A 103,262-nucleotide genomic window follows, 5' to 3' on the forward strand; every position below is an offset into this window, starting at 1 on the left:
CCCCGGGCCTGCCCCGCGGCCACCCCGCACCTCCTCCCGAGCCGGGCCTGGGGCGCGATCTCCCGGTGCCGCTGCGGGCGCATCGGGGCGCGCGGGGTCCCAAGCACCGAATTGGGCCCCGTGCCCGGCGCTGGCCCCCAGCCTGGCGGCCGGCAGGCCTTGACAGGTCCCGATGGAGGGCGCAGAGCGGGGAGGCCGGTGGCCACGGCGAAAGCATCGTGGGGCCCGGTGGTTGGGGCCGTGGCGCTGGGCCTCGTGGACACTGTCGTGGGGGGGCCGGGGCTTCCCGTGCTGGCCGCACAGCGCGAGCGAGGGTCCCTCCAGAAGAGGTTTGGGTGTCCACTGGCAGGTGACCAGGTCTGGCCCCCGGGGGGCAGGCGGGCCGGGCCACCAGCCTTAGCTCCTCCCTTCGCAGGTTCGAGCCCGGCTTCTGCTGGGTGCCAGCCCCCTCCCTGCGCGGGCCCTCTGTCTGGGGGGTGTCGTGTCTCTCGGAAAGTCAGCTGCATTTCTAGATTTTTCTAGAGAAGCTGCTCGGTGCTGGTAGCTGGGCTTGCAGTCCAGCGCGAACAGGCCACCCGGGGTGTCCTTTTAGTCTGCAGACTGTTACACACATGGAGAGGTGTCCAGTCCCTCCAGGGGACAAAGTCAGGTCGGAGGACCCCCTTCTGGTTAGGCTAGATACTTGGCTGTCACATCTAAGGACCCTTGATTTCAGGTTCATGTTTATTGACGGGCTTATGAACCCTTCCAGGCCGCTTGTTTTCTTATTGTGTGTTTTACACTCAGAATACTCTTTGGGGCAGAAAAGGCCCAAGTTAGAAGTTAACTTGGGAAACACAGTTTTAAAAAGATGCTTTAAAGAAAAACTCAGCTGAAATACTGAAATTGTATGGATGGCAACAAATTCGCAATTTGATTTCTGAATAAACGCTTCCATCTTAACCAAGAGAGCAAACAACTGACTATTGAAAAATAGATTGTGAGGGTGATGATGATGGTGGTGGTGGTGATGATGGTGATGGCGGTGGTGGTGTGTACGATTTGGGCAGTGGGGTTGGAACTGGTCCTGCACCAGTTTTCAGAGGCACCAGATTGCAGGAGAGGAAATTGCCCATCTCTCTTCCACGGAGCAGCAGAGGGTGGGTTCTAACCTTGCACCTTTGCATTGGCAGCTCATTTCCTTATCACTAAGCCACCAGACTCCCCGTGGTCATGCTGGTATTAGTAATGCCTTTGGGAGATTTCCGTGTGCACTAGCTGGTTTGTTTTGGAAGGTGTCTTCTGTCCAATCTCTAACTGGATGGCACCGATGATTTACGGGAGCCCTCAGGGCATAGGGCATAGTGTGTAGAGGGTTGTGTTCCTAACCTTGAGGCTATGCTCCTGCCTCTCTGGTGGTTCAAATCCACCAGCCCTCTTAATAGAAAGATGGGCGATCTCCTCTCCTGAGGTTTAGCTCCCTGGAAACCCGGCTGGAGGATCAGCTGTGAGTCGGCTCTGACTTAATGGCAGTGAGTTGAGCCTGCTCAGTGGCCCTTCAGAAAAGCCTGGCCATGTGCTCCTGTAGAGATTGCAGGCCCGAAGGCGCCTTACTGATGGATAGTCCGTTTGAAGCCCCAGCAGCTCTGAGGGAGAGAAGACCTGGCCGTCTGCTCCCTTGAAGTTTTCTGTGTGAGGACCTCAGTGGGGCAGCTCTCTGTCTTGGGCGGTTAACAGGTGTTGGAATCTGCTTGACAGTAAAGTACAAGGCAGCTATGTGGGAGCCCTCGGTGGCCCACTGGTTAAGCACTGGTTGGCAGTTTGCTCTGAGTTGGAATTGACTCTCTTCCTAGCAGCTGTACGCTTAACCTCTGCGTCACTGCTCACGTATTTCTTATTTATTTAAAATTTTATTTTTAATTTTAATTTGTGTGTGTGTACGTGTGTGTGTGTGTGTATGTGCATGTGTGTGTGTGTGCGCTGTCAAATTGCATCTGACTGGTACAGGAGGAGATTGCCCCTCCTTCTCCAGCAGAGCATCCGGTGGATTTGAACCTCTCACCTCTGGGATTGCAGTGCACCTTCTTCATATGTATTTCAAAACTTCATTTGTAGGCCATGCTTTTATAAACTTATAGACTTAGTTTTAGATTAAAAGCGCTATTGGCTGCCTGTAATGGCGGTATAGAAATCCACCCAGACCCACTGCTGTGTCGTAGGTGCTGACTTGAGGGTGACACCGCACTGGACTTCCAGTGCTGTAACCATAGTGGGCACGGATGAACGGTCTTTCTCCTGTGGGTCCACTGGTGAATTCAGAGCACGGGAGACGCTGCAAAAAAGTTCAGCCCTAGGAGAAGATGAATTAAGCAGATTCCACTTTCTCTTGTAATTTGTTTTAGTAAAAGTTTGCACTTGCTGGTATGCGACCGTCTCGTGATTAAAGGCTCATTCTGACTCCTGTGGCACACGTAGCCTTGTGGACAAGCTGTATGGCTGGCTCATATGGTTCTTCATATAGTCTGCCTAACGTCTTAGATTGAGCTCAGCCCTGTCCATATTGTTAGATGCCATCCAGTTGTCCTCACGACTTGTAGTGACACTATGAACAGCAGACCTGAACCCTGGCCCACTCTGGCCCATCCTCATCATTTCTGACGTACTTGAGCCTCAGTCTCCATGTCAGTTCATCTCATTTGAGGGTCTTTCTTTCGCTGACCCTCCACCTTTCCAAGCATGATGGCTTTTTGCAAGGAAGAGCGTCTCCTAGCAACATGCCCCAAGTATGTGAAATGAATGTAAGTGAAGCGTCACCATCCTTAAACCTCTAAGGAACACTCTGGCTGCACCTTCTCCAAGACATACCTGCTTGTCTTTTGACAGCTTGCAAGGATACTCAGCACTCTTCTCATACCACAGCTCAGAGGCACCAGTTCTTCTGCTGTCTGCCTTATGCATTGTCTAGCTCTCAGGTGTCTAGCAGATGATTAGAAAGACCATGGCCTAAATCAGGTGCACCTTAGTCTTTAGACTGATATTAACCTTGTCCACGCTGTACAGAAACTTGGCATAGGAGGTGATAGCCCCACTCGCCACCTGGAGAAGGAGCCCTTACACGTATGCTCTTTCCATCCCATGACATGCTTCTTCCAAGTGGGTTGAGGGGGCAGGGGAAGCCTGCATAATGCCCGGATGTCCTCAGTGAGGGGTGAAAGTGAGTGAAGTTGCTTAGGTCATTGTTACTGGGGGCCTTGGAGTCTGCCTCAGCCCCACATCTCCACGTGCGGTGGAACGAAAGCTCCCAGCTAGCAGCCTCCTCAGTCTCTGGCCACTGTCCCAGCCCATCCTGTTGAAGGTCAGCTTTATCACTGACCCAGACATGATGCATATCTTCAGACAATGCGTCCAGAGGATCTGAGAAGTCTCACCACCCTTGCCTCTAAGGACCTCTCACTCTGGCTGCACTTTTTCCAAGTCTGATTTTCCTGGTTTTTTTTTGTTGTCCTTGGTATGTTCAGTACTCTTCCCCCAGTACTACAATCCAAGGCTTTGATCCTTCAGTCTACCTTACTCATTGTCTTCACATGCATATGTGGTGATTGGAAATTCCATGGCTTGGATCAGGTACGTGTTGACTACCTCTTCCATGGGCACTGACTATAGATCCAAGTAAAGTAGTTAGCCTTAAATATTCCAGTCCTCAGCTTGTCTGAATACGTCACCTTTTTTCTTGAACATCAAAACCCTAGACTTGATTCATTGCCCAGTGTGTTTTCTTAGTGCTGTCCTGGTCATCACAGCGTAGGAGCAGTACCTCTCTGTCAGTGAGAAAAGTCATTGCCTTCTGGTCAGCTTTGTTGTTGTTATGTGATGTCGAGTTGCTTGCAACTCATAGTGACCCTATGTATAAGAGCCCTAAACCCTGCTCTATCCTGTGCCAACCTAGCCATCTCAAACACACTTATTCCCACCGCTCTAGTCACAGAATCGATCCATCTCACCGAAGGTCTTCCTCTCCTTCGCTTCCCCTCCACTCTGCCAAACATGATGTCCCTTTCCAGGGACCAGACCCTCCTTGCAACATGCCCAAAATATGTCAGACGAAGCTTCAGAATCCTTGACTCCAGGGAACACTCTGGCTTCACCCTCTCCAGGACAAACCTGTTTGTTCTCCTAGCAGTCGATGGTATATTCAACACTCTTCTCCAGCACCACATTCTCAAGGGCATCAATCCTCTTTCTATCAGTCCTATTCACTGTCCAACTCTCTGATGCATAGCACATAACTGCGAAGACTATAGCCCGGATCAGGCGCACCTTAGTCTCCAGCCTGACATCGTTGCTCTTCAGTACTCTTGAGAGGTCCCTCACAGCCGACTTTCCCAATGCAATTCGTCTCCTGATTTCCTGGCTGCTGTTACCAAGAGCGTTGACTGTGGAGCCAAGTAAACTAAAACTGTTAACCATCTCAATCTCCTCACCATCCATGCTGATGCTGCCAATTGGCCCAGTGGTGAGAATCTTAGTTTTCTTGATGTTGAGCTTCCATGTAGGAGGCTGCAGTCCTTGACCTTCTGCAGCAAATTCTTCAGGTCCTCCTCAGTTTCAGAAAGCAGCGTTGTGTCATCTGTATAATGCAGGTTGTTGATGACTCTTTCACCAATCCTGATGCCACATTCCTCCTCGTATAGCCCAGTGTCCCGGATGATTTGTTCTGCATACAGATTGAAAAGGTATAGAGACAGAATACATCCCTGGCTGACGCCCTTCTTGATTTTGAACCATGCAATGTCTTCTTGCTCTGTTCTGACGACTGCCTCTTGGTCCAAGTATAGGTTTTGCATAAGTACAATCAAATGTTGTGGGATTCCCATTCGTTTCAGAGTCAGCCACAGTTTGTTGTGATCCACACAACAAAAGCCTTTGCATAGTCAAGGAAACACAGATAGATATTCCTCTGGTACTTTCTGCTTTCTGCCAAGATCCATCTAACATCCAGCTAATATCCTTAGTACCACAGCCTCGTCTAAACCCAGCCTGCACAGTGGCAGTTATCTGTTGATGTGTTGCTCTAGTTGTTTTTGGATAATTTTCAGCAGAATCTAGCTTGCATGTGATACTAATGATTTTCTGATAATTTCCGCATCCTGTCGGGTTTACTGGTGTTTCTTCCCTTGACTCCTGTCCCAGGGCTGGCATGGAGGCGGTCAGGTAGCTGGATTCATTCCACTGGTCACATGGAGCCATCCGGTGGCGCTGTGCTGTGCGGTCGGATGCCTGACATCACTGCACTGTTGGAAGTCTGTGTGTAGCTTGAAAGTGTGAATGTGTAACTTGTAGTGTGAATAGTAATTTGGAGCGGAGCCCTTGATCTTGTTTTTCATATGCTCTGATTTTTGGCCATTCAGGGTTTAGCGTGGTCCAGATGCCCCATGCATGTGTATGCCTTATCCGGGCCATTGTCCGAGCGATGATGATTGCCCTCTGTTAGGCATTCAAGGTTTGTCAGAGTAGATTAACTCTTGCAAGGTGATGCTGTTTCTGTAGCCTGTGAGGCCTGGGCCCTATAGTCTGTATTTTCTGATTCTCTGATGTTTGTGAACCCTTGGCCTGATGAAGCCTGGCTTTCCCGTCTGGCTCGTTTCTGCTCTTGTCTAAGCAGCCTCTAGTATCACTGTGTTCTGTGCAGACAGCCCTTTATTTATTCACTTATATTCTCCTACGTGGATAATGGACTTGAGGTGATCTCATGGTGCTGGATGGGTATTTGAGAGGTCCCCAGGAAGATGGCAGAGGGGGGCAGCTGTGTGTATACGTTGGATGAGGCGGGGAGAGGGCCAGCCTAGAGTCTTCACATGCCTGTAGCAAATGTTAGGGTTTCTTATTCACCCCAGGGAAAGAGGAAATGGTACTAATTATAGCTTGTGTTGATTAATAAAAGGAAGCATTCCAGTTAATCAGGAGGGACCGACTTTTGTGTGAAGTCTCATTAATCACCTGGATCCTTATATAAAATGACACAGACTGTGGAGGAAGTGTTCTGCGCCTCACTTCTGTGTGCTGTGTTAGCTGACCTGGAGGAGGACCTCAGGTGGGAGGCAGGGCACGTCCGTCTGCTGGTTCCAGTCATTAGAGTTTTTCTCTCAGACAGCATCCCTCAACTTATCAGTTGGCTCGTTCAGGCTTTTCAAAGTGCTGAAAAGCAGTCTTTTCAGGAATAAATGCTCTTCCGGACAGCATGGTCAGGATTTCCCAGGTCGTGGTTCTGTCTGCCGGTCGAGGAATGTGTGTTTGTCTGAAAAACTGGATTGTGTGGCCACTGGCGTGTGCTGGACAATGAGTGAATGCAGAGGAAAGCAAGTATTTTTGAGGTCCAGCTGATGACAGAATTTTTAATCCTACATGATAGCCATCGTTAAAATCAATCCTGGCCAAAACCCCGATTTCTCCATATACAGTGAATTGTCGTATCTGTGAAGTTACTGTGTTTTTAAAATAAGTGACTAAGAAGTGGGGGTGAGGGAAATTGAAAGAATTTGTTTGAATTTGTATTTGAGTTTTGTAGATAAACTAGTAGGAAAAAAAAAAAGAAGTGACTTCAGAAGGCACCATAGGGAAACTTTACTCTGGATGGGGAGAGATAAAAAGAGGTGGAAAACTTAAACTTGAGCATCTGGCGCCCTGATGATTCATTCGAAAGGCTCAGACCTACCTGCCTGTGGCCTTGGAATCAATTCTGACTCAGTAACCCCCACGGGCAGAGTAGAACTGCCCCTGGGATTCTCAAGGTCAGGGTCCTAAATGGTTATGGAAGCAGATTGCTTTCTGCTTTCTAGGTTTCTTCTAGGAACAGTCGGTGGAGTCAGTCTGCTAGCCTTTCAGGTAGTAATAGTTCAGTGCTTAATCCCTTGTACCACCGGGGTACTTCAGGGCACACAGAGACATTCAGTGTTGCAGGTTTCTGGAAGGGTGAGGATTGAGCACTTGGTATATATTCAGCCATTGGCACAATGGTTGGCATGTAGGAGGGGCTCAGTCAGACTTGAGTGAACAAATTAGTTGGTCTCTCTCATACTTTTTTTTTTTTTGAAGCATTTAAAAGGAAAAAGTTCTGTAAAGAATCTTGCTTGCATTTTGAGACTCTGAATTACTGTTCTGGCTGGACCTGTCATAACGTCTGCTCCTTGTCTGTTTCCGGTTAGTGTGGCTGAGAGACCTAGGGCTGGGTTGGAAATTGCATGAGAGAAGCGGCATGGAGGTCGTGCGTTTGTCCGTTGTTGACGTGGCCTGGTCCTAATAGTTGCTGTGGTTGTGCTCTGTGAGGTGTGATATGCAGCATAAAGTTGTTGTTGTTGTTGTTGTTGTTATGTGCCGTCGAGTCGCTTGCAACTCATAGTGACCCTATGTACAACAGCCCTAAACCTTGCTCTATCCTGTGCCAACCTCACTGCCCCTGACACACCCATCCCGATTACCCCAGTCACTGAATCAATCCACCTCATAGAGGGTCTTCCCCTCCTGCGCTGTCCCTCAACTCTGCCCAGCATGATGTCCTTCTCCAAAGACCTGTCTCTCCTTACAACATGTCCAAAGTATGTCAGACGAAGCCCCAGAATCCTTGCCTCCAAGGAGCAGCCTGATTTAACCTTCTCCAGGATGAATCTATTTGTTTCCTTGGCAGTTGATGGTACATTCAGTACTCTTCTCCAGCACCACAGCTCAAAGGCGTCAATTCTCCTTCTATCCTCCCTAGTCATTGTCCAACTCTCTGATGCATAACAAGTGATTTCAAAGACCATGGCCTGTATCAGACGTACCTTAGTCTCCAGAGAGACACCGTTGCTCTTGAGTACTTTAGAGAGGTCCCTAACCGCAGACTTTCCCATCGCAATACGTCTTTTAATTTCCTGGCTGCTGGTGCCAAGAGTGTTGACCGTGGAGCTGAGCAGACTGAAGCTGTGAACAATCTCAATCTCTTTACCATCCATCCTGATGCTACCGATTGGTCCAGTGGTGAGGATCTTTGTCTTCCCGACATTGAGCCTCAGTCCATACTGAAGGCTGCAGTCCTTGACCCTCTGCAGTAAGTGCATGAGGTCCTCCTCAGTTTCAGTGAGCAGGGTTGGGTCATCTGCATAACGCAGATTGTTAATAGATCTTCCACCAATCCTAACGCCACGCTTCTCCTCATAGAGCCCAGCCTCTCGGATAATCTGCTCTGCATACAGGTTGAAAAGGTATGGAGACAGGACACATCCCTGGCGTACACCCTTCCCAATTTTGAACCATGCAGTGTTGCCCTGCTCTGTTCTGACTACTGCCTCTTGGTCCAAGTATAGGTTTCGCATTAGCACGATTAAATGTTCTGGGATTCCCATTCTTCTCAGAGTCATAAAGTACTGACTTTAAAGCACACTTGGAGATTCTGTTGTAATTGTTGTTAAGTGCTGTCGAGTTGAGTAGGAGTCATAGCACCCTGTAAACAGTAGCACCCTGTAAACAGGAGGAGATTGCCCATCTTTCCCTTGCAGAGCAGCTAGTGGATTTGAACCACTTACCTTTGACTTGGCAGTACAGTTCCTTACCACTGGGCCACCAGAGGTTGTTTATTGGTAATAGAGATCAAAGAGTGCACTCAGACACAGTTTGGGGTAGGCTTTCACCTTTACAGTTGTATAAACTTACATAACTTACTTTATATCCCTGGAGAATGGAAAGACCTGGGTCTTAGCAGTTATTTTGAAGATTAAATCAGATCATGGAATTTAAGTTCTTAGTCACGATATCTTCCTTCCCGTCTCATTCCCAGAGCTCCTGGCTGATCCAGCATGCTGCATTTTTTACATATTAATTGCTCTTGCTTTTTTTTTTTTTTTGCGTGAGTGTACCGTCAAATCAGATCTGACTGGTACAGGAGGAGATTGTCCCTCCTTTTCCCGGCAGAGCATCTGGTGGATTTGAACCGTGTGCCTCTGGATTGTAGTTGCAGCTCCTTGCCACTAGGCCACCAGAGCTCCCCTGCTTTTGCTTTTTAAAGATAAGCTTTAAGTGGATCCACTTCAGTTGACATACAGTAAAGTGCATAAATCACGAGAATAGGCAGAGGTTGGTTCCAGCTGTAACCTGTGCCCTCTTAGAAGCAGATGTGTGCTTACTTTTCAGGCCCCGCTAGGTACCCGCCGGGGTCTTGCTTGTTGCTGTTGAATTGACGTCACAGAGGTCTGTGTACAGCAGAATTCACGGTTCCCAGTCCTGTGCCTTCTTCATGACTGTTAGAATGTTTGAGTCCATTGTTGTGGCCTTTCCTGTGCAAAAGGATAAAGTTGTCAGCAGTCAACACCCTTGGGGTCAGCAGTCAGGAGATCAGGAGATGTGTTGCTTTGGCCAAGTCTGACATCAGGTATCTCCAGAATACTGAAGAGCAGTGATATCAATCTGGAGACTAAAGTGCACCTGATTCCTGCCATGGTCTTTTTAACCTCTTGTTACATGTCTAAGAGCTGGACAGTGAATAAAAATGTTAGAAGAAGAATTGATGTCTTCCAGTTATATGGAAAAAAGTACTGAATATCTCATGGAGTGCAGAAAGAATTATTAGATGTGTCTTGGAAAGATTATAGCCACAGTGCCCCTTGGAGGCAAGGATGGTGAAGCTCTTGGTCGGTTGGTCTGTCGGTCTGTCTATCCATTCATTCATTCATTCATCCATTTGCCCATTTATTTTTTCTTGTTGTGTACCATCAAATCAGATCTGACTGGCACAGGAGGAGATTGCCTCTCCTTCTCCAGCAGAGCATCTGATGGATTTGAACCATGCACCTTCAGAATTGCTGTTGCAGGCTGAGGGTAAAGTATTTTTATAATTATTAATAATGAGACAGGCTACCAGGAACGATATAAAACAAAGAGCGTGAAAAACAGTGGGCCAGCAGTTCCCTTGACTGAAGGCCTCAAGCCATGCTTCTCTTGAGTATTTATTGAGAAGGAAGGTAGACGAAGTAAAATCATAAGGAAGTACAAAGCAAAAACAAAAACAGGATAATGGTGAAGTCTTGCAGATAAGGCCAAGTTCCTCTTTATGCTTCTCTCAGGAGGGAAGGATTCAGTTAATACAAACTAAGAACAATGTTGACTCTTAGGGAACATCTTAGTACCACAGGGTGACCTTCAGCTTGTATTAAGCCTCCCTCATGTCCTGGTATATCATTTGGTCTACTATTAAAATGCTAAATTTGGTATTGATATTCAGCTTCCCTCACATTGCAATGCAGCTTCTTTGCGACTAGGCCACCAGAGCTCCCTAAAGCTCTGTGTCTTAAACTCTGGCCATGTTGCTAGGAAAGGCTTTTTGTTGGAAAGAGACATCATGCTTGGAAAGGCGGAGGGTCAGCTAAAGAGAAGACGACCTCGGACAGGATGAGTGAACACAGTGACTGCAGCAGTGGGCTCACGTGTGTCCGAGGTGCGGAGGATGGCACAGGACAGGACAGGGGTCAGGTCTGTTGTTCACAGGGTCCTTGTGAGTCGTGCTCAACGGCACACGACGACATTAAAACAAACCCTTGATGCTGGATTTTGGAAGAGGTGTAGTCAGAATGCTCCTTAGAAACAAGGGTGATGGCGAGACTTTGTCTCACATATTCTGGTCTTGTCATTGGAGGGCCTGTCCCTAGAGCAGGACGTCATGCTTGGAAAAGATGAGGGTCAAGAAGAGAGGGGGAAGACAGAGAGAGCACAGCAGAGATTGTGAGGATGGTGGTGAAGGCGGGGCAGGGTCCCAGTGTGTCTGTGTCGACTTAGTGGCATCTAGTGCTGACAACAACTCCTGTTAAAAAAGGTGAAGGAGCCAGGGAGAAATGTGCAACAGTGAATGAATGGAAATCCAAAATCTCTGTAAATGTTGATGACAATTATTAAAATAAAATTAAAAGAAAAAAAAACCAAAACACAAAAGAAAGGTGAACCCCATCATGCCTTAGATTCCCTGCTTTATACAGAGATCCTTCAGCATGTATTCCTTCGCACTGGGCTTTCATTGAGTCTTATTTTTTATTAAATAAAGAGAAAATGCATTTTTTAAAGCGAACAGAATTTCGAGTATACATTAATAAACTTTTCAGATTACTAACCAGGATGCTAAGATATCATTCACATTGTTCTTAAAGCTGTTCAACGAGAAAGCTTTTGCTGAATTGTTCTAAATATGTTTATATAAATCCTTATCTGTTTTTAAATTTTATTTTTTTAACCTTAATGAAAATTTACAGAGATTTTGGATTTCCATTCATTCATTGTTGCACTTTTCCCCTGCCCCCCCCCCCCCCCCCCTTGGCTCTTCTTTTTGAAAGTAAAAGAAAAATTCCTTCATTGGTATACAATTCCCCTACTTCCCCCCCCCCCAAATACACTCCACTCATTTGGTGTTATGTTTGTGAGATTCATCTGTGTGGTTTTGCCCGTATTTGCTGATAGAAATGAGGGATGTTAGGGTCATTCCCAGTTTTGGGTCCTGTGAATGGTATAGTTCTGAACATTCTTATGCATGTCATTTAGTGGGTGTGTGCATTTTTCAGTAGTGTGTGGACCTTGAGTGCAACTACGTGGGCCCTAGGATGTATGTATGCTTAACGTTGTAGATACTTCTAATTTAAGTTTCACCAGCAGAGAACACTTTGATTGCTTTCTAAATGGCACAGCCTCTGCCCACTCTCTGTCACTTGTCTGCCTTTTTCTCATTGATTTTTAGGAGCTGTTTATATATGCTGGGCACAGGTTTGTTGTTGTTGTTGTTAGGTGCTCTCAGGTCGCCGGTGACCCACAGCAACCCTGTGTACAACAAACAGCTCTGAGCTAAGCCACTCTCACTGACTCTGACACACCTCCCTGCACCTCCCCGTTGCCTTAACAATCCATCTCATCTGGGGTCTTCCTCTCCTATGCTGTCCCTCCACCATTCTGAGCATGATGTCCTTCCCCAGGGACTGCTTCCTCCTGGCCACATGTCCAAAGTATGGGAAATGAAGCTTCAGAATCCTAGTCTCAAAGGAGAGACTTGATTTCACCCTCTCCAAGACAGACCTGTTTGTTTTCTTGGTTGTCCCTGGTATGTTCAAGATTCTTGTCCAGCACCACAGCTTAAAGACATCAATTCTTTTGTCATCCTTAGTCATGGTCTAGCTCTCTGATGCATAGCAAGTATTGCAAAGATCATGGCCTGGATCTGATGCACCTTAGTCTCTAGACTGACATCGTTGCTTCTCAGTACTCTGACACTTGTCATATATAATATTGCTGTTATCTCCTATTCTGGCTTGCTTTTGCACTTGTTCTGTCAGATCATTTAATGCACGGAAGTTTCGTACTTTAATGTAGTCTAGTTTATAAATGTCTTTCCTCTATGTTTCACACTTGTTTTTTTGCATCTTATTTGAGAAGGTTTTCTCCATCCCACCCAAGGACATGACGCTGTCCCGCCTGCCCTTTTTGGTACAGCTAAGCCTGCAGCCCAGCTGCAGCTGGTTCTTGTGTCTAGTGTGAAGCAAGAGGCAGGATGCACAGGTTAACACGGCAGTTTATTTGGAAAAACCAGCCTTTCCGTCACTGCACTGCAGTGCTGTCTTTTTGTGATTGGTTAAGTTCCCTGAGTGTGTGCTGCGTTTGCTGGCCGATTCTGTGCTGCTCCCATGGTGTCCTTGTGACCGGAGCGTTAGTATGGGGCACTTCATGCTCCCCACCTTTGCTCTTCTCTCTTCCTGCTATTCTTGGCCCTTTGGTTTTCCATTTACATTTCAGCATGAGTGTGTCGGTTTCTGCACTCACCATGGTCACATGTCTGGGAATTAAGCTTGCTAAAATTTTTTGGATTCCTTAAAGTCTTTTAAAAGTTCAAAGTAGCCATCTTATATTTGATATTTGACTTAGAAAACACTGTCAGGAAAATACTTGCTCATTTGCGGTTAGACCAGTAAGGCTTAGTTTCATTTCAGAATTAATGAATAAAAACGTATTTATGGATATTCCCAGGTTACCTTGAACCCTATTAAAACCAGTATGAGGTGCTTTCTCCTTTTGGAGATTTGATTTTTGGATGAAAGACTCCTGAAGGAGAGCTGGTGGTGCTGGGTGCTCTGCTTGGGTGGAGGAGGCAGGGTGTGCCGACTCGCCCAGAGGAGGGGTCTCGTAAGGGGGCTTACAGGGGTGACCTGAGGAGGTTGAGGTGCTGTGTCAGGTGAAGGTGCAGTGAGCACCGCAGACAACAGAAGACACACGTGTGCGACATTGACACTGTGGGCTGGTGCTTCTCCCTGGACCTCGAAGGCTATTTTGCCAACTTCATAGGAAGTTCTTCACCATCGTACTTGGCAGCGTCACTGGCTCATTTAAGATGAAAATGGTCATGTGGTGGTGTCTTCAGCTTTATGTAGAGAAATGGTGGCCTTTCCCCTTGTGATGCCCTCACCTGGTGCGAAAGCAGGCTGAGAGTCATCTTGGGGCGCGGGGCACGACTCAGAGTACAGCACTCTCAGAATCCAGCACTCACTGCCAAGAGTTTTTATTGAGCAAATCCAGGCACTTGGCTTTACCTGTGAGCCTTGAAGCTCACCTAGAAGCTCCTGGAGCATTAAGTCCGATCTCCCTTGAAGCAGAACCACAGCATTAATGTCCTTACAGGGACATCAGCTGCTGTGGTGTGCTGGATGTTGTCTTTCTGAAGAAGTGGCTGTTGGCTCAGACTTGATCTACAGGGATTTGCTGAAGTGGTGTTTGACCTATATCCAACTTCACTTTTGGACAAATCTAACTTTGGATGTGATTATGTTGAAACCTAAAATATATTTATGTTACAGACTTAAGGAAACTCAGTAATTTGTGAGGCTCATAGAGTAGTGCATGAAAAGAAAATTAAACCATTTATGGTTTGAATTACAGAAAAGGGGACACATTTTACCACACCACTGGCTTAAAGGAAGAGGTATTTTTTCCTTTGGTTTGTTTTTAATACCTAGAATCATTCAGCTCTGACATGGTAATCTTCATTTAAATTGTCCTCAGCTTGTAAATTGGGTTTCTCATTCTAAAAGCAACAGGTGCTCATTGAAGGGATTTTAAAATGTTGAAACGTTATTACCGAATACTTTTTCCCAGTCAGTGGCTTCCCTTTTTACCCTATTGGAGAAGTTTTTGGATGTGCATAGGGATTTGAGTCTTAGAAGATCCCATTCATCTATGTTATCTTCTCCTGGTTGTAGGTTTTCCAGGATACTGGGAAGACTGTTTATGTTGTGGATTAAGACTTCTAGTGTTGTTCCTAGCTTTTCTGTAATGAAGTTTATAGTCCTTGGTTTTAGTCCTAGGTCCATGATCCACCTTGAGTTGGTTTTTGTGTATGGAGTGAGGTGTGGGTCTTGCTTGAGTCTTTTGCAGATATTTTTCCAATTTTGCCAACACCATTTGTTAAAAAGGCTGTCGTTTCCCCACTTCAGTGATTTCATCTCCTTGTCAAAAATCAGTTGACCATAGATAGATGGGTTGATCTCTGGATTCTCAATTCTATTCCATTGATCTATGTGTCTGTCATTGTACCAGTACCATGCTGTCTTGACCACTACGGCAGTGTAGTAGGATTTGAAATCAGGGAGTGAGATACCTCCTACCGTTCTTCTATTCTTAAGGAGTGCTTTGCTTATTCAGGGCTTTTTTCCATTCCATACAAAATTGGAGATTGCCTTTTCCATCTCGTTGAAGAATGGGATTGGTATTTGTATTGGGATTGCATTAAATGTGTAAATTGCTTTTGGTAGTATTGCCATTTTCACAACATTGAGTCTTCCTATCCATGAGCAAGGGATATTTTTCCACTTTTCAAGATCTCTTTTTGTTTCTTGTAGTAATGTTTTGTAATTTTCTTGGAAAAGGTCCTTTGTACTTCTGGTTAAATTTATTCCCAAGTATTTAATCTTGTGATTAGTTATTGTGAAAGGTATTGTTTCTCTTAGTTCTGGCTCTGTATTCTTTTTGTCGCTGTAGAGAAATCCAACTGATTTTTGTATGTTGATCTTGGAGGTCTTAGCAATAGCAATAAGACAAGAGAAGGGAATAAAAGGTATCCAAATAGGCAACGAGGAGGTAAAATTATCCCTCTATGCTGATGACATGATAGTATACTTAGAAAACCCGAAAGACTCAGCAAGAAAACTATTGGACGTAGTTGACCAGTTCAGCAAAGTTATACATGTTATATTTCTGAAATTTGTCCATTCCTGCCTGTTGGTGTATGATTTTATTGCTTTAATAGCAGCTGAGTTAAGAATGTTTTCACTAATATTTGTGGAGCCAGCTGACGGGGTTTGTGAGGAACCAGAGTCCACACACGCACACCCACAGCCCACTGCTGTCAGCGTGGCTCCGTGACCCTGTAGAACCCAACCACCGTGAGTCTCCCGGGCTGTGTGGCTGGAGGACTGGACCTACCCCTTCCTGCAGGCTTTCAGAGGCTGTAAATCACCCAGGAGGAGATTGCCCATCTTCAGCTCTCCCCCCCCACCCCCCATGAAGCAGCTGGTGGATTTGAATTGTGGACCTTCAGAATTGCAGCTCAGCTTCTTACAAGTGGTCCATCAGAGTTCCCTGCTAGGGCCCCACACTCCAGATGGGCTGTAAATGGTGGCTTCGGCCAGTGGAGAGGGTTGTGGTGTTTTTCAGCTGTAACAATGTTGTGTTTTTAAATTGCTTGAATCTTTTAGTGTGTGAATTTACTTTCGGATTTCTCTAGCATTTAAGACTCTCTGGTTTGTACATGTGGTAAGGAGCTGTGCACGTGGCCACCGGCTGCTCTGTGGGGGAAGAACCGTTGGACTTGTAACTTTGGAAAACCCACTGGAGGCTCCTCCATGAGTCTGTGTGACTTGATGGCACACCACAACAACTACCAGTATTTACGTTCCAGGAAGTGAGATTTGTTACTTGGCATCAATATGGTATAAGAATTAGATGTTGGTTAAGTGATTGGAAAAGCCAGTGTCACTCTAACCTGCTGCTCTGTGTTCTTGGGCTGGCCTGCCTGTGTTGGTCATTTAGGCAGGTTGCAGTCTGCAGTGGTTCTCCACACCCCTTTTGTTACCAGGCTCTTGAAGGACTCTCTGACGTCCTGTTAGCTTCCAGAATCCCTTCTGACTGGCCAGTTTCTTCTTGTTCACCATGGGACTTTTTTATGGGACATTTGGGGCATCAGACGCATAGGAATGAAATATGAACAGCAGTGTAAGTTAATAGCAGATGACTTTGTGACACATGTAATGAAATAGATGAGTTGGGAGTCTGCTAGCAGTGTCTTCTGTGACTAGTTTTGAAAATTCACCCCTGGAAACCCGACTCCTTTATCTTTCAGACAGGAGGGCCGTCCCAAGCCTGTGTCTGAAAGGGGACAACCACACACCCCATTTAGATGCCGATGTGGCTGAGGTTTGTACAGAAAGCTGAGTATTTGATATGTGGGATGCATCTTTCAAACCATTGAGCCAGAATCTGTCATCAGGCAAGGTGTGTCATTTAAGTCTTGGTTATCAATTAAGATGAGAATCCTCAACCCGCCAAGAGAAGTGATTTTCATAATTCAATAGGATGTAATTAGTTGGGCGGAATTGGATTTGAAAGCAGAATCAGCTGCTTCTGATTTTGATTATGCCCTCACCAAGAAAGATCTAGAAGGTTTGTTCCTATGCATCTTACTGGATGGCCCTGTGGAGATGGAGTTAAGTCAGATGGAATCTGAGATAGCTTCAGAAACATGAGTTATGAAAGATCAAATATGCTCCTGTGAAGCATGATGTTCATATCAGAGAGAGAGAGAGAGAGAGATTGTGTGTGTGTGTGTGTGTGTGTGTGTTAGAGAGAGATTGTGTGTGTGTGTGTGTGTGTGTGTGTGTGTATTGCCAGAATTTACTGGGGGAACCTGTAAGCTAATGCTAGGAGTTCTCCATTATATCTAATTAGGTTACACTAAGGGCTTTTCCCCCCCAGTTGGATTAGAACATAATCAGTATGTTTGAGATTGATTAACGGGCATCTCTCTTAAACGTACTGTCTGGTTCCCAAAAGTTGAATTATGAAAGATGGCCTTATTAAGTTAAATATGAGAAGTTTATCAAGTAGGAGATTTCTTAAAGTTCACTTTTTTTTAAATTAATCCTCTGTTCTGAAATATATTCTCTCTGATTGCTTTTAGGTTACCTAGGGTATGAAATAATACAGGCTTGGAAACTCTGAAAGAACTTAGAATCATCATTTTGAGGTAAATATAAGCAAATTAAAATAGTGTTAGTAGTCTGTACGTCCTTAATTTTTGTGATTTATGGGTAAAGTTAACCCCACATTTCAGTTTCTCTCACAGCATTAACTTTGTGAATTATGGTCCTGAACTCTTTTATTTTACTGAAATAAGCCCTGTGTAAAAGTTTACAGTGTGGATTTCACTGCTTGTGGAGTGTGTGTTTTTAATTCCACTTTGAGAAATTGAAGTCTCTGATAGTTTTCATACCTGTATTAAAGCCTTGCACTAGGTTTCTTGGCCCGAGTTTTTCTCCCAGTGACCTTCTTTTATTCATTGTATGTGTTAATAAATTTACAGGTGATTTTAGATAATAGTGCACACTTAATTCTTTCATTATTTTCATGTTTCTGTATATACATTCACTATGAGTTGCAGGCAACTCTCAGGCACATTCAACAGCCGCCGCCACCACCTATAAAGTGCTGCCTTTCAAATTGACTTACTTTGTTCTATTTCCTTGTTTGTTTTGAGTCCTGCCCTGGGCTTTTCTCTAGCTCTCTGCCTGCTTTTCTCTCTGGGAATTAGGCATGCTGTTGTCATGGCTCGTTCTGTTGCTCTTTGTTTGAGCACAGGACATGGTATCCTCAAACAACACCAATGTTTTTGTTTAAAAATGGAATGCGAAATAACAGTCTTTTATTCCCGGTCCCGTCAGTATGACTCCCTTGTAATGTGTTTGTGCTGAGCTGTGGGACTGGCATCTTAAACTTGGCTGTTTTCGTCTTTCCTTCCAGAGCAGCAGCCTGGGGATGCTGTGACTTTCCGATCAGGGGCCATCACAATGTCAAAATGCGGTTCAGACAGCAGCAACACAGACATCGCAGACATTAAAACGGTAAAGCTGTCTCTGGGAGGTAGAGAGAAGAGCGTTTGTGTGTCCTGCTCTGGTGGTTAAGTGAATAAAATGCAGAAACTCTGAAACAACCTCCCCAGTTTCAGCAGTGTAAATTGCTTGGGCAGAAATTGAAAGTCTGTACTTGCAAGCCAGTCACGGGGTGGCCCTGCTGGCCGTCAGCAGTGGTCACTGCATCTGTGCAGCTACAGGCCTGTGCTTGCCAGCAGGGAGTCACATCTTTTAATTAAAGCCAACTTAAAAACAAATAACTTTAAACATGCCAGGGAAAGTAAAATTTGGCAAAGTGATGGGTTTTGCATTATAGGCTTACCTGTTGACTTTTGCCTGTCTTGGATTGGTGTGTTTCTGAGGCCGGCTGCTCTCTTCTGAAGGGGTGGAGGGGCCTGCAGTGTGGGAGCTCTCATAGGCTTTCACTGGGAAGGGGGCACCTGCTGCCCCCCGGCCCCCTTTCCTGCAGATCTCTTTGCTGCAGCGTCCTCACCACTTCCCTGAAGGCCGTGGAAACTGGGGTCGGGGAGCCCTTTCAAGTCAAATAGAAATCTCTTTTGAGCCATCTGTAACCCTCCCTGTCCATATTGGATGGACATCCAGAAATCTCCAGCTCACGTCGTCATATTTTAAATGTGTATACGGTTATAATCATGAGGAAATTTAAAAAGTGAAAAGACTGAGATGAACTGAAGGCCAAACCCTGTGCCGTGGAGTCGAGTCCAGCTGGGACGACTCTCCGCTAGGTTCCCAAGGCTGTAAGTCTTTCCAGGAGGAATTGCCCATCTCTGTCCCGTGGAGCGGCTGCTGGTCAGCTGCCTGCCTTCAGTTAGTGTCCTGACACGTCATACCCCCCGTTACCAGGGCTTCCCCTCGTGACGTGTCAGTGTCAGTGAAAGAATAAGGTGAGTGTATGTAGCCTAAACCTTGTGAGGCAAGTGGGAACTGTCCAAAGGTTTTCATGCCACTCCAGCAAAATTGTTTGGCTCTACAGACCTGCATCGATGGTTTATCATGTCCTGGGTACAGTTAGACGTGGTGGAAGACACAGACATACCTGAATGCAGCCTCTGGATTCGAGGAGCTCCTGCACTCACTGGGTGCATCTTCGTATTGTCACTGGTGCACTCAGCTTCTAGCTGACCAGCCAGGGATTCAAGTCCACCCAGAGAAGCCTCAGAAGAAAGGTCTGATCATCTGTTTCTGAAAAATCAGCCTGTTGGACAGCTCTGTTGTAGACGCATGAGGCTTCCATGTGTCAGAATTAACCTAATGGCAGCAGATTGAAAGATTAGAAAGAAATTATTTAAGGAGGGATTCTTTTTGACTTACAGAGGTACATTTTGTTTTATGGTTGTTAGGACTGTATACCCAATGGCACATTCTTCAGATCCCCCAGCATCTCCACAGGGGAAAGAGGGCCATTGTCCTCCTGTGTGATTTAAAGCCTCTGAAAACCCACTGGAGGGGCAGCTTTGGGTCACTTCCAACTCGACGGCACACAACCCAAATAAAAATCCTGGGATTCAAGTCCAAAATGAAAGTGTTTGAAGTGGTCAGGAAGGGATGCGGATGATGGCCAGGGTCACTTAGTGGACAGAGAAGGCTGCGTGTGTGAGGCCAGTGAAGAGAGTGTTTTAAGTGGAGTGGACTCTCCTAGTGGAGAGTGGAGGCAAGCTGGACAGGCGACAGTGTACAGTGGGCACATGTCACCGACAGGCGTGATGTGATTCAATTCACAATCAATCAGAAGTCCTTCTGAAGGTTGGTTTTCTTCTCAGTCTCCTGTAAGGACCAGTAGGGTCCGTGTGGCAGAAAGAATGGGTGGTGGGCTGCTGCCGCCCCGCTGGAGAAAGTTGCGGCCATCTGCTTCCTCCGCGGCTCTGTGGGCCGGCCCTGCGCTGTCTGGTCAGGTCAGGTCACTGAGTTGGAATCGCCTGCCTCCATGGCAGTTCTTTTGTTTTGTGAAACCAATATCCTCCTTGCCTTTTTTGATAGTTATACAACCATCTGCCTGGAGAGTGAGTTGGTCCCGTCCCCCACAGATGGCTGGTTGTCACCTGGGGGTGAAATGGCAGTGTCCTGGAGGTGACACTGGCCTGGGGAGCTGCCTGGGGAGCTGTGGGAACTGGAGTGGCCCTGAGTTCTGGACCAGGGCCTGGCTTGCCTGTTTTCAGCTTAGCTCTTCCTGCCTTGCCTCTCAAACAGCACCCCTTCCTTCCTGATTCATTGTCTAGGTGTTTTCCAGTCTGATTGTCTGAGAAATGAGCATTTTAACCTTGGCAGTTCTAAAGGAATTCACTAGTTGTAAAGGGGATACAACATTGAAATAATCCTCAGAACAAATGAGGGAAGAGTTTTGAGTTTCTATGTCCAGTGCTGCAGCATCTGGACCGGACTTCTGAGCCCTGGGCTTTCTCCTCCACATGCGCTTGGCCGGACCGCCCCTCTTCCTAGTCCCCTGCCCAGAAGGGAAGTGGTAGCAGTGATTAAGAGGGTAGTTTAAATTATAAAGGTCAGTGTTAGGTCTTACACAGGACATAAGGCCAAGGACTCAAGGAAGAGACCAGAGAAAAAGAGAAAGCTAAAGAAGCTTTATTAAGGTGGCTCTGGGATGGGAGTCCTTGATCTGGAGAGAGACAGACCAGGGGAAAACCATGCCCTAAGGTGGGTTGGGCAGGTTTTACACAGTAGGATCTTTAGGGGAGGGAAGGGAGGGACACTCTCTTGTGGTTCAGGTGGGTGGTTCAGGAGGCTTTTCACTCCCTTTGCTGACTTGTTGATATTCTTTGAATCCTTCCTTTTCCCTTTGACCTTGGTCTGGGCCTGAAAACCAGGCTCACTCACTCACGTAGAGACTGGCACGGAACCCTGAGACAGGAAGTCTCAGACACCCGTGAAACCTGGAATGGGATCCACTCCCAGCCTAACAACAGACAAGTCTATAAAGTGAATAATGGCAGTACTCGGCCATATTACAGGGCCACAATTTACCCCAAAATGAAGCTTGAATGGATTAACAGGCAGAATAGGACGAATGGAAACCGGGAGCTCATGAAGGAAGTGGGAAGAGTGCTGTGACCCTGACAGGGTCGTAACTAATGTCATGGAACGGTGTGTACTAGTTGTTTAACTGAGTACAGTTCAGTTGCTGAACTTTCACCCAAATCGCACAGGACCTCCAATTTTCTTTTTAGAACAGCTTATCTTTGCTTGTGCTTGCATAGAAAATTGAGTTTAAGCCTAGACAGATAGCAAGGTGAGAGTGAGTGCATGTCATCGCCCCTTGTCCCCCAACCCCATGGGTTGGGCTTGGAAGTTGGGGTTCAGCAGCTTCCACCTGTCTCCACTGAAGCCCTGACTGTGGACAGGCAGGAGCCATTTCCCAAGGCAAAGGGTATCGTGAGCGGCTGCCTTCTGCAGGTGATGGCAGATAAAAGACGATAAAATCTAGGTCCCATTTTTGTAAAACAATGAAATAATTTTTCTTTTACTTTTCCAAGAGGGTACCATGTACCAGGGGGGAGGGTTAGGAGGGGAGAAAAGTGCAACAATGAATGAATGGAAATCCAAAGTCTCTGTAAATTTTCATTGAAATTAACAATAAATAAAAAAAAAATTAAAAAACAACAACAACAAAACTAGGTCCCAGGTGACTTCACTGAGGTGCTGTTTGGTTCAGCCAACAAGGGGCCGCTCCTGGGTTAGGGGGCAGCCGGATGACACAGCTGCTGCCCAGCGGGGGACGTGGCGGGCGGCTGGTTGAGAGAGACCACCGTAAAGTGTTGTAATTGTGCTAGTGAAGTATTTTTAAAGAATACTGTTCCCCCTTAAGAAAATCTGGAATTGTTACTTGTGAATATTATCTCCGGGAACAATTGGTGGCAGTGGAGGTGAGGAGCCTCTGACTCTGGCAGCCTCAGTGCTGAGGAGTGTGCTACTGACCCAGAGGCACATGGTTCGAATCCACGAACAGCTTCTCTGGAGAAACACGGACAGTCTATTCCCATGTAATTTACAGCCTCTGAAAACCTGCTGGAGGGTCAGCTCTGAGTTGGTTCTCACTTGATGACAATGAATTTGAGTCTCATACTGGTTGTTAGAGGTGAAGAAAATGTGGAGGCTTGGTGGTCCTCTGCCATGTTCTCGTCACTGGATGTCCTCTGATTCCTGATACCTCACACAGTGCCTGTTTTAGGTCTGGGGTGGCGTTTGTGCTGGGTGAAAAGTGAGGAGTCTATTGAAGGTAAAAAATCCTATACAGATTGTGGGCCACTCTCCACTGCAGGTGGTGGGCAGGTCATGGCACCGTGTGTGGCTTGTGGTGTCTCAGGAAATGAAGGAAAGTGAACTTGCACTTCAGATCCCTGCCACTTGGACAGAGAATGAGCCCTGGGGACAGACTTGAAGGAGAGCACGGAGCACATGGCGGCGGCAGAGTGCCTGCTGAGGCTCCAGGTCCACAGAAGAGGGAGCCCATTGTCCGTCAGGGAGATCACGTCCTGCTCAGCCCGGAGCGGGTGCTTGGCAGTCTCCCAGAACATCCTCGTGCCCATGGCTTCCTGCTTTCTCTGGACGCTGAGCATGACCGCTCTGGTCCTCAGACGTGCTGGGCTTGTGCGACCCTCGGCCCTGGGCCTCACTGGGCAGCACACTGCTGGCTGCTGAATGAGTCTCTGCAATCAGAATGCAGACTGGGCCCACATAAGGTGCTCCACACCTCCAGCTTCTGTTCATTGGTGTGTCAGCTGATGTCACCACGCTGTTCTGTGGCTAAGTCAGGAGAGTAGAGAGTCTGGTTACCAAGGACCAAGGAACGGTGACCACTCCACAGCAGTACAAGCCCATCCTGCTGCTATTGTGTTGATTCCAGCGCCTAGGGGCCGTAGAAGAGGGAGGCGAACTGCCCCTGGGGCTCCTGGGTCCGTAATGGTCATGGAGGCACAGTGTCTCACCTTTCCTCCATGGAGCCACCAGTGGCCTTGAACTGCTGACCTTTTGGTTACCAGTAGAGTTGTCTTCACCGTGCCATCAGAATTTGTTAAAATTCCATTCTGCTGATAGTTACAAAAGCTCGTGATGGAGCTGCCACTGATTTGAGGGTAGTCTTTAGAAGTCACCACCATAGCGGACGACAAGACCAGAAACAGGATGAACTGCTGGACTGCCCCTTTTCCTCTTTTGATAGCCGCTTCCCCAACCAGAACCAACAGACGCTGGCAGAGTGCTCTAGACTTCAACCACCGCAAGAAGGCGGTGAGTGCCAAGGTGGTGACGTCTCCATGTGTGAGTGGTACCAGCACGTGTACAAGTCCTTCTGCCCCGTGTCCTGGCTGCCAGCCTGGGATGACTGCAGGGCAGAAGGCACATTCCTGGGGAGGATCTAAACTGGCCCACCTCACCTCGCTGTTGGAATCTGGACTTGTGACATAACTAATAATAAAAACTTAACAGAAAAAAAAAAAAAAAGCTAGTGATGGGCTTTCAGATTGAGATGTGAAATTCTAAGCCCCAGTTTGCAGGTTATGACTTTTAAAAAAGACTCCAGTTTCATTTTGTTTCAGAGTCAGATTTAAAAATGGGAAAGAGTATCTGAAATAACAAGTGCCCAGGTACCATGGAAGCCTTGTCTTTTCCCAGCACAGTGCGCTTCGGCTGATTTCTCTAGAATGTGTATAATACTAGAGAGAGACGCGTAAGTAGTTGGCCAATACCGACTTGGGATAGGTTGTCAGTTAAGCAAAAGACTTGCTGTGTTGACAGTCTGGGATACAGTTTGAGTCTTTCCTGTGGGGCAGGCACAGTGCCTTCATATGTGACTCATTTTATCAGTCACCATCAGATTTACAAATAATATTTGAAACTCACAAAATTGTGTGGTTTTTTAAAAAAAATTTTTTTAAAAATGGGCGAGCTCTGGTGGCATAGTGGCAAGAAGCTGCACTGCATTCCCATAGGTGTGGGGTTCAAATACACCAGATGCTCTGCTGAAGAAGGAGGAACAGTCGCCTCCTGTACCAGTCAGATCCGATTTGATGGTACACACATTTAAAAAAAAATAGATTTTTTAAAAATGTTACTATTTTGTGTGTGTACCATCAAACCAGATCTGACAGGTACAGGAGGAGATTTCCCCTTCCTTCTCCAGCCATCTGGTGAATTTGAACCGCATACCTCTGAGATTGCAGTGCAGCTTCTTGCCAGTAGGCCACCAGCGCTCCTTAAAATTGTGTGTTTTATAGAAATGAATTAGCCACTGCTATTGTGTTGATCCAACTCAGTGATTCTGTAGGACAGAGACCTGTCCCATAGTTTCTGAAGCTAGAAATCTCTCTGGAACCTGATGGCTTTGTTTTTCTCCCTCAAGAGCAACTGGTGGGTTTGAACCGCCAACCTTGAAGTCAGCAGCCCAGTGTTTTGATCACCATCAGAGCTCCTCAGACAGAACTACAAAGGGAATATTTAAAAAGATGTTGTACCATACCTATTTTTTTAAAAAAAGGTTGCTTGTGACTGCTGTCGTGTGTCAGTAAATAAGCTTTATCATTTTAATGGATTAAAAGTATCCCATCATGTAGCAGTATTCTGCTTTATGTAACTCATTTTGTAGATTTTAGAGTTCCTGTCTTTAAGGACTAACACAAGCAGGTATTGGAGTTCTTAGGCCTCTGTGCGGGGTCTGATTCTTCTTTTTAACTGATGTTTTAGGTGTAGGGTTGCTGAGCTGGATGGTAGAGAATGCTTGACTTTTGAAATGATCCCATTAGATGGCGAAAAAGCTCTGGCAGTCAAAGAGGGCATTTGAAAAGGCTCTCTGGAGCAAGATTCAGCTGTTTCTCCCATCTCTGTGCGCTCTCTTGTTTGGAACCCTGCATGGTTGTGTAATGGTATTCTTTTTCCCTTTTGTAGTAAGCTGTGCTAGAACAAAAATGCAATGAAAGAAACACTGGATGAATGAGAAACCCTGCTTTGCAACCCCTCAGCATGGCAGGCCTGCAGCTCATGACCCCTGCTTCCTCACCAATGGGTCCTTTCTTTGGACTGCCATGGCAACAAGAAGCAATTCATGATAACATTTATACGCCAAGAAAATATCAGGTACTAATGAGAACACTAATATGGGAGTGGGTTTTTTCCTCTCTTTTTTTTTTTTTTAACTAAAGTAGAGTAATTAGCATATAGTTGACACATATAATATAAAACTCATTTACTTTTCAAGCCTCCCTCTTCAATTAATTTTCTCTTACAAAACACTTTTGTTCTTAATAGCCCTTTTCCTTTCTAACCTCTGCTGGGTAATTTATTTGATTGTATTCTTTGTGAAGGGTCTAATTTCCACCCCCCTCTATGAAAGCTTCATTGTTTCTGAATATCCATTTGGGTGTATCTGTCTGGTGGGGCTGGGTAGGAGCAGAGGCTGGTTTGAAATTACTCGGCTAACTCATACAACCATGGCTACTCTGGGTTCAGTTGTATTTTCTCAAGAATCAGCCCATCTCTGCAAAGTAGAATTCTTTAATGAAGATGAGAAACTAGGAATGTCATGCCAACATAAATTTTAATACCCCTGATTATTTTTATAATAAAGATGTAGATAGTATGGGATTGATTTCCTTTTGTCAATGTATTGAAGCATGGTTTTAGAAAATAGGGGAGTTTTCAGATGTGGAGCAAAGCCCAGTGTTCTCAGCTTCATGCTTGAAAAGACATGTGTGCTCTCCTCTCCCTGGTTGGCAGGTTGAACTGCTTGAAGCAGCGCTGGATCACAATACCATCGTCTGTTTAAACACTGGCTCAGGGAAGACGTTCATTGCAGTACTACTCACGAAAGAGCTGTCCTATCAGATCAGGGGAGACTTCCACAGAAATGGCAAGAGGACGGTGTTCTTGGTCAACTCTGGTAATGAGCGATGGTTTACTGTGGAGGAGGTCGGGTGAGATATGTTTAAGCAGATCTTCAGGGCTTTAGATTACGTTCTTGAAACTAATGATGTGCGTGTCAGAGCTCTGTGAGAAGAATCACTTGGTCTTTTTTAAACTCCATACGGTTTCTGGGATTAGCTGTTTTATTTCTCAGCTACTATGATGAAGCTTTGTCTAATGTACTTTGGACATGTTACTCAGAAAGGCTATTCCTTAGAGCTAGGAAAGGTGATCACCAAAGGAGAGGAAGACCCGCCAGGGGATGCATTGACACAGTGACCGAGCAGTGGGCTCGAGTGTGTCAGAGATGATGATGGCACCGGATAGGACAGGCCTCAGATTGGTTGTTCATGGGGTTGCTATGATTTGTACTTGATGGCGGCTAGCAACAACTATAGTTCAGTTATGGAGGAACCCTGATGACGTTGTGGCCTATGCTATAAGGCCACAAGTTTGTTTTATGAAAACTTTAGACTTCAGTTTTTCCCTTAAATGTAATTACATTTAATTGTGATTCTGCATTTCTTGTGAGCGGATTGCTTGTCCCAAACACTTAGTCTCATTTTTGTTGTTGATGCTCCAGCTTTGCTAGAAGGTCCATGATTACGAGCTTAGTAATTTTTTTATATATGATTTTGCTTGACAAGTTGTAGAAAGAGAGTAATAACGCTGCTTAAAAGTTAGACATTGTAAGAGTGAGAAGTACGGATTTTTCTGTGTTTGGGTTTTACGCCCCGACAAGAGCTATAACGAGTGACCCTGAGATGACAGGTGCTAATGGAACTGTCACCTCCTTTTTTTATACGATTTCAGCCCAACACTGAGACGGTCTTGTGTGTTTGTACACATATTGTCTATGATTTTATTTCTTGGTGAAATACTTAGATTTTTTGAAATGAGAACAGCAGGGGTGGTTCTGGAGTGACTGCCGTTCCTGCCTGGAAGCTTAGCTCTTCGAGTGGGATGTGTGGCTGTAAAGAAGGAACACTATTTGCTCTCAGGTTCTCTGAGATGAATGACTGGAGGCAGGGCGGTGGATAACTTTGACTCTCTCAGGTTTTTAATTGGCAGTTTAAGAAATTGGTTGTCAGGCCTGTATCATACATTATGAGGATTGACTTGATGGTGTTGAGAGAGCGACCCGGCTCTGAGTTTCAGTATTTACATGCAGTGTCGTATTTGTCACCAGCAAACCAGGTTGCTCAACAAGTGTCAGCTGTCAGAACTCACTCCGATCTCAAAGTTGGGGAGTACTCAAACCCAGAAGTTAATGCCTCGTGGACGAAGGAGAGATGGAACCAAGAGTTTGCCAAGCACCAGGTAAGAAGTTTTCACATTATAAAGCCCTCTAAGGCCTGCATGTGGCTTACAGACTGACCCGTAGCCTTGTTGTGTGAGGTAGGGTTTAAACTTGACTTTCTTGTCCTTTATCAGCCAAGAAACTAACCTGTGGCCTCACTCTCACATCAATTCTCTTCCTAACACGGAATGGGTCATTCATTCTTTATGCCTGTACTTTGTAGACAAGAAACAGATTTGTGATGTTTACATGCTTGGGAAGCACATATCTCTGCCCCCTCTTTCTAATTGATGGATAACTTGCTTTCACAACACGTGTTCTTGAATTAGATGCCTCGACGCTTGACAGTTGTCTTGGTTGAGTCTGTCGAGGTCAATGGCGACTTCCCCCAGCGTTCCTCTCTGTAGCCAGCAACGTGGAGGGCCAGCTCTGTGCCTGCACTTTGGTTGGTTGGAGTTGGGAACACACAGTGGTCTATAGATGCTTCCCGACCACCAGCCTGTCAGTGTGGCTCATGTGCAGGGCTCAGTCCTCAGTAACAAAGCACCAGAGTCCACAGAATGGCAGACAATAAAGTATTTGTATGCTGTGCTCTGGAAACCTGCTCAATCCAGTGAAGACGGGAGACAGCGGTGCGAGCTATGTTGTGATCTGTCTAGATTGACGGATCTCATCAATCAAAACATGTCTCTAAGTCATCTTCTGCATAGTAGAGAATTTCATCTGGTAGAGCCTGTTCCCGGGTTCTTGGTTCCTTCTTAGTTCAGTGGACGAGTACCTGCATACTTAGAACTTCTGGTTTTGTTGTGACTAACAAATTTCTTATTCCTGAGCTGCAAAACAGCGGCTGCATGATTTGATTTCCTGTGTGGCTACTGACATGGGAGAATGGCACACACTCACCTCCTGTTGTTGGTTTTATTTTAGGTTCTGGTTATGACTTGCGATGTCGCCTTGAATGTTTTGAAAAATGGTTACTTGTCACTGTCAGATATTAACCTTTTGGTGTTTGATGAGTGCCATCTTGCGATCCTTGACCACCCCTACAGAGAAATTATGAAGGTGAGTTACATGTTACCAGTCTTGGTAATTCAGGTCGGAGTACTGGCTACAAGTATTTCAGCTTTCTAATAGCAGTGACAGGCATCAGCTTCATGAACTTGCTTCAGGGTGTGAGGGAATGAATATTAAGTTAATTCTGCTACTGAAAGGCCAAGCTCCTTGGGCATTTCTAAGGCGTCAGAGGCTCTGAGGGACAAAGATGGGCAGCTTCCCCCCGAGTGACTGACAGTCTCAGAAACCCAGTGCAAGGTGCGTCATCTGTGAGTCAGTTTGACCCGATGACAGGGAGTTAAAAGTACAGTGAGTTTTTGAACAAGTCCACAGGAACCTGTCATGTCACGTTGATACCCTTTTTGATACTCAGAAGCACGCTCCAGTAAGTTCCCGAGTGGCGATGCCCAGCACTGCTTGCAGCCAACGGGTTGTGGTGGTATTTGTGCAGCGGTTTTAAAGCAGTGTGTGCTTGCTGCCCGGCTCTCGGGAGCGTGCTCCTTCCTTACCATCGTGCCTTGTCTTGTGTAGCTCTGTGAGAGTTGTCGGTCATGCCCTCGCATCTTGGGACTAACGGCTTCCATTCTAAATGGGAAATGTGATCCAGAGGAGTTGGAAGAGAAGATCCAGAAACTGGAGAAGATTCTTAAGAGCAACGCTGAAACGGCCACCGACTTGGTGGTGTTGGACAGGTATGCACTGTGAGGGCCACGCTCGTGCCGAGACACCCATTGCTATGTCATCAGCCTGCAGCGTCTCTCGTAGTGGCCTGCAGATGGCACCTTTGTCAGTGGGCACACGTTTATGAACACTAACGGTTCTTCAGGAGGACAGTTAGCCTGTGAACAGCTGACCGTCTTCTTCCCTGCGGTCGCAGAACAGTGCTTCTGTGTCTGGAGATGGTGGGGACAGCAAAGCCTTCTTCTCTGGACGCCCCAGGGACCAGGCCTGTGATGGCAGATTCCTGGTCTTGTCGGTGTCTGCTTTACTGTTCTGACTGACGAGTCCTGAGGCTTTTGGAGAATATTGATTTTTTTTTCCCCCCATGTAATCCTGGATTTACAGTGTACTTACTGTGAAAGAACCGGGGACGTCCTCACTGTGTCAACAAGAGGACGTGGATTGCCGATGCTGTTGACAGCTGTTGTCTTTTTTAAGAGCAGTGCTATTTTGAAGCTCATTAAAACATACACAAAACCTTATAGATTTGGTTAAGTTGGTAGAAGAGAGCCTCTATAAATTAACAGGGAAATGGTTTTTAAACAAAACTAACCACATTGAACTTATATGCAGGGATCCTCATAATGTTTTCAGGTGCTGAGTCTTCAGACTAATGATTTCCCGGCGGGGAGTCTAGGATGCCTCAGGAGTCCCCAGGGGTGTAGAGCCGGGTTGGACGTGGGATTGAGTGCTGGCTTCCATGTGACTGGGTGGCTTTGGGCTGGTTCCGCTGACGGTGACCTGTGTGCAACAGGCGAAGTGCGGCTCCATCCTGAAGCCTCGCAGTCTCTGCTGGGCTTACATCACTTATGCCACTATATCACTTGAGGCTTTTTCTATTTGGTTTTATTTCCCCCCCCATGGACTCTCTGCTCCACTGAGGGGAGCCCTGGTGGCTTAGTGGTAAGGAGTTGCACTGCTGACCCAAAGGCGCCTGGTTCAAATCTACAAGTTGCTCACTGGGGAAAAGAGTTGAACAGTCTCCTCGTCTGATTTACTGCAGGGTCAGCCGTGAGAGTCGCCTCCAACTTGATGGTACATGACAACAGTGGCTCCGCTGAGCACACTCCCTTTTTCCAGGGACTGACCCCTCTTGTTGGGGTGCCCAGAGTACTTGGGAAGAGGTCTCGTCATCCTTGCTTCCAAGGAGAGTTCTAGCTTCACACAGACTTGGTCTCCTGGTAGACCCTTGTATGTTCAGCATTCTTTGTCAGCTCCATAGTGCAGAAGCCCTGAACTCTCAGGCCGCCTTCATCATCATCCAGCTTTTCTGGGCATAAGAGGCTGCTGGTAATTCCCTGGTTTGGGCCTCAACATGACATCTTTACTTTTGAAGAGGTCTTTTTTTTTTAATTTTTATTTTTTTGAAGAGGTCTTTTGTGGATTTGTTCACCGCAGTACTGTCTCTGCCAGGTGTGAAGTGTGTGACAACAGTGTGTCACTTGGCTGCCCTTAGGCCGTAGGGTGGCACTTCCTGCTTTCCTGTGATTCCTCAGTGACTATACGTTGGCACTTGGCACCCTGCCTGATGTTTAGTGGGACTGGGGCCAGAGCTCTCCTGTAGAGCGAGGAGGAAAGTAACGTGTTGGCATCATTGGCTCATATCCACATCCCTGTGGGGTACAGAGCTTGTGACCTTCAGAACATCCCTTTCCTGGCTTCGTCTAGTCTCCTGTGGACGTGCAGGGCTGTGCTTTCTTGGGCATCTGACCTCAACGTGCGCAGCCTGCCAGCGTGACGATCCGGAGAAGCAGCATGGAGACGGTTAAGTGCCCCCAGCACTGAGCCAAGCGTCAGACTTGACTTCTCCCTCCTCCTCACACGTGATGCTTGGAGCTCGCTTGCTCCTGTGGAATGTTCTTTGATGAGGCTTCTGCTCACAGAACTCTTGCACGTTCCAGAGACTGAGCTGGAACTCAGTGTTGGCTGCCAAATAACCTTCATAGTGAAGGATCTCAGAGGCCGGGGCTCATATGGTTTCAGAGCGATTGAGGGGCATGTGCAAGTGACAGGGACAGAGATACAGAAGTGCTTCGTCTAAGGCTCAGATTGCTCACAGCCAGGACAGACCGGCCTGGACACCCACTTAGGAGGTCCTTGCTGGCCCCTGACCTCCAGCTCCCGACGTGCTGCACGTTAATGATTGTAGGGCCCAGGAGGACCTGCAGAGGGCGTCCTTCCCCCTGACTCCTCCCTCTTAGCAAAGTCTGTATTTGAGAATAAGATGCCAAATGCAAAAATGGATACTTCCCATGGTCTCGCTACGTAGGGATAAACAATATTAGCATTTTTAACTTCTTAACAATTAGGTGTGTATATTTATAACTTAACACCTACATGTAAGGGTCTGTAGAATTCTAGCTGTGCTGTAAAGACTGTTTTCCATTTCGTTTCTTCACTGAACGTTCTGATCATTTTCCACAGGTGAAGAATATTTCCAATTTGTTGTATAAATGTACCGTAATTTAAGTAACTATTGTCATTGCTCTTGTTATTAAACATAAGAATTTTCAGATTTTGGCTACTAAGTGAATATTCTTATGCATATAGTTAGGTTACTATTTGTGGTGCTAATTCAGATAGTTGTCTAAAGAATCAAGGGGACAAGGATGTGAATTTTAAGGCTCTTTGTACCAACCTGGAGGCCAGACGTGTTGTCCCTGAGCAGGTCCTGACCCGTCCTAGCCCTGTGTGTTGGAGGTGAAACAGCACCTGGGGGAATTTCCAAGGCTCTGGCCTTTCCTGTCTGGACTGCTGGGCTTTTCTTTTAACATGTCTCTGGGTGGGCTCAACCTGTCAATCTGTTGGTTAGTGGTTGAACGTTTAGTTGTTGACACCACCCAGATACTCACGTTGTCAATCAGAAGTCAACCCCACTGCTGTTGATTCTGTTCTGGCTCATGGCGACCCTCCATTTATCTGCGATGCTAAGTCTTTGCGGGAGGGGGTAGCCTAGACTGAGGCTAGTGAGAAGGTCAGACTGGCCGGTCCCCACAAGAGCTTCCCATGCACTTTATTTGCACCACCCATCTCACATGGGGGCCATCTACCTTATTTCTGTGGTGGGTCACCAACACCCCACCATGGCCTAGTCCTCCCCAGTCACTCCGGGGCACTCTGGTGGTGTTGTCCACGACTGTGGTCCTACTGCCACAGGCTGTGTCTGCTGGTCAAAAGCCCCTGGTGGCTCCTCTTCCCACTGTGAACTACTGCCTTGCAAACCCAGCGGAGAGCCTGCGATTCAGAACTGGCTACAGCAGTGATTTCAGTTTTCTAATGACCGTGACTAGACAGGTCTGATGAAGTAATTCACTGCACTCACGTTTTCAACATCATTCATTCAGTAATCTACAGAAACAGGTCTGTCCTGGAGAGGGTGAAGCCAGACTGCTCCTTGGAGGCAAAGATTTTGAAGTTCCATACTTTGGGCATGTTGCCAGGAGGGACCAGTCCTTGAACTGGGGTAACGGGGATAGATGTGCCAGAGATAGTGAAATAAGCTCAGGATGGAGCCTCTGTTGTACACAGGGTCACTATGAGTCGCAAGCCACTCAGTGACACATAACAACAAAAACAATGGAAACATAATAGTAATGAACACAAAAGTGGTAATTAGAATGCAAAAGTTGGAAACAAAGAAGGATTGATGGTTAGAAAATGTGATTTTGGTGACAGAAAGAAGGCTGGGGATCAGTAATAGAATTTTGTACATTAAATGATTTATTAATTACAAACACTTTTTTTAAAAAATGTGAACAACGAACTACACGCATGGAGCTTCCCTGCTTTTGTACACAGGAATCAAACTGATTCTATCTGTGGAGACAGCGGAGAAGCGGAATACCAGCAGTCAAAACAAGGCCAGGAGCCAACTGTACGTCAGTTACTAAAATGTAGAATCAAAGAATCAAACTGAAGCTGGAAAGAAGAGAACAAGTCCACGAGAGCCAAAATAATGGACTTCCATTTGCCTCGCCTGAGTTTAAAATCCACTTAAGAATCATTTCTTGCATTGCTCACTAATTACTGAAGAGAAGATGAGTTGTAGGATGGCATCAGTGAGCAAAGTTAAAAAGCCAGGAAAAAAAAGGAAATGAGTATCAGAAGAGACTCTGAAGCTTGCTCTTGAATGCAGGCAAGCTGAAGCACAAGGAAGAAATGAGGAGAGGAGAGAGCCAAACAGAAGTAAAGCAAAGTATTAAATAAAGCAAAGTATTACAGCAGAATGTGCAGAGAGTTGTGGTTAGATGACCAAAAGAAAAAAAAAAAAAACAAAACCCTAGCATTTTTTTAGATAATTTTTATTTATTTATTTATTTATTCTTTTTTTTATGTGTGTACCGTCAAATTGGATCTGACTGGTATAGGAGGCAATTGTTCCTCCTTCTTCAGCAGAGCATCTGGTGGATTTGAACTGCGCACCTCTGGGATTGCAGTGCAGTTTCCTACCACTAGGCCACCAGAGCTCGCCAACCCTAGCATTTTTAAAGTGGAAAGAACTGAAGAACGTAATAAAGCCTCCAGTTGCAGTATGGAGGACAGCATGGAGTGTGGCGGGAGCATCCACAGAAGTGACATGGATACACGATTCACTATGGCAAAAAGAATTCGTGGGCACAGAGCCGTTGCAGCAAGTAGCAAATGATACAGTCCAAGCCTGCCCTGAAGACATTGGCAAAAATTCAGTCCCGAGGACTTGGTGGAATGCCACCTGAGGTGTTTGTGCAGATAGATGCGGCCTCGGCCCACTCAGTAGTCTACGCCAAGAACCTTGGGAGACAGCTGCATGGCCAACGGCTAGAAGAGTCCCGTATTCATTCCCCTTCCAAACGAGGTGACCCAGCTGAGTGCAGAAGTTCCCCAACAGTATCAGAAAGATGCTTGTGTTGTATTGACTCTTAAGCCATTTGACTGTGTGGATCATAATAAATTATGGATAATATTGAGAAGATGAGAATTCTAGAACACGTAATTGTACTCCTACAACTCCTTTACCTAGACCGACATGGCAGTTGTCTGAACAGGACAAGAAAGCACTGCACGATTTAAAATCAGGAAAGAAGATATGCATCAGGCTTATATCCCTTCTATACTTGGTCAGCCTTTATTCTGAACCATTCGTTTGGGAAGGTGGACTGTATGAAGAGGAAAGGTGGTTTCAGGATCGGAAGACAACTCTTTAACAACCTGTATTATGCAGGTGACACAGTTTTGCTTGCAGAAGAGGAAGATGACTTGAACTCATTAAAGATCAAACAGTAGCCGTCTATCTGGATTATACCTCGTAAAAAGAGCAAGAGGGCACGAGGATGGCCATCTCCAACCTCTGCTGACTCAGCAAGGGGGAACTGCCCCACCAGCCCCATCCACAGCACAACACCAATTCCCATGAGGTCAGACATGTGGCCAACCTGTTTCTTTTTTTTAAATTGTTTTCCTGTAATTTAAAATTTTTTTAAAAATTGTTTTACTGTAATTGTAATGGAAGTTTACCAAATGGTTGGGTGTTTATACACTCATTATAACATATTTTCTTCCCTCCCTCTCCTTTCTCTCTTCCCCAGGCCACCTTGTAATGCACCTCTGGCCCATCTATTTCTCTTGATTCCAGCACCATTTCTATTGCCCTACTGGGTCTCAAATTCGTTTCAGTACCTGTACAGACTGCAGAGAACCATTCTCAGGACTACAGGGTTTTTAAAGGGAAGTTAACAAGTTACAATTCAGATTGGCAACAGGATACAGTTTCTTGTCAGGAGAGTTGGTGGATTGTGGCCACAGACCTCTCAGCCTCAGCCTCTGGCCTGTAGGCCAGTGCTCTAAACTCACTTAGTCCTGCCCAGTAGGAGGTCTATTCCCAAGTTCCCCAGCAAGGTTGAGCAAAGGCTTCAGGTTCTGAAGGGCAGTGGTCCCACATCAGCTCTGTCTCAGCAGATCTCTGCTGCTCCTTCGTGGCCGCTGCTGCTCTCCTGCAGGTCTGGCTGGTGCAAGAATCTCTGGCCCTGAAGGGCATGCACTACCTTCTCTGCTGGTGGTGAGATTCTCGAATTGTGCTGCTGAATCTCCTCAATTTAGTGTGAGGACAAGACCGTCCCCTTGTGAGTAGACCAACTCACCCCATTCACATGGCCCCGCGTCCCCTTGTGAGTAGACTAACTCACCCCGTTCACATGGCCCCGCGTCCCCTTGTGAGTAGACTAACTCACCCCGTTCACATGGCCCCGCGCCCACTTGTGAGGAGACTTAACTCGCCCTGTTCACGTGGCCACGCCCGTCCACGTGGCAGGGCCAAATGCAGTGACTAGGAAAGTCATTTTGATCAGTAAATCCTTGACACCACATACCTCAATATGTAGCTTAATAATAATAGATGGTGAAAACGTCAAAATTGACAATTTAATTTTGTTTGGATCCACCATCAAATGCCTTGGTAACAACAGTCAAGAAATCAAAAGATAAGTTGCCCTGAGTAGATCTTCTCTCAGGGACCACTTTAAAATGCTAAAGAGCTTGGATATCAGTTTCAAGACTAAGGTGCACCTGACCAAACCGCCACCCCAGCTGCTCCTGCTACCTACACCGTTGGTGGTGTTGATGCACAGGCTGCCAGCTCTCCAGAGGCCTAACAGTCCAGATTGGTTATGTCCCCGGGGCTGTGGTGTGGCTTCCATTCACTTCCGGGACTGTTCCATGCAAACAAGGGCCAGCGTGGTCAAACCTGCAGAGGAAAGAGCTCCTGAATTTGGACATGGACTAGAATGTTTCCTGAACTTCCCATGGGAGGATTTGATGAGGGTTTGTCGCGTTGCTGGGAGGGGGCCAGTTTTTACTCCTCTCTTCTTATCTTTCCTGTGAATAATTCCTGTGGATTTACAAAGAATTCCTAGTGGTGCAACTGTTGTTAGGTGCCATTGAGTGTAGTACATCCCATAGCAACCCTACAAGTAGCAGATCTGAGCCCTGTCCCCTCCTGCACCATGTTCACAGCCTCTGACACACGGGAGGCGCTTGCTGAAGTCACTGTGTCCACCCACATGGTTGAGTCTTCCTCTCTCTCACCGTGGGGCTGTAGGTTAAGTGTTGGACTGCTGACAAAGAGGGAAAAGATTAGTGGCCCAGAAACACCAGCTGGTCTGCGGGAGAAAGGTGTGGCAATCTGTTCTATAACGATTATGAGAGCAGAGCCACATGGAGTACTTTAACTCTGTCCTCTGAAGACTCTCCAGGAGTTGGAATCCCCCTTGACACCAGTGGGCTTGTCTTGTTATTGATTTACAAAAACATTCTGTTTACCCGGGAGACATTGAGTTCAACAGAAAAGTAATTATTAAAAGAGTCACCAAAACCTCCCACCACTCACAGGTTGGCATGTGTGTATGGATATTTTTTTAACTTGTTTTATGGAGGGAAATGGTTTGTTTTTTAAAAATAAAAGTGGTTATGTTTTCACTGTTGCCAGATACTGACAGCTTTTATTTTTGCTCCTAAAGATACACTTCCCAGCCATGTGAGATCGTGGTGGACTGTGGACCATTCTCTGACAGAAGTGGACTTTATCAGCGACTGCTGATGGAATTAGAAGAAGCACTTAATTTTATCAATGACTGCAACATATCTGTGCATTCAAAAGAAAGAGATTCCACTTTAATTTCTAAACAGGTAAGCATGCCCAAAGTGAGTCCAGTATGTAGACTGGGAGGCTCGTGTGTGTTAATGTCGTGAACATGGATTTCTTATGAGGCTATTCACCAACCGTGTTAGTTAGAGGCCTCATCTCCTTAACTCTGGAAGGGCCGTGTTAGGCAGGGCGGGTTTACCTGATGGACCCTCAGAGTGTTAACTGTTGACCGTCTTGGTGAAGGGAGAGGATAAGTTAGCAGTCGTGTCAGAAATTTAAGTCTAAAGAGGGTGTCTAATATTCCCCCCCACCTTTGTCAGGTGAGTTAGTTCAAATCCTTATACTACATTCCATGAAGTCTTCTGCAGCTTCCTGGGTTGGGGGTGGGTGGGTGGGTGGGTGTGTGTGTCCGTCCGTCCGTCCATGTGTCCGTCCCCGGCCTGCCTGTCAGGGGTGGATGTGCTCTGAAGGGGCCTGAGGTCTTCCTGGTATGTTTCTCCCTCTCTCTGTGTGTGTCTCTCTGTCTGTCTGTCAGGGGTGGATGTGCTCTGAAGGGGCCTGAGGTCTTCCTGGTATGTTTCTCCCTCTCTCTGTGTGTGTCTCTCTGTCTGTCTGTCAGGGGTGGATGTGCTCAGAAGGGATGGCCTCAGGCCTTCCTGGTGTATTTCTCTCTGTGTGTGTGTGTGTGTTTCTGTGTGTCTGTCTGTCTGGCAGGGATGGATGTGCTTGTAAGGGGTGGCCTGAAGCCTTCCTGGTGTATTTCTCTGTGTGTGTGTGTGTCTGTGTGTCTGTCTGTCTGGCAGGGATGGATGTGCTTGTAAGGGGTGGCCTGAAGCCTTCCTGGTGTGTTTCTCTGTGTGTGTGTGTGTGTGTGTGTCTTTGTGTGTATCTGTCGGGGTGGATGTGCTCGTAAGGGGTGGCTTGAGGCCTGTGAGTGCCCCTGACGGCCCCTGTGACAGAGCTGCTACCAGCCTGCTGGGCATCTGACTCTTCTGTAGATCCTGTCGGACTGCCGCGCGGTGCTGGTAGTGCTGGGCCCCTGGTGTGCAGACAAGGTGGCCGGCATGATGGTGCGGGAGCTGCAGAAGTACATCAAGCACGAGCAGGAGGAGCTGCACAGGAAGTTCCTGTTGTTTACAGACACTTTCCTGAGGAAGATCCATGCCCTCTGTGAAGAGCACTTCTCCCCGGCCTCACTTGACCTCAAGTTCGTGACTCCCAAAGTCATCAGGCTGCTGGAGATTCTCCGCAAGTACAAGCCGTACGAGCGGCAGCAGTTTGAGAGCGTGGAGTGGTACAATAACAGGAACCAGGACAACTATGTGTCCTGGAGCGACTCGGAGGACGATGAGGATGACGAAGAGATGGAAGAGAAAGAGAAACCAGAGACAAACTTCCCTTCTCCATTCACCAATATTCTATGCGGAATCATTTTTGTGGAGAGGCGATACACAGCAGTTGTGTTAAACAGGTAAAAGTTTAAGATTCACTTTCGTTTTTTTTTAAATACTAACACTGGTCTGTGCATTGCTGTACAGAGATCACTTGTGACTGCTGTGATGCTAAACACTGTGACACTGATGTGTCAAATGCGATAGTGGTCACTCATGGTGGACAGTGTTTGGGAGAGCTCCCCGATTAAAACAAGCCTGAAAGCAGGAGCGGCATCCACTTCTGAAACGGCGTGCCTCTGGAAACGCTATGATCAGTGCTCAGGCCTTTCATTCATAGGGTCACTGAGTCGTCTAAGACTCAGTGTGTGTCAGTGAAACCCTGTAATAGCTTTCAGAGCTCGTGGAGGGCTGTGTGCGTTAAGTGTCCCTGGCTTGATGAGGTCCTGACTCTGTTGTGTCACACAGGGATCGATAGAGGATAGGCAGTAACTTGCTCACGTCTCGCTGTCAAGTGGAACCCACTCATCACTGCCCCTCCGGCACGTTTCTGTGGCCGCACCTCACACAGGAGGAGGCTGCCCGTCTTTCCCTCGCAGACACTGGATGTGAGCGGCCTGGGGGGTTAACAGCGCGACTCCCCACAGACTAGGCCACTGGCTGCGGTCTGCTGCTGAGGCGGAACCCACCCATAACTGACCCTCCAGTGGGCTTTCAGAGGCAGCAGGAGATGACTGTATTTCTCCTGAGGATTCAAATCATGTGCCTTCAGGTGGGCAGTACAGCTCATGATACATGTGGTCATTTCCCCAAAGGTTAGACTTGATAGGACTGCGAGTTTTTCTTACCGGATGTTAATCCTCCTGAAATAAGAGAGTTGTTGTTGTTAAGTTCCGTCAAGTCGTAGGCGACTCATAGCGAGCTTATGAACCAAAGTCCTCGACCCTTGCATGACTCTCATCCTTTCGCCAGGTTCATAGGGTTCCTGAGACAAGCTGTTGAAGTTCTAGTCTAGTAAGACCTTCTTTTGTTTTTAATTCACTTCTGTTAAATTCAGGTCCGCTGTGTGTTCATCTTTGACTGTGTGCGTGGTGTTTTGCGAGACGCCTCCCACCAGGCCTCCTCCTGTCGGTGATCTCGGACCGGATTCTGTACGTCTGTGCTGGTGTGCGGGGAGCCCTGGTGGCGCAGGCTGTAGGGGCTGCACTGCTAACGTGTAGACCTCGCGTCCTAGGCAGTCCAGACCCACCAGTGACTTTTTAGGGAAGGAGGAGGATTTGTTCCAGTTTACAGCCCCGGAGGCTTCATGGAGGGGCCTCTCAGACCAACCTGACCCGATGGCAGTGAGTTTGAGGTTGGACTTGTTAATTGTGGCTAAACTTAGGTCAGCTTTGATTCACGTTTGCCAGTCTTGAGACCTGGAGAGAGTCTGAGAGCCGGACCGTTTCTGATTTAGAGTGACCCATAACACAGTAAATGCTTCCATTTCAGAAGAGAGTCACACCACCAGGGAAGAGTGAAAAGAATCCTCGCAAAGGGCATGATGAAGCCAAAGTTTAGCTTGTGGTTTCCCGCCCACCAGCTACCTCTTCAGGAAAAACTTCTTTTTCCTGGGTGGACTCAGCCAGTGTGTGTCCAGTGGCCACTTCACGTATGGTTCTTTGGTTTGGGGTCCCCCAAAATGGTCTTTATTTTAGACTTAAGACAGTCTGCTTTTCTGTGAGATCTGTTAATTGGCCAAAGTTGATTCCAAAGAGCCTTTTCTGCAAGTAGTGATCTCTGAGGAAAAATTACATTTTGTTTCCTGAGGTAATTGGGATTTTTCCCTCCTCCCCTTAACTGCCGCTGAATGTTTAGAGGTTTTAAAAACTTTTTTGAGTCACGAGAAATTGGACTCTAGGGTGGTCATCTGGCAGTTTTCAGTCTGGTAATTTTCATCGTCATTGGGCCTGATCCGTCTGATGACTGTGAAGTGAAATAACTTTAGGGAGTGAATTACACTCAAATCAGAAGTTTAAAGTTGGAAAGGGACCTGCTGACTATCTAATCTGACCCACTTGTTTTGACAAAAAAAAAAAAAAAAAACCCAAAAAAAAAACCCCACAACACAAAAACAGAACAAACCTCCAGAAGAAAAGTCATTTTTTCTTGGTTAAATTACCAGTCAGTGGCGGAGACTGTTCTGAAATCCTGATGCCTGAAGTCCTGATCTGCTCTCTGTGATCCTGACGCCCTTGGGCACCATCAGGCAGGAGAAGCGAGAAGGAAGCCTTTTAGTGGGCGAGTGGGGCATCCTGGACGTGAGCAGCGCCGACAGGCTAGTTCACCTGAGCTTGGGTCTGAGAAACACCCCCCTTCCTCCATGTGGGCATTGATAACATTTTCCTGTGATTAGGAGAACAGTGAGAGAGCTCTGGTGGCTTAATGGTAAGGAGTTGCACTGCCAGCCCAAAGGCACATGGTTCAAATCCACCAGCTCCTCTGCAGGAAAAGTAGACCGTCTCCTCCAGGGCAGTTAACGGCCTCTGAAAACCCGCTGGAGGATCTGCATTGAGCCGGTTCCAACTTGACAGACACAACAACAACAAGGAAAAAGGGACTGGGGGTATCTTGCTTTCTGGCTGTGTGCGTGGCCCTTTCTGTGGAGGTCGGCTAGTCCTCCATGCAGGAGTGTTAACCTGAAAAGGTCGATCTAGCATCTGTCAGTCACTTGAAGGATCAGATTCACTGTGATCAACTTTCATAAAACAGGGCTGGAATTTAGTGTCGCATGATGACTCGAGTGGTCTGCTGGTTGGCTTTATAGGCAGCTAATTAAATGTACAATAGCGGTCTTGTTCCCATAAGCTTTTTAATAAGCTTAGGAAAACTTCCTGAGGTCCAGATTCTTTCCTTCCATCAGTTTAATGGGAGGAAAGCCCAGTCCTGAGTGCACAGTTTCAGGGGAGTTGATGCTGTTGTTGGTATGTGAGTGGCTGAACATGGGACCGGCTTCTCGTCTGTGCGTGTGGGTGTGGATGTGGTTGTGCTTGGAAACGTCCCCTGAAGCCTTTCCTCATGGATGATTTTTTCTGGTTTGTAGGTTGCCTTTGTGATTTTCACTGGACCTCTTGAGGGAGGGGATGAGGGTGATGGTCTTACCATATGACAGATGAGGAAAGCAGGGCTCTGACCCCCACGTGCTCACGGACGCCCAGTGGACAGAACTGGTTTCCTGTCTCCCTGCTGAGGGTCCCTCCTACTGCGCATGTCTTCTCTTGGTGTGGCGTGCTCATGATGCGGGCACCTGGATCCCCCTGGAATACACGCCTTGCACCCCCAGTCCCTGATAAATGTTTATGTGGGACACGTTTGACATTGTAGAGAAGTGGCAGCACATTGACATACACTGAGTCCCCGTGTTCCCTGCCCCTTATAATACACACCATGGTGTTTCCCACGGCCAGGAAGCTGACATAGGTGCTCCACTGTTAACTAAATTCCAGGTTTTATTTGGATGTCATCAGTTCTCTCTGACAATTTGGATCCACCAGTGGCCACGAGGGGGAAAGATGGGCAGTCTTCTTTTGTGTGATTTACTGCTTCTTAAAAACCTACTGGAGTGAACAGCAGTGAACTCTGATTCCACGGCAGCAGTGGTGGTGGTGGTGTTATGTGCTGTCAAGTCAGAACCAACTCATAGTTGGTCCTCCTACAGGTTCTTAGAGGCTTTAAATCACATGGAAGGAAATTTCCCACCTTTCTCCTCTGTGGGAGATTTGAACCTTCCGGCTTTGGATTAGCAGTGCCTCTCCTCTCCCCACTGGGTTACCAGAGCTCGATAGCAATGAGTGAGAGTAATTTTCCCCTTAACATCCTCTTTCCAGTCCAGGGCGCTGCACTGAGTTGCCCTCAGTTCCTCTGTCTCTTGTGGTTCTTCCGTCTTTCCTTGTTTGTGGTGACCTTCACCATCTCGGGGAGTACCAGCAAGGAATTTTGTGGACGACCCTGTGTTTGAGTTTACCTTGGGGTGTTTCAGAATTAAGCATGGATTAATAGGGGTAAGGTGGCTTTTCTAGCACAGTAATTGAACACTTGGCTGCTAACCAGAAGGTGAGCAGTTTGAATCCAGCATGTGCCCCTTGGCAGGAAGCTAGCTGGGGTCTACTCCCATAAAGATGAACAGCTTGAAGCCCTTGAGGGCACTTGTGTACTGTCACGCAGGGTGCCCGTGAGTCTCAGTTGACGAAGTGGCAGTGGGTTGATAGTATCAGCGTGACTTATTTTGGGTGATGTTCACCCTGTTGCTTGAAAAGGTGCTGTTTTCGCTTTTTGTAATCTGTTCTTTGGAGGCAAATCATCAGGTCTTGCCAAATCTGTAGGGTGAGGAGGAGGGGACATTAACCGCCACCTCCGGAAGAGGCCTGTGTTTGCCTGTGTCGTGGGGAATGCTTCTGTAGAACACTTACCCTTTCTTTCATCAGTGTCTGTATCTCTGTTTCTGTTGTTGGACCGTACTTTGCCTCTGTATAGACGCCTCTTTTCCTCCTTTGGGTTACTGGTGTCCACTGTGGTTTTTACTTTGTTGTTGAGATGCCTCCACCATCAGCTGTTGCAGGAGCTCTCGGAGGCTGGCCGCTGTGTCCTTCTGACCAGGCCCCGACCTCGTGCTTTAGGTCACCTCCCTGCTTTCTGGGGTGTCATATACCCCACCTTCCTCCTGTGTTTGCCTGCCCCAACCCTGGGCTTCTGCGTTTCTCTGAGGAGCCTTCTACCTTTCATAGCCACTCACTTTTTGGATGTATATTTTTGTAAAAGTTATCTAACTTAGTTTAAGCCTCAGCATTTTTCTTTTAAATTTTATTATTTTTTGTGTGCGTACCATCAAATCAGATCTGACAGGTACAGGAGGAGATTTCCCTTCCTTTTCCTGCCATCTGGTGGATTTGAACTGCATACCTCTGAGATTGCAGTGCAGCTTCTTGCCACTAGGCCACCAGAGCTCCCTTAAGCCTCAGCATTTTTATCTGGTAAAAATGGTAATAGTGCTGCTCTTTCTTACTGAGTTACTAAAATTCACATGAAATTTTATATAAAACTAGTTTTAAATTTTTTTGTATTAACTATTTTGTGTGTACCATCAAATCAGATCTGCCTGGTACAGGAGGAAAACTAGTCGTTTTATCACCGACTACCTTCCCCATGATTCACTGCTGTTGAATTGAGTCCAGCTCATGGGTACTCCTTGGAGGCAAGGATGGCAAAGCTGCTTCTTGGTCCTTTTGCTAGGAGAGGCTGTTCGTTAGAGAGGGACACCGTGCTTGGTAAGGTGGAGTGTCCGCGAGGGAGAGGATTGACAAGTGACTTCAAGTCCAGTGTGTCAGAGGTGGTCAGGATGGCGCAGGATAGGACAGCGTCCAGATTTACTGTGCATAGGGTCACTGTGGGTCGTACTTGACTCGGTGGCATTTAACAACAAGCAGCGGTGTAGACTGAGGCTGTCAACTTTCCTAAGAGGAGACTGCTCATATTTCTCCTTTGAAGTGACTGATGGTTTTGAACTGCTGACCTTTTGGGGTTGCTCAGCATGTTAACGCCTACACCACCAGTGCTTTGTGATAGGTTTGCACATTGGAGGATACTGAGAACTGTGATAAACTTTGGTTTTTTTTCTTTTGCTTTTTTAGTATAATTGTAGTGGAATTACATTTGATGTTCTTATATAGGAAGGAGAAGATATTGTTGACAGTATTGTTGATGATAATAAGTTGTTTGTGTATGTTTAGTGAGATCACAGTTTGTGACCATGCACTTCCTAGAAGTTGGCCAAGTCTGCCGGAGATGCTTTCTTGACTTGGTGTCTCTGAGCCCTAGGGGCTCAGTGGTTAGTGCACTCAACTGGTAACAGAAAGGTTGGTGGTTTGGGCGCGCCGGCCACTCTGTGGGAGAACGATGTGGCAGGGCGCTCCCACAAAGATTTACAGCCTTGGGAAACCTGTGGGCGGTTCCCCTGCGGGTCTGCTGTGAGTTGGAATCAGCTTAATGCTAGTGGGTTTGGTTTGCGGGCTTGTTTCTCATGTTATTAGGGGAGGTGATGCACTTGTGTAGACAGCGTTAGAGTACCTGCTCCCCAAAGGGCAGTCTGCAGGTTTCCCCCTTGTGTGGGTCCCCTGTAGTGAGCCTGGCCCCACGTGGAGGTCCCTGAGCAGAGCCTGAGCCATGAGAACCCTCACAGCAGACCGACTGACAGTAATGTTGCGTCAGCTGAGCATAATAAAACTTGGCGCTTGAGTTTTAGTGCTTTTAAATTTTTGCTTTAAGTAGCGGGAGTGGGGGGTATTTTAATAGTAATTCATTTCTGTGGGATTTTATAAAATTATTGTTGTCTGATGGATTGGGAATTTTAAACAGAAAGTGGGTTCTTCACTCCAGATAGTTAAGCCATTTGCAGGAGAGCAGGCTAGTTTCTCAGTCACTCAGGGAGCGACTTGTCTAGACTCCAAAGGCAATCGGGACTGCATCTGTGCTGGTTCTGTGAGCCCTGAGCTGGCGGCGGGGTTCACGTGCAAGCCCCCCCGTGAACTGTGGACTCGTGCTTTGTGTCTCCTGAAGCTTGGACCTTACAGCTCTGTCCCGAGTGCCCGGGCATTCCTTAATGTCATCTCAGAAGGGGTACATTTCCCTCCTTCTCAGCTTTGTTTAGCAGCTAGGCAGTGGCATTTGATGCTTTTTCCCAGGAGGCTGTGTCACCGTGCGTAGTGTGTCTTCCCTCCCGTCTCCTCTTTGTGAGGTTCACTGGGCAAAGACGAGGGCTTCGTCTCTCGGCCTGGGAACATGCAGCATCAGGCACTTTGGCAAAGCAGACATGTCGGTCACCTAACGAGCAGTGGCTTCAGGTGCCTTTCTTTACCTCTTGTGAGTGCTGCGGGGAAGGTACCCCCCCCCCCCCAGTCTTTATGAGATAATTTTCTGGTGTCTTGGCTTTGGGCCCCACTGTTCGTCCACACATTGAGACTGCATCTTGTCACTTGCTCTCCTGAGTGTACTATCCTAACTGGCGGATGCTTGGGATGGTCCTAAGGACATCTGAGCTTGGGTGCTCGCTGGGACAGGTGCCTGCTGGCCACTCGGCCGTTGGTCTAGGCCCTGTCGCCGCCTGCTCATGTAGTTAGGAGGACAGCAGCCGGGTGGACTGACTGACACACAGTTTTCGATGCGGAATTCCTGCTCCGTGACGGCTTCGGCAGAGCCATGTGGGATCACTTAGGTCAGGTGTGGAACCGTTTATCCTCCATGCTGAGTTTTTGAATGTGAGTATTTCCAAAATAGCTGTAATGGCAGTACTGCCTGTTAACCCCCTGGACCTGCGTAATAGGATCCCATCCTGCAGCCCCAAGGCTGGTGGCGGATCCCAGCTCCAGGCCAGAGCAGAGAAGAGGGGAGAAGTGGGGCAGGGTGGACCTGGAGATCCATTGCACATGACTTGGGGGTGGCATGGTCCTGGGGGCTGAGAGGCTTGTTAATGCCCAGAGACTTCTTCCCCACCAGCTCTCGGGGGCACAAGGCGATGGGATGAGAGGGACCGACATTCAGGCTGTACTTTGCCACCCAGCGGGGATGCTTTTATTAGCTGCCGAGTGAGAATAGGGCTTCCCTGGCTGTGGAAGTTCACCCACTTCCCCACACTGTTGGCACATACTTTGCGGGTGCACAGCACAGAAGACAGGAAGTGCCTGGAGAAGGGCCGTGTGTCCTCTCTCTTCACTGTAGGTCCTGTCCTGAAGCCCAGGCTGGAGGGGAACACGAGTGCCCTGCTTCTCTGTCCAGCTCTCCCGACTCCTGGTCCACTTGGACAGTCATGAGTTGTGCGACCACTTCATGGCTAGAGTAAATCTGCCCCATGTTTGGTCTGCTAAATCCTGGGTCTGTGCTTCAGTAGGATGATGAGTACCTGGGGTGGAGGTCTGTTAACCTCGTTGGAAAAAGAAAAACACCAAGACTATCTGTTAGGACAAGATATATTTATATCCTTTTTAAGAGAGAAGTTACAAACAAAAAATTCTCATTTCCTCACCCATGCTTAACTTCCAAATATTTATAATGCTCTTAGATTAATAAAGGAAGCCGGCAAGCAAGACCCGGAACTGGCGTACATCAGCAGCAACTTCATAACCGGCCACGGCATTGGGAAGAACCAGCCTCGCAACAAGCAGATGGAGGCGGAGTTCCGGAAACAGGAAGAGGTAGCTTCACTGAGAGTACTGCCACCTTAGCACTCCCTGGCCACGTGCCGACAGGCCCTGCTGGCCAGGTCCCCTCCGATGCGCTTCCTGGCGCGTCTATTACATAGATACCGGACCCCACGCCACAGCTGCCCCCTCGGAGCTGGCTGAGCCTGGAGCCGGGGCTCAGCGTGGCAGCAGCTGTTAACCTTGAATCTTTAACTACCACCAGCCATTGCATTTGCCTTTGTTGGAATGATCTCAAAGCCACATCCCACACAATGCAGAGGAGTAATGGTAGCATCTGCTTGGACCAGGAGCCACAGGATGAGCTCCCGGCCCGGACAGGGGCTTAGGGTGTGCCTCCTGTTACCCTACCTTGGTTTGATGCTTTAAAGATAATGCAGTATTTATAGAGTTTGGCATACTTCCCCCCCCCCCCATACTTTTTAAGATCTTCATAGAGAAAAGCATTGTAAAGATTCTAAAACCTAATACATCATTCACACCAGTAAACAGAAACCTTTTATTTAAAGTTTGTTATAGAACTAGTAAGATTAACAGAATAATTCATGTTGGAGTCATTTTCCAGATGACAACTTTAAAAAGAAAAGCCTTACTGTGCCCCCTGTTGGTGCTGCTGTCTTTACAGCATTTGCCAGTGCGTGTGCAGACATACCTCTGGCCTGTCGGGCATGGCCGTAGTGTGGTCCCTTCCCTCCGCCCATGTCTGGTCCCCTTCCCACATACCCACATGTAAATCAGGATTGGTTACTACTCAGCAGGACAGGGCTTTTAAAGAACAGCTTTAAAACAGTGTCTTCATCCTGAAGAGTTCTGTAGCTAGAGAGTGTCAGAGCTGATCTCTGAAAACCATGTCGGTTTTAGTTTCCTGTTTATCCTGCAGTCAGAAGGTACTGATATTTCAAATAGAGTATGGAACAGGCTTTCACCCGCTGGAAGGGTGTTGACAGAGCAGCACGGAGGTGACAAAGATATCAGCAGAGACTCAAGCTGTCATTGTGGAGGCTGTAAACTGCCACAGGACCCAGACATGATCGGGTCACCCTGAGACGAGAACTCAGGCACTGTTCCCTCCTGCAGCACCTGCCACTGCTGGTCAGCTCCAGTATCTCTGCAGTAAAGGCACTTTGGGTTTCTAAGTCACATTCAGTGAGAAGCACCTCCACAAAACCAGTGTTTCCTTGCCTGTGTCTGTCCTTCCCGAGTTTTAGTCCCTAACGGTTAAGCATCTTAGGACCATGTGTGAGAAATGACAGTTGTCACTTCATTCCACTGTATTGTTGTCTTTGGACATTAATTGACATGTTACTCTGAAGTCTATAATGCTGAGGAGAGTGAATACATAGATGTAGATGTCTTTCTAAGAATTGCATTTTTTTTGGTTGATTCCCCTGCCCCCAGGTCCTTAGGAAATTCCGAGCACACGAGACCAACCTGCTTATTGCAACCAGCATCGTGGAGGAGGGTGTCGACATACCCAAATGCAACCTGGTGGTTCGCTTTGATTTGCCCACCGAGTACCGCTCTTACGTTCAGTCTAAGGGGAGGGCACGGGCCCCGATCTCTAATTACATCATGCTGGCAGACACAGACAAAATCCAGAGCTTCGAAGAAGACCTCAAAACCTACAAAGCTATTGAAAAGGTAAGAACCAGAACTAAAGGTTGCACCTGTATGTTGTCATTCTTTGTGTGAGCAGAGATGGGTATAAAACAGTTACATCTCCAGAGATTAGTGTCCACCAGGGGCCTGCAGCATGTACCTCGGAGGATGTTGGGGGTGACTCTGGACAGGTTAGCTGGGAATGTGCTGTGTGACTGACTGATGGTAGCTTGACGTGTGGACTGACTGGGTATCGACAGCCCAGTCCCTGAATTCATGAGTGGTGGTGATGAGCGCACGTGCCCGCTCGCAGTCGGTTACAGCCCTCACTGTCCTGCTGAATGTTCGTGTGATCAGATAAGAGGGCTTCACTGGGGGAAGCTCTTGCAGCTGGGCCCTGAGGGGTGTTGAATTTTCTTTAGGGGATATAGAGGTTTCAGGTGAAAAGAGCTTTTCTTTAGCTCCTGAAGCTGACAGCTAACATATGGCAAAGAAGGCATTTCTTTCTGTCCTGTTGTTTAAATTGTTCAGATCTTGAGAAACAAGTGTTCCAAGTCAGTAGACACCACGGAAACTGACATTGAGCCTGTCGTGGACGATGATGATGTCTTCCCCCCGTATGTGCTGCGGCCGGATGACGGGGGCCCAAAGGTCACCATCAACACAGCCATCGGCCACATCAACAGGTGTGGTATCGCCCCGACGAGGGCCGCCCCCTAATCTAAACCTCTGTGTATCAGTGCCTGTCGTCCGCGTGCAGTCACTGCTCTCTTTCATTTATGGCGTGTGCTATTTTATGTTTGTTTAGAAGAAATTGCTTTTATTATTATTTTATTTGTTGACTGAAAATGAAAAGCAGTATTATGCATTGATGTTCGATCTCACTGATAGGTCTGACATCATGAAGGCTGCATATTTTGGCTGGATTTAGTCGAGTCGATTATATTCACTAATTTTTAATCTCAATCCTGAAATATGCTGTTTTGTCAGAATAATGAATTTCCTGTTGTCATTCTGTAGGGTTAGGATAAATTACTTAGTAGGTTTGAGTGCTCCATGGACCTCCTACTAAGTTGGCACGAGACAGTGTTTTGTCACAGGCCTGTCCTCTGGCTCTACCTCTTTGTTGTATCTTCAAGGATCCCTGGTGGCTTAGCACCTAAGCCCCAGCCTGCCAGTGGGAAGCTTGGCAGGGTGAGCGAGACCCACCCAGCGTGTCCTGTTAAGGGCAAAAGTCTAGCAGAGCCCGCGGGGTGGTTCTCTGTGACACAGAGCAGTCTCCTGTCCACAGCGCATCTCCAGCCTCTCCCGGACTCTGATGACCTGACCCTGGAGTGTGCAGGCCTCGTGGGGCGGCTTGCTGATGGTCCCCTGCGATCTTTTTGTCCAGTCTGGTGCTGTGTGCCTCCTCTTCTTCCTCGCCAGGGCGCACGGTGCCCGTTTGTCTCCGTCTTGCTGGTGTAGCTTTGATCCCCGGAGTACAGTGTCTGGCTTTCTCTGCCTCAGAGCCGCCTCCCCGTGTGGTTGGTGAGGATTCACGGGGAGCAGCCTGAGACTTACTAGTGTTTCATGCCTCCTGGTTCCACTCAATGCTTTAAGCTCCGTTGAGGCTTCTTCCTTGAATTAATTATTAGTGTGGTAATGCTTAATAACATAGTTCTGTTAGCTGGTATCATAAAGAAGCACTTGTTCTTCATTTGCTTATTTAACTTTAACTCAATATGAATTTATGGGTTCCTATTCCATTCGGTAGGTTTTTAATCTGTGACTGTTTACTTTAATGATAAAATTGTCTGTGATTTGATCCCTGGGAGCTCTTTTGGACCAGATCCTGTGGACACGATGTCCTTTGATGACTTCTTTTACAGCGCAGGATATTTACTGCCCAGCTGTGGGATGGACTTTCTCTGCAGGCTCCTGGACCTGCCCCACACGGGCTCCCCCCGCCCCTGGGTGCTGACTGGACCCTGGTCTCCCTGGCTTCATGTCCTGCTCTGACACTCTGTGCTGCTGGGTGGTCACCCTTCTTGCCCCCGGTGTAGTGCCGTGTTGCCCTCCCTCCCACCATCTCCCGGTGGTCCCTTGACACCTTGAGCTCCTGTGAGCCTGTGTCCACCAAGGCAACACTCTGCTGGGCCACCTTCAGAATCACTGCCTCAGCCCGTTGCCATGGCCACACTGTCAGGCTGAGGGTCTGCCTCGTTTTTACTGAACCTCTCCTTTAGCAAGCATGAAGTCCATTCACTGAGTATTTGAAACAGCCGACCTCAAACTCCCAAGTGTCCACGCTGATGCAGTAGCGGGAGGGAAAGGCAGAAATCTGAGCATCTCAGACTAGGAGTATTAGTACGTGGCGTCTCGTCATTCCCTTGCTTGAAGGTTCACCATGAGAATTTCTTTTCTTCACAGATACTGTGCTCGATTACCCAGTGATCCATTTACTCATCTGGCTCCTAAATGTAGAACCCGGGAGTTGCCTGATGGTACATTTTATTCAACTCTTTATCTGCCAATTAACTCACCTCTTCGAGCCTCCATTGTTGTAAGTTTAGAAAACAAAATGATTGTGCCTTTAAAGTATGTCGTTAATGGATTCTCTCAGCCGCTCTAAGACTGTGCAAGTTATAGGTAAACTTGGTTTTAAAATCTTGTGAAAGTAGGTTGATAGTTCTTTTGCAGTGAACAGGACATTCAGATTTCCACCAGGCCATATGATTTCCAGGGTCTAGACTCTGGCCAGATGGCCTCAGTGTGTCCTCTGAGTCTCAGTGATGCAAAATTTCTGCCACTGTCACCTAGTTGTGACTTTGATTCCGACGCCTACAGAGGACATAGTTGAGGTGCCTTAGTTAGGTTTTGTTGAGTTGAAATTCTGCCTTTCTGCAGTTTCGTCCTTAGTCCTAATGCAGATTTCCAGAGACTGTTCTGTTGTGCTTGGAAGAATTGCTGAGTGTGGCCGATGCTGCAGTAGCATCTCAGTCTGGCTGTGCTTTGTTACTGTTTTAAAAACAGTGCTGAAAATGAGAGAAAGTAAGAGACTTATAAGTTTGGTTGAAATTCAGTTCACAAAAATAATATTATCTTGGTTGTAACTTATTTTGTTTTTGCCAGGCAGGGTTTTTTTAGATTTATAATACAAGTTTGGAGATTAGGATTTTTAGTAAATAAAAGAAAGGAAGATACTTTTAAAAGTTTGGTTGAAATTAAGGTCATCAAAACGGTGTTATCTTGGTTGTATCTCATTTTGGTTTTGCGTGGCAGGATTTTTTGAGATTTATATAGTTAAAGTTTGGAGACTAGGATTTTTTAAAACTTACCCTTTTTCAAAGTTAAAAACTCTATTCTGGTAAGTTGAAGTTTGAAGAAGCTGTTGTCATTAGGTGCTGTTGAAATGAGTGACCCTGCAGACAGTGGATCACCTTGTCCTGTCCTGTGCTGTCCTCATCATCTGACACACCTGAGGCCATTGCTGCAATCACCATCTCAGTCTGTCTTGTTGAGGGTCTTCCACTCTTCTGCTGACCCTCCACCTTTCCATGAATGATGCTCCTATCCAAGGAAAGGCCCCTCCTCACAACATGTCCAAAAAGAGAACAAACAAATGCAGAAAGAGTGCAGCCAGGGTGCTCCTTAGAGACTTCCTCTCACTTCATGTGGGCATGTTGAAGATAGTGGGACAATTCTGTAAACGTTTACTATCAAGCGAGTTACACTACAGTTACAGTGTAGCTGTGTACATATAGAATTGAGACGCTTCCTTTTACTTCCAGGGCCCACCGATGAACTGCGTACGGTTGGCTGAAAGAGTTGTGGCTCTGATTTGCTGTGAAAAACTGCACAAAATAGGTAAGACTAAGAAATACTTGAAAATAAAAACCAAAATTCTGAAGACACTACTGGTGTCTTCCATTGTCACTACCTTTCATTCAAATAATAGGTTGGCTGCTTGTCACCTCTGAATACTGTGAGTAACCAGCTGTGGTCCCTTAACACGTTGCCGCCAATGACGGCAAAATGTGTTTCTAAGCACAGTCGTCAATTTAAAGTGTGCAGCAACATGTGAAATAACCAGCCGTGTTAAGTAACCAAAGCCAAACCAGTTGGAGATTAAAGGAAGGACTAGGAGTAGGGTTATGGAACCAGAACAACAGAGGACACAGTGAGAGTGTTGGTACTTTGTGAAGAATGCACCCAGTGCCATGCAATCAGTTGTGTAGAAGTGGGAGCTTAATAAGCTTTGTAACTTTACCTAAAAAACCCCCCTCATAGCTGACCCTCCCTCGGGTTCCCGAGGCTGTAAATCACACCGGAGGAGAGTGCCCATCTCTCTTCTTTTTTTTTTTTGGTTTTTTTTTTCCTATAATTGTATTTTATTAATTTTCATAAACATTTACAGAGATTTTGGGCTTCCACTCATTCATTGTTGCACTATTCTCTCTACCCTCCTCCCAGTTTGCCATCTCTCTTCTGAGGAGTCATGTGTGCTTTTGGATCACCATTGCATTTCCCCTCAAATTAGTCTTGGCTAGTTTACAGCTTAGGTCACGCATCGGCCTGTGCACTGAAGGAGGGCACCTCGAGTGCCCCTGCAGCTTTGAGGGACAGAGAGGAAGCAGCCTGCTCTTGCTAGGCTCCAACCTGTGGGGGTTCCCATGAGGTGGAATTGACTGACAGCCTGGTTTAGGTTACAGATGAACCCACAGCCTTCTGTGCTTGAAGGGGAGGACTAATTTTCATTTGTCTTTATAAATCAGAACTGTTGATAGGTGTTCGTTATATCAACATCTGTCTTTAGATGTTTCTATCTCAGAATTTTCAATCCTCTTATTGACTGGATGTCCAAATAGACTTTCCCTTAAGTACTGGGCCTGAGTATTTTCACATGATTAAAAAATGCTTGGCACCAGTAGCCAGGAAATTAAAAGACGTATTGCGATGGGAAAGTCTGCTGTTAGGGACCTCTCCATAGTACTCAAGAGCAATGGTGTCTCTCTGGAGACTAAGGTGCGTCTGATACAGGCCATGGTCTTTGCAATGACTTGTTATGCATCAGAGAGCTGGACAGTGACTAAGGAGGATAGAAGGAGAATTGATGCCTTTGAGCTGTGGTGCTGGAGAAGAGTATTGAGGGTACCATGTACTGTTAGGAAAGCAAACAGATTCATCCTGGAAAGGGTTAAACCGGGTGGCTCCTTGGAGGCAAGGATTCTGAGGCTTCCTCTGACGTACTTTGGACATGTTGTGAGGAGGGACCGGTCCTTGGAGAGGGACATCATGCTTGGGAAGGCGGAGGGACAGCGCAGGAGAGGAAGGCCCTCTATGAGGTGGATTGATTCAGTGACTGGAGTAATTGGGATGGGTTTATCGGATGGTGCGGTTGGCACAGGACAGAGCAGAGTTTAGGGCTTATTGTACATAGGGTCGCTATGAGTCATAAGTGACCCAACGGCACATAACAACAACAGCATCGATAAGAAATAACTGACCAGGTAAATGTGTACCAACAAACGATGATCTGGGGGTGCAGGCAGAGAGAGGGGTGGGTATGTTCATGCTTCTGTTTGAGATGATGGAAAAGTTCTGGAAACCCAGTGGTGACATGTGGACCACACTCTAAATAGAATTAGTGCTGCTCAGTAGAACACGTGAAAGTGGTTAAAATGTCTGTCTTTTGTGATATAAGCTTTAACCCTTATTTTTATGGTCAGTGTATTTAGCATAAAAATTTAGCAGCGAAGAAAAGCAAAAATGCCTACATTCTCCTTCCCATCCCCCTTGGAGCTGGGATCGTGCTCTCCCGGGGCCTCCGCGACTGAGCGCTCTCCTCATTGCGTCACTGTGTGTGTCCTAGGTGAGCTGGACGACCACCTGATGCCGGTAGGGAAAGAGACTGTTAAGTACGAAGAAGAGCTGGATCTCCATGAAGAAGAAGAAACCACTGTGCCCGGAAGACCAGGTTCCACAAAGCGAAGGCAGTGCTACCCCAAAGCTGTTAGTATTGCTGAGAAGGAGTGAACCCCCAGCCTCTCTGGCTGTTCAGTGTCCACTGGAGGCAGGTCTGGGCTCCCCTGCTGGCGTCCCAGGCTGTGGTTGGGCCCACGCTGCTCTGAGAAAGCCTCCTGGAGGGAACAGTGCCCTTCCCATCCTTGCTGCTTCCCGACGATTCGGGAACTTGGCCGTCACATCGCCCCGAGAAGTGGATTGTGTTCAGAGACATGCTTTTGGGGTCAGGTTCTTGCTTAGCTTAGGAATGGGTGTGATGAGAGAGGGCTTGAGCTCACAGGTGAGTGGGATGCCCATGGCAGACTGGAGCAGGGATCTCTGACGGGTTAGGATGCGAGCAACTGGCGTTGTTGAAGAAAGGGATTTCTCTGGAAGGTGTCAGCTTTTAGTGAAGACAGGAATAAATTTGTGTTCTTGACAACTCTTGGAGAAGAGGCTGTTAACTTGAGATCAATCCTTCCTTTCTCTTTGCAACTGCAGATTCCAGAATGTTTGAGGGACAGCTACCCCAAACCTGAGCAGCCCTGCTACTTGTATGTGATAGGAATGGTTCTAACCACCCCTCTCCCGGATGAACTCAACTTCAGAAGGCGGAGGCTCTACCCGCCCGAGGATACCACCCGATGCTTTGGAATCCTGACAGCTAAACCCATACCTCAGGTAGACCCTGGGCTTGGCTGGAGAGGTCCTCTGTGGTTCAGGAAAGGAGAAGATGCCTTCTGTTATTTCTACGTGTTTAATAGTTTAAAATTTAGCTTGCTTCATCTTCTGGGGTTTTCAGAGAAATAGAACAGAGAGCAGCTCTTGTTAACCTTGAGTGGGGGCTGTTCTGTCGTTATCATCAGATTCCGCACTTTCCTGTGTACACGCGTTCTGGAGAGGTTACCATATCCATTGAGTTGAAGAAGTCCGGTTTTACTCTGTCTCTGCAAATGCTTGAGCTGATTACACGACTTCACCAGTATATATTCTCACATATTCTTCGGCTTGAAAAACCTGCACTAGAATTTAAACCTACGGAAGCTGATTCAGCATACTGTGTTCTACCTCTAAATGTTGGTAAGAAGGACCAGACTTTAGCATCCAGTTCATACTCGCTCAAGAGTGGAGATTGTCTTTGACTATTTATTGGCTTATTTTACATGTTGTAGCATTCCTTTGCTTTTGTCCTGCGTAACTGAATTAGATGCAAATGAACATACAAGAATCGTAATATACTATGATACTAATCAGCTAAAGCATTGGTGGTGGTTCTCTGTTTTGTCTTTTCTTCCTCAAGTTAACGGCTCCAGCACTTTGGACATCGACTTTAAATTCATGGAAGACATTGAGAAATCTGAAGCTCGCATAGGCATTCCTAGTACAAAGTATTCCAAAGAAACCCCGTTTGTTTTTAAATTAGAAGATTACCAGGATGCAGTTATCATTCCCAGGTGAGTATGTTCATGAGAAGGAAAACAGGGGATGTGTGCTTAGAAAAGATTCACTTGTGCTCCTGGGGATACCAGCGGGCCGTGGCTTTGGCCTTGACATTGCTGGTTAGTGACAGTGGAGGCATCTCACTCTGCACTGGACCTGTCCCCTCCAGGCCGTGTGCTCAGAAAACAGACCCCGAAGCACTGTAGATGCCACGATCGTCCTCAGTGAAGGTCTTATTCCCCCCATAACATTGATGTTTCCTCTTATAACCGCCATCCTTTAACCGCCAGAGTCTTCTAGAGAATTTGATCATAAATAGTGGTATTATTTCTGAAATTCCTTTACAGTGAGTAATGTTGCTAAGCTCCACAAAAGTAGTAAATCAGATTGCTTTTTGTTTTCCTGTGAAAATTCAGAGACGGGGGTTTCTGAGCAGTGCAGTAAAACATAGGCACATTGCCAAGAATGGGTTGGTAGCTGTGAATCGCTTGTTCTGGTTTTTGTTCTTCAGAGTCATTATTTTAAATGTTATTGTGGTTGTTAAGTACTGTTGACTCGAAACTGACTTATCGTGGACCTGCCCGTGGGTTGCCAGAACTGTAAATAATCACACAGGAGGAGATTGTCTGTCTGTCTCCTGTGGAGCTGCTGGTAGATTTGAACTGTGTGCCTTTAGGTTGGCAGCGCAATTCCTTACCACCAAGTCCCACATTAAACTGTCACCAGTTGTGGGTGACACAGTAACATGTCTTGTGACAGGTGTTTTTCATGGTCCTCAGTAACCACAGAAGCCACACCACCGCCACCACCAAAGTCCCTCCTAGCTCCTGGTGTCCCGGCAGGACCGTGTGGAACTACCCCTTGGCATTCTCCAGGCTGTAAATCTTAGCACACACTGACTTCCCCATCCTTCCTCTTTATACTGACAACCAGCCGCTCAGTTTGCAGTTCAGTGCCGAATCCACTGTCACTCGTCTGCCTTAGTTAGCATGCAGACTTCACACTCATTGCCAGGGAGTCAAACCAGCTCTCAGCCGACTCTCCAGTGGGTTTTCTAGAAGCCGTCAAGCACTTGGGAGGCAACTGCCCATCTTTCTCCTGTGGAGCTACTGGCTTGGACCTGTAGAGAGGCCCAACCTTTCAGTAAGCAGGGAAGCTCCCGACAGTAGCCCCCTTGGTTAGCGTTAGGGGGAGGCAGCTATTGATCTCTTCTGACTGGACGACACCCCCTCCCTACTCCAGTGTTTGCTCACTTATTTGGACATTGGAAATGTATTGATAAAATGAAGACCTTTGACAGTGCCATATAGCTTCCATGTTACGAACATGTGGTTAGTTTAGAATGAGAAAGACGATGATCAGGTAGGGAAGAGTAGATTTTACGCGCTAAAAGCTGCAGTTCGCACTGTCACACGTTCACTTGAAGTATATTCTTGGGAATGGAAATTCTTCCTGTTGTATTTATTTGTTCACCTTTCAGATGCCTGCGCTGAATCACTGTTTTTCTTGCCATATTTAGCAGTGGCTTTGTTTTGATGGTAGTTGATTTAAACCCAAACGCCTGTGGTTTTCTTTTTCAGATACCGCAACTTTGATCAACCGCACCGATTTTATGTGGCTGATGTGTACACTGATCTTACCCCGCTCAGCAAGTTTCCTTCCCCCGAGTATGAAACGTTTGCGGAATATTATAAAACAAAGTACAACCTGGACCTGACCAGCCTCACCCAGCCCCTGCTCGACGTCGACCACACGTCCTCCAGGTAGGGAGCGAGCGAGTGTGGCGCCAGGTTCACCTGAGTCACTCTTTCAGAGTAGACACTGTCCCCACTGCCCACCAGGGACCCTCCGGAGGTCAGGAGGTGGTTCCCATGCAAAGGGCCAATTTGGGTTCTGGAGTGCTGAAGGGGACTGTAGGCACGCAAGGCCAGCTGCCCAAGGCCGGGAGGTGGGCCACTTATTTTGCTTAATTGCAGTGCTGTTACTTTGAAATCTTCCTGTCTAGACTTAATCTCCTGACACCTCGCCATCTGAACCAGAAGGGAAAAGCGCTGCCCCTCAGTAGCGCTGAGAAGAGAAAAGCCAAGTGGGAAAGCTTGCAGAACAAACAGGTACGAGCACGCTGCTGTGTCATATGTGTCCTATAAGGCGAGTGTCCGTGACTGGGAATTCGCCAAAATTTATCTAACCCTTAGATTTTGTTCTCTTTTTAATCAACACATGGATTTTGTTTGGCTTCTTTTGGGTAGTCCGTTGCTTCCTGCTAATCTTCAGATTTCAAAAGAAAAGAAAGATGCTAAGTTTCCAGTTCTTGGTACTGGGAACACCTTTGTGAGCTCCGGATTTCTCAGGGTCTTCCATGAATTTAAAGTCAGAATCCACTGGACAGAGAGTTTTCACAGGGTCCTTCAATTAGTTTTTGTATGTTCCAGGATCAATCACGTTTGTCCTGAGGATTATTTTAAAGTATGTGTGTGAGTGTGTGTGTGTTCAACAGTGGTTATTGCTGGTAACTAAGATGTTCTTTCTTTATCCATCCAAGGAGTTGGTCTCCGGCTTTCTTTTTCACCTGCTTTTGCCCCCTTCTTTGCTACCTCCTAGATCCTGGTTCCAGAGCTCTGTGCGATCCATCCCATCCCTGCATCACTGTGGAGGAAAGCGGTCTGTCTGCCCAGCATCCTCTATCGCCTTCACTGCCTTCTCACCGCAGAGGAGCTGCGAGCGCAGACGGCGAGCGATGCCGGTGTGGGCGTCAGGGCCCTGCCTGCAGACTTCAGGTAGGTCAGCGCCTGTGCCGGCAGCCGGGGAGCCCTGCCGGATGGTGTGGGGTGTGGGACGGCTCACTGAAGGTCAGTGGTGTGCAGCCACCAGCTGCTCCACAGGAGGAGGCTGAACAGTCTGCTTCTGTGATGCTTTACGGCCTTAGAAGCCCAGTCGAGGGTGTCCCTGCGTGAGAATTGACTGAGGCTGGTGGCCTTGGTGCTGGCAGCCGAAAGAACATGGGTCATGAAATCTTGGTTGCCTTAGAGTGGACTTAAGTTAAAATTTTAGTATCTTGTAAAGTTGTTGTTGTTGTTATGTGCCATCGAGTAATAGCGACCCTGTGTACAACAGCCCTAAACCCTGCTCTAGCCTGTGCCAATTGCACCGCCTCTGACACACCCATCCCGATTACCCCAGTCACTGAATTAATCTACCTCATAGAGGGTCTTCCCCTCCTGCACTGTCCTTCCACCCTACCAAGCATGATGTCCCTCTCCAAGGACCTGTCTCTCTTTACAACATGTCCAATGTATGTCAGACGAAGCCCCAGAATCCTTGCCTCCAAGGAGTAGCCTGGTTTAACCCTCTCTGGGATGAATCTGTTTGTTTTCTTGGCAGTCCAGGGTACATTCAGTACTCTTCTCCAGCACCACAGCTCAAAGGCATCAATTCTCCTTCTATCCTCCCTAGTCATTGTCCAACTCTCTGATGCATAACAAGTGATTGCAAAGACCATCTCCGGTATCAGGCGCACCTTAGTCTCCAGAGAGACACCATTACTCTTCAGTACTTTGGCGAGGTCCCTAGCAGCAGACTTTCCCATCGCAATAGGTCTTCTAATTTCCTGGCTGCTGGTGCCAAGAGTGTTGACCGTGGAGCTGAGCAAACTGAGCTGTGAACAATCTCAATCTCTTCGCCATCCATCTTGATGCTACCAGTTGGTCCAGTGTTGAGAATCTTTGTCTTCTTGACATTGAGCCTCAGTCCATACTGAAGGCTGCAGTCCTTGACCCTCTGCAGTAAGTGCATGAGGTCCTTCTCAGTTTCGGCAAGCAGATTTTTAATAAATCTTCCACCAATCCTGACAGCACACTTCTCCTCATTGAGCCCAGCCTCTCGGATAATCTGCTCTGCATACAGGTTGAAAAAGTATGGAGAGAGAACACATCCCTGGCGTACGCCCTTCCCAATTTTGAACCATGCAGTGTGTTACCCTGCTCTGTTCTGACGACTGCCTCTTGGTCCAAGTATAGGTTTCGCATTAGCACAATTTAATGTTCTGGGATTCCCATTCTTCTCAGAGTCAGCCACAGTTTGTTATGATCTACACAGTCAGACGCCTTTGCATAATCAATGAAACACAGATAGACATTCCTCTGCTAAGATCCATTTAACATCAGCTACAATATCCCTAGTACCACAACCCCTTCTAAACCCAGCCTGGACTTCCGGCAGTACTCTGCTGATGTGCTGTTCCAGTCGTTTTTGGATAATCTTCAGTAGAATCTTGCTTGCATGTGAAACGAATGATATTGTTCTGTAGTTTCCGCACTCAGTTGGGTCACCTTTCTTTGGAATGGGGACAAATATAGATCTCTTCCAGTCAGTTGGCCAAGTGGTTGTTCTCCAGATTTCTTGGCACAACTTGGTGAGCACGTCCATGGCAGCATCTGTTAGCTGAAATATGTCAATTGGTATACCATCTATTCCTGGGGCCTTATGTTTTGCTATTTCCTTCAAAGCAGCCTGAACGCCTTCTTTCATCACCATAGGCTCTTGCTCAAATGTTATTTCATTGAGTTCTTCTGTATCTGCCAATTCCTCTCGATACAGTGACTCAGTATATTCCTTCCATCTTCTTTTAATACTTCCTGGATCGTTTAACATTCTGCCTAAAGCGTCCTTGATTATATCAACTCGAGGTTTGAATCTGTTCTTCAGTTCCTTGAGCTTAAGAAATGCTGAACGAGTTCGGCCCTTTTGATTTTCCGACTCTAGCTCCTCGCACATTTCATTGTAAATTCTTGTAAAGTAATTATTTAAAAATGTAAGTACAACTAGGAATGTTTAGTACCTGAAATAACTGTCTAACTCCCATCCATGTGTGCTCTCTGCCCCTCGGTTCCTGGGTCCTGGTCAGGTTACAAAAGGACACTCCTCCCCAAGGTCAGATTGTTAGGAAAGGACCCTCCTCCCCAAGGTCAGTAGGTTACAGAAGGACCCTCCTCCCCAAGAGCAGACATCTGTGTCTTGCTGTGCTGACAGTTGAAGTAAGAATGAGAAGGTCCTTAGCTCACGTGCAGGTGTTTTCAGACTGTTTGTCTCCTGAGAAACGACATCTACATTAAAAAGTGACCCTCATCCCCCCACACGTTCTGGTTAATTTTTGTCTCCCCCCCCCAACCCCAGGCAGCGCTGCCTTCAAATCAAGTACTGATTTAGAAGCCCCTCCGTTAATTCCTGTTATCTAAAGATGGGTTGACGAGACCAAGATGGTCGTAGGGATTAAAATAGAACAGTAAAGTATTTGGAATTTCATTATAACAGTGGCCCTCTGTTGGAACGTACTGCCTTGTCCACCACAGGTTAAATGCTGTAGCCGGTGTTTACACATGTCATCACGAGGGTGACAGTTCTGAGGTGGGAATTGTTTTTAGCCTTGGGTTTGAGTGTGGGGGCTGAGGCGTAGAGAGGCTGTTTAAAGAGGTAAGATGCCAGTGGTAGTCAGCCAGTTAGCGGTGGACCTGGGATTCGAGCCAGGCTGCCTGGGGCTCAGGGTCCTGCCGGCTGGCTTCACAGTCCTGACCTTTAACGCCTGCACTCTCTGTACAAGGGACGGAGCTGTGTGTGGTCATGGCGTCCTACTTAGTAATGTCCACTGTGCAGGATTCCAAATCATGTGGCTTTCACTTGTAAAATTTTCTTTCCAAAGTTAGGTATCTAGATATCGAGAGGGAGCTCTGGTGGCTTAGTGGAAAGGAATTGCACTGATAACTCAAAGGTATGTGGTTTGAATCCCCCAGCTGCTCTTCGGGAGAAAGATGGACAGTGTCCTTCTGTGTGATTTAGAAAACCCACTAGAGGGCAACTGTGGGTCGGTTCTGACTCGATGGTACAAAACAGCAGCAGATAGTCCTTTGGAAGGAAATAATTTTTTTAAAAGTAACCATTTTACATGAAGTTAAGTTAGAAGTCTATCTAGTTATAGGGAGTCTTTGTCGTTGGGAAGAATCTGATGGAATGTTATAAAAATGTCTTCACAGGTACCCTAACTTAGACTTCGGGTGGAAAAAATCTATTGACAGCAAATCTTTCATCTCAATTTCTAATGCCTCTTCAGCCGAAAATGACAATTACTGTAAGCACAGCACAATTAGAGTCCCTGAAAATGCTGCACATCAAGGTGCTAATAGACCCCCCTCCCTTGGGAACCCCGACCAAACGTCTGTGAACTGTAGAACGCCCCTCACCGAGTCACCTGGTAAGCTCCAAATTGAAGTTTCAACAGATCTCACAGCAATTAACGGTCTTTCTTACAATAAAAACCTTGCCAATGGCGGTTATGATTTAGCTAACAGAGACTTTTGCCAAGGAAATCAGCTGAATTACTACAAGCAGGAAATACCTGTACAACCACCTACCTCATACCCCATTCAGAATTTCTACAATTACGAGAACCAGCCCAAGCCCAGCGATGAATGTACTCTACTGAGTAATAAATACCTTGATGGAAATGCTAACAGATCTACCTCAGACGGCAATCCCGCAGCGGCCAGGACGCCTGGCGGAGCACTCACGGGCGGGAAGGAGTCGGAGCAGGGCCCCTCTGGAGGCTACTCCTCGAGGACTCTGGGCCCGAACCCTGGACTTATTCTTCAGGCTCTGACCCTCTCAAATGCCAGCGACGGCTTCAACCTGGAGCGGCTGGAGATGCTCGGCGACTCCTTCCTGAAGCACGCCATCACCACGTATCTCTTTTGCACTTACCCCGATGCTCACGAGGGCCGTCTGTCATACATGAGAAGCAAAAAGGTAGGAAGCCCAGAGTCCGTGTTTCTGAGCCATCGGTAACCGTCTGGCGTGCTGGCAGCACCACGCTGGCGGTGAGCCCGGCCAGGGGATGTCTCGCCCTCAGAGGTGGCCGTTTCAGGCGCCCACAGCTGTCATACTGCCACCGGGCAGTGCAGCCGGGGCTGTGAGCACCCAGCCGAGGACTAGAGTTTGCTTCTTGGTGGGGAAGCACGTAGGTGTCTGTACGTGTCGTCCTTAACTGCTGGAAATCCCAGTGCGGCACAGTTGTTCAGGTTTTACTTGGGCTGAATTCATCATTTATTTGGGAGGGTACTGTCTTTGTGGACAAGCTCAACGTTGAGTTTTTGGGGAGCTGAGGAAGGGCGAGAACTCTGCACCTTTTCACCGAATCGTCCTGACACTCGAGTCAGATATCCAGGGCCCAGGGTCCTGAGTTGGTTCTGACTCGCTGCTCATTGTGACCCTCCTGTGGGTTTCCAAGGCTGGAAATCTTTACAGGAGGAAACTGCTCCTCTTTCTCCCCTGGAGCGGTGGGTGGATTTGAACTGCGGACCTTTCAGTCCGCAGTGCAACCTTCTAGTCTGCACTGCTAGAGCCCCTTTCTGATGGCCCCAGAGCAGGGCTCCTCACCTTCGTCATGGAGGGACGACCTGGGGAACACAGTCACTGAAGGCGGATCCTTAGGAGATGCTGAAAGGGGTCAGGAGGCAGCAGGAACCTCCCGGGGGCAGCCGCTGCTGACCAACCGCTGGAACCGGGGACAGTGTTAGTGGGAGAGGTGAGCTTGTGTCACATAAACAGAGTACATCAGTGACAGTGTTGGTGTCAGTGTCTCTGCTGGGACCCCCGTAGGAGGACGGAAAAGTCTAGAAAGGGGGTTTCAGGGGGCGAAGCTGTGTGACAGAGCGTGGACAGTGCAGGGGAGGGACTTTGAGCAAGAGACTTTGAATAAGATGGCATTTGGAGTGACGCGCGCTCAGGCAGCCTCAGAAGGGTTAGGGGTTCGCGGACCATGGGCGGCCAGTGGTGTGGCTGGGCGAGGGCAGGCTGGGCGTATTTTAGGAAATGGTTTTTGACTTGCACGTGTAAAGGGCTCCTTCGACGCTGCTGCCAGTCACCTTGTGTCCACTACTCCTTTCCCTCCTGTCCTGTGACGATCCCGCCATTCCTTCCTACTCTAGACCTCGGACTCCTTATTCCCGGCAGGGATGACCCGTGCACTTGCTGCTTGGCTTCCACTCCGGGTCTTCATTCCCGCCAGGCATCACCGCACCTCAGCACTTGACTGAGGGGGGTCCTTCTGGAAGGACACCCCATCTCCTCTCTGACCTCACCTGGTTCCTCCTTCCTCCCCATCCTGTCATCACGTTCCATCTGCCTGGACAGGTTTTCTGTCCCGTTCTTCTCTTGAGTCCTCTCCAATACTGTGTCTGGTGATGGAAAAGGAATGGTCTGTGTGTGAGGCTGCTGTGGCCCAGGCAGTCCAGAAGTGGGTGTCCAGTGCAGGAGGAGAGCTGGCCGGGCGTCCAGTCCAGGAGAGCTGGGTGCAGGGCCGATGGCCTGCAGACTCTCAGCCCTTCACAGGGGCCTTAGCCCTGCCCTCCGACTTGCTTCTGTTTGGGGTGCCTTGCCGAGTCTGGGTCCGGTGGTGGATGATCTTCACCTCACAGCCGAGTTACAAGGGGAAATGGACGCATGAGGCCCTGAAAGGCAAAGGAGCCCAGACTGAGGGAACCAAACGTGAAGTTGACAATTCTGGACCTGAGTTCGCAAGTGAAAGCTAAACAGAAATGCCCCAGTTAGAGTGGAATAGGGAGAAGGTTGAGGCATTGGGAAAATCCAGGGGAATTATTTTTTCTTGTCTTTGCTTTGTGACCATTTGAAAATGGCTGAACAGAAATAACAGATTCCATCCAAGACAAAGGAGAATATTGGGAGCATGACCATTGAAATCACATTTCTGGCTGTGGTTCTGGTAATAGAAAGTTGTAGCTCTGTTCAGTGCCAGTTGGAGTTCATGGCATTTCCCTTGTCTTTATTTGACCCGGGATATTCTGACATCTTGACTTTTAACATGGATTCCTTTGCTATGAAAAGTCCCATTTAACACTTAATGGCATCAGATTATGTTTCAAACTTTTACAGTTGTCTGTTTCTTAAGATACAACACATTTGTATATTTATATGATCAGGAGTTTGTATTTTATATTCAGTAATATTCATGGAACTACAGTCCCAAATACAGAGTAGTTGAGAATTTAAACCCTTTATGAATTTAGGAAAACTGCATAACCCTTGGGGTTGGCCGGTTTTAGTAAGAACAGGAGTCTTGGTAGCATAGTGGTTAAAGTGTTTGGCTGCGCACTAAAAGGTGTCTGGTTCGAGCCCACCAGCTGCTGCAGGGGAAGGCTGTAGCAGGCAGGTCTCAATCCTGGCTTCCTCTGGGCCAGCGCTGCTGTGCCGTAGGGTGGCTGTGAGTTCAGATCAGCTCGGTGGTGGTGGGCTTGGTGTTGGTGAATGTGAAGAGCACTTCTGAGGATGGGCTAACTTGGATGCCCTGAGGAGTGAGCCGTTTCTGCATCTTTCCCTCTAAAGGTCAGCAACTGTAATCTGTATCGCCTTGGAAAAAAGAAAGGCCTGCCCAGCCGCATGGTGGTGTCCATATTCGATCCCCCGGTGAACTGGCTTCCCCCAGGCTACGTGGTCAACCAAGACAGAAGCAGCTCCGACAAATGGGAACGAGATGAAATGGTAAGTGGGGGGTACATGCTGGGGCAGGACGGCTCCACTGGCTTTGAGTGGTTCTCCCGGCGTGTGTCTGAGAGAGGGAGGGAAGGAAGGAGGGAGGGATTTGATGCTTCACTAATTCCTTCTACTGGGTGTTGTTTCTTTGACTCTTCAGGCTGTCTGTGTGTGATGGGAGTTGATCTCTGTTTTGACACTCGGGGTAGTGTCTTTGCTGCGGCTTCCGGTGTGAACGCGTTCATGTCAGGGACATCTTTCTTGGGGAGCCCACGGTTCCTCTCTCTCCTTGGGCAGGACCCTTTCTCCCCAGGGAACATAAGAGGAGTAGTTTTCTGGAGACCATTTCAGTCTTACCAGGACTCCTAGTGTCAGCATAGCTGCTTCATTTGTCTGGTCGCCAAGGCCACCAGAGGGCACTTCAGAGGGCCGGAGCCCTGGGAGCAGGGAGTCCTGGGGAGCAGGGAGCCCGAGGAGCAGGGAGTCTTGGAGCGGGAGCTCCAGGAGCAGGCAGCCCCTGGAGCAGGGTTCCCTGTGAGTTGGGAGCCCCGGAGCAGGGAGTCTTGGAGCGGGAGTCTTGGAGCGGGAGCCCCAGGACCAGGCAGTAGTCGGCTGGCTCTTGCCAGGGTTGAAGTGACTCTGTCAGTTTCATTTCCTGGAGATTTATTTTGCATTAGTGATAAACTGGTCTGTTGTTTCTTCACTTGTGCATCAGGCCAACAGTGGTACTAGCGTTTCTTTCATAGCTTCTGTGTTCTGTGCTGCGTGAGATAGTGTTGGACTCAGCACACTCCTGGCTTTGACCTCTGCATTGAGTCTTTTGTAAACTCTGGTGGCATTTTGACTTATTAGAGAAGTTGAACTTATCTCAAAAAGCACTAAGTACTTTTGCAAATTGTATCCAGCAATATTGTATTTATAAGAAATTTTGATTAAACTGAGAAAAGAATTTTTGAAGCTCTTGAAAGCTTTGAGGAAATGTGTGGGTTTAAAAAAAAATTTTTTTTTAATTAAAAAAAACAAAAAACCAAACCAAACCCACCTAAAAACAGTCCACTCACAACTGTTCTGCTTTGTAAGTATTTTTCATATTACATCTGGGACTCTTTTTGGTGGTAGTTGCTGTTAATTATACATTAAGCTCATATTGACATGTCATTTTACATTTTTTTTTTTCAAGATAAGAACATGAAGTTCTTTTCCTTTCCGTTTTAATATCTGATGGTTTGGCACTGTATTCCTGTAAGACATTACACTGTTGTTTAGAAGTTGTTCCTTCTGCTGTGTCGTCCTGCACTGCGTAGTGTTCCACAGTCGACGTTCTAGATGACAGCATGCTGTGGGATTTGGACATTGTGTGAACCCAGCAAACTCTGTTTTCGGTCTGTCTTTAACTTAAAGAAGTACCTAAGTTGGAACAACGTTTTGTACTGTCAGCAGTGTTGGTCTTAGGATATGGCATACAGTGTAGCTTTCTGTGCATGGGGGAAAAAAATGAAAAACAAAACAAAACACCAAAACTGCTTGCAGATACACTACCACATCTTTAAGGTTACGCATTTTAGTGTCATAGAAGCACTTAATTGCACCTCAGATTTTTCGTAGCATAGGCTTTGTGGGGAGGAGGGGAGGGCCTGTTTGAGGTTTTGGCCTTATGTGTTTAGCCTTTAACCGAGTGGGCCGCTAGCGGCCACGAGTGTTCTGGAGAGAATGCCGTGTATGTTTGGCTTCCTCCGTCGCCGGGCTCCCACCGCAGATCGCTGTAAATGAAACCTTTGCTTGGGAATGTCCTAGAGTCCTAATAACTCTATTAGGGAAGCTGAGTTAAAGGTCAGAGGAAAGAGTTTGTGCGTGTGGGGGTTTTTTGGTTTAGTTTTTTTCAGAACTTGACATGCTCTTAAAATTAGGAGTTAACTCCTTATTTTACAGATGAAAAATCTGAAACCCAGAGGCCTTAAAGTACTTGCCCAAGATCAGATGGCCTGAGAGTGATCAAATCCAATCATTTTGCTTATTTGTTACTTTTTGTATTATGGCGGGGTTTTTTTTTCTTACGGGCTCACTAAAGATTCGGAGATTTTGAAACAGTGTTTTGAAAAGTCAGTCTGGTTTTTTGTTTTGTTTTTTAATTGAATTTGACCTTTTCTTGGTCTTAAAGACCAAACAGGCATCAATAAACATCTTCTAGTCCTTTGGAAAAAAGATAGAGCTTTTTGAAAAATAGTATAAGTTAGTTTTAGATAATATGGGTTGGTTCGCTGCTATTATTTCTTTTCAAATAAACATACAGCCTTGTTTGAATCTGGTTTAGTGAAATATTTGTAGTGTTTAAAAAATGCTTGACAGAAAGTTTGAAAACTCATTGTCAGAGTTCTCTGGTGGGGAGTTACTGCAATCAAAACTGAGGCACGCCTCCCACCTTGCCCCCAGAGTCAGGTTGTTGGGGTTTTGGTTTTTGTTTTTGACACAACAGAAATTTGGCAGGTTTCTAAGCGCTGCAAGGAAGTCACAGCGCTGCGGAAGCCGAGCCTGTTATTAAGGTTGTCATTCACAAATAAGCTTTTGCCAAAGAAATTGGAATTAGCTGAGATCTTCTGACAGAAATTGGGTTGTTGTGTTTCATGTTAGTCTAAATTTTCTTCTATTTTTGTCAGTTACGCTGTGATCTGTTGCCCCGTTTCTGGAGGAGCCCCAGGCAGAAGAGGGAAGCAACAATTCTCAAATTGATAGCTTCATTCAGTGATCATTTTGATTTTCCCAGCAAAACAGTTTAGTCTTATATTAGAGCAGATGTGCTTTGAATTTTAGGAGAACTATGGGTAAAACTTTTTTGTGAAACTCTGATGCCTGGATTTTTTTTTTTTTAACATTTTAAAGTATTTTTTTTCCATTTTCATATTTTACTCTGGCTTACGTGCAGAGATGATACTTCTCCATCTGGCCATCCATTTGATTAATTGGAAAAGCTTTTCTGAAAATCAGGTCAGCGCATTTTAAACTTTGTCCGTGAAATTGAAGGTTCTCGCTGAGCTCAGAGTCCGGCCTTTGATTGCGTCGCCTGCCCCAGTGAACACACCCAGCCCCGAGTGTGCAGCGGGGACGTGCATTTCTGCTTTACTCCCTGCACAAAAGGCTTTCACTTAAGGTTTCAGAGTGGATAAAGGTCACTTTATAGCTTAGAAAATGAGCATTCAAAGGCCATGTTTTACTTTGTTTATATGATTAAATAACTTATTTATGTTAATTGAAAACAAATGGCGGTGATTTTAAAGTTGCCTTTTAGTATTTGTGGTTGTCATTTGAAATTATCCATAACCCTTGCTTTTATTGAGTTTCAAACCCTTTTAAAAACAGCAGTCATGCCTTCCCATGCCCTCTTGTTGCAGACAAAAGACTGCATGTTGGCTAACGGCAAGCTGGAGGACGTCTGTGGGGAGGACGAGGAGGAGGCCGAGGCCGAGGCCCTGATGTGGAGGACTCCCAGGGAGGAGGCGGACTATGAAGACGACTTCCTGGAGTACGACCAGGAGCACATCAAGTTCATTGACAACATGCTGATGGGGTCCGGAGCCTTCGTCAAGAAGATCAGCCTCACGCCCATCGCCCCCACTGACGCCGCGTACGAGTGGAAGATGCCCAGGAAGTCCACGCTGGGCAGCTTGCCATTCCCCTCGGACCTCGAGGACTTCGACTACAGTTCCTGGGACGCCATGTGCTACCTGGACCCCAGCAAGGCGGTGGAGGACGACGACTTCGTCGTGGGCTTCTGGAACCCGTCGGAGGAGAACTGCGGCGTGGACACAGGCAAGCAGTCCATCTCCTACGACCTGCACACGGAGCAGTGCATCGCCGACAAGAGCATCGCCGACTGCGTGGAGGCCCTGCTGGGCTGCTACCTGACCAGCTGCGGGGAGAGGGCCGCACAGCTCTTCCTCTGCTCCCTGGGGCTCAAGGTGCTCCCTGTCATTAAGCGGACGGAGCGTGACAGGGCTGCTCGGCCCACCAGGGACAGCTGTGGCGGCCAGCAGAGCAGCCTCCCAGCCAGCGGGGTGACCACAGCCACCTCCCGCCCCTCTGCGCCCCGAGACCAGCAGTACGGCTGCCTGAAGATCCCGCCACGCTGCATGTTCGACCACCCGGATGCGGATAAAACGCTGACCCACCTCATATCTGGCTTTGAGAATTTTGAAAAGAAAATCAACTACAGTTTCAAGAACAAGGCTTACCTTCTGCAGGCGTTTACGCACGCCTCCTACCACTACAACACAATCACTGGTAAGGACCCCAGAGCTGAGCGGGGCATGGGCGCATGGTGGGCAGTGGGCAGGCACCGTGCTCCATGCGCACGCAGGGGAGGATCCGGGGAAGACAAAGCCTCCTTTGTCTCCCCCGCCTTTGGGGGAGCAGAGCTCCTACCTGTGCTGGCGGGGAGCCCCGCTGTCCTCTCCCCGAAACCTCTCCAGTGGGCGGCCTGGCTGTTCCAGGTCTTACACATTTCCAGCTTTGGCAGGTGCAGTGCTGGCCCTGTCCTCTTGGTGGGACGTGTCCTGTCTTCTCCTTCCCTGACCACACTCTCTGTCCCTTACCGATGATGGGCTGTGTCCTGTCTTCTCCACCCCTGACCACGCTCTTGTCCCTCACAGTTGGTGGAACAAATGCCTGTCTTCTCCTCTGACTGGTTTCCGCCTCACATAGATTCTGGCTTTCTTAGGTTCACAGCTTGTAGACAACGTCACATTACAGCCTTCATCCTGGCAGAAATGTTCAGGGCTGCTCTGAGGGGTCTGCATCTACCTGTTTTTCTGGCTTTCCCCTGGCAGAGGTGTCCCTCCCAGTCTGAGTCTGGAGGTGATGGAGCAAGGAGGGGCTTGCCTGGCTATTCCTCTGTCCCCCTTGGGTCTGTTTTGTGCCGTCTGGTTGAAACAGACTCATAAGTGTTCCCTCCTGCAAGATTTCAGAGGCAGCAAAACGCACAGGAGGAGATTGCCCATGCTTCTTCCAGGGAGCAGCTGGTGCATTCAAACTACATCCCTTTGCATTGGCAGCAAGTGTTCCTTACCATGAGAGTAGTTCAGGTGAAGACAACCTGAAAACGTAAAACCAGAGTGTGGCCTGCACAGGGCAGGCTTGGGGCACCAGAGGCAGTTTTTCTTTGAGGAGGAGAAAACATAAGTTTGTTTCTTACGCCTTTTGCTGAAGTCTTGAGACAGCCCTGTGCTCTGGGCCTTGCCTGTCCCACCCTTGCCTCTTATCTCTGGTTGTTGGGCTGTTCTGCCCTCAGTTTCTGTAGCAGGGAGAAATTGGAGATGTGGGGTGGGGAGCGGGTACCTTTCTGAGTCATTGCTCTCAAGGCTGTGCTCACTCCAGGCCACGTTCAGGAGTGCCTTGGTGGTGTGTGTCAGAGCCCGCCTGTATCGGTCAAGTGAGGAGGGGGTTTTCCTGTCCCGGCTGCCATCCTGGGTGACTTATGTGCCCAGGAGTGTAACTCTGGAGGGGTGAGTCCATTCCAGAGCATGTATGGCTGACGGCAGCAGGGGGCCGCTTGAAAAGTGCCGAGGGGCCTGCTTTCTTGACGTGATGATGTGTGACCGGGGCTCTGGAGGGCCCTGAGCCGGAGGAGAGGGTCAGTGATAATGATGTCATGGGGATATGGCTTTCCTTAACAAGCACTGGTCTTCTGTCCACTTACAAGATTTTATGACCCCAATTCATATGTAAGGAATGTGCTTAATTTGTCATTAAAACGTAATTTCCAGGGGCTTTGTCAAGTTATTAGGGACAAAATATGATGTGTCCCGTCACCCTGTGCTCTGAGTGTGGGGCGGTTCTCTGTAGTGGGCTGGGAGTGGGGGGCACACAGGCTCACGGCTCCCCCGTGACCCTCTCAGATTGCTACCAGCGCTTAGAATTCCTGGGAGATGCGATTTTGGACTACCTCATAACCAAGCACCTTTACGAAGACCCTCGGCAGCACTCCCCGGGGGTCCTGACTGACCTGCGCTCCGCCCTGGTCAACAACACCATCTTCGCATCGCTGGCCGTGAAGTATGACTACCACAAGTACTTTAAAGCCGTGTCCCCCGAGCTCTTCCACGTCATCGACGACTTCGTGCAGTTCCAGCTGGAGAAGAACGAGATGCAGGGCATGGATTCCGAGGTGAGCTCCCGCAGAGGCGAGAGGGACATGGGGGGTGTTTCAGAGGCTGGCTGTCCATGCCCAGCTAGAGGTCGACCAGGGAGTGCCTATGCTGGTCATCTGTGCGGTCATTCGGGCGGAAGGGCGCCGTGTGGCTGTGAGGCCGTCCTGTCCGGGCCTGACTGTCCTAAAGCATTAATTGGGGCTTGGTTTTGTCAGCGGATCAGTGGTGTCTGCTAATACCTCGGGTAAGCATCAGGGCGCCCGTTCTGCTTCTGCTTGAAATGGGAAAAGCCTCATTTGAAAACCAAACTTTGAAATGCTTTAACCGTTGGAATCCGGGAGACTGGTCCTATTAAGTTCAGCCAAAGGTTCTTTGGTGATGGAGCTAATCTAATGTTTTTGGGACCTGGTTTAAATTTTTTGTAGGAAAGGATATTGCTTAGATCTTTCCAATCTCCTAATCCTTCGCTAACATTCATCTGCATACCTGTATCCCCAGGAGAGCACTCTCGTTTCTCCCTCTTCTTATCCGCAAGCCTTTCCTGCTCTCATTTTCACAGATTTCTTCTCAGGACTTGGCGTTTAGTCATAGTTCTGCTAGTGGCTTTAATTGTGTGTTTGGTTTTTTTTTTCATTTGTACCTTCTCTTTGACTCTGCTTTAACGTTTCTACCACACCATTGTTGAAGCGCAACTTGCTGGAGTTTTCTGAGAAAAACTCCGACTCTGAGATTTGCTGTGATTGGAAATGCAGCCGCAGGGCGGAGTGCGTGCTGGGGGACCAGGGGCCGGGTCGTTATTTCCCCGCAGCCTGAGCTGACCCTGCGGGGGGTGATGTGTCCGTATACGGACACGAGAGTGGGAGGCACACCGTCCAGAGAGAGTCAGGATTATCGCTGGTCTCCTTTTTCCCTAGAAACGCGGAAGCATAGAATGTGAGGAAGGGGTTAAAATTAGACCCAAGTGAGGCAAGGGCGTAAAGGTGCTGTGAGTTTTTGTTGGTTCTTTTTCCATTTGTTCATATAAACAAATGGAAGTTAGAGCATCTGATTGGAAATGCCCGGGCCTAGCTTTCCTGTCGTACCAGCTCTTTGATGTCAAGAAAGCCCCTCAGTCTCCTCGTCTCCGAAGCAGAAATTTTGAAAAATTCTAAACTTGTTTCAGCTCAGGAGCGTGATGGCGGAGCAGTTTTTTTAAAGCGAGTTTTTACAACCTCGAGGCCTTTATGTGGCTCAGAGGTCTTATTAGAAATGATTCCTTTTCCGTCTTAATTTCTGCTCCACAGTAACATATGTTTATTTTGGGAAAAGTGGAAAATACAAATTAGCAAAAATTAACTGAAGATAGCCAAATAAGCCTTTCCAGAAAGAATTGGTATTTGCATTTAGGGACGTGTCTCTTGTTTATAGACATGAACGTACATACACGTGTAAGGGGCGCTTAGGTCCCTGCAACCAGTTCTTCTGAATGCTTGGGGGTGACTGTCCAGGCCGTGGCTGGCAGCCTCACGCCAGCTGGTCAGTGATCATGTTGGAAGTTGTTCAACCAGCCCTTTGTGAGTGGATCTGCACTTTGTCTTTACAATAATGAGGCTTTTTAAAGCAGCACAGGTGGGACTGTCCGGCCAGTTACCTCCTCACGCTCACTCCCGAGAGTCAGAATGGCTGCCCCCGAGTTGGCAGCGCTGAGAAGGCTTTGCATGCATACCTACGTGTTTATGAATTTGCATGCCTTCTGTAAGCCAGGTGCCCTGTTGTTACAAGGAGCATGTATTGAGTGGCTTAATAAAAAAGGGATACCTGGGAAAATATCGTCCAAATAGAAATTCTCTGCCAAAAAAGGAGAGATTCCTTCTCCAAGCAGTGTGTGTGCAGGCAGCACCCCTAATTAGTGTGCTGTTTAACCCTTGCCAGGCTGCTGGAAGCAGAGCTGTTACCGGATATAGCTCTAGGATCACTAGTGATTTATTCCTTGTCCTGCCCACCCCCAGTAAATCTGTGGACGTTAGAATTTCCTGTTAAAGATGCCTTCATTTTTATTTAGAAGTCATCCTTTTTTGTTGTTGTTATTGTTGAATGTGGAATATTAATTGGGGAGAGAGAGGACTTTTTCATTAGTCTTCCCCCTCCGCCCCCACTGTACTTGAGATGTTTGGGGTAAAATAAACTTGATTGTTTTAAAACTAAAATAATGTGGAAAATCGATCACAAGGCCGGAAGTGTCATGGTCCAGCCCTAAATGGTTGGAGTTGCTAGTTTTGTTGAGGACATTGGAATAAAAGTCAGACCCCAGGAGGAGGCCCGTGCCAGCACTGTCCACATGTGACTTTTCTCTCTGTAATAGCTCAGGAGATCTGAAGAGGATGAAGAGAAGGAAGAGGACATCGAAGTGCCCAAGGCCATGGGGGACATTTTTGAGTCGCTCGCGGGTGCCATCTACATGGACAGTGGGATGTCTCTGGAGACGGTGTGGAAGGTGTATTATCCGATGATGCGGCCTCTCATAGGTATCGTTGCCTCCTCGTCACAGGAAGGGGAAAATGCACACTAAGGTCTGTCCCCGCAGCGTTACTCACACCATCCTTCCCTTTTGACTGCAGAAAAATTCTCTGCAAATGTGCCCCGCTCTCCTGTCCGAGAATTGCTGGAAATGGAACCAGAAACAGCCAAATTTAGGTGAGCCGAAAGGTGCAGGGGGCAGCAGAAGGGAGTGGATGAAAACCAGGGGGGCCCAGCTCTCAGACACCCTGTCCCACGGACATGGGACAGTGTTTACACCATGAGGTGCTCTCTTACAGCTTGTGTTGTATTTGGACTTTCAATCTTCCTTTTTGTTTTTATAAAGTAAGCCTGAGCTCCAGAAGACACGAGCGCGGGTGGCGGGGGGGACCCCGTAGGGCCTGCTTCCTTTGTGTGCTGTGAGCCCGAGTGCGCCTGCCCGCTGCTGATTGACAATAATAATAAATACTGCTGGCCCCTAATTCGAGCTGTGTGGGTTTTTTTACAGCCCGGCGGAGAGGACTTACGACGGGAAGGTCAGAGTCACGGTGGAAGTTGTCGGCAAGGGGAAGTTTAAAGGTGTCGGCCGAAGTTACAGGATCGCCAAATCAGCAGCAGCAAGACGGGCCCTCCGAAGCCTCAAAGCTAGTCAACCTCAGGTCCCCAACAGCTGAAGCCCCTTTTTAATACCAACAAACAAAAACACAGAGTTAAGGGGGAAGTATTTAAATTGAAAAGGATGATTTTTACAGTTGACATTGAACAGAATGAGTTGAAGACAGAATTTGAAGTTTGTTTGATAACCAGATTAGCTAACAGAATAAAACATTTAACATATGTATAAAAATTTTTGAAACTAATTGTAGTTTTAGTTTTTTGCGCAGACACAATCGCGTGTTCTTTCCTCACTTCTGCTGTCTTTCAATCACACGAGTGCTTTAACGGTGACAGTTAGCAAGGGTTCAAGCATCACGGACAGGTTTTTGTTGCTGTTTATGTGTGTTCTTTTTCTCTTCATTTCATTCTGGTCGGTTTTGCTTAATGTTACAAGGCCAAGGAGCTTAGACAAGAAGAGTCCCTCGGCTGTCCTTAGCAGCAGTGCGGCTCGGTGGCAGCCGATGTGCCGATCTGAGGTGGGTAGGCCTCGAGGGGAGAGTACCTGTGTTGTCTTTTTCCTTTCAGGTGGGAGATGCCGTCCCACGTGCCCCATTGCCATGCAGAGTAACGGGCAGTGTTTTCAACCCCCAGCGGCTGGCGTGTTGGTGGATGAAACTTGTTTTCTGATGCCACGTGGTCTGTGTGAGAAAGGTTCTTGCCTTACAAGCCCAGCCTTCCTGGATTGGCTTTAGTTTCTGATCTTTCTGGAACAAGCTCTTCTACATTCCCGTCATGCCATTCTGCATCAGATGCTGCGACAGTGTTTTTACAGCTCGCAAATAAATTGTAACCTAATTTATTGCAGGATTATTCTAGAATTTCTGCCGTATGTGTCCTGAAGTCATTGAAAACTCAGAATATATAGCCTATGATTTTTTTTTTAAATGCCATAGTAAAAATTATCTTCATGAAATATCTAATTTTCCTAAAATCCCCCTGCTAGGGAATCTTGCTGATAGAATTGTTTACGGCACATCTTTCTGCCAGGGAGGCTGTTGCTATGTAACAGAGTAACTTTAGACATATCACACCTAAACTATGCTGCAGACTTAAGACTCGAACGATTGCTTGTGGAGGGAAGCAGGGAAGCGGGGCAGCACACCTTTCCCTGCGCCCTCTCACCTGACCCTCTGCCTGTTCTCACGATGTCGCATGCCTGTCCCACCTGCCATTCCCGGGGAGGGGCCATTCCCGGGGAGGGGCCATTTGCAGGGAGGGGCCATCACCTTGCTGCATCCGTGATTTGGGTCGTTAATTCTGATAAACTAGCTCAGTGTTTCCATCTGTGAAAAAGAAAAACAGGACAGCACATTTTTAGGCCTTTGCCTAAGTTTCTTTAAGTAGACTTCTCAGCGCTCCTAAATACCTCAGTTCTTCTTTCTGTCGCATGCGTTTCCCCCCTGTTTGGTGCTATGTTTATGTATTATGCTTGAATTTTTTTTTTTTGCACTGTAACTGTAATACCTCTTAATTTACCTTTTTTGAAAGCCGTGGGTCAGTCCTCCACTCCCACTGACATATATGTATAGATATATACCAGTGGAAGTTTGCTGCAGTTTGCCCCATTAATTATGCTTGAAGTTCAGAAGGCTAGCAGAGGGGGCATGCTTTCCTGCACATGGATCTGAACTTGATGCTTCATGGGATGTGGCATTGACGTCTTCAGTTCAGTCACCTGCCTTACCTCTGCTTCCTGCACCCCACCTGCCCAGGACCCGCTCGCCCCAACCCGCTGAGGAAGCCAGCCTGTATCCCCAGTGCTGTCCGTTGTCACCAGTCAGAAATCCAAGTTGTGTTCTAAATTATCACATGAATATTTTTTTAGTCCATTAACTTCTATGGACTTATTTTTACAATAGTTTATCATGACTTAAAATCTTAGATTCTGATTTGATATTTTTTTTTTCTTCCTTAAATTCAGTGTGTAGGTTATGGCAAGTTATAACCCAGGAAACACTTGAATTCCGTAAATGTGTGCAGTGAGTGAGGCGAGCTGGGAGTGGGTTGGGAGGAGGGTGATGGGTGCCAGCGCTGGCCACTATCCCAGGCCGTTCCTGAACTACCTGCCTTGTGGGGAAGGCACTAGGACTTTCCCATCGTGGGAAAGGAGGCCCTCGGCCCGTGGCCCCAATCAGAGGGTTTCATAGTGTGACTCCCTCCGGGAGAAAAAAAATGCCTCAGTATCTTTTGTAACCTGATGTAGAGTATTTTTGGTTAAGATGGAAAGTTCAGACTTGGATATGATCAGGTCAGCAATTCTCAGGGGTCTCGATTTCCTGCTACCATTCCGAGCGTTTTCTTAGCAGCAGACTTGAACCGTTTGAGCTTTTTGTTGGAGGAGAAACAGCAGACTTTTCCGGGGTGCCTCCCACTTGGAAGCATCTGTGATCCCCTGGTTGTGAGGCCGGGACGAGAGAGCGGCAGGGCTGGGAGGTGTTGAGGGAAAGCTGCTGGGGGGAAAAGTGTGTGGTTCTTCCTGCCCTGCCTAGCATGTTGGGACATTGTGCGTTTGTCAGTTGGGACCGAAAAGGTGCTTCGTGGCTGTAGGGTCAGATGGGAGGCCGCTCTGGGGAGGTGCGCTTGGCCAACAGCCCCCAGGGACTGGGGAAGCCGTTCACGGCGTGATGCTTCTTGGTGAATGTTTTCTTTTCATTGATAATGTCCTTCCAGCACCCCTAACGTGCTGCATCTCGTGCTAGCCCCCCGCTCACCCCTGTGGCACAGACAAGCACTGCACTTGGTACCATGCTTTACCTCATTTCAAGGAAAATGTGCTTCGCTGAGAGGAACGAAGGGGGTTTTTTGGCCTTGCTGCTGTTTGATTTACCGAATCTGCAGAGAAGAAAATTTTAATGCCTGCAACGTGTCATGTACTTGCACAACTTAAATAGGTCATTGTTTTGTTGGGTTTTTTTTTTTTTTGTCTGTGGCATTTTTACTGTTTGAAAGTATGACAAGGATTTGTTAAATGAACTCTTAAAATATGTTCTTTCAAATGTTTGTTACTTTCTTCTTCTCTTTTATGTTATGCGATATGATTAAACTATGACTTGTAGCACTCCTGTAATGATCTCTGAAAAATACTAATGTTTCTACTCTCTGAAGAATCGCTGGTCCTCAGAAAGCTTCCGAGACCTTGCCCAGCCAGCCACAAGGCTGGGGGTGACTCGGGTTCCGAAGATGGTGTTCATCCGGACAGCTGCACCCCAGCAGTCGGCTCCTCTCGCTTTACTTGAAATTAAGCTGTGACTGCAGAGGGCAGAATAGAATCGGAAACTAGGCCTCTTTGGTCTAAAATGTAGCCTCTTGCTGTCAGGCTCTCTGATCTTTTTCTACGTAACCTCGGCCACCAAACAGAGACCTTGATCCCTCCACAGCTACGTCCGGATTCCCCCGGAGCCCGCCCCTCACCTTTGGGCGCCATCTGCAGAAGAGACATTCAGTGTCACCTTTAATACCTAGATGGTTATTTTAATTACATTCAGATAGGTCTATTTTTTCAACCACTGATTACTTTTCAGGAATTTAATTCTTTCCAAATAAATTTCTTTATTTTATATTGTGCATGAGAAGTTTTTAAAAAGATAAGTTTAAGACCAAGGATATTAACAGCGATGCTGAGTGTTGTCGACGATGCCAGGAGCCATCGCGGGGGGTGGGGGATCTGCATCGAGGCGGGAGGGAAGCGAGTTTTCAGAAGAACTAACTTGTACATAGGTCGCCGTCTCCCCCGACCCTTCCTCGTCCGTTGTCACTTTACCAGCCGCCAGGCTGAGATAAACACGCGCTCAGAATTGTCAGCCACCGCGGGTGCTGTAGCAGAAACGCAGAGACAGACGAGAAGTGAGAGTTCCGGCTTTTCTACTGTAAATAGAGAGGAAGGAGAAATGGCTCCAATCAAGGAAGGTTAACAAGTGTAACTTGATTGACAGTAACATATTTGCCGTCACATGCTGCAGCCGGTTTTTAAGGGACATGGTGTCATTCTTGCCCACGCATCGCGTGTGCTGCAGAAACAGGCAGCCTGCACCTTACGGATCACAGTTCCTTTTAGTCTTATATATTATTTTTTTTTAAATAATTGTAGCAAGTAAATCTCCAATAAAACGATGGTCTGTTCACTTGGCTCTTTGGTGTCCACTCTTATTTTATCTCAAACTCTTGTGAGGGAGGACGTTTGGGGTCGGGTGGGGGTCAGAAGGGAGGGTTAAGTAAGGCAGGGTCTCACCGGTTCATTCCTTCCAGTTCCACCCCGGTAATGAGTGAGCCTATGTTTTAACGAGACCCCCAGACATAAGAATTGCTTGGGGAATCCTATTAAAATTCAGCTTCCAGTTGCACGTGTCTGCGGTGAAAAGGCAGATGCTTGGATGGGGGAAGGTGGTTTGAACGGAATGAACCAGTGAGTTCCGTGATAAAAGAGATCAGGAAGTGCATTGGTGAAGAGCATAGTTTAATGAGATACTGCTTACCCAGTTCTGTGTCTTGTGTACTGGTGGAATTCAGTAGTAACACGGGGTTTTGATTTAATTTTTTTTACAATCCAGTGCCCACGTTTTTCTGCCTTCTGCCGGTCTGATGGATGTGGTTCCCCCATTTGTGAGACATCGGACGTGTTCTTTTTTGAGCCCGGCTGTTCTCTAGTCCAGCGGGCAGAGGCCATGGCTGCCTTCAGGGTTCCTGACATTGCTGCCTCACTGGCTAACCAGATGCATTCTTTTTTAAATCTATAAAACATTATATATTGTGGAATTACATAATTCATTTTCCTGAGACATAATTGAAGAAAAAGGAGTACTGTAATTACCTGATACTGATCATTGCTCTTTCACCTCAAGCAGGAAACATTTTATACAGTGTTTAAAACTCTCCTGATGAGATCTCATTTACAATATAGCCATTGTTACATTAATTCATACAGTAACTTCTCTCCCCCTAGTAAAACATCCTGGGGAAGGAGATTTATGTATTGCTTTTACAGCATAATCTCACATTATCACTTACCCTTCCTGCCCCTCACTGGCCCTTCACGAGAAGGAGAAGCTGCATGCCAAGGGCAGCACCCCGCAGACTGGTCCACACAGTGGGTGTCTGTGGACAGGTGGTGTGCCAGCTCCCCTCCCTGAGATGCCTGTGCTAGTTGAGGCGGCGCTCACCTTCAAGGTCTGTGAACCCCTGGGGTGACGGCCGAGCATTACTGTGGGAGACCCCCACCCAGCAGCCACTGACCTAAAACTCAGCTGAGGGCCTTTGTGGTTTCTGCCCTTTGTTCACACCTGTGTCTGAGCAGTACATCGCATGACCCGTCCAGCAGCCACCTGACCCATGTCTAGCAGCACCATCTTGGTGAGGGCCACCCAGCCTCGGCCTGACCAGCGTCCTGCCTCCTCATCGCCCTGCCCTGTGTGTCCACTCTGGCCGAGTTTGCACCCGGTAGCCAGAGTAACCCACATGAGCCTTCCTCTGGCACGTGGGACCCCATCAAGCCTTCTTGGGCCTCATCTGGTACGCTGCAGCCCTTCCGGCCACTTCGTCAGCAGTGCAGGGACATTGTTCAAACTCAGGGTGGACAATTCAAGGTAACGTTTGGGGAAGACTGCAGAATTGGGGGCCCCCTTGCTGACTGTGACATGGGACAGGTGGCAGGATGGCCTCAGTCACGAGATGAAGGACGGCATTCGGTGGGTGTGCTGAACTGAGGGGGACTGGGCAGTGCAGGCTCTTCACGTGTCTCTGCCTCCCACCCCCGTCTAGCAGAGCCCAGTGTAACCTCACAGGACATCCTCATTTAAGGCCCCAGCGCTGTCCCGCATCTTCCAGCACCCTTGTCACCACCGTAGCTGTTGAAGAAGGATGCACTGGTAGAACTGGCAGTCTCTGCAGGAACCGGGTGGTGGGTATGAGGGATTGGTCCCCAGGAGCGAGGCCTCATCATGGTGCCCACCTGGCACCCAGCACCAGGCACCCATGGGAGCTCAGATGTCTGGTCAGTGAAGGCCAGCACACTGGCCCAACCCACTCTGTGTGGGAAGTGGCCTGGACTCATATGTACTTCCTGGAGCCAAAATTCAAATTGCTTTTTAACAGCCATTTCAGTAGTTAGCATCTATGAAAACAGAGTGTGTGTGTGTACACGTACGTACGTACACACACACAGCCAGCCAGGGCCCCCCGAAGCCAGGGCCTTTGCACGTGTTCAGAGCCTGTCCCTCGTACCTGCACACTAGCTTGTTCACTTTAGAACGGGAGCTCTGTTGCACTCAAGGAGCCTGCATCCGTGGCTCCTAACTTGACCTCAGCTAGTTCCATGGAAATCCTTCTCCATACTAACCCCTATTAGGGAGCGTAGGCTTGGCGACTTGTATAACCCAATGTCAACAGTACAGGCAGCATATTTCAAAAGTAAATTCTCCACAACCCCTAACCCCGTAGGGTTAAAAAGAAAAACCCCAAAACAGTACTTTCTTTTTTTTTTTTTTACAGTGAAACGTGTCTCCTGGTGCAGGGCCTCTCCCCAGGGCAGCGGCTATTCGCAGTGGAGTTTTCTCAGAGGCTTCGTCTGCAGACACGCACTCGCCTCCCACCCACTTCTCAGTAGAAAAGTGCTAACCACTTTGCATTCTACTTTATTTATCTAACACGTTTGGAAAAGTGTCACATCAGATCTGCTTTTCTCCCACACCCTTAACAATTGCTGTTTAACACCCAGTAAAGTAGACGTGCTCTCATCTAAGCAAAGCTCAGTGAATTGTTACGTGAACGTGGATGCATGAAGTCATCACATGCTCCATTATATGGGGCTGGTGCCCTTGGTCAGCTTCCTGAAGGATAAATGTCCTTAATAATCTGTTAGGGAGAGAAGTGGCGCTGCCCTCATGCAGACATCTTCACGTGGATGGAAGGGCACTGGACAGCTTCCTGTTGGACCCCTCTGGCCGTTGCAGCCCGGTGACCTGCGTGTTACAGAGCAGGACTGCCCAGCAGGGTTTCTTGTCCACAATCTTTACAGAAGCAGATAACAGTGTCTTGCCCTGGTCGAACCACTGGGTGGAGTGGAACTGCCAGCCTCTCTGTTACCAGCCAAGCACTTGACAGCGACATCATCAGGCTCTTGTAACCACTTATACGGGTTCACAGTTCTGAAGCCCTAAAAGCTTCCCAAATAAGCTTTTCCAGATCTGGCAGCAAAGCCTAAGCTATACTGATCGGAGGTTATGTGTAGCCCTCAGCGCACCCTCTGGGTGTGTCTGGAACAGAGCAGAAGTGCCTTCCAAGCTGGGAGCTTTGCACCTGACAGCCACACCTTTCTGCCACAGAAAAACTGGGGTTCAAACTGCTGAACTTTGGTTAGCAGTGGGTTCTTAACCATTACACCACCGGGGCTACCTGGAGGTTTTGTGACAATCCATAAAATGGCTCGTTCCCAGCTCAGCCACGGGCTTTCCCCACCATATACCATCATGGACCAGCCACACGAGGAATGACTGTTCTAAAGTCTGAAAACTCCTGAATTGCAAACCCCGCCAGCCTCAAGGACTTCAGGGAGGAGTTTGTGGGCCTGTGACAGCTAAGGGTCATTGAACGTGTCCTAGGGGCTGGGGAAGCTTACGCCATGAGCCCCTCATCACAGCCGTGAGAGTAAGGAGCCTTGGAGAGAAGCAGAAGGATGGAATCGAATGGAGAGTAGGCTTCCAGCAGTTATCGACCAGAGAATTGGAAGGATTAGGTCAGAGTTCGTGGGGAATGCCCGAAACGGACCCTACAGTAATCGATGCTGCTGCTCAGTGCAGATCGGTCAATTACAGCTTGCAGGGACCCTTTGAACAGCAGACAGCTTGCTCTGTTGTGTGCCAGTTCATGATCCCTGTCATGGTCAAGTCCATTGTTCCAGGCACTGAGTCAGTCCACCCAACATGTCTTTTTGCAAGGACTGACCCTTCCTGATGGCATATGCAAAGTATGAGAGATGAGGTTTCACCATCTTGGCCTCTCAGGAGCCCTCTGGACAAGCCCTGCCTCCAAAACACACTTGTTAGCGGCCCATCGGGTCTTCAGTTCTCTTCCCCAACACTATCATCCAGAGGCATCTTAATAAGCATGTAACAAATGTAAATTGTCACTACCATGCCCATTTCACAGGTGAGACAGTGGAGGCCTGGAGAAGTGAAGCAGTCACTCAGCACACGCTGGAAAGCTGCCCATGTGAGCCAGGTGCCAGATGGCTGGCACTCCACAGTCACAGCTCAGGGCTCACTTGCCTGTGCTGCTGGTTCTCCAGGCACCTCTTTCCAGAGGTGCTACCCTCAACCCCCCCCCCCCCACCCTGGCCCAGCCGCAGCTGACATGTTTGCCTCGGTGCAGACGGCAGGGTGACTATGCGCACAGCGTGGGACACTGCACTGTTCATTTTCACAAGTGGAGCACGGAGGGTCCATGTGGGCGCAGTGGCACGGGGTGACTTTCATGGGGAAGCATGTTTGAGCTTTACATTCCTTGAAGAGCCTTTGGTTTTGTTTGGTGGTTAGTTGGGTTTTCTTCCCCCCCACTCATGTTTATCTATTTTGGAATAAAGGGCTGAATCAGTCCTCCCTGCCAGCCAGAGTCCCTGCTTGAGGCTTTATTTATAAATAGAAAACCTAGGGTTTCCAGACCCATGCTGGGTGACTGAGCCGAGGCGCTGGGGGAGCAGAGGACTGAGTGCACACTGGCTCGTGGGGCAGGCCCACTCCTGGGACTGACCGGAACCCTCCTGGACCCAGCATGCTGGGACATCCATGTGGTGCCCGGGTGCCAAAGTCTACCACTCCCTCTGCCCAGTGGTCAGCTTTTCCTGGCCCTGTTCTTACTTAAAAACCAGTGGGACTGCCTTACAGGGTCTACCATGTAACAGGGGACAATAATACTCAAAAGACACAAAATGCAGCCTGTGAATGCAGAAGCAGTAGACACTGAATCCTCTCTGGTTAAGGCTGTATCCAGACCAACCCAAATCCCTGCCATGAGCTCACTTCGACTCATTATAGACCTTTAACAGGATAGGTTTCAAAAGCTGTTCCCTTTACAGAAGTGGACTGCTGTCCCTTTCTCCCAAGAAGCAGCTGGTGGAATTGAACTGCTGACTCTTTGGTTAGTAGCTGAGCACTTAACAACTGTGCCACCAAGTTGTTGCTGTTATGTGTTGTTGAGTCACATATGACCCTGTGAACAACATAGCAGAACTCTGTCCTGTCCTTGCCATCTTCCTCATTTTCGACAACACTTGAGCCCATTACAACAACCACTGAGTCCATTCACGTAGTTGAGGGTCTTCATCTCATCCACCTTTCCAAGCATGGTGTCCTTCTCCAGGGAAGAGCCTGTCCTAGCAGCATGTCCAAAGTACAAAGCTTTGCCATCCTTGCCTCCAACAAGCACTCTGGCTGCACTTTCTCCAAGACATAGCTGCTTGTTCTTTCGGCCATCCAAGGGATATTCAGTCCTCTTCTCCAACACCAGAACTCAAAGGCCTAAATTACTTATCTGTCATTTTCATTCATTGTCCAGGTCTCAGACGCATAACAAGTGATTGAAAAGACCATGGCCTCAATCAGGTGCACCTTAGTCTTGAAACTGATATCATTGCTCCTCAATAAGTTGGAGAGGTCCTGCAGAATTTCCCAGTGATGCTGTTGTATGTTCTTCCCACGCAGCTCATGTAAAAGTAGGTAAGTGTCACTGGAATTTTCACTTTACCAGTGAGCAGAAACGTATCAGGCATGCCGAAGACCTTATGAGGACAAACCAACCACATTTAGGGCTCAAATATGGTATCAAAATAATTTTTAGAGCCAGCGTTCAATCCAGCTCTTCATGAAAGGGCCGACTAGGTTTAACAGAGGAAGGCAAGGGATGAAAAGAAGTCTCCTGGGAGGGGGAGTTCAGGGGGCAGGTGACATGAGCTGGGGTTTTGTTTTTTTGTTGGGTTTTTTGGTTGTTGTTGTTTAAACAGCAGGATTTAATTTTGTTTTAATTATCTTCAGAGCCTTTCATTCAGGATAATTTCACTTGGTTTACACATAATTTGTTCTCTTGCTGTTTTAATTGATATCTTTTTAAAAAAAATTATTAATTTTAATGAACATTTATAGAGCTGGGTTTTGAGGTATAAGTAGGAGTTCTCCTTACAGCAGAATCTCTCCCATCATAGACCCCCTGCATAAATACTTGTTGGGCATCTCCATAAGTAACTTGGACGCTTGGGATCTGATCAACCAAATGCTTTATCCTTTGATGATGTCGGGGAGACTTCTGGAATATCGGTCATGTCAAGTGCACGGATCATAAAACCCTACAGGTTTTTGAAGAATTATTTAAGGTAGATGATGCTAGTATAAAGTAGGGTATTCCTCACCCAAACCATGATATTTTCAGCTGCTTCGTATCCATGTGAAAAATTGGACAATGAATAAACAAGGCTGAAGAATTGATGCCTTTGGGTTGTGGTGTTGGCGAACAGTACGGAATATCGCATGGACTGCCAAAAGAACAAACAAATCTGTCTTGGAAAGAGTGTAGCCACAGTGCTTCTTGGGAACAAAGATGGTGACACATTGTCACACTTAATACCCTGGGAAAGCTGTCAGGGAGGGCCAATCTCTAGAAACAGACCTCATTCTGGGAATGGTGGAGGGGCGGAGAGAGAGAGAAAGACCCCCAGCTTGGGGGGCTCACACCGCGACTGCAGCTGTGGGCGCTAGCACAGAGGAAGGGCTGAGCACAGAGGAAGGGGTAAGGGCCGAGCCGGGTTTCAGGCCACTGAGTGGGAGGCTGCTGTGTGTCAGAGCAACAACAGTAGCAACAACAACAGCAAGGTGATTAGGAAATCTTCAGGTGGAATTTGCACATTTGAACCCACATCTATCGTCGCCTCGAGGATGACGGCATTGCTGATCTGAGGACAGGCTGTATTTTTCTACATTGTCATTTTAAATGTGTGCGTCCTCCAGCAAAGCTCTTCCTTTCTCAGAGGCTCAAGTTCCTCAAACAAAAGATGGGCTTGGACCTGACCAGCGATGGATTTAACTTCAGAGGAGAAGCCAGAATCTCTGGGGCGAGGCCCTGGCATCTGCGATTTTAAAAGTTCCCCGACGATTCTGGTGTGTGGCCAAGGTGATGAATCACTGTGTTGGAAACGGAACCCGTCAGGCCACTCAGAACCCCCTCGGGGGGGGGGGGGGGGAGGCGCAGAGGGCGATGCGGTGGGTCCAGGCCCCTCTTCTTCCTTCTTGGTCCCTCTCAGTTGCTATTTCATGTGTTCTTCTTCTTCCTTCTTCATCCATTCTGTTTGTCGAGCCTTCTTATAATATTGTGTTGGAAGACCATTCGGGAAGGAAGTGGGCTCTCCTGCCAAAGACAGAGAGAGCATTTGAAAAACCGCTGGAGCAGAAGTCTATTAGGACCCTCGAACTCTTCGTCTGGTTCTCGGCGTGGCTTTTCCCCCAGGTCTGGATCTGGGTACCATTTCTGCTTTCTGTAAAGCAGCCGCTGCCTTTGGTCCCAGACCAGGCTACCATTCCTTGATAGGTGAGTTAATCCCCAGATGTGGCCCCAGCAGTGCTACAATGAGGGTTTTGATTACCTCGTTATGAATTACAGTGGAGCACGCTGGTGAAGGGTCAAAGGTATTTGTGGCCCTTTGGGATCAAATGCGAGATATTACTAAAACGAGACTCAATTTAATAGGTGATAAATCTTGATATTGTAAATTTAATATAGTTTGATGGTTGTAAATCCAGTGAATCTACTGTAGGAATTGGCCTCGTGCTGCATTTATGAAATATTTGGTCAGGTGTTTGAAAGGTATAGTCTTTCTCATAAGGTACTAATTTTTATGGGCTTAAGAAGCAAATTTCATACTGGTGTCAAGTACGCTGCCATTTGAGGACCTTTGAGATGAAAAAGCAAGTCATTGTAGGCACTTTCTTGGTAATTTAACAAAGCTGTGAGATAATACTCATATTAATGTCTAAATAAAGAAGATTTTACTATAGTTAGCATGTTTTAGGAAATATGGTAGAATCAAAGTAGCTTCAAAGTGAGTTGAATGAGCATAGCTTCATGTGTCTATGTGATTTAGGGGCTGGTGAATCCGCTGCACCTCCCTACAGTGACCCCCTACGACACCGGGACCCTGCCCACTCCTCTCCGTCCTCACTGCCCTCAGCATCACTCTGTGCACAAGCCCACTGATGCGGTCACCGCGTCAGTCCACCTCAGGGAAGTCCACCTCTTTCTCCAAGACCCTCCACCTTTCCAAGCAAGACTGGCCCTTCCTGACAATATCCCCAAAGCCATGTGTAAACTGTCCACGTCAAGAAGGACTGAACGTTCATATGCACACCCACACCCACACACAAGTGTGAAACACAGACACGGTGTGGACGTGAGGGCCAGTTTCCTGGGCTGGAACTCCAAGTTCATTACGATTGTTGTTTCCAGCTGGCCCTGACCCAGGGGGACACCACGCAGAGCAGAACCAAATGCAGCCTGTTCCCGCCACAGCCCCATGATCTCTTTTAGATCAGACCTCTGTGACCCCACAGGGTTTATGCTGGCTGGTTTTTAGAAGTTGATCTCCAGGCCATTCTTCCTAGTCTTTCCCAGTCCAGAAACTCCACTGTGTTCAGCGTCGTAGCAGCATGCAAGCCACCGCTAACAGACAGGCAGGTGGCAACTGGGCACAAAGTGCACGGACTAGGAATCGAACCTGGGTCTACTGCATTGAAGGCAGAGCTCTACCACAGCCCGCAAGGTCACTGCTAAGCACATACACTGGGGCTTTGTGGTGTTCTGTTTTGTTCTCCTGCGGTCTAACAGATTACCACAAACTTAACAGCTTAAATATACATTTTCGCATCACCCTTTCCATGGTTTGGGGACCTGGACACATGAGGTATCATAGGCTGCTGTCAGGGTGTTGGTGGGGGCTGGGGGGCTCCTCTTCCACACTCACGTGGTCCTGGGTAGGGTTCAGCTCCTTGTGCCTCGTGACTTGCTTCCAGACCAGCAGGAAAATCTCTCTTCCACTTTGAGTCTCTTTTCAGGGAAGGTGTGAACTCAGGAACCCTGGTGGTGCAGGAGTTAAGTACTCACCATTAACAGTCTGGCAGTGTGAACCCAGTCACTGTCCTACAAGCAGAATATGTGGCCGTCTGTGTCCATAAAAATCCCCATCTTGGAAACCCTGTGAAGCAGTTCTGTCCCGTCCTGGACAGTTGTTGTGAGTTAGACTCAACTGGACAGCAACTGATTTGGGAATCCTCTTTTTTGTGTGTGTTTTCGTTTTCCTAGTGCATCTCTTTTTTAAAAAAATATTTTCTTAATAATTTAAATGAAAGTTTACAGAGACTTAGAGTTTCCAGTCATTCATTGTTGCGCTTTTCTTCCTGCCCAACCCTCCATTCACTCTTCTCCTTGGAAAGAAAAACTCTTTCATTGTTATGCAATCCCTCTCCCAAGTCCACTCCACTGTGCAGCCTTCACTCTGAATGTCTGTAATGACAAGAATACCCATTCATATGTCCCTTTTAAAAAGTTTTCTCCCTCATCTGTTTCAATGCAATATACATCATTCCTCCCCTCTTTTTCTGTCTTCCCTCAACCCCTATGTCAGTCCCGTTTTACAACAGTGGCCCTGTGCAATATTTGTCCTTTTGTGACTGAGATATTTCACTCAGCATAATGTCCTCCAGGGTCACCCATCTTGTATAATATTTCTTGAGTTTCTTGTTTTTCAATGCAGCGTAGTATTCCATTGTGTGAATGTACCACAGCTTCTCTATCCATTCGTTTGTTGATAGGCACTGTGTTGTTTCCAGCTCTTTGCTATTGTGAACAAAGCCGTGATAAAGATGGATGTGCATGGGAATTGTCTCTTTTTTAAAAATTTTATTTTATTCTTTTGTGTGTGTGTACCGTCAAAATACATTTGACTGGCACAGGAGGAGGACATTGCCCCTCCTTCTCCAGCAGAGCATCTGGTGAACTTGAACCACGCGCCTCTGGGATTGCAGTGCAGCCTTTTGCCACTAGGCCACCAGAGCTCCCTGGGAATCTTTTTTTTAAAAGACCCATCTGATCGTGTCAGGCCCACCCAAGATAATTTCCATTTTGATTAACTGAAAGCCATGGGCTAAGAGGACTTAATGAGGTCTACAAATCACAAATACGTAAACCTAAACCCAACACCCACCCACTACTGTTGAATTGACTCCAGCACGTAGTGAAGCTACCTGCAGAGCAGCTGGTGGGTTCAGGCTGCCAACCTGTCCTCACCTGTGTGATCTTCCCTGGAGGGCAGGTGGGACCTGTGAGTGGGACGGAGCTTGATGGAGCTGTGGGAACGCGCTAAGCTGTTAACCAAAATATTGGTGGTTTTGTTACAGGTTTGGTTATAAATTAGGTTATGAGTCTGGTTATGTTTGGTTATTGATCTGGTTGTGGGTCTCCCTGTGGATCTGACTGTGGGCTTGGTTCTGAGGTTGTTTACGAGTCTGTTAGAAGCTTGGTTTGGGCTTTGATTCTCAGAGGGTGGGAATCTGGAGCCATCTTGGAATTCGCTGCCACACTGCACGTGACCTTGGAAAAGCTTCTTAAATCCGACTTGTCTGGGTCTCATGTCGAGAGCTGCTTGGAACCAGGGAAGCTCCTGGCTCTGTGCGCCTGGGAGACGGAGAAGCACTGATTGTAATGAAAGCTGCCGCTATGCTGTTGCCTGGAGATGCCAGCACAGGGCCTGGCACACACAGAATGTCGGGACAGAGGGCCACGTCTCTCATTTGGTCAGGAAGCTGGGTGGACACTGGAATTGCTCATCCAGTAAAACCTGTGAAAACAGGACCTGAGGAAGGTGGAATCCTACCGGAGAAGGAACGCCCGCTCAACACCGCCATTCAGAAGGTTCCTCTCACGGCGACCCCTGCTGAGTTTTGAACCTGTCGGTGGTAATGGGAGGAGACTGTCCTGCCAGCTCCCAGGAAGCTGCCACTGGCGCATCAGGACTGCCCAATCCTGAGCTTCGTGCAGGACTCACTACGGACCACGTTCCCAGATCTCCAGAGAGGGACTTGGCCCCACCACTGGGAAGAGGATGGTAAGGTAAGACCACACCCCGTCAAAGATGGAGGTCCTGCAAGGCCTCAGTCCCCCAGGCCGTCCTTTCAAACCCCAGTCCACCCTGGTCCCACTGTGGTTTCTTTTCAAAACAGTTGCCTTTCCAAACCCTGACACTCAGCAGTGGCCCCTGACGTCTTTTTTTGGATTAGGAAGGGATATGGCGTCTAATATTTTCCTGTGACTTCCTGCTCTCTCGTCCATTCTTGAGGGTCAGAAAGGGACAGTGGCCAGCCATTCCCGGGTCAGTGTCATTCTGGGGTGACCGGTTCCCCCCCCACCTTCTGACCTGCTGTCTGTCCTCCCAGCAGTCCACCTCCAATAGCCCCCCATCCACTTTCCATTCTCCGTGAACACAGAACCCAGTGGGAGAAAGATTGGGAAAAAGACAATTTAAGCAGATGCCAGTGGTCGCGCACGGGCGAGTTATCGGTCAAACGGTCCTCGGAGCCCTGCTTTTGCCATTGGAACCGAAGGCGTTCGCGGTGCAGCCGTAATTACAAAATCAGGGAAAATCCATCTTATTTAAAAGTGTGTTAGTGTCAGCAAACACATTGTGATGCCATTAACTTTTAAAAAAAAAATTTTTTTTCAAGACACGTTCTCTTTGAGGTTTTTAATTTGCTTGAAGTATTTTGCTAAAACAGAATTACACTGGAGTTTACATAAAAGCAGAGAATGACATGAAAAGTTTTAACTTAAGCAGCAAAATATAAAGGCTAATCTTATTTAAAAGTAATATGTATGTCTTGATTGAGTGCCCAGATACGCTCAACTGGGACATTTTAGTGGAAAGGGTCTGAGCTGTTACACTGAGTTATACTGGAAGGGTTTCCTGGGCTTACATTACCAGACCTGGAATACTCTTGTGGCTGCATTTAATAAAGAAACGAAAGTCTTGAGTAAGGGGATATGATTTTTTTATGACAGAAGGAATGCAAATAACTTTTAGTCCCATTGCCTTCACCGGCTTGGTTTGATTTGATGGAGTTTAATAATGACTTATAACCTGTGCTGACAATATACAGGCCCCCACCACGTCATTTAACTCATTTATTCTGGTTGCTGTAAAAACAAAGAGATGGCAAATAAATATATGGAACGCTCATTGTTTGTCAGAGGGTCCAAGCCAAGGGTTTTCAGTGACCTTTTAAAATATGGTCCCAGGCTAGCACTAAAATGTCTGTCACTCAGCACACACACGTTCGTAGGCTGTGGCCTTTTAACCCGAGCGTCTTGGGTTTTTCTCCTTCAAATGGGTGTATGAATTTCCAATCAACTGCAGCAATTTAGGCCTTTGCATTGGAGGATTACTGTAAACTGGGGCCTGACAATTACAATACGCAGGGCACCCTCGAGTTATTAATGGGCTCGCCTACTGACGGCCTTTCAGCGGAGCCTGGGACCCGTTGGGCTCAGGCTAATTAGATCCAGGGGTGGAGGCCCCTGTGGATGAGGCCTGGGGGGGGAGGTTGTGCAGGGGGCTCCCCAAGACCCCGCGCCCACAGAGGAAGATATCAATTGGTTATGGATGGCTCCCGTCCGCCATGTCCCATCTCCAGCGCACCCTCTCCTTAATGACTTGTATTGGCTTAAGGAGCTCTGCCTGATTTGACAATGTCAAGTGCAGCTGACAAAGTCCAGCAGGTGGCTTTAATTGAGGACTTCGATTGCAAGAGATTTTTCAGGGCGGCCGAGCCGCAGTTCAGCAGACACAAAAGGGGCCTGTAGGAAAAAAAATAAAGAACCCCAAACGTTTTTGGGCAGTTCTCGAAAGAGGCTGAGACCAGACCGGGATTAACGACTTGACTTGCGTGGAGTTTATGCTTTTTCGCTCCTTCAGTGGTGGGATCAGGGAAGGGGGACTCCCTTGTCCTGCCCCGCCTCCCCGGGAAACTCTGCAGCCGTCTCCCTCTCTTGGGGTTCAATATTTATCTTTGAGGGATGAATTATGTCCAGGCATAAATTATGTTTGACACATCCTGATGCGAGGGGAAGAAATTAGATTTTTCACTGCTCAGAAAAACATAACCCAGCGCTGCTCGCTCTCGGCATGGCGTCCTGCGAGAGCAGGGGGTGCTGGTTAGTTTTACAGAGTTAAACGGACGGCCTGTCTGAAGTGTCAGGAGCGAGGGGGACAGAGATCCTGAGGGGGTGACGTGGGGGGAGTGGGGATGTGGAGAGGCCTGCGGAGGAGGACAAAGGAGGCCTGACTGGGCGTCCATGGCAGAGTCCTGCAGAGCCTTCTTCACGGGGCCCCGTGTTCCAGCAGGCGTGGACCAGTGAAGGCCATGTGGCCTCTGGGTGGTGCTGGGGGGGGGGGGCTTGGGGTGACTTCACTCTAGGAGCGAGGGAGGAGATGACAGGCATCTTTGTGGGCTTGACCCATGCAGGGCACCTATTTTTACTTAAAAAACACACACACACACACAAAACCAAAAAACCAACAACTCAAAGTGTTAACATTGCCAGTTGAGCCATCTTGATGCCCTTCAGCGACGTCAGTTAAGTCCATCATGTTGTACAGCCACGACCACCTCCTCTTAAGGCTTAGTCCACCCCCATGGGTAGAAACGCAGTGTCCCCCGAGCTCTCTCCATTGCCTTCACGCCTGATGACCACTGATAGGCATTGGTCTCCATAAAAAACAATACCCCAGTCCCATGGAATTGACCCAGCTCATCCCCCACCAGGGTTCTGAACGTGTGAATCTTTGCAGGTGGAGACTGTCCACCATTCTCCCTCCAAACCAGCAAGTGGACTCAAACTCCTAACCTTTTTCTAAAAAAAATTATTATTATTATTAATTTCAATGCACATTTACAGAGATTTTGGACTTCCATTCATTCATTGTTGCACTTTTCTCCCTGCCCACCTCCCCACCCCCAGTTCGCTCCTCTCCTTGAAAAGCAAAAGAAAAACTCCTTCATTGGTACACAATCCCCTGCACCCCCCCCCCCACCCCCACCCCCACCCCGAGTATACTCCACTCTGCAACCCTCATCCCGGACTCTTATGATAATCATAATGCCCTAAAATATATTACTTTTAAACTGTTCTCTCCCTCATCGGCTTCAATGCAATATACATAATTTATCCAGTTTTTCTCAGTCTTACCCCCACCCTGATGTCAGCCTCATTTTACAATAGTGTCACCATGCAGTATTTGTCCTTTTGTGCCTGAGATATTTCACTCAGCATAATGTCCTCCAGGGTCACCCATTTTGAAGAATATTGCCTGAGTTCCTTGTTTTTCAATGCAGCATAGTATTCCATTGTATGAATATACCACAACTTCTCTATCCATCTGTTTGTTGATGGGCACTTAGGTTGTTTGCAACTCCTTGCTATTGTGAACAAAGCCGCGATAAACATGGGTGTGCATATATCTGCTTATGGGTATATTCCCAGTAGTGGAATTGCTGGTTCAAATGCTATCTCTATTTGTAAACTCCTAACCTTTTAGTTAGCAGTTCAACACATCACACACTAAGGACCAGGGCTGCTTTGGTCTCTATACGTTTGCCTCCTTCTGTGAGTGGGGTCATAGAACACTTGCACTTGTGTGACTGACCTCTTTCCCTCAGCATGTTTTCAAAGTTCAGTCACGTGATAGTGTAGATCAGGATCTTGTCTTCATGGCCGAGTACGATTTACTTACAGAGCCTTGGTGGCGCAGTGCTTTACCTGCTGAGTTGCTAACTGAAAGGTCTTGTGTTGGAATCTACCAGCCGCTTGGTAGGAGAAGGGCAGGGGGCCTCCTGCTCCTGTGAAGATTTACAATTTCCGCAGCCCTGGAGGGCCGCCTGTGTTGGGGCTGACTTGGCAGCAGTGGGCCGTATTCCACGCGGTGGGTGTTGGCTTTAGGTGTGGTCAAGGCACTTCTGACACAGAGTGGTTCTGTGTCCATCAGACCAGTACACTGCCCGGTCCTCACAGTGACTGTGCATGAGCCTGTCTCGTTGAGGGTCTTCTTCTTTTATGTTGACCTTCTGTTTACCAGACACGTGTGCCTGTGGGGACAGCACCTTTTGCTCATCTCCTGATGGTCACTTAGGTTGTTTTTCCTGCCGAGGACTCTCATGTGCTGCAGATCGTGCTGTCGTCCTGGGAACCCCACTTCTCCCCCACCAAGCCCCCCACTCTTCCACATCACACAGCATGTTACCTTTACCCACCTATGGCACAGACGTTCATGCCTCCAGACTGTGTCTGCCTGAACCCCTCTCTCCCTTCCCTCTGTTTCTTAACTCCTATTCCCCTGTGAGACACTGGGTCACCTCTTTCAGGAAGTCTTCCAGCTCTCTCTGCTATGTTTCCCAAGAGCCTACAATTTCACCCACTAAGCTATACTGCTTCCCACAAAGAGGTGTTCTCCTTGTTAAGTGCCATTGAGTCAAGTACAACCTATCACAACCTGAACCCTGTCCTGTCCCGTCCTGTCCTCCTCATCTCTGACCCACATGAGCCCACTGCCCAGTCACTGTGTCAATCTATCTTGTCTAGGGTCTTCCTCCCTTTCACTGATTCTTCACCTTTGCTAGCATGATGTACCTTTCCAAGGCATGCCCAAAGTATGAGCGAGGAAGCTTCACCATTCTTGCCTCCAAGGAACATTCCGGCTGCATTTTTTTTTTCTGATCCTATTTGTTCTCTTGGCCATCCATGGGATATTCAGCACTCTTCTCCAACACCACAGCTCAAAGGCATCAATTCTTCCGTCATCCTTATTCATTGTTCAGCTTTCAGATGCACAGCAAGTGATTGAAAAGACCATGGCCTGAATCAGATGCACCTTAGTCTTCAAACTGACATCATTGCTCTTCAGTAATTTGGAGAGGTCTTTGACAGTGGACTTTCCCAGTGTCATACATCTCCTCATCTCCTGACTGCTGGTATCCAGGGTGGAAAATTTCAGGATATACCATTCTAAAGGCATGTGGTTCAAATCCACCAGCTGCTCTATAGAGGAAGGATGGACAGTCTCCTCCCATGCCATTAACTGCTTCTAAAAACTCACTGAAGGGTTGGTTATATGTCGATTCTGACTCTACGGTACACACCACCACCACCACCACCACAACCATATGATCAAGAGTCAGTGGTAATGAAGGAAGAAATTCAAGCTGCTCTGAAGACACTGGAAAAACATAAGGCCCCAGGAGTTGGTGGAATACCAATTGACGTGTTCTAAATAACAGGTACAGCCCTGGGTGTGCTCATCAGTCTATACCAGAAAATTGAAAGGACCAGTGCTTGGCTGGCTGTTGGGAAGAGGTCCATATTTGTTCTCATTCCAAAGGAGGGTAATCCAACAGAATATGGAAACTATCAAACAATATCATTAACATCACATGCAAGCAAAATATTGCTGAAGATTATAAAAAAGAAAATGGGTAGAACAGTACATAGATAGGTAACTGCCAGAAGTTCAAACTAGGTTTAGAAGAGGCTGCGGCACCAGGGATACCATTGCTGACGTCAGGTGGATCCTGGCTCAAAGTAAAGAATCCCAGAAGACTATCTGTTTGTGTTTTATTGACTGTGCAAGGGCATGTCACTGTGTGTCTCATAACACATTACAGCTAACATTGAAAATGGGAAGCCCAGAACACTTCATTGTGCTTGTGAACTCTGCGTGGTTTAAAATCAGGAGAGGTATGCATCAGGGTTGTATCCTTTTTCCATAACTATTCAGTCTGTATGCTGAACAAATCATTTGAGAAGCTGGACTCTCTGAAGAAGACAGTGGCGTCAAGATTGGAGGAAGACACATCAACCACCTTCCTATGCAGATGACACAACCTTGCTTGTTGAAAGTGAGGAGGACTTGAAACACTTGCTATAAAAGATCGAAGACTACAGCCTTCAATATGGATTACTTTTCAACATCAAGAAGACAAAAAAAATAATCTTTCCCTCTGGACTGATAAAGAGAAAAGATTGAGATTGTCAACCATTTCATCTTACGTGGATCAACAAAGAGGTGGTGGTGGTTGGTAGGTGCCGTTGAATTGAGCGTGACTCACAGCGACCCTATGCACAGAGATCGGAACCCTGTTATAGTCTGACCCTCCTCACAATGAACCAGGGAGCCCTTAAATATCAAGACCATAAGTGTGAGCACAGTTGGTACCCCAAGGAGGGTCCAGAGTTGTCCCTAAGCTAGCGGGGTGGGAGTTATGAATTCTGGATGACAAGAGAAAGAGAGGCAGAATTGGGACATCTTGGAAGGGCGGTGGTCCCTGTAGGCTGAGCAGAGCTCAGTGGGCAGAGGTGGAGTGTGGAAGAGGGCAGTCTTGGGAAATTGTTTGGGTGCCAGTGCCAGAAGAATGTAAGGAATAGGAACATTGCCAAAAAGCCAAACCCATTACTTTCTCTCTCTCTCTCTCTCTCTCTCTCTCTCTCTCTCTCTCTCTCTCTCCTTCTTGTGTACCATCAAATCAGATCTCACTGGCACAGGAGGAGATTGCTCCTCTTTCTCCAGTGGGGCATCTGGTAGTCACCCCCTTGATGTGAATGGATTGGATCTGCTGATCAGTAGTGAGGGCCTTGGTGTGGAATACAATACTCTTCCTCTAGTCACAGCCCTGTAAAAGGAGTTTTCCTGGCTTGTGACCTGCATCCCTTTAATATTACAAGAGAGAAGAAAAATTACCAGAGAGAGAATTTGACTGCCACCAAGAAAGAGGAGCCAGGAGTAGAGTGCATTCTTTAGACCCAGGGGCGCTGATATTAGAAGCTCTAGTCTGATGCCAAGAACATGGGTATCTTTAAGGAGCTCAGGCCTGGGGAAAGGACACAAGGACCTTCTGCCAGAGCCAGCACTCTGACTTTGGACTTCTAGCTTACTAACTTGAGGAAGAATTAATATTTGTCCAAGCCACTCACTTGAGTTACTTTTATTATAGCAGTACTGTGTAATTAAGATTGTATTGGCAGTGACAGTGGCGGTAGGGATGGGGGTGGAGGTGATGATGGTGGTGGTGGTGATGATGATGGTAGTGGGGATGATGATGGCAGAAGGAATAATAATAATGATGTTTATGGTGGTGGTGATGATGATGGTGATAGTGGTGGTGATGGTGGTGGTGGTGATGGTGATGGTGGTTGCGATGGTGGTGGTGGTGGTTGCGATGGTGGTGGTGATGGTAGTGGTAGTGGTGGTGGTGATGGTGGTGTAGGTGGTGATGGTGGTGGTGGTGGTGATGGTGGTGGTGATGGTGGTGGTGGAGCTGCTGGAGGTGGTGGTGGTGCTGGAGGTGGTGGTGGTGATGGTGGTGGTGATGATGGTGGAGGTGCTGGAGTTGGTGGTGGTGGTGATGGTTGTGGTGGTGGAGGTGGTGATGATGGTGGTGATGGTGATGGTGATGATGGTGATGGTGATGATGGTGCTGGAGGTGGTGGTGATGGTCTTGGTGGTGATGACAGTGGTGATGCTGATGGCGGTGGTGGTGATGGTGGTGGTGGTGATGATGGTGGTGATGGTGATGGTGGTGGTGATGATGGTGGTGGAGGTGCTGGAGGTGGTGGTGGTGGTGATAATGGTGGTGATGGTGATGGTGATGTTTATGGGGCTGATATTGATACTGATAGAAACAGGAATGATAACTCTGACTGACTTTAGATAAGTTGGGTTTATTGGATTTTATTTTTCTTTACTGGGCCTCTGCTTTTCTGTAAAATGAAGAGATAAGACTTTAGCCTTCTTCACTTTCTGAGATTCTGTAATCCTATGAAAGGATATAAAGGATGCAGACACATATTTTATTACCTCATGTTGTGTTGTTGCTGTTAGGTGCCGTTGAGTTGTCTACAACTCATAGTGACGTGTGAATGACAGATCAGATGATGATAAAGGAAGGAAAGAAAGAGAAAGTGCTGAGGGTGGAGGGAAAATAAGTTGTTGTTGCTGTTGTTAGGTGCCGTCAAGTCACGTATGTCTCATGTGAACAGTGACCTGAAGAGCGATGGAGGAAGCCTTGTCCTGCCCTTCACCGTCCACACAGATCTCCACTAGGCCGAAGTCTGTGGTTGAAGTCATTAGCACCAGTTCATCTTGTTGAGGGTCTGGCTCTTCTTTATTGATCCTACACTTTCCCGAGCATAAGGTCTTTTTTCTTGTTTGTTGTTATTAGTTGCCATTGAGTTGACTATACCTGAGTGACCCTGTGGACAGCAGATCTCAATCTTGCCCTATCCTGCACCATCTTCATGACTTCCCCCACTCTCAAGTTCACTGTTAACAGGGTCTCAGTACATTCACTGAGGACCACACCTCATTTGCTGGCACTCTGCCGCTCCCAGAGTGATGTCTTCTGCCAAGGACCAACCTCTTTGATAACATGCCCAACGTTTAGAGACAAATCCTCACCATCCATGCCTGTAAGGATGACCCTGTTTGCACTTCCTCAGACTGGTTTGTTAGTTCTTTATTCAGTCCATGGGACAGCGAGCGCCCTTCTCCAACGCTGCAGCTCAAAGGCATTGATTCTTCTTTGGTCATCCTTATTCATTGCCTGTCAGATTCATGATGTACATTGTATTGAAACAGAGGAGGGAGAGAACTGTTTAAAAGGCACATATGAATGGGTATTCTTGTCATTACAGAAGTTCAGAGTGAAGGCTGCATAGTGGACCTGGGTGGGGGAGGGATTGCATAATGATGAAAGAGTTGTTCTTTCTTTTCAAGGGGAAGAGTGAATTGGGGTGGGGGGGCGGAGGGATGGGCAGGGAGAAAAGTGCAACAAGGAATGAGTAGAAACCCTAAGTCTCTGTAAACTTTCATTAAAATTAATTAAAACAAAACAAGTTAAAATTGCATTTGAAGAGAAATATTGACTAATATGTGTCAAAGATGATTAAATATCAAGCTAGATTCAACAGTTAAAAGAAAAAGAAAAAACCATGGCTTGGACCAGATGTTCCTTAGTCTTTAAACAGGTATCATTGCTCTTCAGCACTTTGGAGAGGTCCTTGACAGCAGATTTTCCCAGTGTAACACCCCTTATGGTTTCTTTTCTGTTTTTCTTTTTCTTTTATTTCCATTCATTCATTGTTGAACTTTTCTCCCTGCCCAACCTCCTCCTGCCCAGTTGGCTCTTTTCTTTGAAAAGTAAAAGAAAAATTCTTTCATTGTTATACCTCTCCCCAATTTCTTTTTTTAAAAAAAATTATTGATTTTCATATAATAGTAACTTTACAATATGTTTCATTCATATACCATTGTTTTATACAATCTTTCATTTACATTGTGCTTCAAGCAATCATTCGTACACATTCTGTTTGACATTATTTTTTATAGTAGTTTATTTACAAAATTGGAATACGTTGTTTTTCACACCAGATCCCTTTTGATTTCCTGACTATCTTTACTGTGGGTGTTGATTGTGGATCCAAGTAAAATGAAATCATTGGCAGCATCAGTCTTTTCTCCATTTATCATGGTGCTGTCTATTGGTGCTATGACGAGGATTTTTGTTTTCTTGGTATTGAGACGCAATCCTTGTTCAAAGCTGTAATCCTTTGATCTTCTTCACTAAGCGCTTCAAGTCTTTTTCACATTCTTCAAGCAAGATTGTTTTATTACCAAATAGAGAAGAGAACACATTTGTCCAGTCAGGAGAGGGATCTTTCCTGGAAATCTCCTGGCCTGGGCAGCCCATCCACCCACCGGCTGCAGCTCAGTTCGGCTCGGAGTGAGCCTGACAACACTGAAGGCAGCTAACTGCACTAACTGCTCACGGGCTGTGCTGACAGCACCTGATTTCAAGCCCAGCTGACCCTCACCTGCTAATTACATTGCCCAGGCCAGTCTCCTCTGGGAATTCAGCTTCATGAAATCCCTGCCCTCACCCCAAAGGGTCTGGTGCAAATCATGAAAATATCAAGTTTCCAGCCCCTAGGGGATGAGTAGGTGCTAAAAAGAGGCCAAAGTGAATTGGTCTAAAACCAATCAGCTCTCATACTCTAAATATCCCTGCTGGGTCTAAGCAATAAGCTGGTGTTTGTGGGTGAGAGAGGTGGTGGTGGGCTGGGGGAGTGTGGGGGCTCTGGGAAAGTACTTAACCCCAGAGCACCACACTGTTGACCTGTTTGGTTCCCAGAGCAAACAGAATATGGGAAGCTGATCAGGAAAGCCCCAAGAGTTCAGTTCCCCACCAGCCAATGATGGTTTGAGGCTGCAGCGTGAGGCCAGCTTCTAACCACATGAGCAAAGGAGCGGCCGGGCTGGGCAGCTCTGAAAAATGCCCGGATTCCTTCATGCCCCACTTCCATCATGAAATCTTCAGGGATCAGACTGAGAGCAGCAAGTTGAAAGGTTCAACGGAAGCTTATGGTGCAGTGAGCTCACGTGAAAGGAGGAGCCACAATCCAGAGAAGGACGAGGGGAATCGTAGTGAACTTGGAGAATGTGATCTTCGTCAGTGAATGATACATGTAGACGTTGCTACACTGGTGTATCTTCCACGTGTTACATTTTCAGCAACAGCAATGCTATTTATTGGTAGGTGCTGTCATTTGACTACAACTCCTTGTGACGCTGTGAACAACAGAGCGGAACCTTTCCCTCTTCAGTGCCGTCCTTACACTCTCTGAGGTGCTTGAGCCGCTTGTAGTTCCTGTGCCAGTCATCTCGTCGAGGGTCTTCCTCTCTTTCACCTTTCTGACCCTCCATCTTTCCAAGCACGATGTCTTTTTCCAAGGACCAGCCCCTCCTTCTCACATGTCTAAAGCATCTTTGCCCCTAAGGTGGACCGTGGTCGCAATTCCTCCCAGACAGATTTGTTTGCTCTTCTGGCAGTCTATGGGATAGTCAGTACTCTTCTCTAACACTGCACCCCAACAGGCAGCAGGTCTTGTTGGTCTGGTACCTGGGGTGAAAACACTTCCTCTGTGGTGTTTGTTCCGTGGTGTTTTGGGGACTTCCTTCCTGCTCCCAGGAATAAACATCTGCAGAGATCCTGGGTGGTGGGTTTGGTTTATTCAGTCAGCTCTGGGAGGATTAAACCAAGTCACCCATCATCATCATCATCAATCATCATCATCAAGGCCAGCAACCATAACAGCAATACAAATGGACGCCAACAAGCACACGAATGACTTTCTGTGCATTGTGTTCTTCAATAGCTTAGGGGATAGGAAATTATGCTGCCAGTTCAAAGGCAGGGGGTTCGAATCCATCAGCTGCTCCCTGGAAGGACAATGAACAGTCTCCTTCTGTGCATTTGGCAGCCTCTGAAAACCCATCGGAGAGTCAGCTATGAGTCAGTTCTGACTTGATGGAAACGAGGTGAGACAGCAGCCACTGCAGTCAAACCTGAGAAAGGGTAAGTGGGAACCTGAGAAGGGCAGAGAGAAGACCTGTCAGAGGAGGAAGAAGCAAACATTCCCTACGAAATAGCCATTAGGGGCCGTCGAATCAGCTGTGACTCACGGCAACCCTGTGAACAATGGATCAGAACCCTGCGCTGTCCTGTGCTGTCCTCAGCATCGCTGCTACACTTCAGCCCATTGTCACAGTCCCACTTCATTGGGAAAGGGAGAAATGCGTGACTGTCCCAGGAGAAATCAGGGTCAGTTGACAGAAGATAGTCCACAGACAGTGGAGAGTGAAAAAAGCCTCCTTAGCCTCACCCGTTTTGAGATGAATCGTTCCAGTGATGTGGTCCGGCAGCTGCTCTGAGGGAGAAAGATGGGCAGCTGCCTCCCGTGGGACTTACGGCCTCCGGAAACCTGCTGGAGCCAGCTATGAGGCGATGCCAACCCAGCAGCAGTGAACAACAGTGGGGTTAACTGTCTGAAGAGAATTGAGTGACCGACCCACAGGCCACACCTCTCAGGTCATTTGGACCCACCAGTGGCTCTGGGAGAGAAAGCTGGGCAATCTGTGAGATTTACAGTCTCTGACGCCCAATGGAGGGTCAGCTATGAGTTGATTCTTGGCATCAATGAGCGGTGGCATATTGATTACCTGTTGGGCTGCTTACTGAGAGGTTAGCAGTATGAATCCACTATCTGTAGTATTGTGTGAGACCTAGACTTGGACCAAGAGGCCGCTGCATGAACAGAGCAAGGGAATGAATGCTTCATTCATAAAATAAGGAAATGTGTACATCAACATTGTACACTCTTTCCATACCTATTTAGTCTGTATGTGGAGCAAACGGAGAAGCTTGATTCTTTGAAGAAAAGTGTGGCATCAGGATCAGAGGAAGACTCATAAACAAACTGTGTTATGCAGATGACACTACCTTGCTTGCTGAAAGTGAGGAGGACTTGAAACACTTGCTGCAGAAGGTTAAATATCGCATTCAATATCGTTTGCATCTCTCTCTATGTAAGAAAACAAAAATTCTCACCACTGGACCAATTGGCAACATTACGATTGATGGAGAGAAGATTGAAACCATCAATGACTCCATTTTATTTGGACCTATGAGCTTATACTTGATAGCAGCAGTCAGGAGATCAGGAGATGTAGTACATTGAGAAAGTCTGTGGTCAAGGACGTCTCCAAATTAGAGGACTAATGATGTCAGTTTGAGGACTAAGGTGTGCCTGATTCAGACCATGGTCTTTTCAATCACTTCTTATGCATATAAGTGCTGAACAATGAACAAGGATGACAGAAGAAAAATTGATGCCTTTTAGCTGTGATGTTGGAGAAGAGTGCTGACTATCCCATGAATGGCCAAAGAACTTGGAGGCAAAGATGAAGAAGCTTTGTCTCACATACTTTGGTCATGTTGCTAGGAGAGGCTAGTCCTTGGAAAGGGACATCATGCTTGGAAAGACAGAGGGTCAGCAAAAGAGAGGAAGACCCTCAACCAGGTCGATTGACGCAATGACTGTGGCAGACGGGTTTAAGCGTATCAGAGATTGTGAGGTTGGCAGAGGACAGGACAGGGTTCAGATCTGTTGTTTATAGGTCACAATGAGCCGTACTCAACTCCATGACACCTAAAAACAACGTCTGCTTTCTGAAAGTAAGTCCTCTAATAAAGATTCCTAACTGTAGGCCTCAGTGGAGGATTGCTGTGAGTAGCATCGACTTGATGAAAGTGGATTTGGGCTTTTGGGGTACTTTTGAGTTATCAAATGATGGTTAGACTCAGAGACACAAGCAGGAATGGGGAAGTGTGGATTCAGTACAGAGGCCCCCAAGGAACGCCAGAAATCCCAGGAAAGCCGAGACAAGGGGTCTCCCCAAGAGCAGAGCACCTGGCTGTAGACGTCAGCTTCCGGACTGTGAGAAAGCCCATTTCTGAGAATTTACTAAGCGGTTGGGGGGGTTTGGTTTTTGTCTTGGGAAAGGCAGCACGTGTGCTGTTTTTGTCAAATCTGCTCTAAAATGCCAGGACAGCAGAAACCCCCAGCTCCAGCCTTCAGCCTGGACCAGGGGTATCAGGGGAAGTGGACAGGGCACAGGACCCCACTTGGCCTTATGGATAAGTGACTGGTGACACCCAGCCGGGCTGTCTAAGGCCCTCCAGAACGTTCCACCTACAGGCAGTCAGATAGGATTTTCTAGGAACTGGAATTGCAAATTTTCCTATGAAATGTCCCAATTAAAAAAAAAAAAATTCTTGGCGCGAGGCTGACGCAGCGCGAGGGCGAGGCCGCCAGACCGGGGAACGCTGCCACCAGACGGGGGAACGCCGCTAGAGGGACCTGGAAGAGACCCGGGAAGAACAGCCAGCCACCTACCGCGGAACTCCAGAGGAGCAAAGACTGTGAGACCCCAGAGGAACGAAGACTACCGGACACTGTGGGACCCCCCCTGCAACCCACACCTGTGTGACCCTTAACACACAGGGTGCTGCTGCATAAACCCCCAGCAGTGCCCAAGCCCCGTCCCAACCTCTTGGTGATA

At 47.5% G+C, this 103,262-nt stretch overlaps 1 protein-coding gene across 1 annotated transcript; it reads left to right on the plus strand.

Moving 5' to 3' along the window:
• The first annotated feature begins 17,201 nt into the window (after positions 1 to 17,201).
• DICER1 (dicer 1, ribonuclease type III) lies at positions 17,202 to 74,282 on the plus strand. Its single transcript, XM_006903631.1, is given in 29 exon segments — positions 17,202 to 17,269; positions 18,043 to 18,143; positions 25,062 to 25,129; positions 25,131 to 25,250; positions 25,890 to 26,052; positions 27,265 to 27,395; positions 28,303 to 28,437; positions 28,960 to 29,120; positions 36,639 to 36,807; positions 37,765 to 38,237; positions 46,247 to 46,379; positions 47,784 to 48,026; positions 48,516 to 48,670; positions 50,394 to 50,526; positions 51,755 to 51,830; positions 53,836 to 53,975; positions 54,468 to 54,647; positions 54,833 to 55,046; positions 55,267 to 55,420; positions 56,987 to 57,169; positions 57,412 to 57,517; positions 58,008 to 58,183; positions 61,433 to 62,201; positions 64,797 to 64,952; positions 68,330 to 69,218; positions 70,832 to 71,100; positions 73,425 to 73,587; positions 73,681 to 73,756; positions 74,088 to 74,282. Coding segments are annotated over 27 exon segments (5,760 nt in total). The 5' UTR covers positions 17,202 to 17,269; positions 18,043 to 18,143; positions 25,062 to 25,102; the 3' UTR covers positions 74,254 to 74,282.
• The last annotated feature ends 28,980 nt before the right edge of the window (positions 74,283 to 103,262 follow it).

Source organism: Elephantulus edwardii, unplaced genomic scaffold (genome assembly GCF_000299155.1).
Source record: "Elephantulus edwardii isolate Elephantulus edwardi_28Jun2011 unplaced genomic scaffold, EleEdw1.0 scaffold00002, whole genome shotgun sequence".
Taxonomy (NCBI): Eukaryota; Metazoa; Chordata; class Mammalia; order Macroscelidea; family Macroscelididae; genus Elephantulus; species Elephantulus edwardii.